The sequence below is a fragment of the Callospermophilus lateralis genome, chromosome 13, assembly GCF_048772815.1.
Source record: "Callospermophilus lateralis isolate mCalLat2 chromosome 13, mCalLat2.hap1, whole genome shotgun sequence".
Classification (NCBI taxonomy): Eukaryota; Metazoa; Chordata; class Mammalia; order Rodentia; family Sciuridae; genus Callospermophilus; species Callospermophilus lateralis.
Window position 1 is genome coordinate 91,793,133 of NC_135317.1, and position 144,179 is coordinate 91,937,311.

Genomic DNA, 144,179 nt, shown 5'->3' on the forward strand with positions numbered 1-144,179 from the left:
TGCATTAATAGCCCCAATGTTTCCTCCCTCTATAAGCTATATTCTTACAATGGATAGTGCTGTCAAAGCAAACAAAGAAGTAGGGTCTGCTTATCCATTCTTTCAATCTGAATTTCATAATACAATTTCTTCGATCAGTTGAATGTAGCAGAAGTACCAGTGTAAGATTTCAAGAGACATTTTGCATTTCTGCATTTTTCCTCAGAATGCTGCCCTCAAGAGAAGGTGCTGCCCTGCATGTCCAAGGCTTCCAGAAGAGGATGACAACTTCTGTTGATGAAACATGTGGAACCCACTGGGTCCTGCCAAAACCAGTTATGCCATAACTTTGAAAACTACATGCTAAATTGCATACCACCAAGCATTGTTGTGGCAATAGATAAACGATACCTGGGTCTTTTTGTCTCAGAAGTTGCATGTGCTTATGTAAACTAAACATTCATGTGTACTCAGGGAGAAGGCCTTGTTTTTCATCTGTTAACTAAATATGATATTAACTCCTAACCCCAGACCAAAATGAAACAGATGTTTATAGGTTGCTTGTAGCTTTATTTCTATAGGAATTATTTTTCAAAACCCAGAGTCTCTGGAATATTGCAAGCATACTATGCCTTTGGCAAATTTTCTCTTGCAGCCCAGTTTTGTTAATCTTCTGTGTGCCAATGCTTTCAGCATGTTTTGAACACTGACATTTGTTTAGGCTGTATAGTGGTTCTTCATTTAGGAAGTCTTGTTTGGAAGGGAAAAAACAACCTTCAATTTTTTCCTACCCACAATAAGCAATCAGATACGCAGGTATCTGTTCAGGATAATTGACATAGTCTATTTTAAGCAAAGCCTTTGGTTCTGGTTCTTAGTTTTCTATTTACCTTTACCAAAGTAAATTTCATTTAGCTTGCTAAACATTTTTAAAATAGCATACATAGCATTTGTTTCAAAGATCAACTTTAATTTTTAACTCCCAATGATTACTTCTAAATTGTAATTTTCCACAAGCTTTCCTAGAACTAGGAAAATGTAGATTTGTAGCTACTGGAAAACTCAAATGTATTTCTTGATTTTAAAGTGTCCTACAAAAACAAAAAACAAAAAAAGCACATGTAAAGAGAAATTCATGGTGTTTAAAATGTAAGGTACAGACTACTTAGATTTTAAAAAGGGAGATATTATGGGATAATAAAAAAAAAAAAACTTCATGAAAGTCTAGTTTAAAGTAAGCTATTAGGTCCTTTCAAACAAAACCACATCAGATGTTGGGTGCTCCTTGTAGTTTAGGAGACTGGCATTCCCACTAGAATATCCTACAGATTTGTTCATTTTGTGGTTCCACTAAGAACCACTCTGGATAGTCATCTTAAATTTAGGATGGATCACAGCTTCCTTTCAGAGTAGTTTTTGGTAACCCCAAAAGATCTGGCCACCCTTTGAATTTTATCAGAACTCCCTGGAGAGATTTTCAGAATTTCTAAAATCTCTCAGAGAATAACAAACAACAGGAGCAGTTAATCCACATAATAGTACTTGAAATTACTAAGAATCATCTAAGCATCATATGAAATTGAAAATAAACCGTAGTCTTATAAATTGCTGGGACTACCACTTTATGTTTTATTCATTCATTGAACAGCTATTTATGGAACTTTTTTTCGAATTTTATTCTAGGTGTTGGGATATAATGTTGAAGAAATAGTTCCAAACATCATGGAGACTCTATTTTTTTGCGGGGGGAGAGGGGGGTACTAGGGATTGAACTCAGGGGCACTCAACCACTGGGCCATATCCCCAGCCCTATTTTCTATTTTATTTAGAGACAGGATCTCACAGAGTTGCTTAACACCTTGCTTTTGCTGAGGCTGGCTTTGAACTCAAGATCCTCCTGCCTCAGTCTCCTGAGCTGCTGGGATTATAGCCGTGTGCCACCAAACCCAGAGAGACTCTATATTAACAGAAGTATTCATGCTGAATTAATACCTATTTGTCTTTATACATACTATATGCATTATATATAATATGTACTGTAGGTTATATAAATGACATTGGAGAAAACTATTGAAATACCAACTATATACTTTGATTCAGTTGATATAATGCTGAAAACATTATATACAGTGTCCAGAATCATTTTAAAAAAATCAGAAGCCTTAAGACCATTTGAATGCCTTGACCAATAATTCAATTTCTAATGTTTATCTTGAATGAGTGAGAGAAATAATAAAAAAATGTATACATAAGAATGCTCACTTGCAATTTTTATAATAGGATTAAGAATATAATGCTAAGTGAAGTTAGCCAATCCCAACAAAACCAAATGCTGAATGTCTTCTCTAATATAAAGAGGCTGATTCATAGTAGGGTTGAAGGGGGAGCATGGGAGGATTAATAGAACTCTAGATAGGGAAAAGGGATGAGAGGGGAGGAGAGGGGGCATGGTGGTAAAAAAAGATGGTGGAATGAGATGGACATCATTACTCTAAGTACATGTGTGAAGACACAATGGTGTGAATATACTTTGTATACAACCAGAGATATGAAAAATTGTGTTCTATACATGTAATATGAGTTGTAATGTGTTAGAGTCTGTAAACAAGTCAGGATGGCACCAGGTATTTTGCCAGAGAAATGTTAGAGTCTGTAAACAAGTCTGGATGGTGCCTGGCAAAATGCCAGAGGGAGTGGTTTGTAAAGTAAAGCCAGGGAGCCATTAAGTGTGGAGATTTCTTATTGGTTGACTGCTGTATCTAGTTTATGTTAATTAAGATAAGCTGTGTGGCATGTATAAATACCGCTCCTGTCCTACAATAAACGGCTCCCTCTCCTGCAGTGTCAACGTACACAAGTTTTTCATCACCCCCCAGTTATTTTGCTGTAGCCGGACTGCGGCAGTAATGCATTCTACTGTCATATATAACAAATTAGAAGAAAAAAAGAAGCAACAGGTTAAGAATAAAGTACTAGTATATTGATTTGCAGCAATTAATATTGTACTTTACAAAATTTAAATATGTTTAAGTGCTCATAGTATATTGAGTGAGAAAAGTAGAACATATATGAAACTGTATGTATGCATGCAAAATAGGCTTCTCATTTCAAAATTTGCTATTTCTTTTATGAATCATATTGTCTGTACAGCATTTTCCAAAGAATATTTTAAAATACAAAAGTTTCTTTCATTTCTCTAATGAGGATTTGAATTAGTCTTTAATTTTTTCCTACCTGGGAAAATTTATTTAACAAGCCCTTTGATTACTTACACAGAAGGCATACATATACTCTCTATTTCAAAGGAAAAATTGAGAAGAAACTATTAAGGTGAAGGCAAATATTTGTAGTCAGAGGAACCAAATGTTCCCTGTGTAATGCATTTTATTATGGTATATGTTTTAGCGAGAGCTTTGTCTCTGCAGAAATTGTGTCTTTTAGAATTTACGATTCTTCTTCTAAGTAAGGAGTCTGATGACTTTGAGCTACGCACTTCTACTTATTTTTATGGAACTGTGCTCTCTTTTCAGTAATCACTTACAGGAGTGCAGAGCTGAAACAGAAACTCCTGAATAAGAGTATAAGGACCTGACCTTCACCTGACACTGCAGAGGATGAGATGGGGGGACAAAAAAAAAGAAGCCAGGTAAAGGTGATTCTGGACTAGCTTGTTATTGATGATTATATCTATAACCTATTGCTGGGTTTCAAATCACCCCAAAACTCAGTGGCTTGAAACAACAGTGATTTATTGTGGCTCTCAAATCTGCAGATGAGCTGGGTTTATCTGATCTGCTGAATGTCTTCTCTAATATAAGGAGGCTGATCTGCTGGAAAACTCTGCTTCAAGAAGCAGAAGTTGGAAAGCATTGCTTCTCACCCCGGGGCTGGGGTATTTTTCATCATGTGTTTCACATTCTTCTTGGACAAATTGGCGAGCTGGGGCAGCCTTTCTGTGGCAATTGCAGAGGTGAAAGAGGCATAAGGGTAGACCATCAAGTACTCAGCTTTAGGTATTGAAATGGCATAGTCATCTCTTCCTGTATGTCATTGGCCAAACAAGTCCAATGGCTGAAAATCAAGTGCAAGGACATCCACAGCATCTATGGAGAAGCTAACAATGCTACCGTCACAATAACGTTATCTAAGCATAAAATGCCTTACTTTCAGAAATTCTGGGATACTATTTTCTAATGTGATTCAATAAAGTCAGTGTGGAAATACACCCTTGAGTATTTGTTATTCTCTAAGTGACAAGGATATTAGACTCCATTAATTTCCCTAAGAACTACTTAATTCTGTGGTTCGTTACTATGAAAGCTATGGTGTTCTCCATAGTTCTCATTCACATTGAGACTTTGTGGTCCATTAAACTATGGTTTTAGAGATACCTTCTCAAAATGTTCCAAAATACACATCACTGTAGGTTTTTATGCATAACATCACTGTAGGTTTTTATGCATAACATCCGTTCCATGGCCTAAATTTTATGTATTCATTTGTATCTCTTTAAAAAAATGTGGGCTTTTCTTATAGTGTATAACTATACACTACATTCCAAGAATGTCCTTGGAATTTCCTCATCAAGTGTAGTTAACTCAGACTCAATCCTGATCTTTGAAGAAATAAATAGGCAAAAGTTTATTCTAATCTTCATAATTGACTATTTAGATAAATTACATTAAGTTTTTGTAACACTAAGTCTCTATAATAAAAGTCAATTTATTTGAGGATATACTGGTAAATAAAACAGTGATGATTCTTCACCAAGTATGTCCTAATTCTTTATTCAAGAAGAATTTTTGGTACACAGAACATCATGAGTACACATAATTCAGTTGGCATCATTTCATAGGTTGATTTCCCCTTACTTTATACATCCATCCTATGTAAAATTTTTTAAATACTTCTGTTATTTTTATGTAAGAGATGATGTTTCCATACACTGTCCTGAAATGGTATATTATAGTATCACTGTGATTATAGTGGCTGATTAATGTTCCACTAACATTTCTTGGCACATACTAGTATGTAAATTATCATGCAGTTCCAAAAAGTAGGAAGAGAAACGGATCTGAAGAGTTATTTTATTCTAAAATATGCTACTAGGAAAGACAGAAGAGAATTTCTAAAGAAGGTAGAAACAGAGAATCTGAGCTTCAACTTTGCCATGGAGATGATCTGAAAGCATTACAGGTTAGTTGAAGATGTTAATGCTACCTAATTGGTATTTATAGAAATTCATTGCCTATAATTTGAATTGGCATTCAAACTGCCACTAATGACTTTTAAAATGATAACAAGGAGCACTGTTTTTCTTAAAACTATAAATGGAGCAGTCATCCTTGAATTTCTGTGATAAAAGGCAGAATCCTTAAAGCAGTCCCTTCCTCTTTCTGTGTCATTCTCTGATTCAGGAATATAAAGTAGTTCTTGGATCAAGGCAGTGGGTGGTAGGTCTGAAGGCTGATGATCCATAGTTAATTGCCTTGATAACTCAGGCTTTATTATCACCCAGTATGCCACTAAATGGACATAGAAATTCTCAACTACCCATACCAACTACTACTTGTCAAAACAGAGATTATCATTCAAGAAATAATATATGTAATGGACCTTAAAGGATTTTTTTCCTTTCCATTTGTCTTAGCCCATTTGGTCTGCTATAAGAAAATATCATAGATAAGCTGTAAAGAACAGAAATATATTTCTTAGGGTTTTGGAGACTGGAAAGTCCATGGTTTCAGTGTCTTTTGAGGGCCTGTATCCTAATTCAAAGATGGTCCTTTTTTGCTGTGTATTTACATAGCAGGTTGGAGGGACAAACATACTCCGTTGAGCCTATTGGCCCCTAATTCAAAAAAGCACTAATTCCCTAGTGCTATGAAGGCAGAGCCCTTGCGATCTAATCACACTACAAAGTTTCCACTTCTTAATTCTCTCACCCTAGGAGTTAGGATTTCAACATATGCATCTGGCAGGGAAGACACAAATATTCAGACCATAGGACCATTTTTCTGTTTGTGTACTATGGTGAGTACAGGAATGAATTGCAAATTAACCTAGAAAATTGAGTCATTGTCATGTTATTAAGTACAACATTGAAGAGATAGAGGTTAAAATGAGATTACATATTACTAAATGGACGAGAATACCCTGCATTTCCGTTCTTGTTCACAGTGACCCATCCACTGGGTCTTGCCTTTACAAACAATGCTCTTTTTAACATTTCCAGCTTCAGCAGAAGCTCACATTATAATTTGTGAATGACCTTTTGCTATTTATCACAATACTGCAAATGACTTTGAGGGGAAAAAAAAGCAGATTTCAAATGCAGAAGGAAATTTCTATACATAAGATGCAGAATGTTAAAGAAAATTATATAATATGATCTGGCTGTTATTCATTTGCACTGAATTATTAGCATCAAGGAATGAAATGTTTCTGAAAGATGATTTAATTTTCCCAAGAGTTATTGGTCCATATCTAAAAAGAATAGTGGATTCTTCCTTGATGATTAATTGGAATGTGATGAATAGTGTCAGATAAAGTAGTAATACTTGGCATATATTAATAATATTAGAATTTAGGTATGTGTTCCATATTGCAAACACCAGTGGCATCGTAACAAAAAAGAAACTATTGTAAATGCACACCATAAATCCTGTTTATGATACAAGCATTTAAATATGATGTTTTGCTCTGTTATAGCTATTCTATATTATTAAATTATTTGAAGTATACTTATTTGTCATTATTTTGTGCAATGTTTTGCATATTTAGTTTTTCTCTGTCACTACCCATGTACTTTTTTGCCTTAAGTCATAAATAGAAATCCCAGTTCATGCACAAGAATTTTCAATAACTAAATTGCAATAACCCTCAAAGATTAAATGTTGAGAAAATACACTTTTAAATAATTATAAAAACACTAAAATATAAAAAATATTCAAAAATATAATTTGAATTTATTATAAAAATGTATGATTACAAAAATACAATATTCAAAAATTATTTGAAACGTCTCATTAGAAGTTGGCTAGATATTGGTCACAGTTTACTTGATAGAAATGTACTTGCATTCCAAAAGTTCTTTGGAAATTCACCTATTAATTAATTCAACCAATATTTATTGGTTGTACATGATGTCTCAAGCACTGTGCTAAGAACTGGGGTTAAATCATTAAACCAGACAGTGTTGACAACTCACAATACCTTTAATATGTCGGGATGAGGTATAATAATTAAAAGTGAAAATTCATAAAGGAATGTGCGTAGCAACTTAGAAGTGAGTATAGGAGAAACAACACAAGTTTATAAAGTAAAACAAAAATTAAAAAGAGACCATGAACACAAGCAAAACCAAGATGCTTCAGCTAGGATCTGAGAAGTGAACCTCTCATAAAAAAGAATTGGAGGGAGGATGGGAGTGAATTGGGAGTGAGGACAGAGCTGGGGACGTCCAAGACCACTCTAGAGACTGGAAAAAGCATCCCACTGGAAAATTCAGCCTACATCCTAAGTACTCTAGGGAGGAACAAGCTGGGAGTGAACTGGAAGTAAAATGTACCATGGTGTAAGGCTCACCTGGGCAAGACTTGGAGACCGTAGTATGAAATTCTGTCCTTAAGAATGATAGGTAGGGGCTGTGGTTGCAGTTCACTTGCCTAGCACTTGTGAAGCACCGGGTTCAATCCTCAGCACCACATAAAATAAATAAATAAAATAAAGGTATTTGTTCATCTACAGCCAAATCTCTATATATATGAGTGATGGGTGCTACCAAAATGATTTAGATAAGGAAGTGACAAGATAGATCTGAATGATCACTTGGGCTATGGAGAAAGTAGATTGGGCAAGACAGCAGCTGGGTTGGATGTTTTAAAAGACCATTGCAGTCATTAAGGTAAGATATGATGGCTTCAGCTCAGGTAGCAGTGGTTGAAATATAAAGAATAAAAAGGGTTTCAAAAATTGAAGAGGTGCAAGTTCTGTTATTTAGGGAATGATTGCATGTAGGGGTTAAAAGAGAATGAGTCAAGAATGACCTAGGATTTCTGATTTAAAGAACCAAATAGATAGTGGTTGCAGTAATAACCCTTAAGAAAGAAAAAAAAATGGGTGAAATGTGTTCAGTGAGGTATTTGTAAATTATCAATGTTATTCTAGATACTATTTTGTCATTTGGTATCTAGAAGTGAATCTGATGGCTAACATAATCTAATTTGGGGGGTATTATTTGGGGATAAAAGTTATAGGCAGTCAAAAAATGCATTCACATGGATTTAACTTGAATTTGATGCTAATTATGAAAAATTGTGATTAGTTACTATGATGAGATTTGTTTGTTAAAAACAAACATACTGCTTATCAGTATCATTTCAAAATTTTGGCAGCTATAACTTTGGTCTGTTCCTACAGTAAACATAATAGTATAGCTCTGATAATTGTATTATCATACAGACCAACTGTAAATAAGTTTAATGGAAAATTGGAGTTATAGCAAATTTTATACACAATGATTCTACTTTGATAGAAAGGATGGAGAAATGGGTAGCAAAATGTTTAGATTAAAAACATCGTGTCTGCTGCTCTTTTTTAATTTAAACAACAGAATATTAATCTTAACTATTTCATTGGTTGAATGAGCAATATAGATAATACAGGTTAAATAAATTTAAGACCGATGACAATATTAAAAATTTAGTACATGATGCTTTCAGTACATTTCAAATGTATGTGATTAGTGACAAAGACAGAGATACCATGAAAAAGTTGGTTGTATGAAATGCGTCAGAATATTTTTCAAATTTTTCTTGGTGCGTAGTTTAAGCCATTATGATTTGCAGTTTAGCATTTTAAGTTCCATTAATTGTAGAATAAAGTCATGCTTCATTTTTGACAATTAAATACAATTTTACTGGAAGGGAGAAAGAACCCTGAATTGGACTCAAAGGAGAAATCTTCTTTAAAGGTCACCCTTATTAAATGGCATGAAAATTTGATTATGCCATTCGTGCTCAATACCCCAGACTATTCCTAACACGGTGGCTGAACTGATGCTTTTTTAAAATGAAAGTCAGATCATGTTATGCCTCTACTCGACATCCAAACTAAGCCTGCACAATTCCCCTGAATGAAGGCCAAAGGTATTGGGATCGGAACTCACCAGATCTGTCTGTTCCCTCTTGCTTCTCTGACACCATGATCGTTACTCTTCGCCTTGCCCACTCCACTATATCCACACTGGTCTTTGTGTTCATCTAAAAATGTCAAGGGCCTTTTGTACTGATGATTTCACCTCCTGGAAATGATGGTTCTTCATCCCAGATGTCCATATGATGAATTCACTTATGTTCAATTCTGATCAAATTTTCTCTTTTCAATGAAGCTTTTTCATAAACATTTTATTAAAACCAAAGTCAACAACTCCTTTGTAATAGCACTACTTACCCCTTTACTCTTCTTTATCTCTTTATCATACTCTCTAAAAAGTTTTAAGTGGTATAAAACTTTTGTACATTATTTTTAGAATTTATTTCTTTATGTCTTCCCACCATAATAAGAATATAAGCTCCAAGATATTTCTCTGTTGTATTTTTCTGCCTATGAAATAATACCTTTCACACAGAAAGCAATCAATGAAAAGTTATTAAATAAATAAATGTTATTAACTACATAACCTTTTTTTTAATCCATCAAATCTCAAACAAATCTCAAATCTAAGGAAAGACCGGCCCCTGGAAAAAGAGACAGCAAGCAGGAACTTTCTCACCTGAGACTAATTCTGCTGGACACACCCAAAAGAATATTAATTCATCAAAAATTGTTAAAAATTGGCAACATCTGAGTGTGAACTACCAAAGGAATGTAGAATCTAAAGAGGCAATTAAGAAGTGGGATAAAGCAACCTTGTGAAACTCGGTCTCAAAAATAAATAAAAAAGGCTAGGGATGTGACTCAGTAGTTCAGAGTCTTTTAGTTCAATCCCTGGTACAAAAAAAAAAAAAAAAAACAATCAGACACATTCACTTTTTCTTGCTTAAAATTGCTTGAATATTCAGGGGTCTTTTGTGATTCCATATGAATTTTAGGATTGATTTTTTTTAATTTCTGTGAAAAAATGCCATTGGGATTTTGATGGCGAATGCATTCATTGACTGTAGATCACTTTGGGTAGTATGGACATTTTGGTAATATTAATATTTCAGTCCATAAACATGGACTATCTTTATATTTATTTGTTCCATTTTTTTCATTACTGTTTTATACTTTTCACTATAAAAGTTTTCTTCTCTTTGATTTTTATTTATTCTTAAGTAATATTGTATTTATTTATTTAGGTACTAGAATGCAACCCAGGAGTGCTTTACCAATGAGCCACATGCCCAGGCCTTTTCTTTTTTTTTTTTTTTTTTTGGAGACAGGGTCTTGCTAAGTTGTTTAGGACCTCACTAAGTTGCTAAAGCTGGCTTAGAACTTGGGATCCTCCTGCCTCAGCCTCCCAAGTAGCTGGGATTACAGGTGTATGATAGTGCACCTGGCTCATTCTTTTTGTTATTATTGTAAATGGGAGTTTTCTTCAGTTCCTTTGGATAGTTGTTGATGTCTAGTAATGCAAATGATTTTTTTAATGATGATGTTACAATTTTACTGAATTTTTAATTCTAATAGTTTTTCTTATGGAATCTTTTCTTCATCTGAAAACAAAGATAATTTAAATTTTTCCTTCAGATGTGAATGCCTTTTCTTCCATTTTCTTGAATAACTGGCTTGGGCATGACTTCCAATATCATGTTGAACAAAAGTAGCAACAGTGAACATCTTTGCCCTTTTCCACATCTTAATGTGAAAGCTTTAGCTTCTCCATCATCGAGTATGATGTCAGCTCTGGTATTTTTAAAATATGATCTTTGTTTTAGATAAGTTATTTTTTGCACCTATCTTTTTGAGGGTTGTTTATCAAGAACAAATCATAAATTTTGTCTGTATATATGGAGAAGATCATGTGATTTTTAGTTTTCATATAGTTAATGTGTTACATCACCTTGATTGATTCATGTAGGTGTTGAATCATGCTTGCATCATAGAGATAAATCCCACTTGGTCATGTTGTAAGATCCCTTTATAATTGTACTATTAAATTCACTTTGAGAATATCATGTTGTTATTTTTACACCCCTGTTAATAAGGGTTATTTAACTGTATTTTTCTTTTCCTGTAGTGTTTTCATCTGGCTTTGGTATCAGGGTGAATGTTGACCTCATAAAAATAGTTTGGAAATCTCTCCTAATCTTCTGTTTTCTGAAAGTATTTTAGAAAGGTTGGCATTAATTATTTAAATGTGTTGTAGAATTCAACTGTGTAGCCATCTGGTCCTGGGATTTTATTTTTGGAAGGTTTGTGTTTACTGATTTCATGTTATATTTTATTGATCCACCCAGGTTACTCTTTATCTTTATCTCACCATTAGTACATTGAATGTTCCTAGGAATTTATTCATTTCAGTTTGGATGCTTATCCTATACCACACAAAAAAAATGAACTCAAAATGGATTACAGACTTCAATGTAAGATCTGAAGCCATTAAACACTCAGAAAAAAAATAGAGGAAAAGATCCTTGGCATTGGTTTGGACAATGATTTCTTGGATATGGCTCCAAAAACACAGACAATTAAAGCAAATATAGACAGGAGGGACTTTATCAAACTAAAAAACTTTTAGACAGCACAGGAAACAATCAATAAAATGAAAAGGCAACCTATGAAACAAAAAAATATATTTGCAAACCATGTGTGATAATTATTTTCTAAATTATATAAGAACTTAAAAACCTCAATAGCAAAGTATAATCTAAATATAATCCAAATGAATGGACATTTTTTCCAAAGAAAAAATACAAATGGCCAAGAAGAGTATGAAAAATGCTCAGTCTCATGAATCTCCTGGTAAATACAAATCAAAATCACAATGAGCTGTCACCCCATACATATTAGGATGATTATTCAAAATTCTGGTCATATAAGTGTTGAAGAAGATGATGAGAAAAGGGAACACTGTTCACTGTTGGGAGCAGTGTGAAGTGGTGCAGATGCTAATAGTAGGAGGTACCTAAAATATTAAAATTAGAATTGTCAAATGATCTAGCAATCCCATTTCCAGGCTTTTATTAAAAAAAAAAAGAAGTCAGAATCTCAGAGTGATATCTGGACTCCCATGTTTATTGCAGTATTATTTACAATAGCCGAGACATGGAAACAACCCAGATGTCCATCAACATATTAATGGACAGAAAAATTTGATATAAGCATACAATAGAGTGTCATGCACCCCACAAAGAAAGAAATTCTGCAATTTATGACTTTATTTATATATGAACCTGGAAGACACTATGTTAAGTGAAATAAGCCAGACACTGACAAAGTAATACTATACAATACTATTTATATGTAGAATCTATATGTAGTTTTACAAGTGACCTCATAAAACTAGAAAATAGTAGTTAGCAGTGGCTGAAGGGAAATGGAAACAAGAAAGAATTAGCCAAGGTGTACAGTTTCAGTAATGCAAAATGAATATGTCAGTGATATACAAATTTATAACCTATGGTTAACAATATTGTAGTGTATGTATACTTAAAAATGTCCTAAGAGGGTGGGTCTTTATTTGTGTTTTTATTACACAAATAGTAATAAAGAGGGTGGAAAGAGACTTGGGAGGATATGTTCTTGGCATGAATTTTGCTGATGGGTTTATAGTTGTACACTTACACACAAACTGATCAAGTTTTATATATTAGACATGTTCTGCTATTTCATATCAATGATACCTCAATAAAGTAGTTTTGAAAAAATCAATGCTGCCAAATTGAAGGAAAAGAACTTAAAAACCAAAAAAATAAATATAAGCAGAATCAATGAATTAAAAACTTAAAATCAATAAAGAAAAATCAATGAAGTATAAAGCTGGTTGTTTGAAGAAAGCAACATAACAAATCAGCTTCTATTCAGACTGAGCAAACAATCTGAGAGAAATTGGAAGAAGTATAGTATCCATGAATTACCAATACCAGGAAGATAATAGAGCATCACTATGGTCACAGAGTTGTTTTAAAATTAATAAAGAGTTATTATAAACCACCTATATTTATAAATTCAACAATGTGCATGAAATGGGTAAATTCCTGAAAAGATAAGAACTACAAAATCACTTTAAAAGACAGACAGGCATGCAGTATAACCCAAAGTCTATTAAATAATTTGAATTCCTAGTAAAAATACTTTCCATTAGAGAAGTCCAAGCTCAGGTGGCTTGACAGTGCCTAGCAGGAGAGATAGTCAAGCTCTAAGATATCAAGGTCATCAGAATGTCCCCTCTTGAATGAGGAAGTGCTGAACAAAGGGTATAAAGTTTCAGAAATATAGGGGCAAGACAGCAAGACAGCTTTGAGATCTGTTGCAGTATAGTGGATAAGAATACATTGTAGAGTTCTAGATAACTAAGAAAAAACATTCAAATACATCACCACACTCACAAAAAAATGTTAAAGTAGGCTTACTGGTTGTGACAATTAGAGTGATTTAATCATTCTACACTGTATACGTGTATCCAACATCACACTGTAATCCATAAATGTAATATAATTATGACTTGTCAATTTAAAAGATATTAGTAATCTGTTAGTTTTGCTTCCATTCGTTTATTACTTTTTAATTGGTGCATTAAAGTTATATGTAAAAGTGGAATTCATCATATATTCATACTTGCACATAACATAATTTGGTCAACTTTATTCTCCAGTTCTCTTCTCTTCCCTCCCCTCCTTCCTTGCCCTTGGTCCCCTGCCTCTACTGATCTCTTCTAATCCTTGATTTCACTCTTTTTAATTCCCTTTCTCTGTCTAGCTGCCATATATGAGAGAAGATATTCAACCCTTGACTTTCACTTAGCATGACGTTCTCCAGTTCCATCCATTTACCAGCAAATGGCATAGTTTTATTCTTCTTCATGGTTGAGTAGAACTCAATTTTGTGTACATACAATCTCACTGTAGACTTGCCAGACTTTTTATAGCATCCTAATTTACTTCATTTGTTGAAAAGTCAAGTTCTCAAAATTGGAGGAAATACTAAGGAAGTAAGGTGACTAATAGCATTTAAAAACTAAAAACTTTTCATTGATATGGGTAGGGACAACAGGGTTAAGGATGGGGGATGAGAAATTTGACTGTACAATTTTAGCATGCAATTAAAATTCTTTAGGGTTTAGGCAGGGTCTGGAGCAATTTAACAGAAAATCCAGAAATTTCTTTGATGTATATATATATATATATATATATATATATATATATATATATATACATCAAAGAAATATATATATATATATATGAATGTGTAATTTTAAAAAAATATGTTTAGTTGTCGATGAAACTTTTTAAATTTATTTATAGTCGTGCTGAAAATTGAACCCAGTGCCTCACACATGTTAGGCAAGTGCTGCATGCTACAACCCCAGCCCCAAGAATGTGTAATTTGAATGGGAATTGTATAATGTGCTTAAGTTATCAGAATGCATATGTTAAGGGTTTTACTACATCCAAGCAAGAAAGGTGGAGATGATCTCTTTACGTGGAATAAAGTTGGAAAGACATTTGCAACATCTCCTAAACCCAATTACCTGAAACACATTTTTGAAAATTAGAACCAGCTCTTGTGAACCACTATGGAAATAACACATTTATCCCTGAAGAAGTATAAACTTCCCCAGGGGCTCAGAAATATATACATATGTTAATGTTGAATAAATGAGATATTTGAAGATAGCTCTGAAATGAGACCTCTACATTCTAATGGTCCTGAGACTTTTTCATTCATTCATTCCCTGGAGCATCTATGTTGGGGGGAAAATACTCTTTGGCCATTCTTTCTCAAGCCTATGAAAAACTCTAAGGATATGTATTTGGTTAGATATTTCAGTCTAAGTATAAGGAATCAATGGGACTCTGGGGAGAGGATGAAGAAGATTTATATGAATTTGTATTACATTCCAATGAAGACACTACCGTATTCTTATTATAGTGGTGCATTTTGCTACACTTATTTATATAGCACCATTTCAGCTGATTTTACTTTGAATTTGATGATAGTTTGATGAAATAGCATGCCATCTTTCCCATTGTACCCGAGATGTGAATCATCCCTTTGTCCAATGTTCTCACATGGTATATGTTACCTGTTGCCAGTTACTCAGTAGCTATCTTTTTTACCAGATCAACTACTGTGGTGTCACAGTGCATGTATTCAAGTGACGCTTATTTTCCTTAATAAAGGCCCCAAAGAGTAGTGATGCAGGCAATTTTACTTCAGTATAATGTTATAACTGTTCTATTTTATAATTTGTTATTGTTACTATCTCCTAATGTGTTTAATTTATTAATTATACTTTTTATAGATATGTCTGTATAGGCAAAAAACATTAAGTATATATAGGGTTTGTTATTATCTGATTTCAAAAATCCCCCAGAGGTCTTGTACTATATCTGCGATGGATAAGGAGGGTCTTCTGTACATCATAATATCCTATATGATATTTCACATTATAATATTTTGATAGTCTGAATTAGAAGTCTGTTTAATTTGATTAAATTTAATTTGTGGTTCTATTGTCAGAGGTTAAAATTTTATACACAAGAGATATTTCAAAATTTCACTAGTTATGCTTTGTAAAAAATGCAACAATAGGGCTGAGGTTGTGGCTCAGTGGTAGAGTGCTTGCCTAACGTGTAAGGCACTGGGTTAGATTCTCAGCACCACTTATAAATTAATAAATAAATAAGGGTCCAACAACAACTAAAAGAAAATTTTTAAATATGCAACAATACAATCTTTGACTTGTAGCTATGTTCATATGACTATTTTGAGCACTGTTAGAAATTTAAGTTAAGCAAAATCAAGGTCTTTATAAATAATACCATATTGATATGAAGCAGTAGTAAGTGTCACAAAACAAAAGCATCTGACAAATTAAGGTACTTAATTTGAAAGTCATCATTATCAAGCCTTCAGTAATAAACAGATATCTAACTATAACTTCAACACAACTTCTGGTCATTTTGCTATATAATCTCTGGGATGCTTTTCACCAACCACTCTCTTCTTCAATTTGGTGTTTGTTACCCTGAGCTGTCTGCACATCACTACCAAAGTGACTTGGCCCTTTCTAATTTGTCACTGCATTTCTCAACATCTGATATTCTTTGACAATTCTGCTTGTGTCAAATGATTTTTTTTCTTTCAAAAGACAAATGCCACTATGGTGTTGTATTTAATAAAAGAAAGGGGAGCAAGTTTTCAAAGCTAACCAAGAATTCTAGGAGAGTATCAACTATTATGTAGGTAAGAAATTGGTGTTTGCATTATTCTGTATTTCATTCACAAGTATATATTTAAGGATTTGTCTGATAGCAGGTGATTTGCAAACTACATTTCTGAATTTTGTGTTTGATGGCATATGTGAAATAGATGGGATTTTTTATATTTAGCATTTGATTATTGTAGCATTAGGAAAATAAATTTTCTTTCTTGAGCATATTTCATTTGGATCTAGGAATAATCATCAGCTCAATCTGGTATTGCCTTCTTTACCTTCTGAAACTAAGCTACATTGATTTTGAGAGATGTTAATATATAAAAATAAATTTAAGTGGGAAAACTAATTGCTGATTACTATTATGTGAAAATTACATCATTCTTACATGAAGAGTAAATAAAGCAAAAGTATAAAATGCTGTTAACATTTGTTATATCAAAACCTCTGTGTATACACACATACATAATCATGTAAAAATTTTGTGTGTATACATACCCATATATAGTTTGTATGGAAAATGTTTTACTTACAATATACATATAGTTATAAAAATATGTAAATCACAATATCAAATGAAATGCAATATATTAGCAGTTCAAAAACAACTAAGAAACCTAATAAAATTCTTATTCTATTTTAGCTTAATTATAATTAAAGTCCATTTACTTCCAATAGTTTGGTACAGGCATACCTACATAGTTCGACAAGCTAATTTGCTCCTTTGGCAGAACCATGGGCTTACCAGTGTTGAGGACTCATGTAATCCAAGCATTTTCTCAGCATCCTGGTGGTTCCCTGCAATGGTTTGTGTCAGAGTTCATGCTGATGTTTCTTTCTTCAGGTATTTCCAGCCACGTTGAAAGTTCTACAGTGACCTGTTTTTGCCTACTCATGTGTCCCCTGGGCCTAGAATAGTGTGTCAGTCAGCTTTTCATTGCTGTGACCAAGATACCTGCATAACAACTTAAAAGAAGGGAAGATTTATTGTGGCTTATGGTTTCAAGGTTTCAATTCATGGAAGGTTGGCTCCATTGCTGAAGACCTAAGATGAGGCAGAATATGATTGCAGAAGAGTATGACAGAGGAGAGCTTCTCAGCTAGTGGCAGCTAGGAAACAGATAAAAGAAGGGACCAGGCACAAGATACCGTCCCTAAGAGCATACCCACAAGGACCTACTTCCTCCAATAAAGCCTCACCTTCTGTTTCCACCACCTCCCAATAATGTCACAAAATTATTAGTCATTTATGGGCAGAGCCCTCAAGATCTAATTACCTCCAAAAAGCACCATTTCCAAATACCACTGCATTGGGGATCAAAACTTCAACTCATGACTCTGAAAGACACTTTATAACCAAACCACAAAAAAATATGTTTAACAGAAATATAGCAGGGGCTCTGTAAAATTTCAGTAATGAAATAAAAAAATTCTGTAACTTTTATTTCTAGTTTATTATGTCATGAGACTAGTGATAAAAATACAACTTTCAATTTTTTTTCTTATTTATTACCATTAAAATATTTCCATGTGGGATCTCGATTTTTTTTATTATTTCTACTCACTTATACATGACAGTAGAAAGCTCTTGATTCATTATATACAAATGGAGCAGAATTTTTCACTTTTCTGATTGTACATGAAGTAGAGTCAGACCATTCGTGCACTCATGTATCTAAGGTAATCATGTCCACCTCATTCCACCATCTTTCCTATCCCCTTGCCCCCACCCTGCTCCCCTTTGCCCCATCCAAAGTTCCTCTACTCATCTCATGCACCCCCTCCCCATTATAGATTAACATTCACTTATCAGGGAAAACATCTGGCCCCTGTTTTTTTGGAATTAGCCTATTTCACTTAGCATGATATTCTCCAACTCCATACATTTATCTGCAAATGCCATAAATTTATTCTCTTTTAATGCTGAGTAATATTCCATTGGGTTTATGTGCCACAGTTTTTTTATCCATTCATCTATTGAAGGGCAGCTAGGTTGGTTCCACAGTTTAACTATTGTGAATTGTGCTGCTATCAACATTGAAATGGCTGTGTCACTATAACATGCTATTTTTAAGTCCTTAGACCAAGGAGTGGGATAGCTGAGTCAATAGTGGATCCATTCCAAGTTTTCTAAGGAATCTCCATATTGCTTTCTAGATTGGTTGCACCAATTTGCAGTCGCACCAGCAATGTATGAATGTACCTTTTCCCCCACATTCTCACCAACACTTATTGTTAATTGTATTCTTGTTAGTTACCATTTTGACTGGAGTGAGATGAAATCTTAGAGTAGTTTTGATTTGATTTTCTCTAATTGCTAGAGATGTTGAACATTTTCCCCAATGTTATTATTTTTAGATCAACTACTTTTCCTCAGTTTAAAATTCTCTACTCTTCTAAAGTTGTTTTTTCCTAAATATTCTTATGTGATTGTCCAAAAGTTTTTCTTAATAGTTCTTATATGCAGTAAGAAGGTCTTTAATACTCTAATCTATTTTGAAACAGTCACTTTATTACAAAAATCTCATATATTAGTTGTGAGGTAGATACTAACAGAGATACAATTATAATTTTTAATATTATGAATAAAAATTTTCTAATGAACTATTGTTTTTATAATTTAAGTGTATTTCAACCAATAATATAATTAAATATTATGATGAATTAGAAATAAAGTATCTAAAATTAAAGTTTAATGGAAAAATTTTGTAATTTTATACCAAAGTGGATTTATTATCAGCAGTTTCTCCTTTCAACTGCTAATCCTTCCTATCTGGGAAACCCTTCACCTAAATCTCATACTTTAGAAAAATATAATTTCTGAAATAATTTAAGAATAGTATTTTAGAAGTTGTAAAAGAATATAGTGAGAAAAGTAGCTTATGGAATTCTAAAGATACAATAAAGAAATCGATAAGAATATTTTTTGACATTAAATGAAATTTGAATATTTAACATTGATTAAGCTATAAAAATCTGAATTATACAAGGTAGATGGTAATCTTGACTCTAGGAAAAAACAACTCAAAATAACTTTACACAATCATAAAAATGAACTACATATCACTCAATAACTTTTACCAAGATGTGAGACAACTAGTATGCATTACCATCTACTAAAAAGCACATGTCCCCATAATTCCTGAGAAAAACTCCCAGACCTCAGCTGGTGCTAAAAAGAAATGACAGCATTGTTTGTCATCCCAAAACATTGTTGTATTCTCTTCATTACACCTTACTCTCTATATTGAACAGAACTGGATGATCTTTATTTCATTTACTTTAATCAGAAGACTTCTAAAATGCTTCTGGTTAATATTTGGTTTGAATGAAGCACTTTATTAAAAATGCTAGATGTTTCCACTTAACATAGTCTGAATAGCTGAAAGGGAAATAATGGTGCAGGCATAAAATGGCATAATAAATCAAAGGACACCCTTTTCCTTTTAAGCATTTCCAAGGTTAGTTTTCATCTTAATAGAATTGCTGATCTGTCAACTGATCAACTGTAGATATGCTTGTGACCTGTCTCCCTGAAAAGAGGGATGCCAAAAATAATGAGAAATAACCCTTTGAGTCTTGTCTAAAAGCATTTTTGTTTTGCTGCACATGCTTTGTATGCATTGAAAAATCTCTTCCCTTCCTCAGAGTAAAATTTCAATTGATTAAAAAGAAAAGGACTAAGCAAGATGATATTTCTAAGTGGCATGGAACAACAGATCATTGTGGTAAATATTATTTTCAGGATTGACTTCAAAATGCAATGGGGATAACAACATTGAAGTAGAAATATCTAGCTCTATTGGGAACAATAAGGTATTACCATTATTTGAAAGGTTAGAAAACTATGTCCTGTGAAGTGACAACAATATGCATGTTGTATCAACAATAATTAGACACTTCAGATAAACTTTGTCTCCTTGACAAAATGAGCAAGAGAGAGAGAAATCTTCAATCCAATGCACATACTCCAGACTATCAGTTACACTTTCACAGATAACACGAATTTTGAAATCCCTTCAGATGCTTACAGTGACAGTGACATGACAACTCTCAATCTCTCAAAAAGATAAAGAGTCTCTAAAGAAGATAAGAAGCCCAGGTTACATCATATCATATCGCCCAGAATAAAGCCTTTAATCAGGAAGTAGGCACAAAAGAAAGGTATTTCAATCAGTCTGGAATTAAGTCTACACAAAGTTAGAGGAGCATATTTTGATACTGCCTATCCTTTAGGCTGACAGTCCCTTACTGTCCTCAAGTATAGTTCTGGGTTGTGTAAAGTGACTGGTCTCTCAAAGTTCACTGAGCATACATATACATTCTATACTAGAACATCTCTGCTGAAATTACCTGCCCGAACTTCTCTAGGTCGAAACCAAGTTTATTTGTGGTAGAACCCGGCGTCTAGGGCATGGAAGCATTGCATAAATCCCTGCTGAAACCTGGGGAGGTATGTGTTCATGTTATGGGGCAAAAATTATAAATTACTTTCAGGAACAGTCTAAGCCAAACTTTTTCTCTCTCAATGAAGCACTATGCATGAAAGAACTAAAATTCCTGATGCTTCAAAGGGCAATTATTATAACTTCAACTCATCCATAAATTCTTACATATTTTTTGCTGGATTATAGTCCTTTTAATAAAGAGAAATTATTTATAAGTCTAATGTAGTAATTCATTCAGATACATATCCTACTAGTAATTTGTTATTGTTTGAACCTTCAATGATTCCTGAAAAGCTCATGCTTTGAAAATATGGTTCCCCCAAACAGGAAGGTTCAGAGCTGGAATTTTCAGGAAATGATTAGAACAAAGGGCTGTGGCCTCATCCTGGATGAATCATTCAGATGGAGCACAGGATGGTAACTGTAGACAGCTGGGGCATGGCTTTCAGCAATACCTTCCCCCTGGTTTCCCATGCGCTCCCTTTGCCTGCTTCCCCGCTGCCTGAAACTGAGCAACTCCCCTCCACCCTGCCCTTCTACCTTGATGCTCTGCCTCATCTTGGATCCAGAGCAAAAGAGTTATCCAACTATGGACTGAATATCTGAAATGGTGGGCCCAAAATAAATTTTTCCTCCTCGAATTTGTTCTTCAGAGAAATTTTGGTTAAAGTGTCAAAAAGCGCACTACCGTTGTACACATACAATAAAGAATATTCTGAGTTTCAATTTAGCTAAAACACAAGTTACTTTAAGTCAATAGTTAGAATATTTTAATCTTAGCTAAAATAGTAACATATAGGAGAAAATTAGAGGGGAAAAAAAAAGACATTCAGTAAACAATCAAAACTAAGGAAATGCCCACACATATACACAACCTGAAGGATCTTGCTTAGGACAGCCAGAAAGCAGAAAGATAGGAAGGATGAGGAGCCAGGACAGATTATAAACCTCAAGGGTATGCTCCGGTGACTCACCTCTTTCAGCAATGCCCCATTTGCTTACAGTTACCACCTAGTAGTCCATTCAAATGATTACTCCATAAAAGGAATTAATACACTGATGAGGTTACAACTATCATAATCTAATCATTTCATCTCTGAGCATTCCTGCATTAACATATGAGCTTTTTCATATCTAAACAATAACACCATTAGTTTAAGAAAAATAGCTGTAACAAGCTTTAGTGACCCAGGGAGAATATAATAGAGTGAATGAAATGAGACAGTACAGATAGGTCTCACTTTTTGTTTACTTTTATGTCTAAGGTTATTCCTAGTCATTTTGGAGATTTCAAATCTAATCATTTGATGGCACAATTTGGACTTGTATTGCTAAATTCAGCTATGCAGATTTCATCCTTGCAGTTTATAAAGTGCAAATACAAAAAAAAAAAAAAAAACATTTCCTCCATATGGTATTGAATAAGTGTGAGAATAGAAATTAAAAGCCAGAGAGAGAAATTTATCTTATACAAATGCAGAAGCAAAATCAATCCCTATATTCTAGAAAAGAAGGTGGAAGTTAAATATTAAAATAGTAAAAAAAAAGTTTACTAATACAAGAGCAAAGAATCAAAACTGCTATGAATATGATCATAATAATACATGTGTCTCCTTATTTAAATCAGTGAATGTGCTATAACTATGATAATATAATGATTTTGTTCCTTTTTATACTTATCTATCCTCTTTTAGTGCACAAAAATGACTTGAAATATTTGCTTAAGCATAATTAACCTTTTGCAATACAATTGGTTCATATTATTGACTAAATAATATCTTTATTATAAAAATAATATTTACTGACAAAACAAGAAACATAACGGTGTAAAAAGTCACAATATGCAATCCATCAACTCAAAAGCAATGCCACATCATAATTTTGTGAATTAATTTGTTTAGTATACTCTATCAATTCTACCAAACTAGTATTTCTTCATTGCCACCAAATTTTCTAGATAAAATTATAGCATACTTGTAAATTTTGTGTGTGTACACATATATATAATATGCAAAATATAGGATAAAATGTATTGTAAATATAACATTATCAAAATATTAATTTTATTTATTTATTTATTTATTTATTTATTTATATACACAGAGGTTTCAGTGCATGGTTGCTGGTTCCTATTGCTTTGGGCCTGTATTAACACTATATGTCATGGTGAAAAAGCACGACAGAATAGACATTTTCATCCCGAGGGGGCAGAGAAGAAAAGAGATAGGAAGGAGTCAGTATCCCAATGACCCCTTCAAGGCACACCTCTAGTTATTTAATTTACTCCCACTAGGCCCCACCTCTCAAAAGTTTTACTCTTACCAGGAACACAAAAGGCTAGTGACCAAGCCTTAATACATGTTTCTTTGGAGGATCCATAGCACTAAGTTTGAATCCAGGCCATGCCATTTATTAAGGGTATAATTCCACTTGTTTGAGCCTCACTCTTCTCAATATTACATGGAGACAAAAATTTCCCTTTCTCATGAGGTTGCTGTGAGGATTCGATGCATATTAATATGCATATTCTTTTATATTACCATACAGATGCACCATAATTCCTTGAACCATCATCCCCTCATTGGTGGAAGCTCATTCTATTTTTTACTACTTGCAAACCTGTCAACCAGGTATCCTTGGAACATCCTGTGGTAGCTCATAGTGCTATCACACCTTATAGATACCAAAAGAATGGTTTAAATCTATGTGATATAGAGGGACATTCATGACATATTGAGAATTTTAAAAGAAATTAAGGAAAGGGAGTTGTGTAATTATGTCCAGGTGTGTATGGAATGGGGTCCTGCCTGTATACACATAGAGACACAGAGAAAGTATGGGGGTTCCAATCACACCAAATAGGTACACTTGCATACTCTATTGCATTTGAGGTGATGAATATGCCAATTATCCTGAGAGTATGTACTTATCTTCTATATGCATATGTATATGAAGTTTAAAGCAATATGTATTATTTATATTTTATGTAGTACAGTTTTAAGATGTTACTATTTTTCTTATTGATGTATATGAGTTTATTAAATGTTAATAGTACATAATCTTTGCCATGTTTCTTGAAAGTGTTTCCATGAAACCTTATTTTTTACTTTTTACCCCTTGTGGGTGTTTGCATTTTTTGTTATGTGGTTACACTTCTGATATTCAGAAATTATTTAGCATACATTTCAAAGAATAGATTGTGTAATCTATGCAGTTGTCATTCTGAAGATGGTATCAGCATCATTGTTCTTTCAAATTATTCAAGAAGGTTGCCATTTAGTTTTAGACAAGAAAAGTGTCCTGTGAATGTCAATATTGCCAAAAACAAGGACTGAAAATATGTAACTATGTAGCAAACAGTGAAATTATCCTTAAAATGAGGCTGACAGCAGTTGGCTTGGCTTAAAGTATAGTTATCTATATAATGTGGCTTGGCATGAAAATGAGGGTCACAGGGGCTGCCTCTCCTCTTCCATCTTGCCTTGGCAGAATTTGAGTTGATTTCATTAGTTTCACATTGATTCATTGTAGCTATTTTACCTTATAGATATGGAGGGTTTTTCTGTCCCTGAGAAACCACACACTCAGAGCTATTCAAAAAATAGCTTAAAGATTTCATCTCATAGGAAAGTAGAATAGTGGTTAACAGAGACTGGGAAGGGTAGGGGAAGGATGGAGATGAGGTGGTTAGTGGGTACAGAGGTACAATTCAATAGAAGGAATAACTTCTAATATTCTATGTAACAGTAAGATTACTATGGCGGACAACAGTTAATCGTATACTTCAAAACAGCAGGTAGACAAGGATTTGAATATTCCTGATATAAAAGAATGACACAAATTTGAGGTGATACATATGCCAATTACCCTGATCTGACCATAATATAGTAAATACGTGGATGGAAATACCATACTTTACCCTGAAGGTATGTACATTTAGAATGTAATTAACACATAATGTGTTTGTGTGTGTGTGTGTGTGTGCGCACGCGTGCGCATGGAATATACTAAGTCATTTTAAAAAGGTATCAGAGGGGTGAGTAAATCTTGAACAAATCAAGCATCAGACTGAACAGTTTGGGCAGTTTGCCTCACCAGCCTCACCAGATGACAGGAGAAAGGCCACTGAACACCACAGTTTGGTCTCCAGATGGCTCTGACAAGGGACCCATGGGAATTGCAGTTTCTCCATCACATTCTGCTGTCACTATGATACTTTCCTTCTCTTTTCACTAGTCCTTGGTGTCTCTAGTTAGTTTTAGAAATTAAAAATTAAATCTATACAACAATTGATATTTTAGGATATGATCATGTCATAATTTAATAGGAGATGTTACAAATAAAATTGAAGAATCTAAATTCTTTGAAGAAACTGGCCCCAGTTTCACACCTTGATAAAGTAGAACTGAAAAGATTCTCTGTATTGCACCCATTGTTATGTACATGGAGGGCACCAAGGATATTGGAATTTCCACAAGGATCTTAACTCCTCTATGTCCTTTTGCTGATATTTGTCACAGGTTAATTTCCTTTGAATAAATCTGAATCTTTTAATTTGGAAACATAGATATTAACAAGGACTGTTGGGAAACTATAATAGTCTATATTCAAATATTATCTGGCTTTTTACAGATGTAGAAGCTTTTTCTCAGAAAAGCAATATTCCACAACACAAAGCATCCAGGAGACACCTGCACTCAGTAAATGTTTATTTGTAAACGTTTTCTTCTTTAAGTTTACAAATATAAAATAAACATACAAAATATACAAATATACAAAATCTTGATAAAATATACAAAATCTTGATGTCAAAAATACAATGAACTTTCATTGGATGGATGTTTTTAAATTTTTTCTTAAATTTACAAATTGGAGTACTTAATTTTCCCTGAAACTATAGAAAAAGGGAAAAATCATGAAGCCACATTGGATATTGATATTGAGTGGATGACTGGCCTCACTCACTTCCTTTATACCCTCCTCAATGAATTAGTTATTTAAAAACATAACTCAGCAAACTTATAGTGTATGTGCCCTGTACTCTGTATTTAAAAGACTCAAAATTTTAAATCTGTTAATGTTAACATATAGTGTTCTATAAGTTGAAAGAGGAGACAAAATAAAAACAATGCAAAAGATAGACATGAATTTTATTTTAAACACATTTTTCATTTAATGTGATTTTGAAGTTTATGAAATTTATCTTTAAAGTTAAGATGCAATAGCAGATATCTCAATTGATTAATGCATCCATAATTAAACACTATTGTACAGTTTATAGATTTCATAGCATAAACAAAATTCAAGAAGTAAAATTATTGAAAAATCAAAAAAGAGTGAAAATTATGTGTACCTTAAGAAGAGGTCCCCCCTGAAGAATCTTTTTCGAAATTACATGTCTTCAAACTCAGAAGTATAAAAGAAATGAGAAAATTAAAATTCTACTTCTAGAAATACAGTGCAACTTGCTGAAAATAATGATTCAGTGACAGAAATAGATGCATCTAAAAGTATGAGTATAATTATGTACCACAGGTAGTAAATGTCATGTTATGTTTCAATGATTTTATGGATATCAAACTCATCTGTATGCTATTTCTAATAGCAATTTTATGACTAAACTAATAAATATAGGAAACTGTTCTGATTTTAATAATACATGGTTTCTTATGGTGGTAGTTTATTTTGGCTAATGTTAAGACGATAAATCTGAAGGCTAAGGTTAAAGCAGGCCTTGAAAAATAACTTAAAACATTAAATGCAATCCTTGTCCTAGATCTTCCTAAAGTCATTATTGCATTTTTTGAAAGTATACTTTAGGGGCTTCTTTTCCACTTCAAAGTTAAAGCCATTAAACTTACTGTTCCATGTAATAAATTAATAAACAAGAATAGATTAACCAAATGATATGGAGCATTACCTTCTTCCAGTTCCTCTCATTCTCATCTAGTTCATTGTTGTTTCTCTCTTGGGAAGTGGTGAAAAGTTCTATTTAAATTTAGATTGAATAAAGTGCTCAGTAAGATATTTCAGAATCCCAGAAGTGTGGTATGTGGTGTGGAGAGAGGCAAATGGACTCTTTTTTTTTTTTTCCTTCTTCTTCTTCTTCTTTTTTTTTTTTTTCCTGGAGCTTTTAAATGCATTGGCATGTGAGCAGCTTTGTTGGGTACGGCTGCCAAAATAACACTGGCAGTGGGTAAGCTCCCATCAGAGCTGAGAAAGCAACCCAGAAATGATTTCCCTAAGTATCAGCTATCTTGTATGGCTTGGCAAACTCTACGATTGACCTTCCTTGAACCTCGGCTTTTAACTATATTTTTCTATATTCTGAGAAGAATGAAATCAACAGCAGCAACCACTAAGTGTTCTTTCTATGTACTCAGAACTCTTCCTGGGGGTTTGCTCTGTGGCTTCTACCAATGGGAGCCTCACTATACCTAGAAAGGCCACCCACAATGCCCATAGCTGGGGTGAGAAGCAACATCAAACAGAAACATTGTGGAGGACAAAAATGGGTCCAGCTAACCATTTCACCAATACAGTAGATGTAAATCGGGACTCTCCCAGGCATACCAAGACAGTCACCCATCTATGGTTACCTGTTACAAAAATTTCGGTCCTTATTCCCAATGCCTATCCAATATTGAAGACAAGAGTTTGAGATAAAAGGGAGAAAAAAGTTTTAGTACTTTTCAAGCAAAGGAGAAACACAGGGAACTCCTGTTCCAAAGGTTGTGATTCTGCCCATCAGGGGAACAGGTGGTTTTTAAAGAGATGACTCAAAGGCTAAATTCCAGGTATGCCCTATAGCAGTGAGGAGGGACAATTCACTTATTATCATTATTTTTTTTGTGTGTGCCAACGATTGAACCCAGGGGTGCTTAACCACTAAGCCACATCCCCAGACTTTTTTTTACTCTTTATTATGAAACAGGGTCTCTCTAAGATGCCTAGGTCCTTGAAAAGTAGCTCATGCAATCCTCCTGCCTCAACCTCCCCAATGCCTGGAATAACAGGGGTGTACTACCATGCCTGGTTAATTTATTAATGTGTGAGATTTCTTAGATATTCTGGCTCAATCCCTGAAATCTGAATTACTTCATTCCTTTGGTTGGCTGTGCCAACTCAAGGACAGATAAGTTGGCCTAGGATGAGAAAGAAGTCTAATTCTGTTTCTCCCAAGATTGGGGAGGGAAGACCAGGGAGGTGGAGATATCAGGGAAGGGGAGAAAGAAAGGGAGAAAACTAAAAACATGTACTCTTTAAAAATAGGGCTACATTCAAAGAGTAAAGTGGACACTGATATACACTCATCTCTGACACACAGAAACTTGGCAGTTCTTCAACTGTTTTTTTTTTAATCAATAGAACACATCCCTCAGTTTAAAATAAAATAATAATCTGTGCCACTTTGTTCTATATAAGCAAATGTGACTGCAAGCTAGTAAATTTTGGACAACTTTTTGAGGCTAGAAGCACTTGGTTTAAGTTAATATAATGCTTCAAATTCTTTAGTACAAAATAAACTCTCTAGAAAAACATTAGGCTGATTATAATTTTTTTACATACAGTTTACTCTGCATATATTCAACTAGATTATTTTTTTCCTACCTCTATGTACACTTCCATGAACACAAATGACCCTCCAAACACGTTTCCTCTTCTTTTTGTGAGTCGATGGGCTTAGGTCACAGCTAAGGACTAGATTCACTGTAATGCATAGAGACAAACAGAGTTCAAAGATTGATTAACACCGATGATGTCGTTGTCATGAATGAAATGCATTCTTTTTGGGAAATGAAAATGTTCAATCGGCTTCCATTTTATAAATGCATTCTAACACAAACCACTTAACCATGAAATAAGGTCTCACTTGTGTCATTAGATGCAAAGGCAGCATCTTGACATTTTTTAATTTGTCTTCAAAAGCTGCTCTGTTTTGACAAGACATCTGCCCATAAAAGATAGCCCAATGATGGTTGTTTTTACTTACTCAGTTTTGCTACTTGTTAGAAAAATGTTCTCAGGGCCAATCAATCAACAAATTTTGAGCACTTAGGAGAGGGAGCCATCATTTTAAACATGGGGAAGGGGAAAATACTGAAGAACTTATGTAGTTCTTCAGCTTTCAGAGAGTTTCCCTTTTAGAATAAGGAGACAGAAAAGAAATTAATAAACCCATACAAAAACCAGTAGCTATAAATCATAAGACTAGTAGGATAATGCTAGTAGGGAGAGTCTTGCTAGAGTTATCATTTCACAAGTCAAGCTCTCCTTGGCTAGAAACCAACTTAATGTTGTCCCCAAAATAATTCTGCCCTATTCCTGTCTCCATCATTTTTCTTTCTCTTATTCTTAATATCTTCATAGCATCTAGTTTTCCATCTGCTGACTAGGCATACAAAGCTCTCACATTCTTTGACTTTTGTCAAAATTCACAATGTTCTGACTTGTATATAAGCACTTTTAGGATGCCAGGCCATAAAATAAGACAATCTGTTAATCCTCCATCTGAAGGTGAACAAAATAAAATCAGAAATATATTTCTTCAATAGGTTTTGGATTAAAAAAAAAAAAACACCTAAAAGCAATCCAAATAAAGTCAATATGAGAGAGTATCAACAAGTGACCACATTTATGTGTTTGCCTGAATTGTATCTATGGTTACACTAAAAGAGAGAGGGAAACACAGTCTTCTCACTAAAGAATGCTGGGTCAGATGACTATTCATAAGAGGGGAGAAAGTACCTTGATTCCTATCTTGAACTCTCCAAAAAATAATGTCAAACAGATAATTTATAAGTGCAAATGGTGAAACAATAAAGCTTTCTGAAAGAAAAGATGGTAAATACCTTCATGATATTATATAAAACAAAGATTTCTTTTATTAAGATACAAAAAATGTAAACTACAAATGAAATTATTGATAAAAAGACTTTTGACTTCAAGAATTCTTGTTCATCCAAAGAGAACATTAATAAGCAAGCCAGTGGGAGAAAATAATTGCAATCTATAGATTCTACTAAACCCAGTATATAAAAATTACTCCAACAAATTTAAAAAAGGCATAAAAGTCAATAAAAATATTGTCAAAAACCTTGTATAATATCTTTATAAAAAAACAAATAGAAATGACTATTTGGGATAAGAAAAGGCATTCACCTTCATATGTCATTATGAAAAATGAGTATTAAAACTGCATTCAACACAATTGCACACAAAACAGATTGGTAAGAATTTAAAATGTAATGACACATAATCCCAATTGTTAACAAGGATGTGGAATTATTGAAATTATCAGGTACTTATGCATCTTAGTATAATCAGTTTGGGAAACATTGGGTAACATCTAGTGAAGCAGAGCATACATATTAACTTATGACTAGTACAGTATGATTGTGTATTTTAAATATTCCAAAGTAACTGATCTATATGCTCACTAAAGACATGCATGCATAAGAGTGCTCATATTTGAACTCTTCTTGAGAGGCAAAAATTGAAAGCAAATGTCCATCCACAGTAGAATAGATAAAGTCTGATATAGTCAAAGGGTTGAATATTATACAGGAAGGGTCAGGAAGTTATCACGTGTGAACCAACAACGATGTGAAATCTGTTTTTGTACGACTTACAAACTGGAAAAAAAGAGCATTTTTTTTTCAGTAAGTGCCACAGATATAAATATATCAAACTCAAAATATTTCTTGTCTTTTATGAAAATATGTATTGACCTTTGATATAGAGAAATGAGTATAATTAGCTACAACTCTGGACAATAACATGGATGAATAACATAGTGTTGAGAGAAATGTATCAGATGAAGAAAGAATGTAAAGTGTAACTCCTTTAAAAAGGTTCAAAAAGGGGCAAAACTTGTTGAGTACTTCAGAAGTCAGGATAGCAGTTCCTGTGGAAGGTGGGTAGTCATAACAGGGCAGGCATGGCAGGGCTCCTGGGATGATGATAGCACCGTCTGCTTTAATTCACACACCACTTGCACAGTGGAATTCAACTTGGAAAACTCTCTGTAACTGTATACTTAAAATAGTGTATACTTTTCTCTGTGCATGTTGCATATATACTTAATAAAATTTATTAAGTATATAAAGCAGTTATCCTACATACCAATTAACAAAGAAACACATCATGGCTTAATTTGGAATAGGTGAAAACAATAATATATCTAATTGTCCAATAACAACAATCTTAGTAAAATAAATTATAGTTTACCCATACAATGGAATCATATATAACCACAAAACAATGAGTTCATAAAAATATTTAGCTAGAAAGATGCTAAAGATACAATCTGAAATGAAGGAGATTTTAAAAAGTGTTTGCCAAATTAGTATTCTTTAAGGAAATAAACATACTAAGATCTCAGCATAGAAGAATATGCATAGGAATGGATGGTGGTTTCCTCTCAGTGTGAGATTAGAAAAGTACCCAGGTTAGAGGTGCTTTTACTTCATTATTGCCTTTTGGTTGTCTGCTCATTTATTTATTAATATTTACTGATGGTTTTTAAATAAAATATGTTTCCAAAGGAAATAAATCTATTTTAAAATTTGTACCATTTTAAGTACTTTTAGGAAAATTTTAAATGGGCACTGTAATCTGAAAATTTAGAGGATTTGCTTTGGCCAGTGCCAGTCTGAAAGGGCTTGAAGATATGTAGAAAAATCTATTAGTACCTGCAGCTGTAGGAGAGCTCTATAAATACGCTGCTTCTAGTTAAGTCTCTCAGTATAAGATCCCAACCTCAAAGAGATCTAAGGGTTTACAGTATCAAAGGTGTCACACTGACATTGCCACCACTGTTCATTTATAAGCATCATAAACCCCTGGGGGTGATAGATGACTTCCCTGTCTTGCTGATAAAGAGAAGTTGACATTGCTTTATTATCTCCTGAAGGTTAAAAATCAATGGTTTACCTGTGAAAACATCTGTTTGTAAGCTTGTCTTTGCTTCTCTCAGGGGCCATATTTACATGCTGGGTTTTAAGCATGCCAAAATGAGAAGCTTAAGTTTCATTTGGCCCATTTTCTTTTTAAAGATGCCAGGCTGGCTCTCTATGACAGAAAGGGGGAAAGGGAAATAAAATGAACAGCAAAGTCAGCCTACACTCATCCATTTGTAATGAGATCAAGTTAGATTTCAGCTGTTAAAAATTAATGAATAACATCTCTGAGCAGTGACTAGAGACATGGGTATTGATTTTAGATCAAATGATAGATGTAGAATGAATGCTAGTCAAGGGGATTTATATAAGGATAACTTTGTTGTGGTGGGGGTGGTTGTTTGGGGAGAAGCCTATGGAGAATGGATTACATTGTCTCATAGTGGGACTTGAGGGATTTCATTGAGTTGACTCATTTTCTCTGAAAAAAACAATCTCATAAAAATATTTCACTGTGCATCGTAAGGATTTCCCATTCAAGTCTTTGTCACAAGAGAAAAGAATTTGAATTTTTGTGAAACACTGTCATCAGAGTCTTATAGTCTACAAGAGACAGTTCATGGGTGTTTTCAAGTATATTTCAGATTATATCAGTATGCCATAGAAAGCATTTCAAATTCAACATAACAACAACAACAAACAAAAAAAAAAAACTGAGCACCTCTCTGTCATCCCTCAGAATCCACTCTTTCCTAGAGTCTTCCTCTCCATTCACAGAAGCTCCTAGTTAGCTCAGGCCCTGAACCTTTATGTCATCTCCCACAAGGCATATCCAACGTCAGCAAGTCCTGTTAGATCTAACTACAAAATATGTCTAAGGTTCCACTTACTCTCACCACCTCTCTGCTGCTACTCTCATCCAGGATACTTACCTCTCATGCAGATTACTATATGGTCTCCCAACTCACCTGCCTCTATCCTTCCCCCTGTATTCTACTACCAAGCTCCAACCAGAGTCATTCTAATAAAACTCAAGTGAAGTCATACCATATTTTACTTGCATTCATCCAGTGGCTTCCCATCTTGTTCAGAGAAAAATTCTAAGTTCTTACTCTGACTCTAAGGATCACATCAAAATATTGCCTTTTATTCCTTTGTGACATTCCTTAACCCAGAAAAAAAAATCACAGATTCTAACTTCAATTTAATCTGTTCTTTGTGATTTTGCATATCATTTAAAGTGTTAACCTTGATTTTACTTTGACAAGTCTTCTCTTCATTTTAGGGCCTGTGTAACAACCAATAGACTATACTAATTGAATTAGCCATGTTTAAAGATCATTTTCTCTTAAATCATGTTGTACCACATAGGAGAATTAAATACCCACAAATGTTTAATAGAGAAAATATAGGGGGAAATGTCTGTTTGCTTTTAAAATCTGTGATCTTTAAGCTAAAAGATCACTAAATAACAGTAGTTAAGGCATTTCAATTTTGTTTAAGAAGAGGGCAATATCTGTTGTGTATGAAAATTTTAGAAGATAATTAATATTCGATGTACAGATTGAGCAAATCAAAGGCTTGAGTGGAATATTTTTAAGGGAAGATCTTGGTCTCAAGAAAGAGACTAGAACAGCAAGAGCCTAGGAATTCTAACACCAACTTCAGCTTCCTAGCACCTTATACCTTTGCAAACAGACAAGGAAGGAGCTGGTTCATGGTTACCATGGTTTACTCCCACCCAGATTGCCTATGAAAACAATGGTGTGTTCTCAGACTCACTTATATTTGATGATAGATTTAAAGAGTATTTGTAGAAAACTCCAAAGCATGTGTGGATCACCTTCAGCCCCTGTATAGAAACAGAACTCCACTTATCATTTAAAGCATGGTGTTTAGGAAGGTGGCCTCTGGGGCTGCCATCTTGGTTATGAGACCACCTCCAACATTTACAAATTCTAACTGTATGTAAGAGATCTAATTCTCATTCCCTGTTCTTTTACTTGAAACTGCTGTTGATGGTAGAAGTTTCAATCTAATAAGGATGCTGTGAGGAGTTAACACATCTGAAGCTTGTACCTTGTAAGAGTGCAATTAACATTCTTTGTCATGTTTTTATTAATAGTTGCTACTCCCACTCTAATCTATAAATTTAAATAAATTAGACAGTGATCTTATTTCTATTATATTTTCTTATAAAAGATATGCGAATTTTAATATATGTGAATACTCTTAAGATTCAGTAAATATAAACTCAGTAGCACTAAACCATGCCATGCTTTTATTCCCACTTATCAGTGCCTTTCTCATATTAATGTACAGATTCTTTGGAGGTGAACTCCCATAGATTCCAAGAGCAGAGAAGAAAAGTGAGAAAGAGAGGTTGCTATGGAAGCCAAAACAAACAATCAATACCACTGGCAAAATCTGGGAGCCAGAATAGAACAGAGCTTCTGTTATCCCACTTTAAAGGTGAGCAGGAGTATATATCCACCAATACCCAACAGTCATTGATTAAGCGCTGCTCCTGGATAGCAGAAATGCCTCGGCGAATCCAGGGTAACTCAGGAAAGAGCAAGTTCACAGGGCCAGAGAGCATCCTCAAAGAGAATCACAGATTCTGGCAGTTAGAAATCCCACTTCCAAGCACTGGTGATAAGAGCCCAGAGGCCATGGGCAGGGTACTGGCAGCCTCTGGCAGCATCTGCTACAGAGTACCAAGAGGAAGAAGAAAGGTCAGAACAATAGCACTTTTGAATTTTCTTACAGTGAAAAATCTATGTAGAATGTGTAGGCTTCCTATTTAGAAATAGGAAATTAATCTTAAATTTAATCTTGGACTAGTGTGAGAAAGGGGAATTTGAGGGTAGTTTACGTTTTAAAACTCCCCTAAGAAATAACTAAAGAATTCATTAGAATCATAGAATGGAATAGAAAGGAAACAGGAAGAGCAAAAGAATAATATGAGTTTCCAAAGACATTTAGTGCTATTCCAATTCCTCACATAATGATGAATTTTATTGCACCGTAATTCTTATTTATTAAAATTTTTTGTGTTTCAACAGCTCCAATGAGATGCAACTTTTTGTTTTTATGTTGGTCCAGGGAGCATTAGAGGACACCATACTCATATAACATATTAAGCACGCCATCACTTGCACATCAAACTCTAATAAATTTCTGCATCTTGTGATTTAAAATGAATGCAAGGTCCTGAAAGGTTAGAATGCATTGCAGTCTTAAATTTTCGAGTGTGAAACTCTGTGTCTGAGAACTTGTAAAGAGTTTGAACATTAAGTTTTAACTAGGTTTGCCTGATAAAGTATTATTCCTGTTAACTTCTTGTTGATACTAGTCTTAATGACCCCTGAAAGAAAAGAAGAAAATGTTAATTTATTAGGACCAATAAAGTCTAGTAATTATGGTAGGTGGGGAGCAATGTGAAAAAATATAAGATATTCATAATTCCTTGTAATACAGGGGCAAACTCTTATGAGTCCCAGCTTTGGAGGTAAGTACGAAAGTTTAGGTTCTCCTATGAAGAGCTGGGTTATGTGAAATACATGAATGTACTCAATAAATACCCATGCTGCATGAACTTTAAAGCACAAAGAGCAAAAAAGGTAGTGAGACACTGTCTGGTCAAATAGAGACAAATCTTAATCCAGAACAGTGAATGGCCATCATAGTGACCAAATTGCTCTTGAAGTATAGTTGTATAGAAAGAAAACTAAATATTTAATCAAAAATCTAAGTATGAGCATTTTCCCACACCCATGACACCATCACCATAATCAAAGTAACAAATAAATCCATCACATCTAGAAGTTCTTGTGTGCTTTTGTGCTTTTTGTTTTGTTTTTAAATTGAGAGCATTAAACATGAGATCTGACCCCCTTAAATTTTTAATTGCATGCACTGTGATGTACCACAGATCTCCAGAATGTGCTGTTTTGCGTAACTGAGATTTTATACAGATTGTGGAACAACCCTTTATTAACCCTCTACACAACCCCTGGAAACCACCATTCTATTCTGTGCTTCTATGAGCCTGAGTATTTTAGATATCTTCTATGACAGAAATTGTGTGGTGTTTGTCCACGTGACAAGATTATTTTACATTTTTACTTAGAATGATGTCTTCTGGTTTTATCAATGCTGTCACACAAAAAAAAAAAAAAAAGGAAAAGGAAAAAAGTTTCCTTACTTTTTAAGGCTGAATAATATTCCTTTGTTTATAAATACTGCATTTTTTCTTTATCCATTCATTCACTGTTTGATATTTAGGATATTTTCAGTATTATCTATTGTGAATAATGGCTGCTGCTGGCCCCATTCACAGATCTGGAAGCAAACTGTGTTTTTCAGTCAAGTCAGAAGAAAAATCAGGGTGTTTAGGGGATCTTACTCTCATATACCCAAGACTCAAATCTTTTCAGTCTTAAGAGTATTTTAAATATCAATAATGCTCTAATCAGTTCAAAACATTTATAAAAAAATATTTATCCAAGAAGCTAATGCCCAGTATCACAAAAGACAAAAGGTGATGTAGAGAACAGGAATGTCAAAATGAAAGAATTTCAAGTGAAACTAGTTAATTAAAAGCATTATGAAAAAAATAGCTGATGGACCACCAGTAGCACTAGATATGACAAGATATTAAAACAGTGGGCAAGTACAGATATTTTGTAACATTAAAAAGTCAGCTTGACACATTTAGTCTCCTTATAATGATTTCTCCTAGATTGAAATTGCTATGTACTTACCTCCCTGCCCTGTCTACAATGTCTTGACCCTGGGCCTGGCACATTGTGAATTCTCAAAAAGATAAAAATAAATAAAATGCTGAAAACCAAATATATTAAAGAATTAGTGGCTAAAAGAGACAACAGAGTGAAAACTATTTACATAATATGTTAATTGAAAAAGCAACATAGAAATTATATGCAGTGCAATTATAATAATGGTTTTAACCTTTACACAAAAAAATCAGAAAATTTAAAATTTAATAAAATGTTATTAATGTGACCAATGATTGTACATCTATTCTAAAATTGGAAAAAATTTCCCATTTTTAATTCTCATTTAATTTTAAAATATTCTCAAGTGAGTATACATTGCTTTGTATTAGAAAAATGAGAACATATACAAGCCTCACAGACAATTTTAAATATTAACTAAATACTAGTTCAGACAAACTGCAAGATGAGATGCCCTCTTTCAAATCGTTTTTGGAGGGTGAAACATCCCTATAATTTTTGTGTCTTTTTGTAGTTCCTTCTGTGGCAGCAGGCAATAAAATGTATACCCAGTAAATACTGATGACTTGTTTGATCAGAGACTTAAGGGAAATTTAAGATTTGCGTTCTGGGAGATAAAAAATTAGGTATTTCTCTAGAGAGGGAAAATGTTTCTTCATCAACACAGAAGTGGAGATGACACAGAGCACAGGAAAACTAATGGGTATTAAAGAAAATATTGAAGACTTAAGAAAGGCATTATTTCTTTCTAAATATTCTTTACAGACAACACCCATTTATTTCACAACTCCAATGGGACAGGGGGCTACCTTCAAAACTTATTTTTTTAAACTTTTAAATGTTACCTGAATTACCCACAAAGAAGACAAAGAACAAGGAGTATCTGTGCTCCTACTTATAAACTTAATAATTTCACTTTATTAGATCCTATTTTTAGAAATAGAACATTATATTCTATTTTTAACATTTAATACAAATTTATTCATCAGACCCTGACTATAGGTGACATGGAGTTCTGATGGTTTTCTTATACTGAGATGAAGATTTTTTTCTTTTTGCCTCAAGTATTCTGTGTAATTATGCCACCCCCACAGGATGAAAAAAAAATGCCCTTGGATATAAATGGCAGGTTATTTATACGATGAAAAAAACAAAAGAGTCCAAAAATACTCTCAAATTTACAAAACCTGTTTTTACCATTTGATTTGCATTTCCAAATTGCCATCATTTATGCCTTTCATACAAGTTATTTTTAAATTCATTTGTCATCCACTAGGTATCCTCATATGTAAAGTTTACTAAGAAAAAAAATCTCATAATTAGCTAGTTCAAACCCCCTAGTGGGATAATTGGAGTTACCTTCATCATTTGTGTTTGCTGTTGATCTCATTGTCTCCCTGTGTCAGTGACAGCTCCCAGAGACCAACCCCGCTGTCATTCCAAGGACAAAAGGAAGGGAGGCAACAAAAGATTGCCATCTCCTATGACAGCAAACAAGGTAGGCACATATTCTACACAAATCTTCAGAATCTTGATACACAGGTAATGTCTAAATTCCTTTAGTATTTTATGGTTTGTTTTATCAAAATCTGAATTCATACTCAATAACTTCAGCATTTCTGCTGATTTTGTCTTCTTAAATTGTAAGTTCACCCTTGGGACTTAGTGCATTCAATGCCAAAGATACATTTTAAATTAGATATGAGGGTGATATAATGTATGCACAAGAATGGTAAGAAGTATAACAGTGATGCAAGCTATGTTTGCACAAATAAGTAGGTGGAAGGTGGAAGTGCTCTTCATTATCATTTCTGCTTTGATGTCAAGCAGTAAAGTTTTTACTTTTCTTTCTCACCTAATTTTTTGGGATTTTCAGGGAAAATGCTAGCATTTGACTACAGGTTTAAAAGAAAATATGAATAAAAAGAGTTTAACACATTAGACTATAAAGTACTTTCCCATACATCAGCTGATGATTCACAAAATTCTATGAGTTTGATAATGCAGCTATCAGGATACCTGTGTTACTTCGTTTGTTCTATGAACATATGAGACTCATACAAGCTAAATAATTTGCCCTAGAATCTGAAGACTAGAATTAGTAGGTTAATTTGAACACAGGTATACTGAGTGTAAAAACTACATCTGCATTACTGACCACTATATCCTCTTGCCTACCAAAGTGCTTCAGCACACAGTGGGTATTCAACTCAAATACTAGAGACATCGTTTAAGTTATATGTCAGTTAAAGAATGACAGGGCATAAGTAAAAAAAAAAAAACTGTACCACAAGACTATCATTGAGGCTTCAAAAAGGGCCATGGAATTAACTTAAAGGAATTAATCTCTCCTAAAATGAAAAGAATTTTTTGAAGTAATTTAATTAACCAGTTATAATTCCTACATAATCCTAGACACCTTCTAACAACTTGATATTGGTAGATGTAAATTCTGTTTCTTAAAAGTTAATAGCTGATACCAAAACTTCACTGGACCATTTCTTTTCCATTCTAAAGTTGAATAATGGAAATTGAATTAGAGGAAAATGTAGCTGAGAGAGAATTAGACAAGAGGCTCTTATTACTGGAGATTGGAAACCCTAACCATTTCTGATGCTAGTTTAGAAGTCAGTGGCTTTAAGGTCAAAATAGTGTGTAAGTCAGTGATAGAGAAGCAAAATGCTGGGAAGTATCTTCCTGTGAGAGAATTCAAGGACCCACTACCTGGGCCAAAAGAATGATTTCAACATAAGTACACATAGGTAAGTACTAGGGCAGGATTTGCCTTGCTTGTGTTGGGTACTTGATGATACTTTTAGATCTTGATCTCTAGACTTTCTGCTGAGATATAATAAGGATAATAAATATGTCTGTGCAAGGATCAGTCCTACTCAAGAGTGAGAATACACCCTCAAATCATCCAGGACTCTCATAATTTCTGACTGTGCTTGTCAATTAACTGGGTAAATTATGCATATCGAAAATCTGCAGTGGTGCATAGAAGTGGTGGGTAGAGGACAGCAAATATTTTTGTTGCAAATAAAAACATAAAGAATTTTAAATTCTTCAAGGACAGGGACTTTTCTTTTTCATCTCTTTTCTTTTCAGTTCCAAAATTAATGTCAAACACCTTGTTTGTGCACAAATGTACAATCTTTATTTTCAAAAGTTATTACAGATCCATGCAAAACCTCGGTCAATTGAAATCAGGTCAAAATTGGTAATGAATGGTGAACTGGTTGGGATGAGAGCACTGAGGGATTGTTATTAAGAGAAAATTCTGTACAGTAGGTCAAGGACATGAATGTCAATTTCAATCCCCTTCCAGTGGTCAGATGTTTATATGTACGTATATATGAACTAAGATAATTAATAGATGACGAAAATATGAAAAGGAAAAAAATACTTCAAGTTGTAATGGGTAATTTAAGATTCAAATTGATATACAGCAAATATTTAACTCAATGTAAAAGCTAAAGTGATGAAACAATTTTTGAATATCATTTTTGGAATTGGATCAGTGATTGTATTAAGCTGTAGTAAAATAAAACCTTAAAACATAATGAATTGATATCAACTGATAAGAATTATTAGAGGTACAAGAGAAATACAAATATATTGTCTTTTAAGAAGGTAAAGGAAATTATGAATAAGGTATAACTTAGGCAAAATATATGGTATGGGCTATCAGTATTAAGAAATGGAATGGAGAATTTATCTGAGCTAGAAACATTGATTAGGAAGAAATTTAAGTAAAACCTAGAACTTTATTTAATTCCAATATATGGAATATAATTAAACACTATGTATTCATTGTGTTTTAATAGATGTTAATATTCTACCTTATTTTTTTCAGAACCTCTCTTTCCCAAAATAAATAAAGCTGGTGTATATCATTGCCATGCAGTTTTGTGCTTACATCTATAACTATATAATATCAGTAATACTGAGAAAAACTGTAACATTTTAAAGAGGATAAACCAATTATGTCTATTTAATTTTGATATCAGTTTCCTAATATGTTGAAGCATGCTATCAAAAAATATATAGACACAAATATCTAGATATATTGCATTTCCTACTGAGCAGAATTTTCCTCCTGGATGTTGATAGCTCTGAGGGTAAGAATCTTTCTAAAATGTTTTCTTGAGACACAGAAATTAAACGACAAATAAAGATGCTTCAATTATATAAATTATTATACTTTCAGTAGTACTAAAGGAATATTAAGGGAGAATCATGAGACATTTTAATAAATTGTCATTTGTTATTAAAAATGGTTTAAGCCATTAAACTCAATAGAACAAACTGCAGAGTTAATTCCTTCCTCAGAAGAGACCCTTAACAGGATTACAAAAAGTCCCTCATGACTCTTGGAGATTCATTTATGTCTGAGATAATAAGAAGTCATTAGTTTTGCATCAAGGTTGAAAGATAGACACACTTAAGAGTGAACTCTGACTAAAAGCCAACTCCCAGGTGAAGCATTTAACATGACAAGAAAGTTAACAGCCAATTTTTAAAAATAAAAAAGAATTTGTCATGCCTCAGTTCAATGAAATGTTTATGGCACAGTATTGGATCTACTCAAATACTGCAAGAAAAGAAATATGATTAAGGTTTCAAAAAGAAATTGACATTGAGTCCCCATTATCAATCTTTTAAAAAAAATTGCCAAGAACATCAAATCAACAAACCAAACTATTTTATTATGAATAAAATAGTCAATTAATTTTGTACAAGAAATTTGACATTGTATTTAGATAAAAATAAATAGCAATTGTGTACCAAAATAATGGACTTTTTTACATACTTCTCAGTACAAGACACTCAAAATTGATCATCTCATTCAAAAGAATCTATCAAAAGTGATCATAATAAAAACTCATGTATGGTCTTTTGTTTCTTATGATAAAATGCATTTTTTATTAACTATTTATGAAATATTTTATTCCATTTATTTGTTTTGAATTTTATTTTGATTTTTTAAAATGTATATAAAATTCAAGAAAAAGATTTACCTGATAATTCAAATAATTCAGAACCCTGGCTCGAATTCTTATCCCCACTATCAATTAACTTCTTAACCTTGGTCATGCCACCTTTCATTTTGAGAGTTGTTTCCTAATAATTTAATTTTGATATCAGTTTTCTAATATTTAAGTATCATGAGGTTATATTATAACATAATAAGAGGACTTTTTAATACTACCAATTTATGATTGAATATTTTGCATTAGAAATAGAGCACTGTAAAAAATTCCCAGATTCTATATTCTGCATTTCCAAAGACATTTTGTTTCTTGTCTCCTGCCAAATCAAACAAGTGCTTTTGGAAACTTTTTATATAGGGTGCTTGACTTGAATGACCCCAGCAAAACTCAAGATGAAACTTAATCCCCATTGTGAGATGAGAGATGGGAACAGGTAGGACTTTCAAGAGGTGATTAAAGTGCTCTAACTACATGGCGAGTTAGAGCTATTCTTCTCTCATGAGTAATGTCTATGAAAGGGATTATATGAAGGTATTTTATATTCATTTTAGTATTAAAATATCTTATGACTTCCTTCCCTGATTCATGCAGAATACAAGAATTTGCATCCTTCATCATGCCAGAGTTCATCATATGAGATTTAGGTAAATGTTAAGCCCATGTCATTCTGATACATTCTGGAAAATAATTTAAATGCTATTCTTGATGTTAAAATATCAAAAGTATCCAGGTCCATCTGGGAAGCTTTTATGGAGCCAACTAATGGGTAATTGAAATTGCAAGAGCTTGCAAGATGGAAATAAGAAGCATGAAACAAAGCAAAAGCTGTTCCCTCCTCTTTCTCTCTTGAGGAAAGTTTCCTTATTATGGAAATACAGGAGCTGAATTAGGAAGAAATCAGGAACAGTATTATAATATAGACAAAGACCTAGACCACACAGACTTCTGGAAGCTCCAACATTATTAAAGTGAGATGGAGGTGTTTGGTTCTAATCCCCTGGTGACAGTTGACATTTCATGGAAAGAGAACCTCTTAGGAATCCACATGTTAAATTGAGCTTTGTCTTCCTCAAATCAAACCCCCAGGGTGTTCTGATCCATAGGAATACGAGAAATGCAGAGGCAACAGAAAATGGTAAAGATGTAGATGTGACTCAAAATAAAGGGTGTGGAAATATAATATATCAAGAACTATGTAATGTTTTGAACAACCTACAATAAAAATTAATTAAAAAAAAAAAAATAAAGGGTGTGGGGCATGGGTGGGTGGCGCAGGAGAGAAAGGTTTCCAAGAGAAAGGTTTCAGAGAAGCCTGATCACTCTGCTGGTTATCAGTTATCCCAGAGAGAGCTGCTTAGTCTAGCTACCCTTCTTCTTTCATTATAAATCATGACAAAATTGACTAATTCACAGATATGATAGATATAATTAGTAGGAAGACAGATGCTGAGATATAGGGGGAAAATCAATAGATGTAGTGCCCGAATGTAGGTCAGGACAGAATGTAAAGATGGCTGGCCATTTGAACCTGGGATGGAAAGCGAATGGCAGCGCAATTAATATAGCTTTTGAGCTCCTTTAAGGAGATTAAGGGTACTCCTTGAAAGCCTTATATTGTGTTGCCCTGTAAGCTGCTGTGGTTTCCTACCATGTCACATGACGTGAGGTTGTTTTTCAGTGAATCATAGTTTTAAATCATTTTTTGCCTTCATTGCATTTGATAACCTCACTTTATCCCATTTACAACTGCTGCTTAGAAACCTGCCGATATTTTGTTCAGGCTGAAATCAGTATGCTCAATTTTTGCTGCACCACTCTTCAGTGCCAGTAAACTGGTTACGTTCTAAGACTTTGTTGGTGTTGCTTTTCATCCTTGATATCTTGATTCTAAGGACAAGCTCATAGGTGGCCTTAGATATCAAAAACTGAGACGAGATCTCTGTAAGCAGGTCCACTGCCAGAGCTTTGGGAACTTCAATGATTCACAGGACTTTTAATTTGGTTTAAAGCTACATATCACAGTGACACATTGCTCTCTCAGTCTGCCAAAGGACACATCGGACATACTTTTATTTATTTATTACTCCTTTCCCAACTATGGTTAATAAGGAACAACTCTAATTGAGCATAGCTCTTTGATCTCTTATAGTATATTGCTTTGAAGGAGTTTATTACAGCTGTTAAAAAGAAGCTATAAAGACACCGATCCTAATAAAACACCTTATTTGGTTAAACATCAGGGCAGGAGTTGTTCAATAGCTATTAATATTTGTTTTCCTCATAAAGTTATTCCTGGATCTCAGATTTCACAACATGTAGCCAATTTAATAAACTAGAAATTGTTTCTAAAATTTGACACTTGATCCTATCATTGTGACTGGGATGGGCAATAAATAAATGAGATGCCTCAGCTGCAAATGCTAATAATCAATTTTTATACAGTTTCCAAAAACATGACCAATTCCCATTTTACTCAAATTGTTGAAAATGGGTATAACTTGGTAAATCTGCAGAACATTGTAATGGGCAAATAGAACAGATGTTCAAGGTGTTCAAAATGGCTGCAGGTAGCCAGCAGATGTTTGGGAGTGTGTGTGCTGGTGGTCTGGTAACTTCCAGTGAATTGGCTTTTAAGAAAAGGGCCAGATCCCTCAGGAAAGGGATGTACAACAATTCATGTGGGTAAGGGACTGCAGTACTAGATGGCTTGAACAGAAAATCAAGAATAGAGATTTAGAAAAATCAGAAGTATACATGGATGAGCAAATAATCAAGTCAGGAAGTTGGGAAAGGGGCCAATGTGAAGGAAATAGGGCATATGGGAATTATTATATCACCTCCCTGGGAGGTATCTGTTACTCTAATGACTAAGGCTGTCATCTCTATCACAGGTGGAAAATAAAATGACATTTTCTCTCACTTTCTCAACATGGTAGACATCGTAAATAGATCATGAGCTCTTTGCTATTGATCCTAGACCCAACCACATAATTCTTCTCCTTACATTACTCCAGATAACCAGCAAAAAATTTTGTTATATTTCAGATATATTAACAAATAGAAGCACAAGGGTAAGTAGACAGATAAGAAGACAGGTGCACATACATATGTATATATTGTTTTTCCATAAACTATAACTAGCTCAGACTTGGATTTTTGAAAAGAGCATAGGCTATTTTTTATTCCCTTTACAATTAAGTATTATTCTCCATGAACAAAATGATGAAATAACTACAGAAACACCCTTAACTCATTTTTCTCCTTGTCTACAATTCAATCACTAACCAAGCTCTGCTGTTTTCAGAATGCTCTTAGCCCTGCACTTGGATGATTACAAAACCTTGTACTCTTCCCATAAGTTTCTGCCCCTTTCTCAGCCCCTTACTTCTCTCAGAGCCAATGTTATTTAAATGTTAATTTTAAGAAAGCTCTTCCTATCTTTAAAGAATTTGCTAAGTCTTAGTTATCAAATGGATAACTAAACTCAGTATCAAAAAAAAACCTCCAACCTACCATTTTGCATAGCTAAAATACCTCTCCTATCTCTTTCTAAATATATATATATATATATATATATATATATATATATATATATAATATAAATATATGTATGTGTGTATAATACACAAATATATACTTTTTAAAAGAGCGAGTGTGTGTGTGTGAGAGAGAGAGAATTTTTTAATATTATTTTTTAGCATTTGGTGGACACAACATCTTTGTTTGTATGTGGTGCTGAGGATCGAACCCGGGCCGCACACATGCCAGGCGAGTGCGCTACCACTTGAGCCACATCCCCAGCCCAAATATATACATTCTTAAATGTAATTGATGGTTGTTTACTAATCAGATATGGAGAACCCAGTATGTCTAAATGAGAATATACAACTGATGCGTGACATGTCAATCAGTTGTAGGCTGAGAATGCCTTAAGTTATTGTTAGTGATCTTTGTATCACAAGGGCCTAACACAGTACCTGGAATGTAATGCATATTCAGTAAAAATGAATATATAAATATAAATACATGGATATGTGTGAGGATCCTATTATCAGGTAAGTAACTTTGTGAATATCAAAATAAAAGTGACTGGACACTACATGTGTTAGTAAGCTTTCCTTCACTGTGACAAAATCCCAAAGAAAAACAACTTAAAAGAAGAAAAGATTTATTTTGTCCCCCAGTTTTAATGGTGTTGATCCATGATCTCTGGCTTGGTTGCTTTGGGCTTATGGTGGCCCAGTACCTGACTGAGGCAAGAGCATGTGGCAAAGGAAGCTCATGGAATCCAGAAAAAGAAAAGAGAATGGAAGGAGCTAGGTCCCCATATTCCCTTCAAAGGAGCATCCCAAGAGACGGAACTCATTTCCACTAGTCCCCACCTCCTATATCCTATCCTGTTCCAGCAGCTCCACCCTCTGGGGCCCATGCTTTCAACACATGAGCCTTTGAGGGACATTTAATATCAAGACTATCACCCTGTATTTCTAAATACAGAGAAGAAACTGGTTACAGCCTCCGCTCTTCATATTGGTGAAGAGCCGAGAATCTTGAAGCAGAGGAATCCTTCAGGTAGAGACTGCCCATGGGGAAGAGGCCAACAGAAGTTCCACCCCTCACTATTTTAGAATGTCCAGGAAGTGGGCATATTTCTTTCCATCTGCTACATCCTACCCAGAGTTCCCATGCATTAATGGACCAAAGGTCCAATTATGGTCATTTCTATACCTCTTTTTTTCAATCAAATTATTGAAGTCAAGATCAATATTTAGTCTGTTTATCTGGTGATTCTTTTGTTTCACAAGTATTTATTAAGGCTCAGGCTGATGGGTGCAGAGTGGAATGCCAGTCAACGCCACATAAACTCTGTGGTGGCTATAACGAATGTTCCATCGCTGTGGAGGCTCTCAAATGATGAAACTCTGGGCCAGGGATACTGGAGGCACAAAGCTTTATCTAGTGTTTGCTAGTTCTGGGTCATGAGGAGACTTTTTAATTTCCTCTAGTTGCTTTTCTTAATGTCTAAATAAACCCTGTCTTTGGATTCCAAGAGCACTTTCATTATTCCGAAACCTATATTAATTTGGATTTGGACAAAAATACAATGTGCATTTCAAAGAGCCAATATTTTTCCCTTGTATCATTTATAAATCTTTCACAGAACAGAGTATTAAGTTCTCTATAATAATGGAGTATCAACAAGACATACACACACACACACACACACACACACACACACACACATAAACACACATATATATATATAATAAAAATTTTAATTGATATATGCTTAATTATTTAACAAATACAATTCTAGAGTTTACCATATTTTCAAGTCATATAAGTCAATAGGATTTTTATGTAAATCCCAAGAAATGATTCTCACATGTCCATTCCCTCTGTATACTTCAAAAGTGCAGAAGAATTCAGCATACCTCATTCACAAAGATTATTACCATATTGGAAGCATCCCAATTAAATCCATGTAAAGGGAAGGTTGTTAGCACAGAAGCTTAGTGGGCTTAGTTCTTCCTTTCAACACAGAAATGCAGCAAAGGAAAGTTACCTGCCACCTGACCTACATTTCTTTTTTCTAATGTTCATGAGCATATACATTTATATATTACAAAAAATAACTAAAGAAAGGAATTATCCTTACTAGATCCTCCTTACCTTCCCTGTTTCCTGTCTCTGAAAACATTATTGACACCGCATTTTTACTGGGAGATGGCAGCTTGTCTAATAAAGTCCTTTCTAGATTTTTCCTTTTCTGTTGTCCTTTTTATCACTCTCTCTGCAAATATTAATGAGGTTACTATGTTCAATATACTCAACCCTTCTGTGAGCAAAGTATATGGCAGAAGAAGGAACAGTTCATAAAAATTATCTTTGAGCCTACTATATCATTTTAATTTATTTTTTAAAAGCATCTTACTGAAAATGTAACTCCACTGACCCTTCAGTCAATATTTACCAAGGGCGTTTCACCCATCGAGTGGTCCTCTGACCATGGTTCTAACCATAGGCCTACCTGTCTCCTGCCTTAACAAACAATACATCTTCTCCAACTTTAAGTCACTATTTACACAGATAAGTTATAATGGCTGTGTGACAGTCAGTTTTATGCCCTAGACAGACTTTCCCAGATGTACTGCATGAAATTGACATTTTCAGGTTTCTTCAGCTGGATATAAAGATTTTATATAAATGGAAATTTTCCATTTCATAAGTGACATTCTAAATGTTATAACGGGCTTATACAGGTAACAGAGGAGAACTTTTTCATTCTAACATGAAATAAGGAATTATGCTGAAATGAAATCTCCAATTTTACTGGGTTTTTCCTACTCATTAATTCTCCACTGATTAAATAAGTAAGTACCTAAGTTTTTAAATGTTCTTCAATCTCTTTTTTATTGTTCTTTATCCACAGCCATCAGAACACTGTAACAAACAAACTAAATTAATTGGCTGAGGTCTTTTCTTTTATACATATAAGAAAAACAGCACAGTAGAAAATTCTGGTAATGGTTTGCTGGAAATGCATATGCTTTCACGTACAGTAATTATCATTTGTTGCTAATGTATGCAAATCTTACTGAAAGGAAATCTAGCTCAGAGAGTTAGAAATGTTAGCCTCCATGTTGTTATATGGCTCAGCCAACACATCTTTGTATATTTGATTCTCAGCGATTCCCCACTCTCAGAGAAGCGTCTGTGTTGGTGGTCCTTACCCCTCCAGCCACAGCTGACTGATGCAAGAGTAGATGCCTGCCCCAACTTAGGACAATTATATATACATATTTTTTTCCCTTGGGCATATATCTAGACACAATTGGCATCGATGACTCCTTTCATATGGGCATAAAATATAAAGGAAATTGAATGAACTCACTAAGTTACTGAGGGATTTTCAATGCCAGAGAATGCACAACCTGGCCTGAAATGCCTGTGATTTTTTGGCTCCTAAAACAACTCGTACACTCCCAAGATGTACAAGTCGTGCAACCCTGAGGGGAGTGCATTTTCTAATGCATACTTAGAATGTTGTCATTAAAGAATGGAAAAAGAACTAGAGATGAAAATGGATAGCTCCTATAGAGAGCAGAACAAGAACTAACTGAGGGCAAGCTATACAGCCAATGCTTGCTCAGCAGGGTCCGATTATTGCTGTGGGCAAGGTGCTGCTCTGTGTTTCCCCTTCTTCGATTTTCTGGATAAGATTTTTAATTTAAGCTACCCTATTCTTTCTCAATTATTGTTTAATGCAAGTGGGGAGAGAGCAAATGATTTCTCTCTTAGTTTATAGGTCACCAAACAACAGGAAATACACAGAGACTTAATGGACAGAACCAATCACCTGAGATCTGGCACATTAAACAGAAAGTTACAACTAGATGTGGCTTTGATTGCCATTCAAAGAAGTGATTTTGTGGATTCTGTGTATGGAAGGGCTACAGGTATATGTTAGGGTAGCAACAGGTATACACTAAAGTATGAACAACTGATATCTATACCTTAATGTCGACATATTTATCCCTTGTTTAATGATAGAACTCTCAAGTTTTAGCTGGTTACATGACCAGATGGCTAAAGTTTCCACTTCTAGGTTTTTTTGTAGGCTTGTGTAGACATGTGACAAGGTTTTAACCAACAAGTAATGAACAGTGTTGATGATGTCACTTCCTGGTTATACCACTAAAAATGAATTGTTGATAACCTTCTGACCCCTGTTCTCAGTCTCCTGATGACTGAGAGATTGATGCATACGGTAGCAACCACATGAGAGTGTGAGACTGATGTCTTATGTTAACAGGTGCCCAATCAGCCCCAAAGCTGTACTTGTGAACTGTGACATGAGACAGAAACAAAATTTAAGTCACTCTCTCTTGTTTGAAACATATATAAACCTATAATCCCATATACTGGTCTTCATTTCTTTAATCACTCATTTCCCAAATCAATACACAAAATGAGTACAATAGTACCTCAGAGGAGTATTCCTTATTAGAAGACACAGGAGGAGAAAAGATTATAATACAACCATGTGTCCCCATGTTAAACAACATGTGACTGTACTCACAGATTTTTCCTGTTCTTGTCACACACACAATTCCTATTGTGCTTTCATATAGTTGGGTGCTCTTTAAAAATTTTTTTTTCATTACAGGATTCCAAATTATTGAAGCATCTTCTTTCTGCATGTCCCTTACTACAGAAGAGTGGCAGTTATTAAGTGGAAGTGAGCTTCTGTGGGATCATCATCCAGACCATGAGAAAGTGACTATACAGATCACTGACTTTTGATCAGAGTGATAGACAATAGAAGAGGAAGAAAGCGAACTAGCTTCTTATAGGCAGTTAAATTTGCCATTTCCTGAGGTAAATAGTAGAAATTAAAAAATCATTTTCTCTTTTTCTAACAAACTATAAGTTATTAAAATTTCTTCTGAAAGTGCTTTTCCTGCAGTGTTCATGTTTTATATTCTGACTTTGTCTTTTACTTTTTCTCTGACTTCATGCATTTTAATGAGGGACTTGGGAGTTTGTTTATTGTCTGTCTCCCTTGATGTAATAGAAGATTCACTAAGAAAGACATCACTATCTTGTATTAGCAATGTCTCCAGATCCTAGGACAGAACATGGTGGAGAAGAAGTCCTCAATAAATAATTACGGGGGCTGGGGATGTGGCTCAAGCGGTAGCGCGCTTGCCTGGCATGCGTGAGGCCCGGGTTCGATCCTCAGCACCATGTACAAACAAAGATGTTGTGTCCACTGATAACTAAAGAATAAATATTAAAAAATTCTCTCTCTCTCTTTCTCTCTCTCTCTAAAAAAAATAATAATAATTACGTGCTGAAAAAGATGAATCAATCAATAATCAAATGATTTGAGAACCATTTAGCTAGATGCTATTTTAAACTCTATACATCTCTCTGTGTTTTTCTTTTGCATTGTCATCACTCTAAACAAAGCTCAATGTGTAGTATGCATTATTTAGAAAACTAGAGAGTAGAAAGACAGCAATTTAACATTGCAAAATAAGGCAGAGTTTTGACATCAAAAGTACTGTCCATGGTGACCAAATTTAGTGTGCAGTTGCTCATCCTCATGTTTTCTTCTTCTGATTCTCCACTAAATATTTTTTTTGGTGAATATTGGATAAAAATACTCTGAACCTTGCAGAACAATGTAATTTCATAATTAAAATATGAAGTTCTGTATATTAGTTTAGGGGTTTTTTTCCTTCCCTTTAGTAATGGTAAACATTCTTGAACATAACTTCAAAACTACCTTAAACAGGTTCAAATTAAATGCAGTCAGTAAGATCCAATATCAAGCACTTTTAAACCAAACTTGGCATCTCTCTGTCCTATCAGTCATGTCCACAGACAAAACTAGGTGAACAAATAGCCCTTCCAGGAATGCTCTCTGGGTTAATAGATGTTGTCTTATCAGACGGATAAAGGGAAGCACGTTTAAAGCTAATGGATCTTCAAAGACATATCTCCTATTTCACTGTTTCTTAGATAACAACATTTAAAACACTAGGGGCTGTGACTGCCTGAAACTCAGAATGGAGGTCAGCATTTGTTACCAGAGAAAGAAGCAACTAAAGATGTTCCTTCACGACAATTTAATCTTCACACATGTCCAGATTGACTCCCTACTCATAAGACATCGTGATGAGGCATCTGCTAATCCACACGACATTCTAAACCAGCTCAGCCTGTCTGCATTATTTAGTCTTTGGTTTACAACTTCCCAAAACTTTTTGGAATTTCTACCTAAATATTAAAGACTTTCTCTACCCAAATACTAAAATACCTACTTAATTAAATGAATTAAAAGACAAACTAATACACATTTTCTATTAAAGATCCAAAGAATTTAGCCTTAGATTGCATTGAAGAGTTTAGCATTTGAGACTTATGTTTGTGTAGACTTATGGTTTGGAATGTCTCATGAGGTTTAGTGATAGCCAATCACTTCTGGTTTTATCTAGACCACAGTGACCTTTTATGCATCCGGTTGATTTAAGTAGAAAAATATTCTCTTTAGTTACAGTATTCTTTGTATAAGCTTTTGTTTCTTTCTGTGGACGGCTTTCAGTGGTATCTGCGGGTTTCCCACTCAGCGTTGACCTCAGGGCAAATATGGTATTAGAAGAGTTTGTCTGGAGCACCCCAGTATCCTCTTTGCCCTGTTCTTATTTTTCCCTTTAGCCTTAGGCCTTCAGGACATACAGCTTGTTTATCAAAACCCTCTCTCAAGAAATGATCAGAAGCAAAAATCATACTAAAGATATGAGCTATTTCTAGTAACTCTGAATTTAAATGCATTGAAGTAAAAAAAAAAAAAAAATAACAAGATCATACTGAAGTTCCTACAGTGGAATTTTAGTTTTCAGCAAGTTCATCCTCATCCTCTCAGGCCTGTTGTCCATGTTTTCTGTTCCTCATTGGTGGGAGTCAAGTTTTCTTTGCATAAGCATAGGCCCATTCATTAGCAGTATGTGGCAAGTGAGAATGGGGTGTGCAGGTATGGTGTGTGTGTACAAAAGTGCTATAATGTTATTGTCAACATGAAGAGGGGTCTTCATGGGCATTTGCAATCATACCATGTAGAATTACCTTTTTATTATAAAGTCTGTTCTGTTGTCATTTATGCCCTGAAAATTAGTAAAGAAAACATTGGAACCACATTTCATATTAGGGAAGATACTAAAGGGGAATGAACAAATGCTTACGATTTTGAAAGTTTTAATACTCAAATGTTTCTTCAACTTCTTTCCTACCTCTTATGATTTTTGACTCCTTTATTTTATGCCATCAGATCTAAATCTACTATATACTGCTACAGAGCTGGGGCCTTCAGAGAAACTGAGGCAGCCCAAAGACCCCCCTCTTCAAACCCTGTTTTTTTGCACCCAAGTCAGAAATATTTCAGACATGTAGCTCAGAGTAACAGGGATGAGTTTATTGAAGGAATAGGAAAAGGGAAAGGAGATACTTTCAAGGGAGAAGGTGGGTCCTCTTAGAGAGGAGAGGGCCAATGTGCCTCTCCTGCTCTCCAATTTTATTGCGGATCCCAGAGAAGTTTCCAGAGAGTCTCGCCCAGGTCTACCTCTTGACTTTTGACTGACAGTAGGGTAACATCAGACTTTCCAGTACCCACTGCCATGGCAACGCTGGGTCACTTTGGCTAGTGCTGACCAGTTCTATTCCGATTCTTAACCGTACTTTCTTACAGATTTGTGGTTAGGAGCAACAATCCTTGTCTCCTAGAGTTTCTCCCCCATAAGGGAAACACAGTTTCCTCTTTTCAACATTATTTTGGGTCTGCATTTCTCCTACAGTTAACAGTTTGCTAAGGAATGTGACGTATCCTGTCCACTTAGGCCAGGCAGGTCTACAGGTAAATTGCTTCTTAGAAAAGAAAATATATGGGGGTCACCACAGAGAGCCATTTTATAGAATTATTCTCTTGACCTCCTGTTCTTACCATCCTCATCTCTTTGTCTCCTAACATATACATACATATATGTTAGTAATAAATCTTTTGAGTACTTGTTTGTGCCACACATTTTAGGGGAAAATGTTATCCCATCTCTAAAGCCACATTTGAATTACCCGGTCATTCAAATTGAGTAGTGGAGCAATTTGCAGGACCCTTTCCTGACAGTCTGAACCGTCCATGCAAAGGAATCCCCTAGTGAACATGTCACCGAGTGATTTCAATTTGGTATGTGTGTTATCAGCACGAGCAGTACCAGGAATGCTGATACAACTGTCAGAGAGGAGTGGAATGTCACTGAAATCTAAGAAGTTAAGTGAGGGCCTGGCAGCCTTGTCGGCTCAGCACTCACCCTGAAAATAAGAAGACGTTCCATCTGCAGGCATGTTTATGATTTTCTTATTAGATGTCACAAGCAACTCAATCCCTTCCAAACACAGGAACAATATTGAGAGGTAGATATTAAAATTTTAACCTGCAACAACTGAGAGAGAAACCTTAGCAGATGGCAGAGTAGAAAACAGACAGTAGTAAGAGCTTTGAAATAAAATTTTCCTGGATTTAAATCTATGATCTTCCAATTACAGGGTGGAGCAAATTATTAGCAGCTATTAGGGTAGTCTTATCTGGAAACTGGGTATAAAATGTTTACTTTATTTTTTTAGAGAGAATTTTTAATATTTATTTTTTAGTTTACGGCAGACACAATATCTTTGTTTGTATGTGGTGCTGAGGATCGAACCCGGGCTGCACGCATGCCAGGCGTGCACGCTACTGCTTGAGCCACATTCCCGGCCCAAAAATGTTTACTTTATACAGCTATTGTGAAACATACATGGGATAGAATTTGTAAAGAACAAACTCAGACATGTGTTCTTACAATATTTTTGATAAATGGTTGGGAATTATTGAATCACTACCACAAGTCTACTTTGAATTCTGTACCTCATTGTCTTACAAAGTACTTGTTAAATTCACCTCTGTTTTCAGCACAGTCTCTAGCTGTTATTGCTTATAGTTTTCCTGTTCTTTAAACTTAGAAATTATTCATGTTCATATACCTAAGCTCTGTTATAATATCCTGAATATGGTAATAACAATAGCAGACAAATTTTAGCAGATATTTCCTATTAGCCAGGCACTCTACTAAGATATGTTAAATTAATTTTTAAAATTCTCACAAGAGTCCCATAGCATTAGTATTGTGATCTTCACTTTGCTTAAGTGGTGCTATCAAGTTTTTCCATTGTCAGAGAGTTAGTGCATTTTAGAGCCTGGATTCCAAACATGGGCGTCTGGGTCCAGATCCCAGCTTCTGATCACCATGCAATTATATCTAAGAGCAGGAAGAAGCAATCTAAATAAGGTGGCAGAGTGCCACCCAGTGATAACTCTTGGAATAGCAGTGAATTAACCAGAAGTCTGGGGAGATTCAAGCAAATCATACCAAGAAATCCTCTCCTCCAGAGAGGGAGTCGTGCCAAAGGTAGAATTAACATTTAGTGTCATTGAGAAATCAAGCCATTACCAGGGGTGGTAAAAATGTGAGAAATATTTGGTTGACTTCATTTTTATTTGGAATTTATACCTAAAGCACTGATGGAAATGAATTAAAGAAATTGTAAAAGCTAAGCATTTTAAATGCTAAACATTTACAACATTAACAAAAATGCATTTAGAAGAACTAACAAATCCATATTCCAAGTATCTGCCTTGAATGAACTGCTGCACTACAATGCTTCATTTATCTGTGTTCTGAAGCTCTAGGAAACATGTTGAGTAATAGATTTCATTTTCTGATCAAAAGATTCATTAACACTATTTGGCATTAAACTCTAGGATGAATTAAATATATATTGATTAATAATTAATGGACAGAAGAATGAGTGGATCAATAAGATCCAGGCCTATATAACAGGGGTGTAAAGTGATTAAACACTAAACTCCTGTGTTATTGGGGAAATATTTAAGAGTTTTTATGTATTTGTCTCCTTCCCAGTGAGGGATTGTTTTCTCCTAAGGCACAATCAGAAAGTTGTTCTTTCAGCCCCAAAGCCAGAATGTCATAAAACTCTTTTAAGCATCAGTCTTGGTGGGACACCTCTCGGTGTGCTTAGAAAGCATGAGCAAGAGAGAAAATTGATGTTAGAATAAACAACAGCAAAAACACACACAACAGAAGTATCTGAATAATGGTGGATATTTTAGAAAATTAAGAACTCTTGATGAAAAAACAGAATTCTGGAGGAAATGAGGTTTATTTGTTATTAGGTGTAGGGACTTTTTTACATATAAACATCCATTTTGGTACAATTGGCATGGTACTGGAGCATCCCAGGATTCCTAAAGAGGAAATGCAACTTCAAACATCAACTATTCCACCGTAGACAGTTAATTTCACACCACCACGAACCATTCTCTGCCTAAGCAAGTTTTCCTTAGCTATTATAGTGTTCATGCTGAATGTAGTAGTCCAAATCTCCCATTCCAAAGTCTAAGTCTAGTCATTACCTGTCCACCTTTCTGCTATTCTGTCTCTAATAAGAATCATATTCAGAAAGAATCTAAATCCATTTAGGTAGCCCCCAGTTGATGACCACAAGCAGTTGGTATACCCAAAGAGGTAAGCAATGCCTCTTAGAAAAAACTGCCAAGTCAGTTAGTCCTTTCATGTATATCTGTGTTCTCAGCAATACGATGAGCACTGACAATGAATCTGACACGTTATTATCCCCAAAATATTCTCATTTTACATTGACAAAAATATGCTAGGTAATTATCACAGATAAAGGAAGTGAATGAAGCTCAGTGAAGGTAAATAGCTTAACTAAGATTACTCATCTGGTAAGTGCCACTCAATAATTGAAAGTCCCAAAGACACTGAATAGGCATGTATTAGATACTGTGTAAATAAATGCAGAACACAAAACACAAAGCATAATTTAGAAATGATAAAGGGAAAACAAGGCAGGAAAGCAAGGTTGAGATCATATATCATAGACTGATTGCTGAAAATCTGAGCACAGAAATAGAATTAAGAGAACATAGGGAAATGGATATCCAACATATCTCCAAAACTACTTCACTGAAATTTATACAACCTCAGACAAGACATTAGAAGGAAAGGGATTTCCATCAAGTAAGGAATTCTCCAAGTGTAGTTTGAATTATCTATAAAAAAAAAAAAAAGAAGAAGAAGAAAAAGAATTGTGGGCCAGGCAATACTAGAACAAATTTAATCCTTTAACTAACTAAATAAAGAAGAAGGATGAGAAGCAAAGGCCATCAACATTTCTAGATCATAAATTTAGAGATATACCTGTATTTAATCTTACCTAACATGTTTACTTCTGGTTATTTATACAAAGATACACTATCTAAAATTTTTTCTGCACTGAAGTATTTAGCACAATGTTGTTTATAAAATTTAATAAAAATTACAGTAAACAAACAAGAAAAATATAGGTAATTAGCATTGCCAGAAAAAATGTACAGAATGTCCAGCTACATTTTAAATCCATATAAATGAAAAAAAAATTAGCAAAAGTACATCCTGTACAATATTTAAGGCATACATAAGCATAAAAGCAACGGTGTCCATCTGGAACAATGTGTAATGTACTTTTATTAACTAAGTCTGGTAGATTTATTTATTAAATAATAGTAAACTTTTTAAAAAGCCAGGTTCAAACTTTTACATGCAGATTTTACATTGAAATTTAGCTAGGTGAAAAGATGGAGCATTTCATCTCCTTTTGCTGTTTACCATTGCAATCTTTTTATATGCTTCCATTTCTCTAAAGAATATGTTTTATGATTGAAACTTTAAAAAGGGGGCATTTCTTTTTAAGACAATGCTTTTGAAGTGTTAGATAAAATTACAGAAGAGCTAATACCTCTTCAAAGAAGTCTAGTTCATTAAGATCTTTAATAATTTTCAGTTATATCTTTTATCTATACAGATAAATAGGAAAAGAGAGAGGGAGAGAGTGCAGCTAGATACATTAGGATGCTCATGCTATGGTAATTCTAAACATCGTCATCTTTTGTTGGTCCTAACTTTATCCCTAGATGTGGGCATGGAAAGTATAAAGCACGTCTGAGATGCCAATCATTGAAAGGAGAGAAAATTCCTAGTATATAGTTTTAGACCAAGCTCTGTGCATACAACAGGAGGATTATAAAAACCTAACAAACAAAAAAATAACAGCAACAGAAACAGCCTTTCAGCCTGTCTCTGGGAAGCAAGCATGCTAATTTGTAGTCTCCCCACACACACACACACGCCTGTCTCATTATAAATCCACTCTCTACAATGCAGCAGCCAAAATGTAAACCTGTGCTTAAGATCCTTCCAAACAATTCCACCGCTTTCTGTTAAAGGCCTATCCTTAACATAGCCTGTAATTAGGGTGACTGGGTGCTCCAGGGGCCACCTGTTGTTCTGCTATGATCATTTGTGGTACTTCCCTTTCACTCTCAAAAGTGATTGAGTTCACACAATAAATTACAGTTAATTTCCAAATTCTGTTTTTTCCTCCCATCCCATCCTTCACTCCACACCCGCCAGACGTTCTGGATTTCTTTTGGACACTGGAATATATACCACCCTGCTTTCTAACTCAGGACCTCTTCACAGGATGGTCTAAAGCCCTTCCTCTGTTGCCCCTTCCCCTCTTAAAGGCTTATACCTTCTGAAATTCTGTCCATCAATTACATCTTAGTCCAAATATTGCTTTTTTTCCCAGATAATCCTACTCGTTTTCCACCAGAATAAGAGTAATCATCTTATTATTTAATTCTTTTGGGTTTTCTGTTTGTTTGTTTGTTTGTTTGTTTGTTTGTTTTTTGGTAGTGCTGGGATTGAACCAGAGCTCTTTTGCATGCTAGGCAAGTGCTCTGCCACTGAGCTATATCCCCAACCTCTTATAATTTATTCTCCTGGCTCCTTATATTTTTCCATTCATCACAGAAGTGATATGACTTTTGTTGACAAGGTTATTTGATTAATGATCACATTTCCTATTTGACTATACATTCCTGGTTGTTTTCTTATTGTTTGTTTTGTTTTGTGAGTCATTGTAGCCAGTACCCATAATTGTGCCTGGCAGATCATTGGTTCTTGATAATTACTTATTGATCTAATAATTGAAGGAGCTACATAAACTTTTGATGAAAGAATACATACAACCATAGGTACTTCAGTAGGGCTCCTTCACAGGAAAACTTGTGTGTGCTCTTTTGTAAACAGTAGTTTGATGTCGGTTTGACTCCTGTATACACTGATTCATAATTGTTTGTCAATTAAGAAAGATTCTCCTACTAGTGTCTCTTTTTTTTACTAACTACAGTATATTTATAAGTCAAGAAGCAAGCTCATTCTACTCTTTAAAGGCATCCACTATTTCTCCAGTTAAAGCTGATTTATGAAAGAAGATATTTTTCACGTACTCCACTATCTTTACTAAAATACTCTTCTACCTTATTTTTATAGGTAAACGTGTATTTAATTGTCACTTCAGATGATTTGTTGATGTCTTTTTAGATGTTTTTGCCAAATACTTTTGTTACAAAATGATGTCTGTAGGGCTTTGGTTTTTCTGTCTTTGTGCTTAATTTTCATGTGGGAGAGGGGTTTCTGGAAGATCTCAAACTTTCTGTACTTATCATCTTCTCAGAATCCCTTATATTTGTTTGGATTTTCCTGGGAATTTTCAACATCCCACTCCCACATTTACTATTTCACATATCCTGTCTTGTTACACACTGGCCAATGACAATGTAAAATAATGGTGAGCACTATACCATTATAATAACAACAGCAAGAAGGCACTGGTCTTTTACCATGTGGCAGAGAGTTTTAAGTGTTTTTCATGTATTAACTCAGGTATCTATCAAGAGGGCCATAAGCAATGCAAAATGTAACAGAGCATTCTAAAGCAATTAGCTTGGAACAAAGAAAAGTCATTATGAAAACACAGATACTGTGCCTTGGGGGAAGAATGCCAAGTCCTTGGTTCAGGGAAAGAAATAAGCAAAAGTGAATGATTTTAAGTACATTCTGCACTTCAATTTCATGCTTGGTTTCAGGATGGTTAATGTTTGGCCTCTAACATTAATATTCTTTAACAGATCCTCTGGACAGTGGTATTGGCTGATGACAATAAAAAGATGCTTTGCTGCTACAGCTGTCTTTAGAACAAAGCTCCCAAGGCTAAAGTCTCTGCCCAGAAGATTAAAAAGCATCACACAATGTACATCCCACCTTCCATTGACTGTAGCCCCAAGGTTGGGTCAAACATTTCCCCCACTAAGACATGAGAATCTACTTAAGGAACTTAAAGTACTCATGTCAAATGCAGATCCTGCTTCTTTTTAGGAGGAAGGTGTCATTTGTAAGCTCCTGAGAAACGAACCCCAACCATGATTTGAACAGGAAAACTGGATTGGAAGTCCGTCTTCATGAAGATATTTGATGAAATCATGAATAATCATACTTGGGACAAATTTTCAAAGAAAGGAGTATTTATATAACTCAGGTCGCCTGTCCTCCAATAGAGTCTTCTTAGTTAATTGTTCGTGAACATCCAAGTTTTACCAACTCAAGTGCCTTCTATTCACTGAGGTTCTGGTCAAATAAGTTTTACTCAGAAATGCAACTTTTTATTGCTTTAGTGCTGTTAGAGAGATGTAAAAAGTGAAACCAGCATTAAGTATTGATCTCACAGTTAATTAACTTCTATCCTGAAGTTAGTATCTCCCTAATTAATGGAACACATGAAAATAAAGAAAAATGTTATTTGTAATAGATGTGTATTTGATTCTTCTATATATTACTCAAAGGAAAGAATCTAATGAATGTTAAATCCTTTTTTTCTTGCTTTCAAGAATCACCTCTAGTCTTATTCCTAATAATGAATAACTTTCGTTTCCATGTATTCAGTGGGTTATATATATCATAACATGCAGAGATTCACAGTCCTCCTTTCTTTAGGCTACAAATCCCTTTTTCTCCTAAGAGGAACCTGGATTTCTACCCTGTTTCTCTGAAACTTAACTCATGAAATACTTAACAATTGACGGTATAATCTGAAAAGCTTAAATTATGAATGCTTCAAACATGTTACCTACAGATTGAGTTATTTAAAATGCAACTAAATTGTGTATATGTAAATTTAGTTACAAATGTAGTATATATGCATGTATTTATAAAATTTCTAGAAAAAAATATTTAGAGAGATACATCATAAGGTATTTTGGCTTATGTAAGTATGAAGGCTACAAATGATTCCCATGAACTGCAATTGGGAAACAGAAGACCCTGGAAGGCTGCTGGTGGTGGTCAAATGCCTGAAGCCAGGGAGCCAGTGTTGCACATTCCAGTCCCTATATGGAGGCCTGAAAACTGGGAATAGCAAGGCCAGGAGAAGATCAGTGTGCCAGCTCCAGCAGGCAGAGACTAAATTCAGCCTTGTTCTACCTTTGTGCTCCACGTAGCCCTCCAACACATTGTGTGCTGCCTACCCACACTGAAAGGGTCATACAATTCTCTCAGTCCAACAATTCAAATGTCAGTCTCTTTCAGGAACACCAGAAATATCACTTAACACATATCTGGACATTCTGTCACTCAGCCATGTTGACATGTAAAATGAACCATCACAATATCTCTGAAAATATCCAAAGCCATTCGTGTTCTTAAGAGGCATGCAGCAAGCCATTTAAGTAGAACGTGCCACTAATTTTAACTAGTGACTCGTGATGGATGATACAAATGTTGTTCATTTGTTTCTGATAATCAAACCAGATATCGAGGTTTTAAGAAAAAATATACTACTCTTTCTGCAACCAAGTTGCTTGAGTTCAGCAGGCCATGAAACACTTACTTGGCTTAGAATATGGGATCATAGAATCTCGGCATGCCTTGCTTTTATTTTTAATAATGAAAATCACTGGTTGTTGTGAATAACGGGTATATTTGCAGTTAAGGTTGAAAAGCAATGCAGAAAACAAGTACAGTAAATTGTCTCCATCTACATGATGTCAAATACAGCTCTAAGGAACTCATGCAACTTCAAGTTTCAAAATTAACTTGTTTTATTTCTGTAATAATTTGGTACAAATGTAAGTTAAAAACATCTGAAAGGAACATAACAAAAATTAGAGAGTGCACTACCATTAACTTACATAGCATTAAAAAACTATAGATACCATATAGAAGTTATGATCTAAAGTTCTATAGTATAATTTCATGGTTTGATAGAAATCCTTGGCCATGTATGGCTATAAAAAAAAATCTTCATTTTAGCCCAGAGCAAATTTCTCTTCTGCCATTACTCAGGTTTGACTAGTTTCCCTGTATGTGTTTCAGAATGGTTCTGTGCCCTCCTTGGTAATTCAGGAGTTCCCTTTTATAAGGTACATGAATAATTTCTAAGTAGTAAAAGCTTCTCTTTTTTCTAGTCTCAAAGTTAAACTTTTAAATAGAAACATTATCAACCCCAATGCTGCTACAAATGCCCACGCTAGTAATCTCTATCTTTACCTTCTTCCTCCATTTGTATTTTCCTGTCTGCCTGTTTTGAAAGGTGGATGAATCTGTCTAGGTTCTCCAATGAAAACCTCAACACTAAATACTCAGTTAAGAATTTTAACTTTCTCCTTCTTCTTCTCCTTCTTTATTCTTCTTTTTTTCCCCCTAGTACCAGGGATTGAACTCGGGGCACTCAATCACTGAGACACATCCCCAGCTCTTTTTTGTATTTTTATTTTAGAGACAGGGTCTCACTGAGTTGCTTAGTGCCTCACTGAGTTGCTGAGGCTGGCTTTGACCTAACAATTTTCCTGCCTCAGCCCCCTGAGCTGCTGGGATTATAAGTGTGAGCCACCGCACCTGGCAATTTTTTTTCTTTTTAAAATACAACAACAATCCTATATGATAGGTGTGATTATTTACTGTTACAGATGGGGAACTCAGGCTCCATATAATCATTTAACTTGGCCAAGTTTTCCTAATATGGAGACCAAACTGCAGCAAAACAAAACTAAAGGTATCACTGATGCCAAGAAACTCATACTCCCCAGGAGCATTGCATTAGTGTTCTCAAGAGATTTATTATGAAGAATTGACTCATTTGATAGATTTTGAGAAGTCCTACAGAATGTCCTCTGTAAGCTGGAGACTTGCTGAAGTCTAAGATCCAGGGAGCTGATGGTGTAAAGCCAGACCATTGACACAGTTCAACATGGCAGGCAGGAAGCTCAAGGGGTGACACTTCTTTCTTCCACTTTTTTGTTCTATTCAAGCCTCTGCAGATTGGATGATGACCATTCACAATGGGGAGAAATTTCTACTTTATTGAGTTCACTGATCCAAATGCTGATCACCTGGAAACATCCTTAAAGAAACACCCAGAAATAATGTTTAGTCTTGGTCCTGCTTGGCCACCCATCAAGGTGACACATAAATTGACTATCACAATCATCAACAAAGTATTCGGTGCATAGGAGGCTCTGGAGTCAGGTTGTTTGCTTTCAAGTTCTAATTCTACATTTTTTGCTAGTTGGGTGAGCTCTGGCCATCATTTAACCTCTCTAAGCCTCGATATCTTCATCATCATAATAAGCATAATAATCATTCATAGCTCATGAGATCATTGTGAGGATTTGAGAGGCAAGGCATACAAACAGCCTGACATGGGATCTGTTATAACATAAAATTCTCAACAAATGTTAATTATTAGTCATTAACACATTTTGGTCTCTCAGTACATCAATGGAAAGGATTATTCTTCCTTGCACATAGAAAGAAAGGAAGGAAGGAAGGAAGGAAGGAAGGAAGGAAGGAAGGAAGGAAGGAACAAATTCCATCCAAGCTCAAAAGCCTCCTCCATTTTCCTGAATGTGGGCAGCATAATTGGAAGTTCTTCTGACCATATTAGTGCATCATTTTTTTTTTTTACTTGTCTGCAGAAAGATGCTGTCATTAGATAGTACACAAAGCAAGGAAGGGTAAACACAAAAATCTGATCCTAACTGAATTAAAATTTTGCCTCCCAATATTGTCTGTGTAAAACTTGCTTTCTTTAAACTACTGTTTACCATATGTTTATCACATGATAAACATTTTGCTGAGCTTTTTTTACTCAGTGTGTATTTCTCAAAATGCTACTATAAAAATAGGCATTTTTATCAACATACAATAAACAAGAAGATGCAGGCCCAGACAGTTACTTAACCTTTCATAAATAATGTGACTACTATCTCATCAAGCCTCGGTATGGAACAGTCTTCTAATTTCAGGTCACTTTCTTTGCACTACCTCATGTATCATTCACAATAAATGTTTACACTTGGCATTCAACATTAATTCAAATCATGAATAAGCTTTGGAGTGAAACAATAAAAACAAACCCAAAATCTCTATATTCAGTTAATTTAATAAATATATGATCAATTTTTAGTTAATACAGCTAAAACCAGGATTAAAGTGATAATAAACAGGACAATTCTACTCTGAATTTCTTGATCTTTTGAAACAGAAGTCTTCCATTCTTCTTATTAAGAATACCAAAACCCTATTTCCCAAGAAGTTCTTAAATTAATTTTCCCTCCTTGGAAACAATATAAGTATGAATGTCTTTTTTTAATATTTACTTTTTAGTTTTCAGTGGACACAACATCTTTATTTTATTTTTATGTGGTGCTGAGGATCAAACCCAGTGCCCCATGCATGCTGGGCGAACGTGCTACTGCTTAAGCCACATCCCCAGCCCCAGTATGAATGTCTTTTGAAGTCATATTAGTTTTATGTTGTTTAAGTATACATTTTTACTCTGAATTGACACCCTTCCTCTCTAATCACTGACTTTATTTTACCAAGTTATCCTTTCTGCTCATGACATTGTAAGACAGAATTTTGAAGTTTCTCTAGAACCACAAAGTCATAAATTAGAGGAGAAAGTGACTTTGGAGAGCATAGGATTTAGAATTGTTGTTTCAAAGATGCAAATGTTAATATCTAAAAGTCATAATTGCCCTGGTCAAGACTATGGAAATGAGGCATTAGGAAATCTAGATCTTATGTGACAATATGATGTTATCTCCTGGTACATTCAATATTCCTTCAAGAATTAATTACAAGCCTAGACCCATAAGAGGTGTTTCCTCCATAGAGGAACTTCCATTTTGAAAGGAAAGAAAAGACATATGCAGATATACAGATTTCCTCAGGTAAGGCAGAATTTCCATTAGAGAATGTCACCAGTATGATGTGAGACATATGTGTGTTTGTGTGTGTGTGTGTGTGTGTGTTTGTGATTGAGTGTGCATTGTATATGTGTGTGTGCATAGTATATATGTGTGGTACCTATATGTATTTATATACACACACATATGCTATATGTGTATATATACACAGATTTATATATATATGTTAAAAACATTGCTAGAAGTAAAAATAATACACAGAAATGAGTGTAGTATGAAGTTATAAATTCTGTGTCTATGAGCACCTTGAAATACAAAAATAAAATAATTGGGTAAAAGTTTAAGCTGAAGAGAATAAATAGAAAATCACATTGAGTGAGCAGTGATTCAATGTGGTTAGTAAATCTTGTCAAGAAAACCTTCTCACACTCTGGCTAATGCAGAGGGGCACCAGCCCCCTCCCCCCCGAAAAAAAAAAAAAAAAGCTAATGGGAAAGGGCAGAGGCTATGTTCCTCACAGTAACTCCAAGAAATAAGACCCTTGCAGTTGCAATCTGCTGGGTCTTCACCTTCCTTTAAAGGCTGATTCAGGACTTAACGAAGAAAAAAACCAGGGTTATGATCCTGGCAATGTAATAAATAATTTGTCATTACTCAGTTATTGGAACAAATTGACAAAAAACACTAAATGTCTCTATTATCAGTAAAAGTGAGAAAATATGAGAAAAAAAAAATGTCACCCTGGAGCAGATCAATCAATTAAGTCTTCCAGTATGTGGTCTCTCGAAATGTTGCACCGAAGACCTCTCACTTCCTTTGACAAGCTGACATGCTTCAGCCATCTATTAATTTATCTGAACTATTCTTGAATCTATATCTTCCAACAACATCGGCTTTCTGGGAAAAGACTTTTATTTGTTTATAATCACTTTCAAGTTGAAAAGTAACCTTTATTCTTGTAATTAGGGATCAAATAGAGATCAGAAGTTACTGTGTACACATCCTCCAAAATATTTTAGACTTCAATCATCTCCTCTTTTCAGCTTTTATCTTCTGAGGTCAGAGCCCTCTTTTCTGTGTATGCATCATTAAATGGAAACTGGTCAATCCCATTTCATCTGCAACTCTGTTGAAATGTCCAATATCTTTTCAAAATGTGGTCATTTACTGGAACACTACTGAAATCTTTTCTAAAATTCCTTTTGAGGCAAAGACACTTAGGGAAAAAAAAAAAAGAGAGAGAGAGAGTGAGAGACAGAAAATAACATGTCCAGAAAGACCTAAGGTGTTTATTTTTCATGCTCCTGATTCTGTTTTTGTTTTTAAAATACTAGATAGGCAGAAAATGAAACATAAGTCATGCTAGTATGTCACACTACCTAGCCATGTATTCATATGAATAGCCTTCTCCTCCCCCTAAAATTAATTCTGTTCACACGTGATGCTGACCACTCGGATACTCCAGCTTTATAGTCAATTTCTTCTAGTATTTTAAGGATAACTAAATGAAAATGTTTTAGAGAAAATAAGAAGCAACATTTATATGAATATGATAATGATATGATTAGTATGCAATGCAACATTAATTTCTGTTCAATGTAAACTTGCTATCACGTACAGTGATTTTGTGTTTCTTTTCCCCAATTAAAAGATAGCATTTAAAACTCTTGTATTTTTCAGGTAATAGTAATGGAATTAGCAAGCAGAGCTGAGGGTTTCCTACATTTTAACATTGTAGGTGTTCCTTGAATATGTTTGACTAAACAAGCAGTTTTAGACAAGCAAGCCACCCATTCATCCCATAAATAATGAATAACATTTTATTTGAATAATTTAAAAAAAAGAGTTTAAACACTAATCCAAGGTATTAAATTGGACAAGAAAGGACCCTATTCTCAAATTTTGAAATTAGTATTATTGATTCTACTGCTACTAACTCACCCAAAAAACAAAGAAAAATCAATTATTTTTATAGCTTCATAGAGAAAAGATACTGTATATCCTTTAACTTTTAGTTTGCTATATTATTACAGCTTTTCTAGGGACTATCTAGAAACTCTTAAAAATATATAAATTTGTTTTCCTTCAATCTTGCTCTTTTAATAAAATAATATAAAATCGTTTAAATAAACTATATTAAGAAAATTCTGAGTAGTCTTAAAGTTTATGTTAACTATCAATTGTTTATAATAAATTATTAATTTGAAAAAAATATAAACACTCTATAAGAAAACTGATTATATTTTGCATTATTTCTGCAGTCATAATATATAGAGATAGCAAAATAAAACAGATATATAACAAAAAGTATATATTAAAGAAAATGTTTAAAATTAAGGAAATGTTAAATTTCATTTTCTATTAGAAATGTAATTAATGAAGTATTTTATCATTTTCAATGTGTTTTCCATATTTTCAAGAAATACTTATATAGCATACAGTGTATGTTCAATACTAAGGCAGGGTAGGATGACCCAGAGGCAAACAGGACTAGAGTTTTGAAAATAGTTAAACTGTAAACCCAGTTGTTTTATTAGGATTTAGTAAGAAACACAAAAGCAGAAGGGGCACAGAGGAGGGGAATAACACATCTTAGGCAAAAGTTTTTCTTAACACATACAGTATTTGAAATTCTACCATATCCAGAAAACATTATAATGAAGTCTTTGTATTTTAAGTCACTAAGAAAGAATTAGTATTTATATGAAAAATCAGAGAAATAGATCTAAGTATCAACTAAACCACCCATATTCAATAAATGCCTTGTAACAAGTATGTTAAACCTGTTGGAAAACTAACATACACTTTAAAATGAAAGAGAGCTTTTTTTATTGATTACCCCAAAGACATGAATTTTATTCTCAGTTCTGCACAGAAATTTCACTGTGTCATGTGAGATAAATCATTGAATCTTTCCAAACTGCCATGTATCAAAATATCTTGGTAGTAATTATATATTAAGTCCAGAGGACATTTATGAGGATGAAGTTAATTCCTTTCTTTGCCAAAATGAACAAGAAAAACTAGGAAAATGTCTATCATTATTATTTATGTGAAAAGTTAACAAAGGAATAGAAAATTTTTTCCTAAGAGCACTGTTTCAAATGCAGAATTTAATATTTTCAGTTTATGCAAGATACATACCTGAATCTTTTCCTGATTGGTTATTATGAAATATATGACATATCTTTCTGATAAATTCTAATATCAAATCAAGGTAATACTTCAATTTTTTCTAATATTAACGAAGCAATTCTAAACTACGGTGCCTTTTAAAAGTAAAGGAAGTAATTTATTGTAGGGACTTGTGTCTCTAAGCAAAAAGGATAAAATAATATTTAAAATCCAGGTCAAGAAGCCAGGTACATTTGCACATACCTATAATCCGAGTGACTCCAAAGGTTGAGGCAGGAGGATTGCAAGTTTGAGACCAGCTTCAGAAACTTAGCGAGCCCGTAAGAAACTTGGTAAGACTGTGTCTCAAAATAAAAACATTAAAAGTGTTGGGGATACAGTTCAGTGTTAAAGGCCCCTGGGTTAAATCCCCAGTACCAAAATAATAATAATAATAATAATAATAATAATAATAATAGTAAAAACAAAGAAATATAGAAATTTTATTATAGTTATTAACACATATTAATTGTATAGATTAGTGGGACTCACTTTGATGTTCCCATACATTCATAAATCATACACTGATCATGTCTAGTTAATATATAGTTAAACATAAGGAAAAGCTTATAATTTAAATATAATTATAATGGTATATTAATTATAATAAGAGGTTGCATTATATGTATTTTGAAATAAAATATTAAACTTAAAATTTTAAATATTTTTCCTTTAAGGAGATTTAGAAATATAATCCATCACAGGACTCTTGCTTCTTAAATATTTTGGACAGGATACTATCTATTTTGGGGGATATTTTTAAATAATATTTCATTCTTTTAATTTTACTAGTATGCTGTTTTTTTAAATTTATTTATCTTAATTAGGTAAATAGGAAAGCAGAATGCATTTTGATTCATGGTACACAATTGCAGAACAACTTTTCATTTCTCTGGTTGTATATGATGAAGTATCACACTATATGTGTAGTCATACATGTACCTAGGGTAATGATATTCATCTCATTCCACCATCTTTCCTGTCCTGATGGCCCTCCATTCCTCCCTTCCCTTTGCCAAACCAAAGTTCCTCATTTATCTCATGCCCCCCCCCATTATGATTCAGCATCCACTTATCAGAGAGAACATTTGGCCTTTGGTTTGGGGAGATTATCTTACTTTGCTTAGCATGATATTCTCTAACTCCATCTATTTACCTGCAAATGCCAAAATTTTATTCTCTTTTAATGCTGAGTAATATTCCATCATGCATATATATCACAGTTTATCCATTCATCTATTGAAGGGCAACTATGTTGGTTCCACAATTTAGCTATTGTGAATTGAGCTTCTATAAACATGGATGTGGCTGTGTTAGCACAGTATGCTGATTTTAAATCTTTTGGGTATAGACCGAGGAGTGGGATACTATCTAATATAAACTTATAGATGATTCCTTTTATTAAGGAAGAAACTCTAGAAATCTTTAGAATTACACAGCCTTCCTCAAGACTGCACTGCCGTTACTTTCCTGATGTATACCTGGAAGGAATCTCTTAGCATAGATGTCACAAATGACAGGTTCTTTAGGCCAGTGATTCTTGAGAAACCAATTTGTGTACTCGAGTCATTCACTTCATATTCTCTCTGGTACTTTATTCAGTAGTACTTTGAGAGGAAGAAAAATGGATTAAGGTAATTTTTATGCTCCCTAAATATGATATACATGCATTTATAGACGTGGATTTTCAAGCAGGGTCTATATATATAGATAAAGTTCTAATTAAGCTGGAAAAAAGAAGCACCAAGCCACAACTCACTGTTTAAATTCGTGACTTCCATGACTTTATTCCTGAGGGTCATCATTTCTGATTGTAAATAAAAGGAGAATTTTGCAGATGGGGAAAATTCTAGAATAGAGAAAGAAAACAATTTATGTAGGCGAGTCTTTATGCTACTGCTAAAAATTCACAAAGAATTTCTAACCTGATGATTGCATTATTTTATGTTGAAATATGTTTTTATTTTTTTAAATTAAGGAATTTTCTTGATTCATTCTCCATTGATGGACACTTAGTCTGTTCCCTATCTTGGCTATCATGAATAATGTTTCAAAGAATATGTATAGAGGTACACATATATATCTTCAAGATACTGATTTCATTTCCTATTGTTGCATCCCCAGAAGAGAGTTTGCTGGGGTATATGGTACTTCTAATGTTTTGAGGAACCACCATGTTGTTTTCTATAATGGTTATACTAATTTATATTCCCACTAACAGTGTATAAGGGTTTCCTTTTTCCTACACCTTTGCCAAAAATTGTCATCTCTTGTCATTTTTATAATAGCCATCCTAGAAGGTGATATCTCATTATGGTTTTGATTTGCATTTCCCAGATGATTAGTGATACTGAGAAGATTTTCATATAATCATTGGCCATCAGTATATCTTCTTTTGAGAAATGTCTATTTTAAAATGTTCTTTTTATTTTTGCTATTGAGATTCTTAAATATTTTTGAATACTATCCCTTTGTCAGATATATTAATTGCAAAATATTTTCTTCCATTCTGTAAGTTGCATTCCCATTTTGTTGACTGTTTCCTTTGTTTCACAGAAACTTTAGTTTGATGTTGTTCTACTTGTTCCTTATGATTTTATGTCCTGAGCTTTTGGTGTCATATCTACAGAAACATTGTGGAGATCAATTTGAATTTTTCTAAAAATTTCCTAGGAATTTTATGGTTTCAGATTTTACATTGAAGTCTTAAATCCATTCAGCTTAATATAAATTAATTTATATACATTGTATAAAATAAGGGTCCAATTTTATTCTTTTGCAAGTGGATATCCAGTTTTTTCCAAACCACTTGTTGAAGAGATTACCTTTTCCCCAGTGTATATTCTGGATATCTATACCAAAGATTAGTTGACACTTACACATAGATGTACCTCTAGGTTTTCTATTCCTTTGGTCTATGTTTTTATGTCAATAAAACCTTCTTGATAAATACAGTTTGGACATATATTTTGAAATCAGAAAGTGTAATTCTTGTGGCATACTTCTTTTTCCTCAATATTGTTTTGTTCCTTAGGGTATTATGTGATTCCAGACAAATTTTAGAATTCTTTTTCTATTTATTTGAAATAAAAAATAAAATTGAAACATTGACTAGGATTGCATTGGATCAGTAAACTACTTTGAGTAGTTTAGGCACTTTAGCAATTTTAATTATTTCAATTCATAAACATGGTATATCTTTCTATTTATCAGTGTTTTATTATGTTGTGTCTCTTTTATAAATAAAGTTTATGGGATGTACAAAATCAGCTGTAAGAGAGACTATTAATAAATATCTATATCAAGAGAAAGAAAAACTTCAGATAAACAACCTACTTCACACCTGAAGAAACTAGAGAAACCAAATTTTAAAACGAACAGACTAAGCCCAAAGTCAGCAGAAGGAAGTAAATAGTGATAATCAGAAATGAGTATGAGATAGGTACTGGAAATACATTAGACAGAAACAATGAAATTAAGAATAGGGTGATTGAAAGGAGTAATCAAGAAACTTCCAAAAAAGAAAAGCCCAGACCAGAAACCTTCACTGGTTAATTGTATCAAACACTAAAAGAAGAACTAGTATCAATACTTCTTAAACTCTTGCCAAAAATGATAAAGAGGAAACAGTTTCAAACTCATTTTGTGAAGCTAGCATTACTCTTACATCAGAGTCACCTGAGGATACTACCAAAACAAACAGAAAAACAAAAAAAAAAGGAAGAAAAAAAAGAAATTAATTTTCAGGTCATATTTCTGATGAACACAATGAACATAGAGGCAAACATCCCCAACAAACACTATCAAGCCAAATACACATTAAAAACTCATACACCATGATAAGTGGAATTTATCCCTTGGATAGAGGGACAATTCATCCTATGCAAATCAATAAATAATCCCTGGGCTACAGGGACAGTTCCTCCTATGCAAATCAATTAATATGAAATACCACATTAATAAAAATGAAGCACTGAAATCATATAATCATCTCAATAGATACGGAAAAGGCACTCAAAAATTTCCATATTTTTCATAATAAAAACTTTCAACAAATTAAGTATAGCAAGAATATACTTCAACACAATGAAAATCTCATCCAACAAGTCCATACCCAACAATGGCTAAGAAATGAAAAGTTTTCCTCTAAACCCAGAAACAAGACTCACATTGCATTTCTATTCTACATAGAACTGGAAGTTTTAGCCAGAGAAATTAGACAAGAAAAAGAAAGAAAAAATATCTAACTTGTAAAATGAGAAATGTTTTTCTTTGCAGATGACCTTATCATATATATATAGAAAATCCTAACAGTGCCACAAAAAAAACACACCACTTTGAAAAAAATGACAAATTCAGTAAAATTCCAGGCTACAAAATTCAACATACAAACAGACACTTGTATCTCTAATACACTAACAGAGTATCTCACAAAGAAATTAAGGAAACATGTTATGGTTTGAAGGAGAATGTTCCTAAATTTCTTCTTCCTTATAAAGTTAAAGTTCCAAATTTCTTTTATGTATAAGATATTGAAAAGGTACCAGGTAGAAGGCAAACGGACTGCTCACAAGGCATAATATATTAATTCTTGCACATCTACTCTCACTAGACAAACTTGAATTAAAGAAATGGGACTCAAAAAAATTGTTAAGTATAGCGGATTGTTTACCCAAGTTTGTTAATGTTGATCAGTTCTCATCTCCTCAGGCAACCCCTTTCTGTTATTACTAAATCTGTGATTTTTAGGAGTTAACTCATTGAGACTCCAACTACTCATTAAAAAAAAAAAAAGTGTCTGTAGAGATTTCAAAACAAAAATTTTGAAATTATAAATGAAAATTAAGAAATACTATCCTAGGGGAACAAAAATGGTTTAGGAAAAAAGTTAAAAGAATCATCACCCTAAAGCTCAATGTAGCAAAATAGAAGTTTCCAATTTTCCTTTGTCCTTTCTTTTGCCCTTTCCTATCTGTTAGCCCTGCTGCAGCCCAAGTGATCCCAGAAACATTGCGGGCCGCGGTCACTGAGTCATCTGCGTCTCCAGTACCGTTGGAGGCTTCTCATTCATGTGAGCATTTTAGGCTTGCTATGAAATAATGCCACAAGTGTCAGCTTCCAATTTCTGGGCTTCCTGCCAACTGCTCACTTGTTGTTTTCTTCCTACGATAGCAACAAGGATACATCTGCTACCTCTGACCTTATTTTACTTTCCTTCATTTTCTTCTTCTTTTTTTGGAATACGTACACACACCACACACACACACACACACACACACACAAACAGATTTTTCTAATCAACAGCTATCTTGTTTTTTGTGCAACTAAAAGTTACATTCTAAGTTCTTTGGTCTGTAACATCCCTTTACCCTAGTTATGATGTTCTTAGTGTCTGTGGTGAAATTTCAAAGTATTCATATGTATATGTACATATATGTGTATGTAGATCTAAGTTTAACATTCCATGGGAAAATGTTATAAAATGTGGCCTCAGTAAATAAAGTATTGTCTTCCTCTGCTCTTGACATGTCCTTACAACATGATTTCTTTAGAGGATTCACAGCTCTTATACTGGAAAAACAACAGAAAATGTTAATAATAAAAGCATTTCAAAGTTGACTGCTGGCAAAGTTTAGGACGGCAACAGAGTCAAATCCAGAAGAATGAAACCTGATTAATGAACTGGTATCCTAGCTCCTCCACCTACCTTCTAGCAAAAGGTGTTAGCTTCTGAAATTAACAACACTGTTTAATTTCTCTGTCCTTGTTTCCAGTATATAAAATGGAGATAAAAATCAATGACTGCTCTACAGTTGCTGAAATTATTTTGTAGCAAAAATGCACATTAAATAGTTCACAGGGTGTTATATAGGCAAGGCTACAACACATATAAGCAGTCAGGATTCAGTGATTATTATCAATGTCTCCATCAGTTCAGGGTGATGTCTTGGGTGTGAGAAACTTGGCAAATTCTCTGGGTATCAAAACTGGCATTTTTCTACAAAGAGAATTACTAACATCCATTTGTTCACAAAAAGCTTCTAAACAGTTTTCATAGGGAATGTTGATGGAGGCAACAGAATTTTAGCTAAAGATTTGCAACTATTGAAGTTTCAAGAAAAGTTAAACTGTGGTTCTGAAAGCCCTGATTATTTTCATTTGCATCTGTATCTGAGTTTTCCAGCTATAAAATTAGAGTAACTTAATTCTACAACTTTTTAAACACCTTCAAGGTAATAGTAGAACAAAAATGTGAACCAGAGACCTCCCTGTGCTTAAGGAGGTTATATGCAATATAAAAGACTGATTTTCAGCACTATCAAGGAATCACCATCACCTAATAATAAGGAGCATGGGTTCTTGAGCCTATTTGAACTGCCTGAGTTTGAATCTCAGCTTTATCAGTTACTCTTTCTGGGACCTGGAGAATATTTTAAACTTGCTGTACCTCCATCTTCTTACCTTTGAAATGGGGATGATAAAAATGTCAATAGATATGTTATAAGAGTTAAATAAGTTAATATTTACAAAAGTCTTAGAATAATGAGTGCAGATAATAAATATTAAAGTAATAAATAATTATACCATTGGTATAAGTCAACATTTGAAATGTGCATATATGATGCAGAAATAATAGGAAAAGAGGGTAAGAATGCATATTATGAAAAAATATAAATTTCATAAAAACAAGATAAATTCTTTGAGCTCTTCAAATTCAAAGTAATTATTTATAGTACATATATTATTAATGTTTGAATACTATAATGGGAAGTATAATTAAAACAATACTAGAACATTATATGCTATTAATTTTAAAATAAATGACTTGTGTTTTAGTGCTAAACTACTTGTACTTTCTATTTGTATGACCCTAATCAAATTACTAAAACTTTCTATTTTTCTGTTTCTTTAGGGGAAAAAAAAAACACAACTGTCTCAAGGGACTGTCATATGGACTAGGTACATTAATTCTTGTAAAGTGTTTCGAAGAGGACAAAGTGCATGGTATGTATTCAGCAAATGTTATTAAAGGGTGTATTTTTATGCACTGTCACAGAATTGGATATAAATCACTGTAACCTCAGCTTTCACTTCAATTAATTAGCATCTGCCAACCCACAACAAGATCTAATTATTATAAACTCACGGTCATGCCATTATCTATTTTCTTGCCAGAGAAAACCTGACTGATCCCAAAAGTTAAACTAAATTTACAAGGTGAGGTAATCTGGAAAAGTTTTATTGCAAAGCAAAAATGTATATGTAAAATGTATATTAGAACTCCTTGATCTGCCCTTCAGAGAGAGAGAGTGAGACAGAGAGAGAGAAAGAAAGAAAGCACCTCTGTATTTTCTTATTAAATTAGCTGTAGCTGGAATTGAAAAACTTGTGTGACCATGTAAAAATATTGATGGTATAAGATACAATCTGCATTCTGACAGAATTTAGATGTGCACTTACTCCAAAGCCACTTTTCAGCATTAAGATCTCTATCAAGCTCAGATATATCATGTATCTTCCCAACTTGGAAAAAAAAATTATTAAAAAAATCATCCTAAATTTCATTTATCTGCTTTTCCCCTTTAGTTTTTATAATTGGTATTTCAGTGGTTCAAAAGAAATATAAATATACATTTTCCCAGGTACACTATATTATTAAAATCTCAAAGTTCTGTTAATTTTCAATTTGCCTTCTTGATGTCCTACTTGTGTCTAGCACTTAGCAAATGGTCACCAAATGTGAGAAGGTGTAGCTAGAAATAAAATTCCCACTGGCTATAATATCTGAGCTGTGTCTTTAACAAATAATAGATAATTCTGTGACAATGTGTGAGGAAATAACTTAGCTGTTTGAGGAACAAATGATTCAATATTGTTAAACTGTAGGAAAAAAGAACAATGGCTGATATAATTTAGGAGAATAGCATGACCCAGGTCACAGGTACATCCTCTGCCTGCTTAGGAATTTGCTCTTTGCTTTATCATTGAAACAACTGGAACTGGATAAAATCAGATTAATGCATTAATAGATCACTTTGTTGCAAGAGAGGAGGAAAGATCAGAAAAAGGACAAAACAAAAATGTGAATAGGTGTAGTAACAGGCCCACTTTGTGCTTTGAATATAAACCTTGCTGCTTGACCCTTGGTGGCTTATTCTAAAACTGATACTTTTTCCTTTCCTCTTCTCCCTCTTCCCCTTCACAATCAGGGGAAGCAGGATTAATATTTTTCCTGTCTAAAGCCATGTTGTCTGTCCTTTAGTTTACTCTCTCCAAGTGTAAAGGAACTACAGACCCAGAAACTGAAGCAACGCTTTCAAAGATGCAAGTTGAAGGTTAATTAGATACACTGTTAGTGAAACTTGGAAAAAAAAATCCTTTGTATCCACCTTTTTAACTTCCTGGATGTTAAAATGGCAGTCTCTGTGACATGAGTCTATTGCCTTTCTCCTTTGCTGACAAAGCAATAAAACATTTTCCTTTTTCTCAAAACATTGTCCTTATTATGGGATCAGCAACAGAGACAAGGGCTGAGCTTTTGGTAGGATTTTCTAGTAGTAATAGATCAGGCAAAAGATAAATATCTCAACTTAGTCAATGTCATTAGGAACAGAAAGAAGATGGTTGGTTGTTACCACGGTCTTTAGAGGCAAGACGCGGTAATTATTTAAACGTGCAGATTAAGGAAGAAGTGGGTGTAAAAAAGGTCTTGGACTTAAAAGACCAGGTGAATTTTGGTGGTATCTTCACAGGTAAAATATTAAAGGGGGAAAAAAAAAAACACCTAGGGAAGAAGGGGGTATTTGATGATGGGCATGTGTAGCTTTGGAATCTAATTTAAAGTTAAATGAGGATGTCCCCTAAGATGTTAGATACTGGATTTTGGGAAGTCAGAAGAGGTGCCTGGGCTATCTGTTTTGTTGGATGTTAGTAAGACTTTTCTTTCTTTTCTTTTTTTCCTCAGAGAATGAATGTCAGAGAAGGGGAAGAGAAAGATTAGGAAGATTAACACAAAGACCAGAAAGTATAATCTAAGAAAGGAGGTCAAGAAATAATATCTGAGGGGAAGAAAGAGAGCCAGGTATGTGTGTTGTCACAGAAGCCAAAAGAAGACAGAATTTCAAGAAAAAGAAGTAGCCAACAATGGCAAAGCTGCATAGAGTTCAGGTGAGGACCATATAGTGATTAGACCTGACAGTTTTTAGTTTGTGGTTATTAATAGCTAGAAAAGTTACAGTGGAATGCAGAGATGCAGTAATTTGAGATATAAGTGGTAGTTAAGAAAATTAAATTGAACAATGAATATGTGTCATCTTGACACTGCTGGTTATCAGTGACTAGTTCTGCTCGCCCACAGGTTGAAGTTTGAACATTAGAGAAGCAGGTGAGGCAAGCATATAAAGCAGGGTTTATTTTAAAAGGGTTAACATAGACTTCTTCCAGAAGGGAGAAGGGACCATAGCTGGTATCTTGATATGCCCAGAAGCAAGAGTGTTCTGCCTTTTTATAGGTCTGAGGATTCCTCTTGCTCTCTTGTCCCTTATCTCTCTCCTTCCAATGTGACTAGGCCCAGGAATGCTTGGTGGGATGCCCAAAAAGTGGGAAACAGGTGGGCTGAAGGGGGAAGGGCAGGATGGATCAGTCCAGGACACATTAATTAACAACCTTATAGCTCCCTGAAGGGAGGGGGAATTCTTGGGACAGGTTACCTTTGCAACAAGTTGGAACAGGGGCAGTTTCTTCATAAGGGTGGAGGAAGGGCTCTGAAGGCATTTCAATCCCTCAGGGGGCAGTCTCCAACTTCCCAGATTCACTCAAATTGACTTTCTTAATCTGACCCGAATTACCTATTTATACTGACTGCCTGTCTAATTCTGGCTTCAGTCTTTCAATTAACTTGGTTCAGAGGAAAAAAGTACCTTGGTAATTACAGGACTGGAGAGATGTTGTAGGAGCATTGAATAGCTAGACATGATGATGGTAGAAGAAATGACCCCATAGACCACAAGGGATATCAATTCTTGGGGAAAAAATGAGATTATCTTATCCAAGCAAAAATTGCAGTGCACCAAGTTAAAAAGGAAAGAAAAGTTTTATTCAAGGCAACTGTTATGGAAAGAGAGTCTAGAACTCAATCTGAGTTCAGTTCCAGGAAAATAAAGGGATAGAGGATTTTAAAGATGTGAGTTGAGTCAATTCTATGCCCTCTGAATGGATCCTTTACTCAAAGAAAGAGTAAACTACTATCTTTCAGATGTAAGGTGTTTTACAACTTGAAGCACAGCACTCCAAGTTAGGCTCCCAAAGAAAATAGGAAATAGGGTCTCTGATTTTCATAAAGATTACATTTCAAAGCAATGGGTTCCAGGTTCCTAAGGAACCTAAAAGAAGCTTTTCAAAAAATTTACATCTCAAAAAGACAAAATATTTACAATTACAAGTTTTCTAAAGTACAAATCTAAGAAAGGGGAGGTCAGGAATCTAGAATCTGACCTAAGAGGAAAAAGCTTTCTAAAGTTTATTGAAGCTGAGGAGCACCCTAAGGCCTTCTTGATCTTTCTACTGACTCAGAGTCCTCACTGTATATGTAAAAGAGTGCAGTTTAAGGGTAAAGGAGAAGATGGTGGGATAAAAAGCAGGAAGCCCATCCCACCAGCAGATACTAGACTGTTGGAGGGAAGGCTGGGATGGAAATTAGTAGTAAATTGATTATGGTGGGGCAGGCAGTTGATTGAATTCAAGCCTGGAGCTCTCAATTTTCTCAACAAAGTAGGTCAGAGAAATAATGATCTTCTGACAGTGTAGTCCTGGGTGAGTGGGAAATGGAAGAAGCCAAGGTCAAAACTTACAGGAGAGATAGAAGTGGGGCAAAATGGAACTATGACCCCTTGAAATATAAAAATGATTTAAGGAGAAAGAAACACAATGTTTCAAAAGAAGGCACTGTCTGTGTCCCCAGCAGCATTTAGAAAGCATTGTATTTCTGACTTGTTATATTTTTCTTCTTTCACTTAAAAGGAAGAGTCTATAACATAATCATGTATTTTTACCTCTTCTTGCTAATGATGTTTTCTGGTTCATCTGATTTTTAAAGTTCCATGTTGAACCTACAATAAAGATTTCTTGGCAGATTGTCTCCTCTGTGTATAGAATATGAAAAAGAGGCATTGAATTTTCTTACCAACTTTTCTGAACTTTGGTTATTACAGCAATGCTGGGGATGTTCATTTCTCTGCTCCTTTTCACAGTGCATTAACTTTAAAATAACATCTAAGTCCCTATCTAGCTGTTTTCACATTTTATTTTCTTCTATTGCCAGCCAATGAATTGTTCAACCTCCCAGTCTCTCTTTTGGGACTCTACTTTCATTGACAATAAGAGTTATTAAGATCTGTATAGTTGATTTTTATCCTTACTTAGATCTGTTTATGTCTCTTGGGTAGTCTTTCTGTGCACATCTCCAATTACTTTATTTCTGTACTGTCCTTTCTTTGTACCAAAATTTGATTTTGTTCATTCGTGTCCTCTTATAATGGATTCCTGAACTCATTGTTATTTTCTTGTCATGGTTATTCACTGATTTTTTTCCCAAGGTTTTATGACCTGATATTAAAATCTATTTGCAAGTTTTGAATACATATTCCATTTCTAGAGTTCTGTCTTTCTTTACCATGCCATCTTGGACATTTCCATAACAGCCATCCTTAGAATCATGCTTTAATTTGTGTATAAAGCTGTATTCAATAAATGCATTTAGAATTTCCTAGCTTTCTTTTTTTTTTATAAAAATACTATTAGAAGTTTTAAAATCCCTTATTTTAATTATGATTCTATTATATGAGAAAGAGATTAGACTAGGCAATTCTTAAGGTCCTTGGATACCTTAGGAAATTCTGTATGTTGTAAAAATGTTTTTAAACTTCATCTAAGGGTAAGAAACATTTAAATTTAAATTGGTATTTAAATTCAAGCCTGAAAAGAAGAGTAAGCAATTTCTAACCACCTATGATTTGAAGGCTCCTCCAGGCTTAAATATGCCCTCCCCATTGACCGGCTTTGATATCCTCTCTCCCCATTACTAACATGAAATTCTAATTATGACTGTGATTTTTTGACTAATAACATTTAACTCTCTCTCTCTGAGGCTCCAGAAGCTATATAAGTAGGGTTTCTAGGCCAGCAGTGAAGTCTTCCAGATGATCCAGCCTTCTAAGGGGCAATCAAGGCAGATGGGAAGGGCAGGTAGGAGATACTAAAGGGAAAGAGCAAATAAGAAGGCAGCTAGGGAAATTTTAAAAGTAAGGCTAACTAGGGTTAGCCCTGCTCTTAAGTTACCCTCCAGAACCTTTTTTATGATGTTAAGTTCAATATTCTCCTAGTAATTAACTTATCAGCCCAATACTATAAGGCTTGAAAACAGATTGTCTCTGTTTGGAGGCTAAATTATTTTTCACTGAGGGAAAAAAAAAAAAAAGACAAGTATATTTAGCACTTCTACTTAAATAACACTGGAACAGATGAATGGAGGTGCTTTTAAATGTACTAAGATTTTGTTAGAACTGTTATCCTGATTTTAATAACAGAGGTGCTATTTCACTCTAAGAAGAAACGGGAATTATTTCCCTTAGAAAATAAGTAACAAATAGTTTTTTTTTTTTTTAAAGCTACTTTTGTGGTCAGTGGCAGTAAAATTAATGTCAAAAGAAATGTTTCTAAAAAATGAACGCTATTAATGATTCTATTGTACAGATAAACATTTCTACCTAAACACACACACAAGAATTCTGAACCAAAAAATAAAAATAAAAAGAAGGCGGCAGTCCCTGAAAGCAGGAAGTGAACAGCTTTTGAACTGCACAAACAGCTATCATTGAATAAAGTTTTATTTTGTCTTGTTTGTTTGCTTTAAGTTCTTTCAGGATGGAGGGTTTTTGTTGTTGTTGTTGTTGTTTTTAAGAGAGAGAGAGAGAGAGAAAGAGGAGAGAGAGAGAGAGAATTTTTTTAATATTTATTTTTCAGTTTTCGGTGGCCACAACATCTTTATTTTATTTTATGTGGTGCTGAGGACTGACCAGCACCCCACGCATGCCAGGCGAGCGTGTTACCACTTGAGCCACATCCCCAGCCCAGGATGGTAGGTTTTTGCAATAGGAAAAACAATGCTTTTATCCTGACAGTATTAATGAATGAATAATTAGGATAATTAAAATCAGTCAAGCCAGGCACTATGGTACAGGATTAGAATCTCAGCAGCTCAGGAGGCTGAGGCAGAAGGATCACAAGTTCCAAGCCAGCCTCAGCAATTTACTGAGGTCCTAAGCAATTTAACGAGACCATATCTCCAAATTTAAAAAAAAAAAAAATTAAAAAGGATTGGGGACATGGCTCAGTGGTTAAGGGCTTCTGGGTCAATCCCTGGTACAAAAAAAAAAAAAAATCAATATCAATCTTGAGATGTTTAGATATTAGATAAAAAATATATGTTATCCAAGTCTGAGACTTAGAAAAGGGAAATAATATACCTCAAGGTTAAGATGTGTAATATAAAAAAGGATGCTAATTTCAAATAGGGGTAGATTAAATGTCTGTCAAATCCCAATACTTTCTCAGTCATTCATATGCTATATTGGAAGCATAGTTGTTTGATATAGAGGCTAACCAATGAAATCATGTCTATGGAGTGGTGAGGATGGGAGAATAGAAATAAACTTCATGAGACACTACGATAGACAAGAGTCAGGGCAACAAAGGGGAAAATATATTCCAAGGGAAACAACAACAGCAACAAAGAACTCTGAGAACCAATAAAGAAATGACAGGAAACCCAAAGCCATGGAGAATTAGAAAGGCAACCCAAAGAAAAGTACAAAGCAATTCTTAACTTCAACCCTGGCTCCCAGGCCAGGTGCAAGCATAGGATAATCTGGAAAGTACAAATGACCCATCTGGCAGTCCTCACTACAAGAGAAATCCATGGTTCGTACAAGGGCTTTAGATCCAATTGCAGGACTTGGTCAAAAAGTGACTTCTCTTACACAATAAACTAGCTTTGCAAAAGAGATGCACGATACCTCTCATCAAACTCTCCGAGTACTGCTCTAACCAGGAACCATCTTGAGAAGAGTCCTATTGTTAGGACCTGCTCTGGTGATGAGAGAACTAAGAATAATCACAATTCAGTGTCCCCATGGAAACCCCACAATATTAATTAGGTAGAAAAAGGTCACAGAAGACAGCCAATGCTTCACACAGTGCTGTAGCCTGTCACCCCAAGCATCCTCCATCCATTGATCTCAACCTCCTGCTTCCCCACGAGCAGAGGGAAAACAGAAGTAGCGCAAACCTGAATGGGATTACACAGCTAACCAATGCATTAGCACATTGCCAAACCCTGATTAGCATAAATTTGGACCAAAAGCATATTGACCCAAGTGACGAGCACACTCAGGAGGCAACCTCTACCAGGGTCCCCTCTTGTACCTTTCTGTTCCTATTCTTCACACTTGAATAAATCCTACTCTTTTCACTCTTGTTTTTCCATTATTCCTTGAATTTCAACCTTTGGATTTGTGAGACAAGAACCTGGAAATAAGTTGGCAGTGAGTTGCTGGGGTCTATTGCAACACTGGAGGGCATGACGTGAATTAAGAGGAACCACACTGACAGCTGCCTCTTGCCACTCAATGGTAGTGGAAAAGAATCAGGCTTTGCTGGCTGGGACCCTCAGAGCTGACAAACATACGCTTTGGGATTAGCTGCTAATGCTAAAATGAGCTTTCTTAACTACAGAGGCTTGCAGTTTACAGACTCCACCTACCAACAGAAGTGGAGAATCGAGTTTCATCTGAAACTCCAGTTTCATCTTTTGGTACTCGACGTGAAGCACTCTTTGGACAGGTGAATGAAATGGACCAATTTTATTGTTTTTTGTCTGAAGTTCTATACTCCTTAAAAAAAAAAAAGTCTATTTCTGTCTCTATCAAAAAATACTGGGCACCTGTTGGCTAGTTAAAAGTGATTAGCATGTTCACCAGTCTAAAGACACGGGAGACAGGCTTACTGAGGAGGTGAGATCAATTCCCTTTGTCTCTGACAGGAGAATTAGTCAAGTTCTCCTTCAGCTTCTCGAGGTAAAACAAGAACCAGGTTGCCTGACAGGTTCAAATTCTTCTTTTACCTTCAGACGGACTTGACCCAATGGTAAAGGGTACCCTGACCCATTGTATCTTGGATCATACAAGATCATACAAGATGAAATCTCAATCTGAACCCAGGTGTTTGGGAAAGCTGCCTGAATATGCTATTCTAGGCACTAATCCCCAGAGCATGAGCCAGGTGGTCTGTGTTTCTCATGTACACTGCAGAACCCCAGTACACCCATTGCTTATGCTCCTATGAACCCAAATTGTTTCATTAGGATTCATAGATAAGGCTATTGGGAATGTTTGAGTCCTTAAGCACATTTTAAGATCTAAACTCTATCCTTAACCCTCGTGTGCTCCCACACACAAGAAGGGTCCCATCACCTCTATTTCCAACCCTGCCAGTTTCTTTAGGGTTAAAAAAAAAAAAAAAAAAAAAAAAAAAAAAAAAAAAAAAAAAACCTCTATAGATCTCATCATTTTAATTGAAGCTCTAAGACACTAAGTCCATTGTTCTGTATCTATCATTAAATTAAGATAGTAGAATCCATCCTCTACTCCTCCTCTTCTCTGGAACTCCAATTTTGGGCTGATTATAGTGGGGACATCACTCCTGACCCTATAAAATAGATTCCTTTTTATAAAATATAGATATAGAATTCTCACAGGGGTAAGAGGGGACCACAATGGGGTTGCTGCCTAAATGTGCTACTTTAGGGGCCATGAACAATGCTCACTACCTGCATTCCAGTTGACCCTGTCTGCCACTCCACAGCTCTGGGACAAGGACTTGGTTTCAGTACCATCAGTCACAGGTGGTTTATTTGGTGGGAGGAGGGGTCTGAAAGTGCCAGGACCAAAGTTAGAAAATCACCCAATTCCTATACTTCTACTTAGTGGTTTGGTTCCCCCTACCCTACCCTCTGAGGCATTCAGGAGACATACCACAGCTTAGACATTTGCCATACTCTCACAAAGACTGGAAACATCCAATCTGAATATATGCCCAACCAGAGTTGGGCATATGCAACAGAAACTTGGTTGTGAAAAGGGTTTTAAAAGTTGAAAATTCACCAAAGCTTAGATGATAAGAACTCACTATGGCTCTGACATATGCCATGCCCCTGAGTGCACATACTAAGAATAATCAGAGAGAATACAGGCCTGGAAAGATCAACATTCCTTTGTCTTACATGGCCAAGAAATGAGAGCAAAACCAGCTTGTTTGATTTGAGCTGAGAGGTATCATAACAGGCTGCAGCTATAACTCACTATCACTCCCATACCTGGTGGACATCAACTTTAGAAAACTTAGAAGACAAATAGCAAAAATTTTTTACTCTTCCCCCACCACCATGTATCTATCTTTCACTATTACTCTCTTTTATTTCTCATTATTTTTTATTCATTTTATCATACATCTTGTTTGCTTTTTTGTTGTTTTGTATGTTGTTTGTTTTATTCTGTGTAGTATCAGAATGAACCCAGCACCTGGAACGTGATGGCATAAGTTGAATTTTACTCTGGTATAACCTAGCCCCACTCAAATCTTGATGGGTACCTCAACTTTAAGAATAGGAGAATAAGCCAAGATGTATTATTTAATCCCAGCCACTCAGATCCCTAAAGTAGGATAATTGCAAGTATTATGGTTTGAATGTGAAGTATCCCATAAAAGTTCATATTTTGGAAAAATTATATCTAATATGGTGATGTTCTGAGGTAAAATGATTCAATTATGAGAGCTATAAATTTGTCAGTGGATTAATCCTTTAATGGTTTAATAATTTGAATGGACTTCAGGATGGTAACTATATGCTGGTGGGTTGTGGCTGGAGAAAATAGTTAGTGGGGGCTATGCCCTTAAGTATTATATCTTGTCCCTGGTCTGTTTCTCTCTCTCTCTCTCTCTCTCTCTCTCTCTCTCTCTCTCTCTATCTATCTCTCTCTCTCCCACTTCCTCCCTCTTTTCCCCAGCTGCTATGAGTTGAGAAGAACTCCTCCACCATGCCTTTCTGTCATGAAGAAAGAGATACAGAGATTTTGATAAAGAACCAAACAATGAAATTGGCCAACCATGGACTGAACCTCAGAAACTATGAGCCCAAAATAAAATTTTCCTCCTTAAGTTTTTCTTGTGAGGTATTTTGTTCACAGTGATAGAAGGCTGATTAAAATAGGAAGTTTTAAACCAGTTTCTACTCTGTCTCAAATTTAAAAAAAAAAAATTGGAAAAGCCTTGGGAGATTTCTCAGTGACAGAGTGGTTGCCTAACACATGTGCTATCCTAGATTTGAATCCTCAGTACTGTATAATAAAAATAAAACAGGGGAGATAAAAAAACCTAGGTTATCACTTGTTTCCAAACATTTATGCCTACAGGTTGCCTGAACTCTCACCATTCACCCCTGCCCCCTCTAAATAGCAACAGCAGAGAGAAATAACACAAATTTTATGGACACCAAGCCTATTAGGGACATCACCATAAGTTATTTCCCTACCCTTTCATCCTACACGTTGATGAGGAGGCTGAAAGAGCAGGAGCAGATGATGTATCCCATATATTCCACAGCCTACAATACATCTGTCTGAACTACCAGAAGGTCCTAACTCTTGTGAGACCTACAAAGAAAGCATGTCCTCCATGTCTGGCACGGCATGCATTGTATCAAAACCCACTAATCACAGCAAAATAGCTTCAGGGAAGCTACACTATGGAGTCCATTTCAACATTACACAACAAATCAATATCCCAGGGTACATCATTAAGAGAAGGCTGTTTAATAGGAAGGCCCTCATGGAAAAGTGGAAGAGACACTCATCTCAACAGATGACAAATCTCAACATAGAAACACAATAAATGTGAAAAAAAGAAGCAACATGATACTTAAGTAAGGTTCATAGCTCTAGTAACTAAATTTTAAGATATCAAAGTAGATGAAATGACAAAGAACTGAAAAAGAATATTTTTTAAAAAACTCAAATTCCATAAAAAATAAGTAGGTGAATGAATTAAGGAAGACAACATAGGATATAAATGAGTGGTTCATTAAAGATACAGAGATTTTGATAAAGAACCAAACAGAAATCTTGAAAACCAAAATATGAATAAGTCAGATGAAAAAAAAACTCAATTGAAATCATCACCAATATTTTTACACAAAAGAACTAACATTAGGTCTTGAAAACAAGACTGACAAATTATTACCTTCAGACAATAATAAAGAAAAATCTTAGAAAGAATGAACAAAACATACAAGATATCTGAAATACCATTAAAAGATCAAAAAAATGCACAATCAGAATAGTGAAGGAGAATGTATATACGTGACTGAATGACCAATGTGATTCTGCAACCTGTACACTCAGAAAAATGAGAAATTATACCCCATCTGATTCAAATGTATGAGATTTCAAGATCATTGTATTGTCATGTGTAACTAATTAAAACAAAACTAAAAAAAAAGAACCAAAATTCTTATCAAGTGAAAAAAAAAAAAAAGAATAGTGAAGGAGAAGAGATAGAGTCTGAAGGTATACAGAATATATTCAGGGAAATAAGAGCAGAAAGTTTCCCAACATTTGGGAAGAATTGGACATTCAGGTACAGGATCATTTAGAACCCCAAATACACAGGACAAGAAAAGAACTTCTCCATAACATATGATTAAACTGCCTAAATACAGAACAAAGGAAAATGAAAAGCTGGAAGAGAGAAGAACCAAGCCATAATTAAAGGCAAGTCCTTTAGAATAACAGAAGATTTCTCAGCAGAAGCCCAAAATTCCAAGAGGGTATGTAATGACGTATTTCAATCCTGAAAGAAAACAACTGTCAACTCCAATTACTATACCTAGGAAAGTTAATCTTCAGAGTCAAAGAAGGAAAGCAGACCCTCCAAGATAAGCAAAAACTAAGGGATTTCATAACCACTAAACCAACATTATAGAAGATACATGAGGGACTCCTATACCCAGAAGAGGAAGAAAGATAAATACTATTACATGAGCATGAAAAGAACAAATCTCACTAGAACAGTAGATAAGCAACCTTTAATGGAATAATTATCTTCATTTCTTTCTCAGAAGATTCATTATTTGTGTATAGAGAGAATATTGATTTCTGTAGGTTGATTTTATATCCTGAAACATCACTGAGTTTGCTTATCAGCCCTAGAAATTTTCTGGTGGAACTTTTAGGGTCCTGGAGATAGAGGATAACATTATCTGCATTCCGCAGTCATATATAAATAAATAATAATAATAATAAAACATTATCTGCAGATATAGTTTGACTTCTTCCTTTCCAGTTTGTATGGTGGAAGATCTCTACAATGAAAATTTTAGGACACTGAATAAAGAAATGTAGAAGATACTAGAAGATGTAAAGACCTCTTATGTTCATGAATAGGCAGGATTAATATTGTTAAAATGATCATATTACCAAAGGTTATCTATAGAACCAATGCAGTCCCCACCAGAATATCAATAGTATTACTTAGAGAACTGAGAAAAAAAATCATGTAGAAGAACAAAAGACTCAGAAGAGCTAAATTACTCTTGAGCAAAAAGAGCAATGCTTAAAGGTATCACAATTCCTGATTTCAAATAAAAGTAGAGTGCATAGAAACAAAAACAGCAAGATACTAGTATAGAAACAGAAACAGACCAATGGAATAGAGTGTCTTCTGACACAGACAAACTCACACAGATACACTCATCTGATTCTTGACAAATGTGCTAAAAATGTATTGGGAAAAAGGAGCCTCTTCAACAAATTGCTCTCAAAAAAGTTGATACTCAAATGTATAAGAATGAAACTAGAGCTCTATATCTCACCCTGCACAAAGCTCAACACAAAAGGTGTCAAAGATCTAAGTATAAGAACAGAAATTGCAACTTGTAGAAGAAAAAAAAAAGAAATTCAATTTATGGCACAGGCAATGAACTCCTAAACAGAATTTCTGTACCTCAGGAAATAAGAGCTAAAATCAATAAATGTATGTCATGAATTTAAAAGCTTCTACATGGCAAATAATAAACAGAGTGAAGAGAGAGACTACAGAATGAGGAAAAAAACCCTTGCCATTCACTCTTCTAAGAGAGGATTAATGCCCAGAATATATAAAGAATTAACAAATCTCAACACCAAAAATAGAAAAAAAATCAATAAATGGGAAAGTGAACTAAACAGAGTCTTCAAAAACTAAAAAAGAACTGCCATTTGATCTAGCTATAAAACTACTTGCTATACGCAAAAGAACTAAAGTCACCATAGAGACACATACATACCATACCCATGTTTATTGCAGCATAATTCGCAATAGTCAGTCTAGGTGTTTGTAAATAAAAGGATAAAGAAAATGTGATATATACATACATATACATGTGTGTAAATATATATATATATATATATACACACACACACACACACACACACACGTATACACATATATAATAGAATTATATTCATCTATAAAGAAAGATGGAATTATGCAATTTTCCGGAAAATAAGTGGAAGAGGAGACCATAATGTTAAGTGAAATAACTCAGACTCAGAGAGACAAGCATACTGTTTTCTCTTATATGTGGAAGCTAGACAAGAAAGAAAGAAAGGAAGGAAGGAAGGAAGGAAGGAAGGAAGGAAGGAAGGAAGGAAAGAAGGAGGGAGGGAGGGAGGGAAGGAGGGAGAAAGAGGGAGAGAGAGAGAAAGGAAGGAAGGAAGGAAGGAAGAAGAGGGAGAGAGAGAGAAAGAAAGAGAGAAAGATAGAAAGAAAGGAAGGAAGGAAGGAAGGAAGGAAGGAAGAAGGAAAGAGAGGAGAGAGAGAAAGAAAGGAAGGAAGGAAGGAAGGAAGGAAGGAAGGAAGGAAGGAAGGAAGGAAGGAAGGAAGAGGGAAAGAGAGGAGAGAGAGAAAGGAAGGAAGGAAGGAAGGAAGGAAGGAAGGAAGGAAGAGGGAGAGAGAGAGAAAGAAGGAAGGAAGGAAGGAAGGAAGGAAGAGGGAGAAAGAAAGAAGGAAAGAAAGAAAGAAAGAAAGAAAGAAAGAAAGGAAGAAGGAAGGAAAGGAAGGAAGGAAGAGGGAGAAAGAAAGAAAGAAAAAAAGAAAGAAAGAAGGAGGGATGGAGGGAAGGAGGGAAGGAGGGAGAAAGAATTTCATAAAAATAGAAAAAAAATCACTAAGGTATAGGTAGGGGATCAATGGGGAGGGTAGAGGATATGTTTGGTAGTTAGATGGATCCAATTTCTTTTAGGCATGTACAGATATGTCACAATGAAATGCATCATCTGTTTAATTAATATGCGCAATTAAAATCAGTAAAAAGTGAGAGCAAATAATCAAATGAGAACTAGAAAAGAATCAAACATTATCAATACAGTAAGTCATTAAAACCCTAAGATTAAAATAGAAGAATGAACATAGAATATTCAAAAAGATAAGAAGAAAAACAACAAAGTACAAATTTTCAATAATAACCCTAAATTTAGATGGTCTTAATTCTCAGATTAAGAGATATAGTCTCACTGATTAGACTGAAAATACAAAACTCAACAATATACTGCTGCAAGAAATTTACTTAATAAATGAATATATACACAGACTAAAAGTAAAAAGAAGGAAAATAATATTTTAAAAACAAAGTAGAAGTGGTTATTCTTCTATCCACCTAAACAGACTTCAAGTCAAAATCTATTAGAAAAGTCATTACACTTTAAAAATGGGAATAATTCCTCAAGAAATTTTGATTGTAAATATATATGTGCTGAATGTTGGAGGATGCAATTTTATACTGAACATAAAAGGAAAGATAGTGGGAAACCAACAGATAGATTATCCAGACAAAAATCATCAAATAAACATCAGAGTTAAATTACACTATGAATTAAATGGATGTAACAGGCATTTACATAATATTCTATACAATAGCTGCAGAATACACATTCTTTTAATCAACATAAAGAACTTTTTCCAAATCGATCCTATATTAGACCATAAAGCAAGTCTTAAATAAAAAATAATTAAGATAATTTATTGCATCTTATAAGATAATAATGGAGTGAAACTGACATCAATAGCAAGAGAAACTACAGAAATTATGAAAACACATTGAAATTGAATCATACTTTTTAAATGAATATAGAGTTATTGAAGATATTGGGGGGATGTAAAAATCTCTAAAGTCAAATGACATTGGAAACACAACATATCACCACCTGTTTATACAGCAAGAGCAGTGGTGAGAGAGTATATTATGTCTATGAATACCAATATGTAAAAAATAAAAAAGAGACCTTAAAAAATAAATTAATGATATATCTCTAGATCTTAGAAAAAAAAAAGAACAAACTAAATCCCAAATCAGTAGTAGTAAAGAAATGATAAAGATCAGAATAGAAATAAGTAAAATAAAGACTAAAATAATACAAAAGATGAATGAAGTGAAGAGCTGGTTCTTCAAGAAAAGAAATTGACAAATGCTTAACTAAATTAATCAAATTTACCTAGATAGAAAACCCAAATTGATAATATTAGAGATAAAACAGGGATATTATAATGGATTACATTGAAATATAGAGGATCATTAAAGAATATTTTTGTCACTCTATATGCAAATACAGCAGAAACTCTAGCGGAAATGAACAAATTTGTGGGCATATGTGACATACCAAAATATAACTAAGAGGATTTAAAAACCCTGAATAGATTAACAACAAGCAGTGAGATTGAAGCAGTAATGAAAATTCTCCCAACAAAGAAGTCCAGTGCTAGACTGTTACACTGTGAATTTTATCAGATTTTAAAGAAAAACTAAGAATGATGTTTCTCCAAGTATTTCACAAGATAGAAATGGAAAGAGCTCTCCAAAACTTATTCTATGAATCCAGTATCATCCTAATACCAAAACATATTAAGGTTGTGACAAAAAGAAAACTGTAGACCAATAGCCTTGATGAATGAATGTGCAAATATCTCAATAAAATACTTGCAAATGGATTTAGTGGGACATTAAAAAGATTATACACCATGATTAAGTTTATTTCATTCTAAGAATGCCAGAATAGTTTGACCTATGCAAATCAATAAACATGGTACAGCACATAAATAGAATCAAGGATAAAATTACAAAATTATATCAGAAAAATCCTCTAGCAAAATTTAACATCTATCATGGTAAAAGCCATGACTAAACTAGAAGGATACCTCGCCATAATAAGGGCTATATAAGACAAATACATAGATGATATCATATAGAATTGGGGAAAAGAGCATTTTCTTTAAATTCAGAAACAAGATAAGGGTGCTCACTCTCAACACTCTTATTCAATATTGTACTTGAAATGTTAGCCAGAGTAACTAGGCAAGAGAAAAAAATAAAGGGACACAAATAGGAAAAGAGGAAATCAAATTATTTCTACTTGCAATGACATGATTCCATACTTAGAAAAATCTATACACTTCACCAAAAGACCTTTAGAACTGATAAAGCAATTCAGCAAAGTAGAAGGACACAAAGTTCACATACAAAAATAAGTAGGTTTTTTTTTAATGTACTTATAATGAACTAATTGAGAAAGAATCAGGAAAACAATCCCATTCATAATAGTCTTTAAAAAAAATCCCCTAGGAATAAATCTAAGCAAGGTGTGAAAGACATCTACAGTGGAAATGATAAAGTGATGAAGAAAGTAATGAAGAAGATATTAAAGATGGAAAGATCTCTCATGTTCATGGATGAAAGAATTAATATCATCAAAATGTAAATATTAATGATAATGATCTACAGATTCAATGCAATCCCCATGATAACAACAATGTCATTCTTCAAAGAACTAGGAAAAAAATCCTAAAATTTATATTGAAGAACAAAAGACCTGAATAGTCAAAACACTCCTGAGCAAAAAGAGCAATGCTGCAAGTATCACGATATCTGATTTCAATTTACACTACAGAGCCATAGTAACAAAAACAGCATGGTACTATGCGTCTATTCCAATAGCCCAGGAAACAGAAGCCAGAATTGACAAATGGGTGTACATCAAATTAAAAACTTCTTTGCAGAAAAGGAAAAGGAAATCATCATCAAAATGGGAAAAAAATTTGCCTGCTATTCATTCAACAGAGGATTAATGTCCAGAATATATAAAGAATTCAAATCCCTTGATGACAAAAGAAGAAGTAATTCAAATAATCCAATTAATAAATGATAAATGATCCAAAATGACACATCTCAAAGAAGCACCAATAGCCATTATATATATGAAAAAATGTTCATTATCTTTAGCCATCAGGGAAATGCAAATCAGACCTATGCTGAAATTCCATCACATCCCAGTCAGAAAAGCCATTATCAAAATAATAATGATAATAATAATAACAACAATAATAATAACAAATACTGATGAGGATGTGGAAAGAAAGAAACCATTATACACTGCTAGTGGAAGTGTAATTTAATCCAGTCATCACAAATAACAGAATGGATGTTCCTCAAAAACTAAAACTAGGACTACAAATGATCCACTATACCACTCCTGGGCATGTAACTGAAGCAAGTAAAGTCTGCATACAAAAAGGATACCTGCATACCCATGTTTGTTGCATCACAATTCACAGTAGCTAAGTCATGCAATCAGCCTACCTGCCCGTTGATGGATGGATGAGTAAAGAAAATATGGTATATATATACAGTGGAAAGATTTGTCAGGAGCAAACCCTATTCGGCCATAAAGAAGATGAAATCATGTCAAGTGCAGGAAAATGGATGAAACTAGAGGGCATCAACTGAAATAAGCCAGAAAGAGAGAGACACATATCACGTCTTTTCTCTCTTATGTAGAAATAAACAAACATCCCTGAAAGTAGAAGAGAAACTGTCAGGTAGGGAAAGAAACCAGTGGAATTAAGGAGAAAGAGGAGAGCAAGAGAGGGAAATGGGAGGGTGGCTATGAGTAGTGCATAATAAATGCATATAAGGAAATGTCATGTTGAAACCATTAGCTGATATCATTAACAGATGTTGACAGTTATAATTCAAAAAGCAGACTGGGGTACAATGATCAACTTATGATCCAAGTAATAAGAATGGATTTTTTTCTGATATTAGGAAAATACACATCCTAATGTTTTATTGCTCCACCTCGATGGACCACCATGTACCCATCCCTAGATCCAACCACTTTCCAAAATGTGGGATAATTAAAGTTATAATTTAAAACAACTATTATTACATTAAGTAATAATACTTGGTGATGAGATTGCTATATATACACAATAATAATGTAAATGTCTCTATTTCCCATGATACCATGTCCCTTTCAGATGAGAGAGTCACTCTGTGAATACTTGTTTGCACATTGCTCATATGAGGAATGACACTGTTTTCTCCAAGAGTCCCCACAAATTGTGACATGCTTTAAACATCTTTCCCTTTTCCTGTGAAGTACATGTGGGTCTCATTTTACTTAGGGGAAATATTCTGAAGTCAGAGAACACGAAGAAAACCAATATCTGGACAAAATTTCCCTCGAAAATCGCTTATACAAGTGGTTAGATTAGGGAGTAGTACCCCATGTCAGTTGCCTGTTTTCTCTTCCTGGGATGAGGTGCTTTAAATTTACAGGTATGTTTTGGGGAGAGATATGGTTAAAAAAATAAAGTAAAAGGATGTGTGTCATTGGACATGAAGAACAATATAAGAGCGGGGAGATGGTGATAATCTTCCCCTGACAGATCTAAGGGAATGACAACATTGTAACTCCAGGTCACATTCAGTCAGAAGCGGGGTACACAGAATGCTCCTTAAATAACCCATACTGTCCAAAAGTAGTTTCCCTCTCTTTTTTTTTTTTTTTTTCTTTTCTTCTCTCCATCTCCAAATAGGAATCGTGTATTTGTGTCCTTTAAATTTCAATGTGATATTCACTATGCTGGATCTCCCTGTGTCCTTTTCACGGCTTTGAGTGCTAAGATACTACATTTTAAAAATTAGTTTCAGTGGTGGAGCTTCCTCCTTTACATGACACACTGTCTCGGCCCGGAAGACTTGTCTGTCTTGCCTGTGAAGCCTCTTGATGCTTGCCTGGCCACCGTAGTGTACAGCGTCCCGTGTGTGTGCTGAGCCTTTGGAGACTGTGCTGCAGTGTGATTTCATTCCATCTCCTTGTGCTTCTCTGGCTTCAACTTGTCAAGCAGCTGCTACTGACACATCCTGTTGTCATCCTGGAGGATGCATTGCTGGCAGTGACTAAATAGGTTGCCAACAGTGGGCTAAACACTCTACCCTCCCTGTCTTAGCATTCACAGGGAGAATAAATATCTGCTTTGTCTCTCTTCTCTTTTCAAAGGGTTCTCACTCAATTCTCTGTAGGTCATGCCAATATACACTTAAAATAATGCATTTCTCAACTATCCCCCGCCCACCTCTGGGCACACAAGGAAAGAATGAATCTGAATGATACTGTGCCCTAAAAGATTGAAATAGGAAGCTTTTAAATTGCCAGTGTAAATAAAGCATAGCATGAAGACAAACTCATTTTATACTCCAATTTTACTTTTCCATTTCTCTAAATGGCACTACTCCCCAGATATCCCAGAATTAAGACAGATACTATTATAGTCAGCAGCGACTGGACTTGACCCTTTCAGATTGCTATTTCTAGACAAGACAATCTCATTCTCAACCTGGACACGAAGCAATTGGTGATGGCAGAGAATGAAACTTTCTATGGCACGAGGGCTGCTTGACAGTACTCTTTGTGGAATTCTAGGCTGACATCTGTGCCCTAGCTCATAAAGAATATTTTCATGAACATTCTTTCTTTCTCTGGCTGTAGAAGACAGCTCACAACTGAAGGAACAAACACTAAAGTTTGTATAGAGAAAGTATCTGAAGCTATGGATCACATCCCAAATGCAATCTAAACTCATGATAAGTAAAACTGCAAAAATTATTATTCACATCTCTGGTTACACCCCTACTTCTCATCTCTAACATAATATTGCTCTCAATGAAAAAAATGGTCTGTAGAGAATAAACTGACATATCACTGAGCAATTTAAGAATTGTAAAAATATAGAGGCTAGGAAACACATCTAAGTGGGAAATTGCTTGTACAGCATGCATAAACTGGGTTCAATACCCAGAACAACAACAAAAAAAAAAAAAAAAAAAAAAACTTGAAGTTGAAAGAGTGATACATATAACCATTTTTTTGTTTTAATTTGATGTCAAGTTTAAAATTGTTATACATATGTTAGTCTCCTCCACGCTTAAGAAATAAACTATAACTTTTATTCTGCTTTAGATAAATTAAAATTACCTGTCTTATGATTCAATACTCTATGTCATACACAGTTATGTACACAATATACAAATATGATACCGGAATATGTGTATGAACAAAATGTAGCAGTAATTGGGGAATTTCACCTAAATGTCTGATCCAAGATACCTCATCATCAATATTCTTACCATTCACATAATTTTGTTCTTCAGAAAATGGATTTTATAAAAACAACTAAGCTTGTGAGGCAACTTTTGCTGCAAGAAAAAGAAATAACTAGTCCAGATAACAATGATTTGTAGTAAAATAAGCATGGAGCGGAAAGGAACCAGCTTCCTTTGAAATGTCAAGGCCAAGACTCCTGATGCAGCCATTCTCAGGAAGACAGACTCAGGAGAGAGTATGGATTCAGGCTGACGCAATAATCTTAGTGGAGAAGGAAATTATGAATGTCATCCTGGTGCTATCTTATTAAGCTGAATACATGACACACTGTCTTCTTTCTTTCCTACTGAAAGCATTTCTGTACCCTTAACTCCTGTTTCTTAGCAACCCCAACCTATATATAAAATGGTATAGATTATTTTTAGGCTCAACCAACTCTGCTGACCTTTCAGTTGCAGCTCCTAACACTAACCATTTCATCCTACATATTTGTAGCCATACTCCTAAGACCAAAAAAAAAATTGATTATAATAGCTCATCAGGTTAATTAGGTTCTTGGTTGTTGTACAACCCACATGTTAATTATCCTAGGAACAAGCAACCCTGGTTGGTCTAATTAGCTATGGCTGTGATATTTGTGGCCACAGGCTAGATAGTGAGGTCTTTAAGAAAATCTTCCCCTTAGATTTCAAGACCTATGTCATGCTAATTATCTTCCACTGCCACTTGCTGCATATGTAGCTAAGAGAAGGAAGATGAATTGATCATCCAATAGGTGATTAAGGTACAATAGAAACATGAAACTTACTAACCGGAAAGCATGCAAAAGCCTAATATCTGGTATAATTTTGCCTGCTTTTAACATGTTACTCAAAGAAACTTGAAAGTAAATACCAAATAGAACATAGGATTCCCCCCAGAGGGTAAATGTCTTTAATTTCATCAGTAAAGACTCCTTTTATGATTTTCTCCAAGGTATTTTAAACATGCACATTTTTAAACAGAGAACAAATGATTTTTACATTTTATAAACTATTCCAGAAAGTAACTTGTCCATGCAGAGTTGCCAACTTTTCAAAACATTGTATAAATTTTCATATTCTTGATACTAAACCTAAGAGCACATACAATAATAAATTCGGACAGGGCAAACTTATAGACCCATGATGTAAATTTAAATAAAACAGGAACAAAAACAATGCTGACTATGAATTAGAAAATTAATATAGCCCTATCAAGAAGGATTTGCTGTAGAAATGAAAAAGTGAATCTGCTCTAAATGAGTACAGAGTTGGAAAAGAGAACCTGTGAATCTCAGTAAGTGAGCAAAGGGTGTTAGGTCAAGTGAAGCACCCATTTCTCTTTGCATCGAAGTAAACAACTGAAATGGATAAACACAAAGTAGCTTTTTAAATGAATAGTAGCAAAATGACATGTATTTATTTAGCAAATAGAGAATATCTGTATCTAATGAACAATAAGCATCAATTTAATGCTCAAACATTAGTAATAAAGCTGAAGATATTAAAAGGACCACAATGAAGCTCCTTATAATCCCAAGTGTCTACATTTTGGGGGATATTTAGCAAAATATGACAAAATATAGTAATAAGAGACATAAACGTTGAAAAAAAAAGAAGCAAGCATGTTTCTGTCTTTGAAAAATAATATAAGAATCCTAGACAAGTTCAATGGCTCATATAGATAGAAACTATTAAAATTAGTAAAAGAGATAATAATGACAAGAAAGAAATAGTATACAAAAATGATATATGACAGTTAGAAACAAAAAATAGTAAGAAAATATAATAAAATAAAACTATTCTGCTTACAACATCAATAAAATCTATTTTAAGACATCCAGAACCACGCTTTCCAAAGTGGCAGCCCATGAGTCCCATGAGCATCTGAAAGTAACTTGTCCAGAGCAAAATGCTCAGTCAGTGCAAACTACTCATGGCAGCTTGAGGACTTCAACAATAACAACAACAACAAATGCAAAATATCTTATTAGTAAGTCTTATATTGATTACATGTTGAATAAAATTACTTTGGATATGTATTATCAAAGAGGAAGTATTTGGCACAATGGTTACCATATTCATCACACATGAAAAATGTTGTTGGTTCAAATATGTATTATCAATGTTAACTTTACCTGTCTGGAAAATTTGAATTTTAAGATGTGGATCATATTTTGTGAATAGCCTCATGTTTCTATTGGACAGCACTTTTGGATAGATAAGCAAAAAGAAAAATGTAAGGTTTTAGGGAATAATATAAAACATCACTGAGGGATGTAACATTAAAAAGATAGAGATAAATCCCACTCTTGAACGTAATTTTAAATGTAAAAATAATAATAATTTATACACTAAATGCAGTTTCAGCTGGATGCCAAAATGTTAACTGGACTTCACAACATAATCAGTTCTAATGTTTACTAGTCAATTTAGTAGTTTATATATCTAAAAATTGACAGGAAAATATTTAAGTGAAAACCAATGGGAAATTTTGCCTAAGTAGATAATAAAGAACAAATAAATTTATAATGCTTGGAAAACTGGTAATAGTATGAAAACAAATAGTTTATTAGAATAGAATCAAAACATAAAAATAGACTCAGTTCAGAGATGTGTATAATTAATATACTAATGCATTATCATAGTGACATTGAATAAATGGATGAAAGCCCAAATTATTTTATTAGGGCTGGAAAAATGGATTTAAATATTATATAGGGGTAACAAACAAGGCTGAACAGAAAAACATGGCAGCAGGAAGGGAGTGAACCACCCCATACCTGCGCAGCCAGACCCCGGATCTCACCTAATCAGACTACTATGCCTCTGAGAGTGTGAGAGGACCCCTGTCCAGCTGCTGTCCACAGAAATCACCAGAGCTGTCACCCCTTGCGGGGCTTGGGGCCTCAGCGTTCAAGTAGGATGCACTGCATTGGAGCGGGACCCAAAGCCTGAAGTCCTAGTCCACACAAGACTCAGCGAGCACCTTAACAAAATCACCTATCAACACATCTGTATGGATAGCCAGGACTTCGCTCCCTCCACCTCACCAGACACCTGGGTGCTGAAAGCAGCTCACCGCCATCTTGAATCAACATTCTCACCATTTCCCTGGGTGAATGTTGGGCTCTCCAGCGGCCAGGTACCAGGTTTCCAAACTTACCTCCTCCCCAGCAGCCGTAACCCAACACAGTAACTACTCAACATGGGTGCAATGTGACCAGGGAGCCGCCCACCAGGCCCCCAGGGTGAGAGTTTCCTCAACTGGGAACTGCTAGGAGAGGGAGAGACCAGGAACTGGGAAACCTCCAGGCAAGGGAGAGAGAGGACAGGGCACTCATACAAGTGAGTGAGTGGTCTCAAAAAGAGACCCATGAGGTGCAGTCTTTCTGCAGGGACTGGTGGGTGCCACACCCCGCATTCAGGTGCCCTGCGCCAGGACCAGTCTTCCCACCCTGGCTACCTCCACCATCCAGAGGGGGACACTGCTTACAACAGACAACGCCACCTACTGGATGAGAAGAGAAGCAGGAAAGATACAGATCTCTAAAGCTAGCTACAACCCTGGCTTCTTCCTTCTTGAGTTTTTTGTTTGTTTGTTTGTTTGTTTTTTCTCTTCTACCCCTCCATCCTCTGGCCCTCACATCCCCAACATATGTGAAACCAAGAACTTTGCATGAAATAGGACTTTGAGGACTGAGTCATCTGAATAATATAATATAGAGGTGTTGTATAGGCCCTTTTTTTCTTTTCCTTTTTATTCTTTCATTTTTCTTTCCCACTCCAAATTCTGTTTTAACATCTGTATGTTTCTAAATACATATGTGTGTTTGTTTTATGAACTCTGCTGTCATCCCACATACTTGCCTACCCTAAATTGCTTCCTGTCTATTCTCTAGCTACTAACCCCTCTTCACTAAATTTCTCCTTCATACTTCCTAAGATATATTAACTCTAATATATCCTCCCATATATCTAATATATAGATATATGTTATTGTATATATAGATATATGTTATTATATATATAATACTCTAATAAATGTTTATTGAGGAACAATTCACAATAGCTAAACTGTGGAGCCAACCTAGATGCCCTTCAGTGGATGAATGGATAAAAAAAAAATGTGGCATATATACACAATGGAATTTTATTCAGCAATAAAAGAGCATAAAATCATGGCATTTGCAGGTAAATGGATGGCATTAGAAAAGATAATGCTATATGAAGTTAGCCAATCCAAAAAAACAAATGCCGAATGTTTTTTCTGATATAAGGAGGCTGACTCATAGTGGAGTAGGGACAGGGAACATGGGAGGAATAGATGAATTCTAGATAGGGAAGAGAGGTGGGAGGGAAAGAAAGAGGGTAGGGGTTAGCAAGGATGGTGGAATGTGATAAATGTCATTATCCAAAGTACAGGTATGAAGACATGAATTGGTGTGAACATACTTTATATACAAATAGAGGTATATAAAAAATTGTTCTATATGTGTAATAAGAATTGTGATGCATTTCGCTGTCATGTATTTAAAAAATAAAACCAATCAATCAATCAATATAAAATCAAATCTAAGAGAAAAAAAACAAATGAGGCTGAGACCTGATTATATGCCATAACAGATGTCAAAATCAATCCCAATTAATTAAATAGTAAACTGCAAAAAAGTAACAAAATCCTTAAAAGCAGGTGTTTAGGTGACATAGTTAAAAATAAAATGTACTTTAAGAAAATGGTATAGGTCCTGTGCATATTGCAGACATTATTACCTCATTATTATCTCATCCCATCCCATTATCAGATGGAAACTATTCTTATATAGGGGAAAATGAAACTCCAAGAGGTTGATCAGCTTGTCCAGGTCACACAGAATTCAGCTGGTAGAGCTGGGACAATACTGTCATGTATGTGTCTACCTGGCTTATGTTCCCAATAACTACATTATCATAGAAGAAAGGAATAATAAATGTTTCCATAAAGTAAAACCATAATCAATATCAAAAGATGTAATTCTTCTAGTTTGAAATAATATTGGCAAAACTGATAGATCAATAAAAAACAGATTGGGGCTGGGGATGTGGCTCAAGCGGTACCGCGCTCGCCTGGCATGCGTGCGGCCTGGGTTCGATCCTCAACACCACATACAGACAAAGATGTTGTGTCCGCCAAATACTAAAAAATAAATATTAAAATTCTCTCTCTCTCTCCCTCTTTCTCACTCTCTCTCACTCTCTAAAAAAAAAAAAAAATCACCTACCTTTCCTTCCCCTTTAAAAAAAATAAAATAAAAAACAGATTTTCAAAAAGACAAGTAAACAAGAAAAATGCAAAAAGTTGTTACAAATATTAAGAAGAAATGTTAAGAAGGCATTTGTTTTAGTCAGCTTTTTTTTTTTTTTTTTTTTTTTTTTTTTTGCTGCTGTGACCAAAGATCTGAAAAGAACAATTAGAGGAAAAAAAAATTTATTTGGGGCTCATGGTTATGATTTCAGAGGTCAGTCCATAGCAGCTGGCTCCATTCCTTGGAGCTGAAGTAAGGCAGAACATCATGGCAGATGAGTGTGGTAGAGGGAAGTGGCTCAGAACAGGATCAGGAAACAGAGAGAGAGAGAGAGAGAGAGAGAGAGAGAGAGAGAGACTCCCACTCACCAGATACAAAATAGATACCCTGAAGGCACATTCCCAGTGACCTACCTCCTCCAGCCACACCCCACCTTTACTTACCACTCAATCCCTGTCAGGGAATTAATACATTGATTGGGTTAAGGCTCTCATAATCATCTTACCTCTAAGCCTTCTTGCATTGTCTCATATATAAGTTTTGGGGGGACTCCTAATGTCTAAAACATAACAGGTGTTTAATATCATGATGAATCTAAGAAATGCAAATTAAAGTGAGGGTTAGTTTTTTAATTAGCATCTGGCTAAATAGGGACAACTGGATGGCCTTTTACATTGAAGTTACAGCAAAATCTGTTTCAGGTTTAAAAACAGAGCCCCAAGCCAGGAAGGGTGCTCTCCACTAAAGGGAGCTTTGAAGGGATTCATTGTACACAGGTCACATTCTTTATTAAGAGCTGGACGAAAGTCTGGATAATAATATTTGACTATTCATCTTCATCTGATCGTTAAATGCGATTATTTGTAAAAAGAAAAACAGCAAATACTCATTTGCAAGTATGATGCCAAAATATCTGGTGAGTAGGTTTGCAGAGGATTTGCCAGGCAACTTTTTTCCAATATCAACAGGCAAAGGGGGAAAGGTTGCGGCATCTGGCCATCACTCAGCACCATTAGCCATTTTATGACTAATTATTCATATTCTGTCACTTCCATATTTTTCTTCAGTCAATTGAGACTTTAAAAACATGTTAGTTATCTTCTTAAGCCAATTTATAATAAACAAAAAATAATAGTGGGAGCTTGCCTAAATAAATGGACATACTTGACTTTCTAAGATCAATGTATTAATCATAGTTTTTGAACACCGAGTCAAACTCATTATTGTCTTCACATTAAAAATAAGATTGCATGCCCAAAGATAATGGAAAATGAAATAGCTATACATCTGAGTAATAAAGGTTCAGCTATGAGATTAATAATAGAGTCAGATGTCAGCTTATTGAACAGATATTTTTTCTAAAGTGGAACCGTCTCAAACAATAATATAAAGTGTTTTACTCAGCTTTTTCCTTGCTCTGACCAAAATACCCAACAAGCACAACTTAAAGGAGGTAAGTTTAATTGGGACTCAGGGTTTCAGAGGTCCCAGTCCACAGACAGCCAACTCCATTGTTCTGGGCTGGGGGTGAGGCAGCACATCATGGGAAGGACCTAGCTAAGGAAAGCGGCTCAGCTCCAGTAGGGGTCTGGAAGTAGAGAAAGAGGGAAAGGGAAAAGGGTTACCTGGAAAATGCACCCTGCCAGCACACACCCTAGTCACCCACCTCATTTACCACCCAGTCAGTCCATTCAAACCAGGATGGGCTGATTAGATTACAGCTTCCAAAATACAATCATTTTACCTCTGAATGTTCCTGCATTAACAGGAGTTTTTGAGGGACACCTCATCTTCCAAGCATAACAGAAAGCAAAGCTAAATAATTTTCCTTTATTATTTACTGAATACTTGTTTCCCTAGTGGATCAGAGACTTGAGTCAGACAGGAAATAGGATTGTTGCAGTGAAAATTAAATTTTAGAGATAGAGAAAACTTTGAGCGAGTACTTTGTTTTGCATATGAAACATACATATATATCATATGTAGTGAAATTAACTACATTATTAGGACACTTTATTCTCTGGAAAACCTTTTATAGTTGTTTCCCTGAGATTGCTGGTCAGAGATCTTCAATCAGTCCTGTGAAAACAAACAAATTGACCTTTTAAGAAATAGATCGTAGATCATATTTATCACCTAACCATGATGAACCTTCAAATAATCCTTTAAAAATTCTAAAAGTCCCTTAGTGTGGCCCCCACTGGGTGCCTGAGGACAGGAATGCGTTCTTGTCTGCTAAGGGCACTTCAGTTTGTGAAGCAAGGAGTTGTTATGGTCTAATATAGAACTGGAACTTGGAAAGACTTGTCAGAGTAGCTGAAAACATAAATAATCTTTTGTTCAATACAAGTACATAAATGAAAGACAAAGACAATAGCTAATTATTTTATTTGGAACACACATATTCCAAACATAATTTTATCAGTCACTTCTTGTAAAACTTAAAAAGAACTCAACACTTTTACTTGAATGAAGCAATCTTATTGCCAACAGAGAAAAATAATTTTTCTCTTGACGATTTTTGTAAAATAAACAATCTGCTTCACAATAACATATGTGCTCTTTTCATAGAGTCCTATCTAGTTCTTGCTAGATAATATATGGTAGGTATATATTTGAGCAAGAACAAAAAGAGTCCATTAATATTTGGAAAGTGAATGATGCAAATCATAAATCCAAGAGGAAAAAATGAGTAACCAGTGTCTGTCTCTGCTCTTCACCTTTGCATATTCCTGATTCGAGGGATTTTTGCATGTGAACATTTATCACTCAAGTACATCACTCTTCTACTTATGTGCAATTTTCTCTTCCGCAGAGGCTAATGTGAATTAGTAGACCAACTGCCGGGGTAAACTGGCTAAAGTCAGCCAGCAAAATCTGCTAAATTGGAGAGCCGGTGTGGAACTTGCTGACGCTGCCATAAGTGAAGTTAGTATATTCTAACAGTGTGCACTGGAAAAGAACAGGCAGCTCTTCAGGAAAGGAAAGTTGGGTCTGCTTTTGATTTCTTTCTTAAATCCATAGTGTAAAATGTCCAGACCTTTTCCCTCACTCCCCACCGCTCTCAAACATTTGACCAGATCACTCAGTACCTGCGTGATCCAGGGAATATTTTTGATGGAGAGCCTATCACCTCTGAGTGTGCCAGGAGTCTTTCCCCCGACTGATGTAAATGATATGCACTTTTACTTTTGTTGTTATTTTGCTATGATATTATCATAACAGCACACTGATTGCCTGCACATACAAATGAACAGACAAGATAGGACGAGAGACCTGTAACCCAAAACCTGCGTAGCAACCAGTCCAGAAAGGTGAGCCACAACCTTTGCATCCCTTGGCCCAGAATGGTAAGGACTTGGTTAAGGACGATCAGCTTCTAATTTTTGCCTCCACTTTAAACTGATGATCAACCAGAGAAAGTCAATTATGTTCCCCAAATCGGTCACACAGGACACCTTGAATGTAGTTAGCTGCCCTCAGCTTCCCCAGGCCAACCATCTCCAATAAGAACACATCTGTAGCTTTTGACTTTTCTCAGCATAGTCTCCCCACACCATGGCCTATACTTTGAGTCATGGGTAAAAGCTAGTGATGGCGGCCACATCTGAGTGAAAAGCCTCTTTTGTTGTTGGGGAAATTTCAATCTGTATTTATAAAAGAAACCTCCATTTGTTAGGGTGACTCCTTTCTTTACCAGGGAAAGAAGGATGATTCTAAATCACTAGAAACTCTTATAAATAGAGAAGGAACCAACTTAAACCTGCTTAACCAACCTTACGCTTGTTTACCAGGCTTTTCCTGGCATTACACTACCCTGGCCTCCCTCCCTACCCATAACTGGCCTTCTCCACGCCTTTCTTTGTTTTAGTGGATGATGGTATTTAAACTTGAAATCAAAGCCACCCATTGAAATGTATTCATTTCTCTGAGTCTCTCCCAAGTATACATGAGGCATACATGTTCACAAATTTGGTTTTCTTTTATTAATGCAAAATAGTTCCAGCATTGCCCAAAAGTCTAAGTTAAAAGTCTCATCTGAGACTCAATCAAACGCTTGACTGTGAGCCGCTGTAAAGATCAAAAGCAAGTTATATATACCCAGTGTTCAGTGGCACAGAATATTCCCATCACAAAAAGGAGGATTAAAAAAAAAATAGAAAAAAAAAAAGAAAAACCTCTTTTGTTCTCATGTTGGTGATCTTTATTTCTACAGCATGCCCCATGGACTATCAGTGCTTCCTGCCACCTGATATAGAGTTGTTAGTGTCTTAAACCTAATCACTCTAGGGAGCCAATTCCAGAAACCTTGAAACTAATTCAGTAAAATAATCCTTAAAATTTTGCTTCTCCAGATCTACTCTCAGTGCCCAAATCTGATCTCTACTCATTAGGAGTCCCCAGAAAAACAGAACCAATGGGATGTGTATATACAGAGAGGGACAGACAGAGACAGTGACAGGGATAGACAGACAGACAACAGCTAGACCAAAAGATAAGAGAGACACACAGATGACAAGGTGCCTCACATAATTGTGGATATTTAACAAGTCCCAAGATTGGCAGGTGACAAGATGCAGATCCAGGAGAGTCAATGATGAAACTCCAGTTCAAAGGCTATGAGGCCTGAGGCCCAGGAAGAGACAATGTTATTAGAGTCTGAAGGCAGAAGAAAACCAATACCCTACTCAAATACAGTTAGGACAGTGGAGTTCCCTCTGAGCCTCTTGTTCTATTCAAGACTTTTAGTGATGAGGCCCACCAATATCAGAGAGGGTAATCTGCTTTACTCAGTCGACTAATACACGTGTTTATCACATCTGGCAACACTTTGAAAGAGATATCCAAAGAACATTTGACTAAATATCTGAGAAATATTGTGGCTCAATCAATTGTACAATAAAAATTAAGCATCCTAGTGTTATTCCTAGAAAAATACACCAAATAACTATGGACTGATTTTTTTTTTACCATAAAAGTTGATGTGTTTGTATGTGTATGTATCTTTGTGTGGTATACTATAAAAATGTTAATGAAATCTAATCTGTTATTATACCATCAGGATATAATCTTTATAGGAGAAATTTTGGTGATAAACAAAATATTTCATGAACACAGTTTTGACACAAGGAAATAAAATAAAATTGGTTGGTTTAATAAAGAATTCTCCATGTATAGATAAAATAACTTAGCACCAATATGAATTTTTATGTCTATAATTATTTATTATTTTGTGGAAATTTTCTAACTTGTGTTCAGCAAAATGGTTCCACAAGATTTTCAATGGTCTTACTGGAAAGTAGGGAAAGTGGTTTCACAAATTTGGGAAATCCTGGGTTAAATATAATTTTAAAAGTTCTCTTTAGGAAAGACAATAAGTTTTTAGTGTCTGTATGAGATTTGAGAATTTCCAAGAGAAAGAAACATACATCTTTCCTAACTGTACTAGTCCACAACACACTTTCTCCTGGAGTATTTCAGATTAGTGTTCTGTAAAACAGATTTGGGGAAATGCTTCTCTTGAGTATTTTAAGTTTGATATGTTTCTAATGTTCTTTTTCATTTTGAAGGAGTAAAAATATCTCTTTGTATTATGAAATTGTTATAATAACATCTTATATAAGCACAGCACTAATTAGTTTCAAAGTACTTCCTACACTGTTATTGCATTTTAGCTTTATAATATTTTTTAAAAGGCAGGTATAATGATCCTCATCATATGAACAAAAATTTAGGACTGAGATAATTTAAGAGACTTGCCTAAGGTCACACAACTAGTTCAGTAACAAAAGTTGAGTTAGTGGTCTTTTTAAAAGTGCCCAGATAAAAACAGTTTTCCCTTAATTATACCATTTCTACAGCAATGATTCATTAATGTCTATTCATATAATATTTTTAAATGAAAATATTATATGAATAGACTTCAGAATTTTAATTCAATTCTGAAGTCTCATCACCTAGATGATGATTAGCTTTTTATTTATTTATTTATTTATTTATTTATGGTGGTGCTGGGGATTGAATCCAGAGCCTTGGGCATACAAGGCAAACCCTCTACCAACTGGGCTATATCCTCAACCCACAATTAGCTTTCTAAGACTGGGTATCAGTACTAGCTTTCCTGACCCTCTGTAGCCTTAGTTCCTGAGTTACGTTTACTTAGCACTTTGATACTGAAGTCCTTATTTGTAAAATGAGAACTAAAAACAGTTGCACAATCTCTTTTCTAAAACCCTTGGGGCAAGATATATTTCTCAGCTTAAGCTGTATTATAGTAAATAAATCATTTCATATTCCATATATTACATCACAGTTGCAGTAATACCACATTTTTTTTCAGCTAAACATAACAAATATTATGCTGAGTGGGTTTGGTTATAAACTATGATTAACCTCAAATAAATTCAACTCAGATTTTTGCTACCAAGCAAATTTAGTCATCAAATGAACAGCTTTCAGTTTTCATAGCTTCCTGGATGTCAGAACTGTGATAAAATAGAGGAGTACTACCTCATGGAATGGTTATAAAGACACAGAGAGATATTAGAACACACACAGTGGTGCCTGGCACACAATATCAATACAGGAAATGTCAGCTGTTGACACCATTGTTTTGATTATGAAGCCCAATTGCATTTGTTACAATCACACTCATTTAAAAATCACACTCATAAAAAATCCAACATCATGAAATGCACCCATCCAATCTACATCATAATATTTTGGTATCACAAAAAATACAGAATATATATTTTCTGAACTGTTCTGAAAATACTACACACACACACATACACACACACACATCTAATAGACTCAAGTAGAGCCAAAGAGCATCTTCCTGAGATTTTTGGGTGTAGAGATAGAATAAGATGAGCTTCTTGCCAATGATTAAAGATACTAAGAGAACAGAAGCTTCATCATCTGTATTTCAAGTACTCAAGAGAAACAAAGGAAGGAAAGGAAAGATGGAAGTAAGATGCAAACTTATGCAGTAAAAAAACAAAAAAACAAAACAAAACAAAACAAAAAAAAAACCCTAGACAGATCAAGTTCCTTTTGCTAATTTGTTCCTTTGGAGTCATGGGCTCCACCATTCTGGAGTCGGCCTGTCCCTGCATTCTGGACAATGGTATGGATTCTAGAATCCAGTGAATCACACATGTCCTCGCAACAGATGTTTTACTTTGTTTTGTTTTCATTTAAGCTAGTTTGAGTTTGGTTTTGGTTTTTGAAAACAGGAGGAAGTCTTATTTAGAGATGAGACCAACAGCCATATCTATAAAGCTATTGTATTAGGACTATTTATAAAAGAAAATGAGGTGTCCTAGGAAAGCACTGTAATAAGTCATGGAAAAACTCTAAAGGTGAAATAAGGTGCAGCCATTAAAACTGTGTGCAAAGGAATTAAATGATCAGTGATTATGTGAGAACTATTAAATGTAAAAGCAGCATGCAATTGTTTAATCTATATTAGCTCTACAAGTATTTCTAAATACATGAATAAATGTTTAGAAGAAAAAATATGCAAATGTCAGGGTGGTGGTAGGTTCTTGAATCACAGGTGAAATTATGTTCAGGTGTCCCACACTTAAAAAATGAGTGTACATTTTTGTGTTTACAGAAATTATAAAATATTATTATAAAAATCATATTTGTTCACATATATGGATAATCTTCACTGTAGCAAATTATGAAATTTTTCAATTTGGTAGAGCCAAATTACCAGGGTATTTATTTCATAGAAAGTAAGAGAATTAACAGGAGAGTTATTTTTAGTAGATTTATTCTCTAAGCACATTCACACAAATATACAACAGAAGTATCTCTCTCAATAAATTAGATTCTTAAATGACTTGTTCTTTAAACAAATAATAAGAAACATGATAATTGCTTGAAGTGTGTTAAGTTTTTCCTTTAATTAAGAAATAAAGCCCACGATGGGTAAGATAATTCTTATGTTGAAAAGGCATGCAATTTCAATTATGTGTGCAAGAATTGAATTGGATCTGTTAGCTTTTGAAATAGTCTTTTGGAAAAAAAAATACATTACCTGGCTTGCCACATACTTAGTTCAAATACTTTTGCTGATTTTTACCAAAAGAGATCAGCTTCATAGAAAACTAACAGCAAAGGTTAATGATCAAGTTCTGAAAGTAGAGGAATGAAAAAATAAATAAATTGGGGATGGGGTTGGCTCAGTGGTAGAGTGCTTACCTAGCATGTGTGAGGCTCTGGGTTTGATTCCCAGCACCACATAAAAAACAAACAAACAAACAAATAAATAAATAAAATAAAAGTATATGTCCAGCTACAACTATATATATATATATATATATATATATATATATATATATATATATATATATATATTTAAATGAATAAACTAATAGATAAACTAAACAAACAATAAGCTATAAAGATCGTGCCTGCTAAAATAAGGACATTTTTCCCACAGAATTTTTCATACAGGCCATAGTGATGCCGTAACACCTATAAATTAAAAGCAATAAATAAATAAACCTATATAACTGTATAGATTCCCTTAAACAAACTAACTCAATCAAATTTTATGAAACAGCACTAGGTATGATGCCAGGAAGTCCATTTGAATATCACTAAATTCAAAAAAATGTATCATTCAGCTCTTGAAAATATTAACTATCGTCAAATTGGTCATAAATACTTCACTTACCAAGAACCCGTATACCTTCAGTTTTCACAAAAGTTCAGGTGATGTTTATCAGACTCAGGTGACATTTTTATTTTAAAAATAATTCTAAGTCTTTTCAACAACTGGCTCCTCATTCTCTTCCTACATGCTGACAACCGTTGAAGAATCTATAGCAAACCATTGTCACCTAAAGACTCCTTCACCTTTTATTTATTCCCTTTATTGCCTATTCCACTTTGCTTCATTCCTTCTTTTATCTTCAATAAATTGGTTCCTACATTGCTTTTTCTAATTTTAATCCGTTAGTTTAGCTGCTATCTCCTCAGGGAAGCAGCATATTTTAAAAGAAAAAAAAATTATGTTTAACAGAACGTAGACCGTAATGTGAACCACCTTAATGTTTAGTGTGAACAAGACATTTGGGCCAAATTTTGCTGCTAATGTTTTCAGGGTTGCATGTTCCCTACTTCACACTTGACCTTTGCAGCTCACACAGAAGCAGTTCGTTGTCCCTCAACAGTTCTGAGGAATTTTCTCAGTTCTTTGGTGGAGGAGCTCTTTCTTGATTACCCAACATCTGCCAGATGTTCTTTATCTCATCTTTTTTGTTCTTAGTTCCTTAAAACATGTTCCATGGCATGTAAGTATGTTGTTTATGTATTTAATTGTTTATTTTCTTCTCTAGTCCTATCCTTAAGTAGCTCTGCCAATTTTTCTGAGGAGGATCTTTTCTAGTGGGTATTAAGTAAGTATTTGGAATTAATTAATTAACGTATAAGTGAATGGGATTTGAGAGAAGGAGTGAGTGGTGTGTTTTGTGAGGCACTAGATGAGGTGGGAGGTTCTGGCATCAGAAGTTTACCAGAGAAGAGATCAGCAGGAATTAGCTCAAGGCAGATCCAAGAAAGTTATTCCAACTTTAACACGAAAGGCCAAAAAGTGAGAGAGATTAGAAACTTTCAGGAATAGGAGAATCCAGAATTTAACTTGGTAACAGCATTAGTTACATATTGTGTAGGGATGAATCATAAGTTTTCTAAGATAACTAAAGCAAGATAATGAAAGCCCATGAGTCACACTAATTAATTGTAATTCCATTTTATTTGCAATATGTGTTTACTAAAGGACTTTGTACAAGGAAGTTAATTTTAGATAGATCACTCTGATGACAATATTGAAAATGGTTTCCTAGGTTTTCAGCTTAAGCAATTAGGCAATCAACACCATTCATTGAGACAAAATAATGTGTTCAAATGCATGTGAAAAAAGTGCAGTCCTGTTTTAGATATTTCTCAAATTCACATAGAAGTGTAATTATAGATCTAAAGGCAAAGAAATATACAGCATCTGAGTTGTAGGTAGCTATTCACAAATATTACTCTTTTCTTCATAGAGGATTATATTCCCTGCACCATGTTGTAAGGCAAGGCCAAGGCAGTAAAATGTGAGAAACATTGGTTCATGTCACCTCTACAAAGATGCTTTGGGAGACAACATGCAACTCACCGCTTCTCTGAGTGTCCATGAAAGCAGCTGACTGCCCAGCTCATCTGTGAGAAATATATCTTTATTGACTTAAGCCTCTGCGTTACTGGGTGCTTTCTCATTTCTGATGAAAATCTTAGACTCTCTATACTAATAAAGAAATTATTAGTTTATTAGTTATCTGCTTTGACCAGCATGGCCATTAATTCAGAAATCAGAGAGAGGTGATGGGGATGAAGAAAAGACAAACAGACACGCTTAGAGAAAAGGGTGGGGCCAGGTGGCAGCCAAACCCAGATGATGCTTGACTGACCCAGAGATAGCTCAGAATGTTTATTATATAGGTTTTATCATCAGAAGGTTATTTGTGAGAAAATTTTATCAAAGCAGGCAGTCTGAAGGACTCAGCAAAATTTGTGAGACATTGAGGTCATCTAGTTCTGCCCAGAATTCTCTACCCCCTGGGAGTTGGTGCCTAAATCCAAGTTTCCAACTGATAAAGCTGCATGCCTTTGCAAATGGCATCACCATAGCAAGTGGGCCATCTTTTAAAAATTTTGTACTAATTAATTATAAATGAGAGTAGAATGCACTTTGACACATCATACATAAATGGAGTAAAATTTCTCATTCTTCTGGTTGTACATGATGTAGAATCACACAGGTCATATATTTATATAGGGTAACAATGCCAGATTCATTCTACTATCCTTCCTACCCCCATATACCCTCCCCTCACTTCCCTCTACCTAAAGTAACTCTATTCTTCCCTAGCCAGCCCCCCGTATTGTGAATTAGCATCCACATGTTAGAGAAAACATTTGGCCTTTGGGTTTTGGAGATTGGCTTGTTTCCCTTAGCATGATATTCTCTAGCTCCATCTATTTACCAGTAAATGCCATCATTTCATTCTTCTTTAAGGCTGAGTAATATTTTTTTTGTGTATCCATAGCAGAATTTCTTTATCCATTCATCTGCTAAAGAACAGGGTCGTTGGTTCAATAATTTAGCTATTGTGAGTTGGGCTGCTATAAACATTGATGTGGCTATGTTGCTGTAGTGTGCTGATTTTAAGTTCTTTGGGTATGAACTGAGGAGTGGGATAGCTGGGTGAAATGGTGGTTCCATTCCAAGTTCTCTGAAGAGTCTCCATACCACTTTCCATAATGGCCACACCAATTTACACTAGCAATGTATGAGTGTACCTTTTCCCCCACATCCTTGCCAACATTTATTGTTACTTGTATTCTTGGTATTAGACATTCAGACTAGAGGTCTTCCTGTTTGGGAATGCTAGCAACTGGGCCATCTTGATCTGCATCTTTGCACAGGAAGTCCCCAGGCAAACGCAGCCATGAGGGAATCAGAAGCCATGGCTCAAGTCACCACTATCTACAGTTGTCTGCTTTTACATGATAAGTAAAGCCACAAAAACAGTTGAGATTTTCTCATGAGTGTGTAACAGGAAAATTTACTGAGTCCTGGAGCACCATCACTTGAAGGAACTTTCAAGACACAAATGAATATAAAATAGACTTCAACAGAAACTATTCAAATAAAAAACTGGAGATTGAAACTTGAGTGTAGGTACTGGAATCAATGGTGACCTCAGTGAGAAATCTTTTATTGGGACTGTTTGAAGGCATAGTGTAGTAAATTTAGGATCAGCCAGGAGGCAAAAGCTAATTTTCAGAAAATTGGCTGTAAAGGGTTAGATCTTATATTTTCCATAAAAGGAAGAATAAAAATAAAAGCAGTTTCAATTGAGCATTAGAATTTATATTATTCCACCCTTTAGTTATATCAATAGCCATAAAGATTATATGTAACAATATCAATACAGTAATTTCAGGGCCTTAAACATTAGGAGAAAAATCTATGCAATGAATACATTAAGATGAAGATCAATGAAGATCAACCTGAAAACAAACAAATTGTTACATAACTATTTGTATAGGGTCCATCAAAATATAGCAAACCTATTAGGTACTTACACAAACATGCATATTATAACTGTTTGAATTAAAAAAAAAACAATTTGACTGGATTGTGATTCAAGAAAAAGTAAGTGGACAATAGTAGGTGATGTGCTCGGGACTAAATATGCTCAATTTATATTAATAATGATTTGCATGTATTTGAATCAATACAAATTGTGAGATTTTTCGAGATGTTTAAATAGCTGAGGTAGATAGTTCAAGAAATTTGGAGAAAGATCACAGTCCTAAGAATCCAATTTTCCCAGCTATCTCTTATTCATACAATTACCTCCAAATGTGGTGGTTTTAAAAGAATTTGTCATCATCCCCTTTGATTTTGTGGATTTTCTAGCATCCATTGGGTACTTCTCACTTGGTTTCTCTTTCTCAGATGGCTAATCAGATTTTTGATAGAGTCCTAATCATCTCTAAGCTTGACCAGAATTGATGCTGGTTGTCAACTGGAAGCTCAGCCAGGACTGTCCACCACATGGCCTCTCCCTCTGATTTGGAATTCTCACCACACAGTGGTTGTGTTCTTGAAAGTGTCCTGTAAATATTCAAAGACTCCAATGAAGAGGTTATAAGTTTCTTACAACACTGCCTCAAATATCTCAGTATATCATATCTATTTTCAAGGAAATAAGTTAAGTCAACCCAGAAGAAGGGATGGGAATTAGACTGTACCTCCTGGGAAGGCAGATACTATTACAGGAAAGTATATGGAATGCAAGATACTGTTTTGGACATGCTTGGAAGATATATCCTGTGAAAGTGCATCCTCTGGCAATAATAATACATATCTCCTCCTATGTCCAATATCCATGGATATATCCCTTCCGTAAGACCTGAAACTCTCATTCCCATTATGAGATTAAGTCAAGCACACATTTCATATGATTTGAGAAATGAACAGTTATTACTTGAAACTGGGTGAGGAAGGGAAAGAAGGAGTGAGCAAACACAAGTCTCTGGTTACAATGTTCCAGACAAATAGAACATGGACCTAAAACTCATCTGCCTCTCTTGCTCCTTAGCATTAGGAGCATAAGGAGAAACTGTTTATAAATTCCTTTAACCTCTTTTATATAAATGTGTCCTTCTTCTGATGCTTTTAACAGAGTAACTGGAAAAGTGTTTATGTATTTACATTTAATTATATTCGCTATTATATGTAAAAAAAACAATTTGGTAATTTGGTGGAATATATTTCTCTACATTTTCAGAATGCTTCAATCTATTAATTAAAAAAAAACTTGTGTTCAAAGTCTTTTCAGTATCTCTTTTAACAATATTTCAGCCTATAATTTGAATTTATCTACAGATAGGTTCATGTGCATATTTTTTTTTGAAATAAGGTGAATTATTACTTAGTTAAATACAATATTACAGTCTCCTTCAGATAGATAAAGTCTGCTTTTTTTTTAAACAGTGAATATCTTCAAGATACTTATAGGCTAAATTATTTGCCTTAAGTTGACTATTTTTTAGAGCACAGACTCCTAGAAACATTAAATAGCTCAGACTCAATAATTGTTGCAGATTATAAATTTATAAAAAATAAATAGGTGGGTAATACTTTGAGTCTCAAGAAATATTTTGTTGTCTTGATGTGCATTAGATACCATCCTGAACATCACAGGCATTTAAAAATTGTTTCAGTAAATGTTAAGCTTAAAATGTAAATTTATGCAACAATTAGAAAATCGTTTGTGTAGAAATGCAGCAAATTTGAGATAATATAAAATTGCTACAAGCTTTTAGACAGGGTGAAAACCTTACTGGTTCATGATAAACTGTCAGATGAAGTTGTGTGTTGTTATGGACACTCTCAATTAATGCTGACGGGATGAGAAACTATCTATTATCCTTGCTAAGTAGATCAAGACTCATCTTTTCTTAATCAGATTCCCTTCTGGTTGTAATTAAAATTTGGTCTTTGTCAACTCTAAGTCATGATGTTCTATCATACAAATTAGAAGTTCATAAATTTAAGCTATAAAAGAAGGTACGTAATTGTTTTGCATCACTTCACTTAGTTACCTAAATACCATTCCACTCCTAAAATATGCCAGATCCACAGTGTTTGGCTATTCTAACAAACCGATCACAAGTGCATATCTTAGTGTGAATTCTAAATAATCACATGCTGTAAGATGTTGTTGAAGGTTTTCTCTAGCATTAATTCTCTTGCTGCCACACACGAGTAAATCAGTCAGGATTACTGCAGGTGAATTTGGGTGGGCATGAAATAATTACACACAGATGGAAAATACCTTTTTCATTGGGTTCAGTGATGGCTCTTGACCTTAGGATTTCATTGGAAAAAGAGAGAGCACATCTCTAGCCCTGGTTTTATTGGGGGAGGCTGTTCCAAAGACCATTTCATCCGTATGAGGCAGTGGGGTAATGTTACAATGGGTCCCACTCCCATTGGGTATCACCCACTCCCAAAGCTTTGCTCCTCTGATAAGTGGAGATAGGGATCCACCTGCTTGCAGGTTACAGGGAAAGCCAGTCTCCATAATTCCATTGCTCAAAGCTAGGGGGCACTCAGCTCCTATGTGGCAGCTCCCAATACTCTAGTTATAAAAGTAAAACTCCAACATAAGAAAATCCTGGCCAAAAATGTCTTCTCTAAAACAGTGCTATGTGAAGTGTGATCTGCTGATATACTCCCAGGCAAGATCAGCACATTATCAAAGAGTCAGCATTTAGAAAACATTATTGCAATATGGCATTGCTGAGACATCCAAGGGTGGTATCTTATTTTTTTCCTGTTGATTCATTTTTGTTTTGTAAGGTTTTAGTCTCTCAATAAATTGGACATAAAAATACAGATAACCTGAGAAGCACAGTGTGTTGCTTACCTTTATGTATTTAGGCAAATGTTACATAAAGTATTTAATGATAAAACATACTTAAGATATTCAGTGTTTTATATGGTAGTAAATGACAAATAATTTGACCACAATTTGAATAGTATATGTACTCAAGCACACAAAATTAATGTTTTATTAGTCCTTGATTGCTCCTGCTTCTTCGTGTCCCAAGACAGAAAGTGAAGATCATCCTCACAGTCCTGATTCTGTGAGACAATGAATATTTCTGTAGGTTCAGGTCCCTGAATGGACCCAGCTTCATTCTTCAAAGACAAGCTCTTGTGCTCAGCCATTTTTCCCCAAAGTACAAATTAACACACATTTTTTAATTTCCAAAGCTGCATTCCTTCCTTCTTTCCTTCCTTCTTGCCTTCCTGGCTCCCTCTCTCTCCTCTTCCTCCATATTCTTCTCCTTTTACTTCTTTTTTCCCCACTTTAGGGTTTGTGGTGTCCCTGAAAGCTCAGGCATGAGATCATGCAAGAATGTTCAGAGGTAAATGATTAGATTATGTAATTTAACCAGTGGTTTGATCCACTTGAATGGATCAACTGTGTGGTAACTGTAAGCAGATAGGGTGTGGCTGCAGGTGAGCCTTTGGGGTTGTGTCCTTAGGGAGCAGAGCTCTCTCTCTGCTTCCTGTCCTGAGCTAGTTTTCTGTGTCACACCCTTCCACCATGATGTGCTGCCTGATATTGGGCCCAGGACAATGGAGTCCTCCACCCATGGACTGAACCTCTGAAACTGTGAGCAGAATTAAATTTTTCCTCCTTTAAGTGGTTTTTGTGGAATGTTTTAATCACAGCAATGAAGAACTGATTAAAACATCTCTCCTTCTTTTTACTTTTCAGTCCTAATAGTTCTCTCTTGTGGAAAACGTCCTAGCCTCATGGACTCTGAGGTTTTGAGCTCTAGTTTCCAGTCCAAACAACTCTTTTCCTTCAGGTAATTTTCTATCAGTAAAATCTTTGCTCACATCTGTCAAAGAACCCTCAGTCCTCCCAAACTAATCCATTCTGACAGCTCCATATAAATGCAGATCTTAGGTAGCAGGGCTTGGGGCAAGATATCCTCCTCAGTGACCAACTTTGCAAAGAAAAGTTCTCATAAATATGAGTCAAACAGAGAGGAAAATAGAAGGTAGTCTACAAGGGGAAAGGTATGTCAGGTTAGAAAAGGCTAGATATTTTATTTGGAAGATAATGAGAACATTGGTTTGCCTAGAATATTGATGCAGGGTATATTTAGAGAAAAGTTCAAAGATTAAGATGGAGATCGTAATATTGTAACTTGAACCATAATATTAAAACTTTGAAGTACAGTTATAATATAACTTTGCTTCCATAGCCCATGTTAAATGGACAGTCCTAGGAATTAGAGGCAACTAACCCCTAAGATTTAATCACTGTGTGTATCCACATGGAGTACCTAATGGGAAACAAATGAAAATTAATTGACAATGAGTGTGTATGTACATGTACACATACAAAACATTTACATATTATGCATATTTGTACGTAGATAAATTAAAGTCATATATACATGAAGGATTAGTGAGAAAAAAATCATTCTTGTGTTTTGTTTTTACTTTTTCATAAAGTTTATGAAAACACAAAAACTTATCCATAATCCCTGGAAAAATCTTCCATTCCTACCCACACTCCCTCCATTCATCCTTCCCTACAACTCTATGTCATCAGAGCCAGCAGCAACTCAAATAAGATATGTTTTCTCACTATGGAATCAGGAACAACTAAAAATTGAGAAAATCTTTAACATTCAAAAGGAGTCTCATATTTTAGCATTTGTAAGGTTCAAGAATGAGTTGGGAAGAGAATGAGGCCTCTCATTTGTAGTTAGGCAAAGGATTTTCATTTCCTTAGCTACCCAATGAATATATATAGCTTTGGGACAATTTTAGGACATTTCAACAAAATGTTGAATAAAATTTCCTCAGGGTCGGAAGGGCATTAGGAATTAGATCATATGGACATGTCTATTCCTAAAATAATTATTGGCAAAGAAAATGGGATTGTCATCACGCCTATCTTTGAGAATCAGGGGATCTTCACATGAGGTGCACAGCTATGTGGCTGAGGAGACATAGCCGAATAATGTCAAGTTTTCAAGAGCAATTGGGGAAGATCGATAAGCCGGAAACCACCAGAGTCTTCCACGGGGTCAATATGCTTACTCCTATGTAAATGAGAAAGTTACAGTTAGTCAATCTCTGATAGTATATTATGTGCCAGGTGACAATTCAAACTAGATTGTCAGACTGAAGAGTCTCAACACGTTATTGCTTCTGGAAAAGGATTTTTTCAAAAAGAACATCAGAATATCTAGCTAAAAATACTGTATTCCTATCTTCCACAATGTGTACGAGGATTAAGATTTTTATACTTGAAATTTATAATGTAAATTATTTCTTCACTGAGAAAAGGTATTAGTGAAATTGATAGAGTTGGGGTCTCAGAACTAAGGGTGATATTAAAAAAAAAAAAAAAACTGAAGAGGTATTATAGCTTTAAAAGGGTGCCCAGATTCCAGGCATTTTGAGAAAAATCTCTGGGAAGTGGGTTGAGATTACTCCAGTACTTATCCAGTACAGACCATCCACACTGCCTTTTCCTGGTGAAGACTCCTTTTTATATATTACAAAAAATCAGTGATAATAATAATGGCCTTGATTCTTGGCCTACAGAAGCATCTTGGAATGGGTATAATGAAAGATAAAGATCCCTAAAATATTGCTATGTAAAAGATGATTATTTTTTCTTTAGATCAGTGCTCACTGGCTTTTCCCAGAGCTCACAAGCTGAGATTCATTCTTTATTCATACAAAAGAATTTTGTATTTGTGTAAGTTTTACTTGCTTGTTTTGTTAAAAGAAATGCCTTCTGCCATTAAAAAAACAGGTGATTGTAATTTCATTTTCTATATTCCCCTGAAAAAGAGCTTGAATTAACATGGCCTTGACTAGTTGCAGTAGCAAAGTCCTTGCAGGATTATAAGTGGTAGGGAGATCACTCTAGAGGCTATAAATGGAAATTGCAAGACAATGTGCTAGTTATAGGAATATAGAAATGAATAGGCCTTCTCTTTTCATTTCTATAGTGCCATAAAAAGCTTCACATGCATAAATCAACTGAACAACCATAATGAGTTTGAAATGAATGCTATAAGAGAACATAGGAGGGATACATAAGTAAAGATCAAGAGCTTATAAAAAGCTTTCTGATAAGAAATGTTTAGATGGAGTAAAGAACTCATACAGGTGGACAAGGAAATGAGCATTCCAATTAGCGCATGAATGTGAGTAATAAGGGATTATCCAGGACAAGTGGAACACAGCCTGGCATTTATTATTGAAGCACAGATTGAGTCTGGAGGATTTGAGTTTGAAAAATTGGTTGGGTCCAGACTCCAAGGAATCCTTGATCAAGTTACGAAATTTGATATCTTTGGGTGTCAACTAGGACATATGATCAGATTTGCATCCTAAAATACAATTTTAATGTCAGTGTGAGGAGGATTTAGAGAGAGATTATGACCTGAGTTAGAGGAAATAGATATAAGATGACTGCAGTCTTTTTAAGGGAAAAACCATGAGAGTCTGAATTAATCTTTAAGGTGAAAGGAAGAGGAAATTTATTGATAAACTGGATACTGGGCATAAGAAAGGAATCAAAGATATATTCAGTTCTGTAGTTTAAGAAACTGACTAGATGTTTATGTCAGTAATCAATAACAAAAACATGAGCATGATTGGAATGGAATGGGGAGAAGGAAAAAAGATAAGCTGAGTTTGGAACTTGTTGAATGTGAAGAATAGATGCTCATTCACCTGGAGATGTTCAGTAGACAGTTGAAATGCCTGGTATTCTAAAAAGAGGTATCTGTTTGGTGCAAGTTGACCCTTTATAAGATAATTTGATCACTTGGCTAATATTTGGGTTTTAAAAAAATAAGGTTTAAAAGGAACCATGCAAGGTTGGGGCTGTAGTTCAGTGGCAAAGCGCTTGCCTAGCATGTGTGAGGCACTGGGTTCAATCCTTAGCACCAGATAAAATAAACAAATAAAATAAAAGCATTCTGTGTATCTAAAACTAAAAATAAATAAATAAAAGAAAACATATAGAACAAATCCTAAGAATTTAGGTGATGGAGTCTTGAGAGCAAAATAATATTGGTTGCAACAACTAGAAAGAAATCAATTGGGAGAGATCAATCTAAAGATATTGTCAAAGACAACACAAACCATTAAGAACTTTGATTCTATTCAGTCTATAGCAATAGGTAGAACATTCAAGATCTGAAGATCAGTGTGGGTTTAACTTGGATTTTTCAAAGGAGGAGTCACAGTGACTTATAATTGGAAGGATCGGGCATGGTCTTGAATTCTGGAGTGGTAAAATCCAAAAATGCAGTACCACTGAGATCCAGGAGGAAAAAAAGTGTTTGAATATAGATTGTTATCAATGAGATCAGTTTAAATGAGAAATTGAGACAAATACTTTCATCAGAAATAGAATCCATTGTGAGACTTCAAATGAGCAGTTTGAAAATGGTGAACATACAAGTGAGATTCCATGTGATGTACAATATTAGTGCTATGTGAACAAAGACATGCCTTCTCATAAATCCATGCAAGGGATTGTTGGGAGAGGGTAGGATGATTCAGAAGTATGCTAACATCAAAGGAGGATGTCTCCATGTTTTGTAAGCAAAAAGAACCGCAGTGGATGGAAAAGAAGATGTTAGAGATGTTATTGTTACAAACTTAAACTTAGTAATTGTGTTACAAAAATTTTGATAAGGATTAGAAAAATATGTGAAATATTAGAAAAACACGTGAAATATAGATAAAATAAGATCCCAAAGAAATGGTGTTAAGACAATGGAAAGACTTGCAAACATAAAAATAAGGTTAATGAAATACCCTAAAACAATATAACTTATTGAGGAAAATAATTGATATATATTCCTTATGGATCAAAACCTAGGTTAGGATTTTGGTAAATGGAACCAAGATGGGAAGAGAATTTAGATGGTCACCATGAAAATGCTGACCTCTCGGAGAGGGTGAGAATATTTAAAAGCTTAGTTAGAGAAGAGTTGCAGCAGATATGTTTATTTCTTAGTTGCAAATCTCTTCCTCCCATCTCAATCTTATTATTTAGTAGGTCTCCTTATCACAGCATGCAGAACACAAAGTGCTCAGAACAGGAAAAGGCCACAGGGGGCAGGACCATGTAAACTGATGAGAAACATCCCCAGAGTTGGAAGTGATTCACAGCAGATATTTGGCAAACATAATGAAATTACAAAAGTTCAGGAAGACTCAATTCTCAAAGTGAACTTTGAGAAATTGCACATCTAGGGATACACATCTGTGAGCATGAAGAGCTTCTAAATTAGAACAAAGTGTTCTCTTAGCCCAGACAGAAATCTTGACATTAGCACCATATTATGCATTTTGACCAGAAATTTAGACACATCACTGATATTAGCTAGGAAAGTTCTGGGTAATTTTTGATCACCTTCATGCTTATGGATTGCTAAATTCTTAGCTAAAAATCATCAAACATATAATCCCAGGTATGCTCTCCTTTGGAATTTTTTGGTCTGTTACTGTTCAAATTCTATAATCCATTATGTTCTGTATATTCTATTTTACTTTAGATGCTTATCCGTTTTGCTTTGTTTTGCCTAATGCTTGATCTGTGCTTCAAGGTTTGTATTCAAATAAAAAAAAAAACATTGAAGTGAAATGTTAGGCAGACATTCTTTTTTTCATCTGGTGAGTAATAAGCCCATGCCTACTGCTATTAGAACTGCCAACTGTTAAAAGGGTCTTAGAATAATTTGGTGCAAAAGCCATAAAGTAAGACAGTCACTTCTCTGACAATGGATTCTGAATCTGTGTATTTATCCTACAGAAATAATTTACAATTATGCAAGAAAACCAACTTTGTGTTCAAAGGTGTTTACTGAAGAGCTACAAATTGCAAATAATCCCAATATGTAACTATAGAGACATGAAGTCAGTGCACTTGATTGAATATTACACAGACATTAACAGACTATGCATAGTTCCATATCAGAGTTAACTGTTAGTAAAACACTATACTATATACATAAAATCACAATAACATAAAAACAAAAAAAATAACAGGAAAAATGAACTTCTTTGAGAGAGCATGAATATTTTACCATTTCTTCTACATTAACATATTTTCCACATTTTCTATGCTATACATGTATTAGTCAAACAAAGCAATATTATATATTTTTAAAATAATGTTAATAAAAGAGTGTTCCTCACTCAACCCAAATAAGCATGAATTGGTCATGCCACGTGAGACACCAATCATTAGAATTACTGTCTTAAACTTCTGAGCTCAAAAAGTGATTGAAAAAAAATACAAGTGTATTGTTTCATTAGTTTATACATTAGGTTTATAAAGCCATTACCTCCTAAGACACTGTTAGTCTGCTATCAATGTCTAATTTGACTAATTGTACCTACTGGCCCAGAAGAAATCAGGTCTAGGAAAAAGTACTCCTTACTAGGGAAGGAAATTAATTTATGAAGCATTTGGGCTAAGTTAGGAAAGCCAGGTTGCAGACATATTTATAGCTAAGTTCCAGATACTCTCAGTTGTAAAATGCACCATTAGCTTATGTACTACTATACATTTAAATGTTATCAGTTAAATTACAATGGAATGCTGAATCCATACCTTAAAATTTGCATTCTTTTACTCACTGTAAAAGCTACAGTGGATTTCCTAACATAGATTTTTATCATATGTCTCACATATATATAAGAAGAAAAATAGAAGAAATGTACTTGTTAGAATGTTTTTAACATTTCCAAACTTTGAGTTCAACTCCATTGAATAATTTCTCAACATAGACCCATTTATGTCTGTTTTTCACACAATATTATTAAATAAATTTCTGCCAAGCTTTCCAAGTTTTGATCGTGTCACTTGCTTGATCAGACCAGAAGGTGACACATAATCTTATGTGATAATGTGATATATATAATCTTGTCTCAGCCAGTTCTAAAATGGCTTGTAGACAGAAAGAGATAACAATGCCATTGGCTAATTAGAGATAACAACCAAGTTCACTCACGGGTGTTAATAAACCACAGCACCAACTGGCTGGCAGTGAAAACAGATTACTAGACATGGTAAAGCACATTCCAATGTCACAGAAGGTAACTTGGTGTAAAAAAGCATCTCGGAGCCTATGAAAGAAGGTCCCAATGTACAAAATAATAGGAAAGCAAAGAACATGTGAACTGCTAGAGGTGGGGATATGGAGAGAGGACAGTTTGGGGATGGAAGCACCTTCAAGAAGGAAGACCAAGATGCCACTAAGGACAAACTTACCTGCTTAACATCATTAATAATTAATTTTGTATACAGCGAATAATGGACAGAACCAGAATATAAGTATTCCAGATTTTCTCTGTTCTGCTGTCATCATACATATCCACTAAAAGGGATACAAAGTTAATTATGTATGTGTGTATATGTGTATGCACACAGCTATACAAAATTAAAAGGTTGTCTTATAAAATATATACACACACACACACACGCGCGCGCACACACAATATATACGCACACACACACACACACACACACACACGCGCGCACACACACACACACACACACACATATACACCAACAATGAAAGGGATGGTATCTAACAAATCAAAACCAAACAAAGATGTATATAGTCAACTAAACTTATAGTAATGCTTAATCATATTTTAAAAATAAATACAACAAATGTTATCCATACCTCTTTCAGTTGTCCTAGAATCAGTTATTCAAAATGCAGAGCTAACACATACATTGTACATCATCAACACCTGAAAGATGTATGTGTTTTATCTAACCACTGTATAGCTACTTTCCTTTTATGTTCATTACTATTCTTTTTAATTTGATTTCTCTAGGTATCTTTCTTTCTAGTTTTATTTCTTGCCCTCCTTTGCTCCTGGTTTGGTAGAGGTCTCTATAGTCATGCCGTTCTCCTAAATAAGCTTAAAGCTGAAAATTTTCCTGATTCAGGAATTATGTGTCAATTTAACATTTGAATTCTCTCTAGGTGTATGACTCATGACTTTCTGTTTGCATTTTAAGCATTTAATTGAATTTGTATTTTAAACATCCTACGTTTACCTCTATCTATGTAATCATTACATTGTTGTCTCTTTCATTTTTAGCAGTATTCTTCTCTTCCAGTTCTCTTGATGTACACTTGATAGTTAAAAAAATTGTACATATTGAATGGATAAATATGATATTTTGATATATGGGCATAATGAAATGAAGACCACAATCCAGATAATTAACAAGTCCACCTCACATGATTTCTTTTGGAGGTTGTTTTGTGACTGTGATGAGGATAACTTGCAGTCAGCTCTCAGCAAATTTCAAATAAATAATAGAGTACTATTGAGTATGGTCTTTGTGCTGTATATTAGGCCTCCCAAACAGATTTGTCCCATAAAACTCAACCTTTGTACCTGTTGACGAACAACTTTTTGTATCATTTATTAGACCTTGAAATTTTAATATAAAATTAATAAAAACACCTTAAAATAAAATTAAATATCTGATAATTCATCTTTAAAGATATAAATTTTTATATTCATGATTTCACCTCAAGAAAGGCAGTATAATAGGGAAGTAAAAAATAGCATGAAGTTGCTTTATAGTCAAAAAGATTAAAATAATACTGATGGACTATACCTTTAAAAACAGAATGATGGTGTTCTTTTCCTTGTGAACTCCATTGTTGATCTACCCATTATATAGCCTTCTTTTAAAAAGTTGGGAGAAAAAAGGGCACTTGTGTAGCTATTTGTAAGATTAATAAAGCATAGCTTGTTATTTGTAATCAAAGTTCTTTTTGACTCTCAGACCTATTTCAATAGCTTGAACAATTCAGCAACATGAGTGATGCTTCTGGAATATTTAATAAAGAAGGTCATATTCAGGATGCACTGTATTTTCCTTCTTTGTGACAACATAAATCAGATCATCCTGAGCAATTAAATATTAACACAAAAGGAAGACAAGGATTCCTTTGACAAGAAAGTTAAAGATTATGATAGTTAAAAACTGCACAGTGACATGTATTATTTTTCTCTTGCTCAGGTGGTTTTATGAAGCAAGGGCATCTAAAATACATTGTAAGTGGAAGCTTTAGCAAGTTGTACAAACAATAGGGTTGTAAAACTCCATGACAACAAGAATGTGAAATAAGTGTCAATGGTATATAGGGAAAAGTAAATGAATATAATGAAAATATTCAAATGAAAGACATGTTTTATTTCTTCATATTTAGATTGTATGTTTTTAATACTTTTTTCTAATAACACTTTAAACAAATGCAATCACTAAAGAAAAGAGTTAAGAATCTTGGATTAGAGACAAATATAACTTCTCATGAAATATTATTCTGAACATACCACTCTGAAGATTTGAACATTTTTATTCTCAAAATTTTTCAAAATCTAAAGATATTAATGACAGAAGATCATTATAAAACTCTACTGAGATGATGACTTCACAGCACCAAATCAAAAGCAAAGCATGACTTGCTAAGAAATGCCATAGTCAGAGTAATTCAATTTCTTAACTCCAGCATACATTTCATCTTGAATTCTTTTCTTTGAATTAGCATTGGAGCTTCAGCTGAATATAAATTATCCTGCCAGTTCTCTTTACAGTGTATCAATTCGTTTTCATCACATGCAACTCTATCTGCATCCAAACTTGCAAGAACTAGTGATTTCAAAGATGTTTTTCAGAAAATCTTTGTTAAAATCTAACATGTCCTCTTTAGAACATTTTAAATTTCCTTGTAATAAAAAGTAACAATACCAAAAAGAATTGGAGTGTTTCTTGGGTTTACTTCTCTGATCAATGACTAGGGTAGATATCATTTGTGGATATGGCTTAAGCAATCTTCCTTTTTCTAAGCATCTTAATTGCTTCATCTCATCAATCTTGCCTAAGCTTCTATCTTTCTTAAAATAACTAGTGAAGGCATCAGAAGAGACAAGCACAAATAAGTTATCATTAAATGCTAAAAGAATGAAAAGCACAGCTCTCATTTTGACCCAGAATCTTCTTTAGGTATACCCAAGTATTTGTCAACTTGATAATTATTTAATTGACTTAAAATTAGCTACTAACAATGTAGGTTATATTAGTGTAGGGCTAGAAATTTTGGAAACATGCAGTGGTGCATTAATTTAATAAAAGTCCTTTCCTGCCATGAACCACACTTGCTTATTTAAGGGCTCCATAGAGCTGAAAAGGTCATTGACACTCATCTGCCATGTCACACACTAACCTCACTTGTTACTCCCAGAGCACAGACTTTGGCTCTTTCACTTAATATAAGGATGGGCTGCTAGGAGTTGGATAGCCTAGCCCAGTGAACTTACTGGCACAAGTTTGACTTTGACATTAGCAAGCTGTGTGATGTTAGGCAAGTTGTGTGGCCACTTTAAGTTTTAATATCATTGTCCATCAAAGGATGGTAATACTATTAGCATTTCACATGTTATTTTTCTGTAGATAAAATAAGATAATGCACCTTGCATACAATGTAATAAATGCCAGTGTTTGATGTTGATTGGTGTGGTTTTCCCACAAGTATAGAGTACGGAAACCATATTCCCTTTTACTTTATTGCATACCCTTGTATACATGCTGCATTTGATGCAACATATACTAATATAGTTAACTTCCTTAGTCTTAATCAAATAATATGTAAATTTTCTAGAAATACTATGTGCTGAAAAACCATAGTGCTAGACTACTCCAAGGACAATCAATTAATGAGAGATTTCAAAAGTGAGGGAGAAACACAGAGGGTAAGAGTTAAGCATGATCCAGCTGCCCTTCTGGAAGGAAGGTATTCTGTCCATTGCCACAGTTAAGTGGTTGGGATCTGATATGTATAAAAATTTACAAGACATTAGGAGTAACTATTTAAAGCTTATGTGATACCCACAGGCAGTCCTCTGTTCAAACTAATGGTCACAAGGATACCTGAGCTCTGGGGCCCTAAGGAACTCCTGTCATCTGGAAAGATTTCAGATCCTCAGCTCTGCCAAGGCCCTAAGGGACAAGTGACCTTTAGCTTCCTCATGAGGGAGCTTCCTTATCAGAGGCATTGATGCACAAATAATACCTAAAGCAAGAGACCAACTGTGGTAAAAATTCTCAAAGATCTTTTGAACATTTTTATCATATCTATTCTATATATTACATGATTTTAATAACACATTGAATGAAAAATCATATAACAGAAAAAAATAGGATCCAAGATATAACTCCATATTTTGATGACATTGATCTTAGCAATAGAACTGTATTATTTAATTTTTAAAACAATCTGTCTCTTAGCTACTTGCTGGAAGAGAGCATGAGAATTAATAAGAACATTTTTAATATAATATTTTAAAAGAACATTTAAATCAGTGATCTCAATTACTGAATATTTAAATCAATGACGTTAGACAAGAAATTTTTTGTGTTTCTGTTCTTTCTTAAAATAATATAAAAATTGAAAAACAGAAAGAAAATTTCCTCCTCAATTAATCAAAAAAAAGAAGCAATCAAGCAAAAATTTCAGTAAATATGCTGAAATTCATGTTTGGAGAGATGATCATAATTTCTAAGTGCCAGAACATGATAAACATGTGCTTAAAATCATGGCAGTTTTTAAAATTTAATCCATCAATCCTTTGATAAAAGTATAAAAACCCTAAAAATATAGGGAAGCTCAACGGGAGAGATGGGAAAATTTCCCTAAAAAAATCCATGCAATACAATAGAAAAATAACAAAAGCAAAATTGAAGGAAAAAAAAAAACTTGCTCACATGAAATTTCTCGGTAAGACAAAGAATCAGAACAAATAAGGCTAATGAATTAAGCAAGACAATTGCAGTCAAAAAATATAAAGTTTGTGGAATTTTGTTATTAGCTTGGAGACTCCATGAATATCAAAATTAAGATTAAACCTATCCCCCCCCCAAAAATCCTATATATTTATTTGAATCTTCTCTCTGTTTTTCTTAATCAGCTAGCTAAAGTTTGTCAATTTTGTTTATCTTTCCAGAAAATCAGCTCTTTGTTTCATTGGTCTTTTGGAGGGTAAGATTAAGAGGAGAGTTATTGTTTAATGGGTACAGAATTTAAGGTTTTCAAGATGAAGTGTTTTGGAGATGGATGTTTCTGTTGGTGGCACAGAAATGGGAATGCACTTAATGCTAATAATTTGTACACTTAAAAATGTTCAAGATGGTAAATTTTATATTATATGCATTTTGGCATAATTAAATACAAGAGAAGTGAATTATAAGCTAACAAAACATTAATTTTCAATGCATATTACTAAGTAAAAGAAGACAGTTCTATAATCTATGATTTCAACAGTATGAGGTTCTAGAAAAGATGGTGAAAAGATTGATGGTTGGTAGGAGATCGGGTAGAGGGGAGTATGGATGAGTAATTGAAGTACAAGAGATAGTTAGGGCAGTGCGACTATTTTGAATGATACTGAATACACCCAAAGCAGCTCTGCCCACTAGGATTTTCAATTACTACTGATTTTAGGTTTTCTAAGATGATGGGAAAAAAAGCAGCTATTCCTTTCCAGCTAGTGCCAACATATGATGAAGATTCACCCATAAATCAGGTCCAAGTTTCTCTTCCTCTTTAATTAGTCACAGGTAATTCTCCCATATAATCAAAGGTATGGGTTGAAGAAGAACCAAGGAAGCAGTGAACAAACATGATGGGAGTCTGAGTCAAGTCACCAACCAATGATGTTTACTCGTTCATTCTGGTCATGCTTACCCCCAGTCTTTTACATACCTTTTCCATTTTATAGCAGATGCTGCAGTGCACATTCAATTTTATGGTTGGGTGGACCAGATAATACTCAGTTCATAATGGGCAATTGGGGGTGCGTAGCCACTTTGTGGTCCACTAGCAAACCAAGAGCTGATTTTCCATGGACAAAATTTATTATCAGAAGAATCTATGGCCCTCCTGAAAATTCCCTAGGAGTCCAAGTTATTATTCTAATACTGAACTTAAAACACTGAGGTCGAAAGCATCTACCTCAGACATTTGGAATTGCTGGATTATAAGGCCCACGTGTCATAGTGGCTTATATTGCAGGCTGGATCTCATGCCATCTCTTTTTTTTTTTTTTTTTTTGCTGTAAGATGTATGAAATCCAACAGTTTTATGGAATACCCAAAATATAGGCTAGCAATATCTGACGAATGTGATACATATTGTGTTTTAAATCCCGAGGCATACAGAATATCACGCTACATTTTTTTGTCATAGGTGGCTCAAACATCAAATTAACTACTGTCCTCCTGGACTACTGCTATAGCTACAAACACTGCCATCTCCACCATAGATACCTTACTAAGAATACTGAAAAGCTAGCATTATCTTGAATGCACTGTATTCTTTTGAATCCAGATCCACATGTGCTCTACACATGGGCAGTACTGTTCCTTGCAGGATCAGGTCCCATATTTGCAACTTTAACGTCTGTTATGGTTTGGCTCTGGAATGTCCTCCCATACGCTCATGTGTTTAAGACTTTGTCCCCAGTGCAGTAATGTCCAGAGGTGAACATTGATTGGATCATGGGGGCTCTCACCTCATCAGTGGATTAATATATTTGATGAATAAATTACTTGGACTACTGGAAAGAGATGGAAACTATAGGCGGACTGGTCATGGTTGAAGGAAGTAGGTTCCTGGTGGTAGGTCCTTGGTAACTATATCTTATCCCTGGTCCCTTTCTCTTCACTTGCCTCTCTTTCTGCTTCTTGACTACCACGTGCTAAACAGATTTCCTCTGCCATCTGCTTCCACCATGAACCTGCCTCACCTCAGGCTCAATGCAATGGAGCCAGCTGATTATGAACTGAAACCACGAGTTAAAATAAATCTTTCATCCTCTAAGTTATTCTTGTCAGGTATTTAGTCATAGTAATGAAAAGCCGACACAATATATAAGTTTAAATGTGCAAAAAATAAGAATTCTGTAAATTTTTGAATCCTTAATGACAGTGTTTTCTGGAGTGCCATTTCTTCCATTTTCCTGTTGGCTAATTCCTATTTATCCTCTACAATTCAGTTTAGATGGCATGTCCTTGGGCTCTTCCTTACCCTCCTGCCAGCTATATATACATTATCTGTTCCCACATTTCCTGTCCTTACCTCTGTTAAACCACTTATTGTTTTCCTGCACAACTCCTAATGTCCTTAAGGTATAACAATGGTCATGACAATATGACCATCTTCATCTGTCTCAATTCACCATAGAGAAAAACTTATTTCCTTGAAATGCTGTGCAATTTGTTTAGAAATAATTCAATGGGTGGATGGAAGAGTGCAGATGAGAAAAATGAAACAAGCTTAGTCATGAATTGATAATTATTGAAGATGAATGATGGCTACTCTAGCAGATTGGACTGCTATTTCATGCTATAACAAACTGGGAGCTTAAAATTTATTTTTCACAGTTCTAGAAGCAGGGAAGTGTAAGATCAAGGCACTTGCAGATATGGGGTCTGGTGAGGGCACTCTTTGGATTTGCCTGCAGCATTTTATACAATTGTGTGTGTGTGTGTGTGTGTGTGTGCGTGTGTGTGTGTGTGTGTGTGTGTGTGTGTGTTTGTATTCAATAACAGAGGGGGAAAAAAGGCTCTGGTCTCTTTGTATCCCAATGAAATCACATACTCTATCATGGGTGCTCCATTCTCCTGACCTAATTTCATTCTAATTACTTCCCAAAGGCACCACCTCCAAACACAATTACATTGAGGATTAAGATTTCAACCCAAGAATTTTGGAGGGACACCAACATTTAGTTCATGGAAAACAAATATGAGTTCATTTTTCTGTTTGTGTTTATTGAAATAATCCATGATTTAATTTTTAAACCCACCACAAATAATCCAAGAGTTCTAAGGGTATTCCATAGTCTAACCCCTTAGCTACTATAAGTCTACTATTTTTTTCTGAATCACCACCTATTCAGCTCAAGCTCTAGGCATTAGCTGTGTTGTTCATGCTTGCCTAAGGCATAGATGTTGAAGATTCATACAGATGTGCAGGCTAAGTCTGCTGATTGTTGGTGCCCTGGTGTTGGAGGTGATTATCACTGGGCCAAAGACCAAAGACCATCGTTAAAGATCCTTGTACAACCTCTCACTCTGACTATTGGCAATGATAATTGATTCCTGATACTATAAATGTCCAGTTAATATTTTGGCTAATAACTCATTTTATAATTACTTCCCAAAGGATATCCTCTGTCTCTCATAGGATGCTGTGTGATGATGATAACTAACATGTTGGATAATCAGAGAAAAAATGCTCAATAATATTTATAATAATATTATCCTTCCCTCTCTAGAATTTACCCACTTTTTTTAAAAAAAGCACTTTTCTGACTTTTGTTCCTCCTTTAAAATTAGGCCTTTTATTATAAAATACATTTCATTTCCATTTATTCATTGACTAAAACTGCTGGGAGCCATCAGCCAAGTAGGTATGACAATTTCCTTGCCAGCGTACCCCCATGTTTCTTTAGTGGAAGGACTCATGGAAATAGGACATTTTGCAGCTACATTGCATGTAAGGTGACCTTGCTCAAGGACCAGGGCGGATCCGTGTTTAGGGTGTTCCCGGTTTAGCATAATAGGAGATTAGGGTGTTCCCCATTTAGAATAGGGTGTATCCTGCTGCCTGAGTTCCTCTTGAGTTCTTAGGGTCAGACAGTATATTTTGGGAGACAGAAGCCCAGTGGAGTGTGGATTTGGGCAGAGAACGTGGATTTCCCCAGAACGTGTTTGTAGAAGGCCGGTGTGAGATCGGGAATAAAGAATTGCTGTTTGAATCTACAAAGCTGTGAGTGGCTCGCGATTTGTGCCCAGACAGAGACTGCGGCATCTGGTGGCCCGTATGGGGAACGCCTGAAGCTTGGGGATAAGTGAAATTGTTCGCCCCTGAGGAAGAGTGAAAGAATGGGTGAGCATTTCAAAAAACAATGTGTTCTGGTTTTGATTTATTTTGTTTTTATTTCAAGTTGCCTGTTCCTAGAACTTTCTCAGGCAAACTGGGGAAAATGGTTGTCTCAAAGTTTGAAGTTGTTCACCTCCGAGGAAGAGAAATTGTTAGAGGAAGGAGGAACCCCAGTAAGACCAAGAACAGTTAGGGCATATGTTGATACAATACATTTAACAATATCTCAGATACTATTTATGCTATTTAAAACTCTATAATATTTAAAAGAAAGAAACATGTTTACAATTATAATGCATTATAATGTAAAAGACTTATTACAGACAGTATGTGTTTAAACCGTGTTTAGTTGTCCTTTATTACAAATCATCTGGAAAAGCCTACAGGGAAGGACTGAGATAATTACTATAAATTGCATTTTGTGAGCTAGGTTTTGCTAGTTTTAAACTAACCAATTATTGATAGTTTATATCTTAGGAAGGATCACTAACTTATTTAAGCCCCAAAGGTACTATTTACTGTTTTTATTATCCTCTGGTCCTTAAATAGATTAAATAAATAAATAAATAAGGCTTTCTTTTCTACTTCTCTTGTGTAAGCAATTTTACTTTTGAGTCCTTACTGTCACCTCAGACAAATACAGAAGCTAAACATTATAAATACTTAGATTTTGAAATCTTCAGACTTTTGAAAAAAAATTATTTAATTTTGACTTGTTAAAAATTGTCCAATATAATGCAACATTGTGCCAGCTTAGAAACTTTTAGAAAGGGATTTTTTAATGAATGAAAAATATGTATGCTTCACTGTGATATAATTGATTTACACAAATATTGCACATATTTAATTTGTACATTTTGATGTGTTTGGACATGTACATACACCATGATACCATCACCATAATTAAGGTACTAAATATATCCCTCACCTCCAAAAACTTGCTTATATTCCTTTGAATTTGTGTGTGTGTGTGTGTGTGTGTGTGTGCATGTGTGTGTTTGTCTGTTAATATTTAATTTGAAACCTAGCTGCTTAACACATTTTAACTTGAACAATATTGTATTGTTAACTGTAGGCACCATGTTTAAGCAGATCTCTAGGACTTTCTCTTCTTGCATAACTCAAGTTTATCCACATGGATAAACAAGTACATTTAAGCAATAAAAATAAATTTGTTTTCTCCTTTGTGGCTTCAGATTTCTGAAAATTCAATTCCAGAGAGAATCCCTTCAGCACAACTCCAAGTTTTATTCTAACAATGCTAATTTTGCCTACTTTTTCAAATCCTTTTTTTCTTAGCATTTTTTTTTAGTTTTTATGAGATTTATATGGACCCATAATAGACCCTATATGACACTAGAACTTCATTTTTCAAAGGTTTCTGTAAATAGGGCTACATAATTATATTAGAAATGTGTCTGTTATGTTAGTGTGTGGCGAAGTCCTGCTCAAAGGTAACTTCTGAAATGATGGAAGTGTTCTATAACAGCACTGTTTAATAGAGTAGTCATCAATTAAACTGTGGTTATCCAGTTCTTGTAGCATAAATAGTATCACCATGGAACTAAAAATTTAATTTCATTCAAATTCAAATTGCTGCATGTGGCCTGGGGCTGTCATATTGGATGGCATAAGTATAGAACATAAAAGAACTAAACTTCAAAAGTCAATAATAGCAGCCCAAAAAGCTCATCTCCGTCACAAACTTGTTCTTTGACCCTGGGAAAGAGATTTCCTGACCAAAGAAGAACAGGGCTGGATTCAGACAGGGTTTCCGGAGAAATGTTGTTGGTCTCCATCTCAGGCAGCAAGTCAGCCTACGTCATTGCCAGCTCCTGGGTCTCTTTTTGGTCTTGGCGTCCCCATCACAAAACACATATGGCTTTCAAGGACACAAATACACTGAGAGGACTACACTTGCTTCCATGCTTGTTTATATCCCTGCCTGGGACACCTGAATAGTCCTGGCTTTCTAACAACAAGTAACAGAAAGGTGATAGATAAAATTTAGATCTTTAAAAAAATGACTCCTTCTTCTTTACCAAGAATTTAAAAAAAAAAAAGTTATTTGACTTCATTATTTTCTTGACATATTTCTATACACTTGTCCACTGAATGATCAGTGAAGTAGGATTTTACTATTTGGCTGGATTCTGTGTGTACGAGTGTGTTTTTCTTATTAATAGGACAATAAATTCTGACCATTAATAAATCTTTGGGGGTTTTCAAACTGGAGATAACAACCTTTTATGAAGGCTGTCCTCACCATAATTATCATGAAGTGCTACTGTTATCACCTCCTGTTCAAGCCAGCTGTTATTGAAACAATAGTGAGTTTTCAGGTGCATCAAATATGTAAAGCACTACTAAGATCCAAGGACAAATGATATTAGAAAGGCAAATGTGCTGTACTATATCAAGGTTATATATTTATTTTATAGCTATTGGCATGTTTTTTAGACTTTTAAATTTGATAGCTACTTACACACTGGAACAGTTTAGAGATATTAAGCATTTTTATATTTAAAAGTCCCCAAATGTTTACAACATAAACATGGTGCAATACTATGGTTATAACCGTAAAATTAATTTGACAATTAAACAGTCAAGTTTAGCATAGTAATGTCAAGCACAAATCATAAATGTTCTCATTAGCCTTCTAAATTGGTGCTTCATTAAGTGGCATGGGAAATCTAGGCAAACATTCCAACATAAAGCCAATAGCAATTTTTGACCTTTCCCTCCTAGTTCCAACGTGGCTAGTTCTATCAACGTGCCCCTTTTAAATACACAAGTGTATGAAGGGAAGAGGATGCAAAGAAAACTTGAAAGAAATAATTAGAGAACTACCCAAGTAGAACAATCAGGTTTGCAGCTGCTGAGCATTTACAACCAGATTTATTTTTCTCCGTAATTGTGTTTCTCAAATTAAAAAAAAAAATCTTTGTGAGAACACATTTTAATTTATACAGCCAATGTTCAGCACCTGCTTTTTAAAGTGTGAGTTTATCTTCCCTTTCATTGTTAAACATCATGAATGTGCCAGACAGACATGCCTGCTGTCTCTTTCTCCCACCCTCTCATCCCCACTAGAAACTTCCTGCTCCATTTCTCAGCCATTCAGGTCTCCTCAAAGGTTACCTCTTAAAGCTGTAAAAGAATTATATCAATCCACCCTCGTCTTGGCATATGTTTAAAACTTAATCACAATCCCTATCTCAAATACCTGTCCCCTTCTGGTGCATCTGATGCTACACCATTCTCAGTAAATTTTACTCTCTAACATAATAAGATAAAAAATTGCATATATATAACTGTTGCATTACATTTCCCTAAAAGTCCTCCTTTCTGAGAAAAGACAAGCCTTTAATTAAAAAAAAAAAAAGGTTATTGGCTATTGGTTTCATAGCTAATTTTCTGGATATCTTTAGCAAGACAGTAGTTGCAAAAATCTGACGTTGTCAAAAGACCAAAAGGGATTTCTTGCTATATTCATTCTTAATTAAGACATCAAGTACTAAGCTTGGATGACAAGACCTAATGTGAAGTAGGTAAGTCCCAGCAAAAAGAGGAAGAAGGTGTATTATAGAAAGAATTAAGATCAAGCACAGTTAAAACTGGAGGCAGCACAGCATAGGCCTTTGAACGGGGATCTAATCCCAGCCCCATTACTTATTAGACTCAGAGCCTCTGCCAAATTATTCTGAGGCTATTTTCCTCTTTAATATCCCCATTATTATCCAATGATATTAACAATAACAACACCTAATTTTTCTATCATAAAATGGTTATCAAAAGTAAATGGTAAAGCAATTCAAAGTATAGCACTTAAAATCATGACAGACACATGGTAAATTCTGGTAGTGTTTGTAAAATTCATTTATATCTATCTTTCCATTTCCTGCTGACATGCCTGCTGTCCCTCTTGCTTGAAATCCCTGGAAAAGGGAGGGATGTTCAATATGTTGCTTCCCACTTACCCCTGGGGAATCATTTCAGAGGCTATTCTCACACCACCTTGAATCTGCAGGCTGATGCTTCAGAGTAGTATTAACAGAACGACCTCGTTGTCAGAGGAAGGGACTGTGTTCAGCTTCATCTGTGGAGATACTCTTGGTCCCAGGCATGGACAGCACCTGCTAGGATGTTCATACGCACTGAAAGGAGGAGGCACGGAAATGAAGGGAGGTACTGGCTGAGCAGCTGGCTCCAGGAGAGTCACAACTGTGAGAAAGAAGGAGCTCCTGGCCAAGACCACAGCCAAACCTCAGGTTTACAGAACCAGTAAGAGCCAAGGAGAGGCAGCAATAAATGCAACTAGCAAGAGCTTGGCCCTTCCAAGAGAGAGAACAGGATACAAGTTAAAGGGGTCTAAGGTTGATATAGAAGGCACAAAGAATGCTCTAGGCAAGGGGCTCTTAGGCATGCAGACATCAGTACTGGAGAGAAATATACGAGATACATAGGTGACCATATGTGTATTGAATATTTAATGCTGAAAGATTGAGTTTTATTCAACAATAAATAAATAAACCTAATGGGACCATTAGATTGTCAGAATTGGGGATGGAAAATCATCTGGGCAGGAATTAAAAACTCTGTCTTGGGAAATATAGCCAAAGATTAAATACCTAAATATATAAATATAAATACAAACATATATAAATATTGATTGTTCTGCCCCACTCCACAAGCCTAATCAGAATACTGTATAGGAAGGTTATATTAGAAACATCCCACAACATATATATCCATGACTTCCCATCAGGTCTCTTCACTCAAACATGAGAAGACAACAAAATATGATCAAACATCTTAAGAAAGCATATATTATGTAAATTTTACAGGAGCCTAAAATAAAACAAGTAAGCAAAAAGACATAATTGATCTTAGAGGAAAAAGATATTTTCTTCTAGAGAAGGAGCATTACTGTTAATATTACCAATGAGATAAGAGATGGCCCTTTATCCATGGTACAGGATGGGGTGATATAAAGAAACATTATAGTAAAAAATAGTAGGAGAAAAGCTTTTGTATTTTAAGATTATTATAGAATTTAAAATTCTGATAGGTAAGAAGATAAGGTTCAGGAAATCTCTCCTAAAGAAAAGCAAAAAAAAAAAAAAAAAAAAAAAGACAAAGAGGTGAAAATAAAGAGAATTAAAATAGTCCAGGGAATTGGAGAAAGACAGAAGAAGAAAAATCAGGGGAGAAGTTCATCAGAGGAAATAATTTGAGTCTCCAGATGAATGAAAATAGATCTATATATTGTAAGTTTTCTGAAACGTTGTAGGGAGAGTCTACAAGTTGATGAAGAAAAAAGAAAAAAAATAATACCACACAGAACTTCTATAAAATGTCAAGAATCAGAATGACTCCTCTTGCAGCATCAAAATCAAAAGGATAACAAAGCTTAGAATTAAGAACAAAATTTCACACCCCAAAAATAGGTAGTAGTCAGATGATACTTTCAGGTGTGCACAGTGTTAAAAATTTTATCTCCAGTGCACTTTTTCTTTAAAATCCACTGAGGACTTATTCCACCAGAACTAGAACACAGGCCAAGCAAGAAGAGATGGAGTAAAGAGAGTCCAAAGGAGGATACCCCAGTGGAATTTCTAGGGGAGGGAGAAGGGAGAGCCCTGCACTGGCAGACAGACACTGTGGTACAGAGACAGATTCTGTGACTCGACCAGAGATGATTTGATGAGTCTCTGTTGCCATCATATGTACTTTATGTTAAGCTTGAAACAACTGTCTTGGCACTCTGGGCTCAAACCCATATCTTCACCTGGTTTACCTTGACAAAATTACTCCTTTTTTCTTTATATCCTGTTGGTGGATCAGCTGATGACTCTCATTTCTGCCTCACATAAATCTGATTTGAATAGACTTAAGACCAGACTGCTGGAGCTTAGATAGACACCATAGTTCTTATGGAATTCTGGCATCTAGTCTATATTCTAGGCTGTCTGAAGTCCCAATTATTCTACTCTTTGCGTTTCTCAGGTTCTTTTTATGTACCTCCTGACTTCCCAAAAGGAATTCTCTCTTTTTTTTGTTTTTAGAAGATAATCTTTTTGTTTATTCTTTTTTAATTTAATTGGTTCTCTTTAGTTATACGTGCTAGTAGAATTCATTTTGATATAATTTTACAAGCATGGAATATATCTTATTAAAATTAGGAACCTACGCTTACGGATGTACACAATGGTGAGATTCACTATGGTGTATTCTAAAAGAGATGAAGTCAGATTATGATCCAAAGGTCTATTCAGCTTATCTACTCCTGGACCCTTCTTTTAAGAATCACAACATAGTTACTTCCCATTGCAACTAGATTTATTATTGTTATGTACTTTTCAAAATTCTATTATTTTTATGCATTTTTCAACATTATGTTGTACATAGTTAAAAACAGCACAAATTTTAAAAGGAAAGAAATATGAATATGAGGTCCAGACTGTGATCCAGGTCATCCTGCATAGGTTGGATGTTAGGCGAACAATAGCTTCTGTTACCACTGCTAAATTACACTGCCTATAAACAGTGTGATACCTTTAAAAAATAGACATCATCAATGACATCAGTAAAGAAGGAAAGAGGGAAGAGGAGGAAAGAAGGAAACAGGAGCAAGAAGATTGTTGTACATTTCCCTTTAGTGAACATATATCCATTCACAATGGATTACTTACACATAGGCTCTTGATGACTCTCTAGTTTCTTTTCTTCGATAAATCCCAATATTCTATTAATGGAACATTTTTTCATACTCCTGGAAATTTTACCCTGTTATGTTTTAGCTCTGTTATTGAAATGTATATTAATGTGGCTGATTCAGGGTAAAAGCATCTTTAACACTTCAATGGAGAACATGCTATATAGTTCTGCTTTACATGTAGGTTTATGTTTTCAAAGATATGAATAGATGAAGAGAATTTACTTAACTAGAGTTTCCACAGGCAAAAATTTAAAATACTACACACCTAATTTTAAAATATATTCGATGGATTCTTTGACACTCATTTCTGAGGGAGAAAGAAAGAGAACCCTAGTTAGAATCAGACTTACCACTATATCTACCAGAAATCTAAAGTTCATGTGTTTTATATAATTTATCTATAGTAAAAGTATTTGAAGTCTATACAATGTGACTTAAGTTTTTTCCAGAACATTAAAACCTTTCTACTAATATTCCTAGAATTATATCAATGACTTCATTGGATTAAAATTTTCATTTTTAAGTCCAAACGCCTATTGAAATTAATCTTGAACAGTTCTGTGTAGATTTGAACAAATTGTTTATGTCACTTCTAACATAAGATCAGTAAAATGATGAGCTAATTTTTAATTATTGTTATCTAGTGCTCATTGACACTGATATATGCTAGATGTTATGCCAAGCTTTTGATCTGTGTTCCAATTAACTACAAAATAAAATTGAAAAGGTAGACATTTTTATTTTATCTTTCAGAGAAAAAAGTCCAGAGACACTATCGTACCTGTTCAAATCATAAGAATAAACAGAATGTGGGTTTCTCTTTTTTCTGTTTTATTGGTACATTATAATTATACATAGTAGTGGGATTCATTGTGCTATATTTGCACATGTGCATGACATAATTTGATCAAACTCATTCCCCAATAACTTTCCTTTACCTTCCCACCTCCTTCTCCTGATCTGCTTGCTCTAATCTTCTGATCTTCCTTCCATTGTTATTATATTTTAATTTGTACATTATATATAAAAATATTATATGTAATATAACTATTATATATATGGGATTATATATATTATATATATATATATATATATATGATTCACAGTGGTATAATTTTATAAGGACATAACATAATTGGTAAATTTGTCCCCTAGTACTTCCCCACGCTGCCCGCATGGATATTCTTCCTCCCCTTCTGTTCTCATGAAACCCCCCTCTTCTAAATTCCTTTTTTATCTCTCTATCTAGTTTCTACATATTAAAGAAAACATTTGACCCTTGACTTTATAAATCTAGCTTAATTTACCTATCATGATGTTCTCCAATTCCATCCATTTACCAGCAAATGAAATAATTTCATTCTTCTTTATGTCTGAATAAAAAAACAGTGTGTATATATGCCACATTTTCTTTATCCATTCACCTGCTGATGGGCACCCAGGCCAGTTCCATAACCAGGCTATTGTGAATTACACTGCTGTAAACATTACATGTATCATTATAGTATGCTGACTTTAAGAACACGGGTTTCTAGTTAGATGTGGTTGATTTTAAAGCCTAAGCTCTTTCCAGAGGAAGTAAAAGAAGTAAGAAGAAATAATTTTTGGCATGGTATGGTCAGGACAAAAAGTCATGTCACAGTCCTGTGCCTAGTAAAAATTGGTTTAAAAAGTCCTTAAGAAGAAAAGAAGGTAGAAAAATTATACAACCAGACTTCCAGTTTCTGATTCCATATGTAAAGAGCTTGCATATTGCCACTCCCTCTTAACAATAAGCAAGAAGGCTGAACAGAGTGATAAACCAGCAAGTCCTCTTAGTTCCATAATAGAGATTGGGACACGGGAAAAGCCCCTGCCCTCAAGATTGGAGAGAGGACAGGTAAGTGCAGGGAGTTGTGCCTTCCAGAACTAAGCCTGACAAGCACATGCCACCCCAGGAACCAGTGCTGGGACAGGTAAGATTCTATTGTAATAGACCAACTTCTGGAGGCTCACTACAGACAAGTATGAGGGTTGGAAACTCCGGGGGTGGGGGGAGGAGCCTGTTATGTGGGGGTGTATTTTTGAGGTTTACTTCAGTTGGATTCTCAGCCTAAATATCTTAGAAAAATCCGCTTGTGAGAACATGCTTTCCTTCTTAAAAAGGCCTACCCTCAGAAGAAACTATAAATCCAGAATCTAAGCATGTAATAGAATATAATAGTAGATTAAATTCAAAGTAAGTAGAATAGAAGAAATAATAAAAATTAGAATAGATACTAGTGAAAAATTGAAAATCATAAATTATAATAAGTGGCCCTTTCTGATGGGGGGTGTTAAAAATGGAGAGTGGGGTGAACGTGGGAAATCTCTACTTTCCTCACAAGTTTGCTATGAATCAACCTCTCATTCTCTCACCACCCTCTCTCCTCCTCCCTCCAGTCTCTGGTAACCACCATTCTATTCTCAACTTCTACCAATCAATTTTTTTAGATTGCACGTGCGAGTGAGATAATGGGTGCCACTTTGCAGATAGATGGAAAGAATAGGTCCAGTGTTCTCACCATAAAGAAATAATAAATGCTTGAGGTAAAGGATATGTCAATTACCCTTAATCTGATCATTACCCAATGTATACAAACATCGAAAATGAAACATCACATTGTTCCTTGTAAAAATGTACAAAAGTTATGTGTCAATTAAAATGCAAACTTAATTTAAAAATAAAGTCTTTCATTAAAAAAAAACCTTTATAATCATCCATGAGGATTGCAAGGTGTTTTAATACCATTTTTCCAAATGCTAATCCATTCCAAACTATTACCCTTTTAATATCGATTGTACCTTGTTTTGATAACAAGTTTCATAACATTTTCTCACTTTATACCCACAGATATGCTTTCAACTGTTGTAGTTACACAATCTCATTAAAACTCCCATAAAATGGAAAATATCTACTCATATAAATAAGACAAATATGTATAGAACTAGTCTCAACTGGTTGCCCTGTACTCGTGTCTATTCAGGGTAATGTATCCTATTAAATGCACTATTTTGATCAAATTCTAGCCTCTCTATTTTTCTCTTCACAGGCAATTGAGTGAAATATTTTTATGTCAATTTCAACTCTGTTTGCTTCATGTTACCATTTGCCTTTCATCTGCGCTGTTTTCCACTGCTCGTACTTTGTATTTCCAACTGCAGTTGGTTCAAATCTCTATAGGGATTTGAGTTGAGTCATTTGGGGCTTATTCTTCCACACCTTTCTCAGCAAGTGCAGTGCTACTGGATCTCTTGAAAGCCTTTCTAAGCCTTGTTTTTAGCTCACTAAGGTGTCTGCCAATTGACTAGTCCCTATGTCAGTGACAGATGTATGAAGCACATTAACTCTGGGCCAATCTCTGTATGATAAAAATACCTCTTTTTTTAGACAGTGCCACACAATGTCTAGAAAGAAAAGGTAAGCCTGATAGCAAAAGGTGATGAGTACTTTCATGTCTAACTATCCTTAAGTTCCCTAAAGCAGTTCTCTATAACATCACAAAATTCCCACTGTACAGGGTGAAGTTGACTACATAGAGGGTCATGCAGTCACTTCCTACAAAAGGCTTTGTTTTTGAAAAACAGAGATCTATATCAGCTTAATCTCTTCTTCGTGGATATCCAGGAAAATCGAGTCACCATATTACGTATCTGTAATTCTGTGATCAAAGCTTATGAGTCCACTGAGTAGCAAAATAAAAAAGTCCCCTACATTTAAATTGTTGGAGCGATTTTTGTAGTGGCTCCCTGAGATCCTTCATAAATAAAAGAATCCTAACAGACCAGCATTCAGAATGTTGTTGTAGCAATTAATTGAGATTGCTTTACATAAAGCAGTTATCACACTGCCTAGATTTTTATGTTTTCTGTAATTTGTAGCAATTTCTTAATTTTCAACATGAGACTTAGGTGGGCAAAAACTTATTTCAATTAGTTTAAATAATCAAAAAATAATTTTTGCATTTTTGAAAAATATTGGGGATAAGGATTCTTATAGAAAATTTTTGTGATAGTTGTGGGGCAATCCTCCAAAGAATTACAAAATTTAACAATATAATGCAATAGTTCTTTTGGAGGCTTCAGAAAAAAAGCATTTGTTTAAAATAGGTAAACGTTATATCTGACATTCTAGCCACTGATGACAGGTTTTAAATTCCATGGCACTGGGATTATTTTAGTTCAGCTTTTTCACTACTTTAATAATAATAAAAAACAACCTGAGAAGAACAACTAGAGGAAGAAAAGTTTATTCATGAACCATAATTTCAGTCTCAGTTCATAGATGGCTGAGTGCATTACCCCTGGGTTCAAGGGGAGGCAGAACATCATGGTAGAAGAGTGTGCAGAGGAAAGTGGCTCAGGAAATGATGATCAGGAAGGGGAGAGAGAGAGAGAGAGAGAGAGAGAGAGAGAGAGAGAGAGAGAGAGAGAGAGAGAGAGAGAGAGCGCTCCATTCAAGAAAGATGAAATAGAAACCCCAAAGGCATGCTCCCAGGGATCCACTTCCTCCAGCTCCAGCCTACCCACAGTTACCATCAAGTTAAGGGGATTAATGCACTGATTAGGTTAGGGCTGTCAAAACCCAATCATCTCACTTCTAAGCCTTCTTGCTTTGACCCACACATGAGCTTTTGGGGAGTACCCAATATCTAAACCATAACAGTGATTAAGAAGTAGAATACATGGAGTTCAACTGCCTGGGTTCAATCCCAGTTTTACTATACAATGGCTGAGGGATTTTAGACAACTTTTCTTAGCCTTTCTTTGCCAGGGGTATGTTCATTTCTCCTGGGGTAAGCAGTGATATCTCTCTTTCTCTCTCTCTCTCTCTCTTTCTCTCTCTCTCTCTCTCTCACACACACACACACACACACACACACACACGCGCGCGCATGCAAAATTTCATATATCTACACAATGAAAATCATATGCCACCAATTCTATTCCAACACCATAGGATTCATTCTTTCTCTCACTCTTTCCTATTTGTAATTCCTTAATCCAATAGTGAGAAGACCACCCCCCTTTCTGCATCTTTCACGCATTACATGCTTGCTCATTACTCTTGACATGACAATCTACTCCTGCTATGGGTAGCTAACTTGCTCCACAGCTTCCCTCTGTGGACCCCACCTCGGCCTGTCTATCATGTCTTCTGTACCAATGTCTTCCCTGAACCAACGCATGAACTTTATAACATTGTGAACTACTTTGGGACAATGATGAAATCTATATATTATTTCACCAGAAAATACATATAAACAAATCAGCATTAAAATTCATACAATGTTAAGAGATTCATGCTAATATCTTTCTGACATTGAGCAACTTTACTTAATTTCTGTGAAACGCAGTGATTTTAAAACATGTGCCATTGGTGATGATGATAACAGTTCCTTCAAAGGCCCACGAAGCTTTAAATAAGAAATCTTACCTACAATAATAAGGATATAGGAACAAGCATAAATGTTCGTTGTCAGAATCATCTTCCCTTGTTAGCTCCTCCTTCATATAATCTGATGATCTCTATCAGTTGCTAATGTATTTTCATGTTCTAATAATTACTTACTTCCCTCTTAACGTTTCCTTACAATACTTCTGAGTTTGTTTTCTCTTCTTTAAACTATGACCCCCATCATTTGGGAAAATTGTAAAAAATTACAGATCATTTATACAAATAACTGATTGCCTTTGTTCAGAGAAGGCAATAATTGTTGGCACTTTTAGAACAGACTGGCATTTTCTTAAGCTTTTCAAATCTATTATTTCTTTACCTTTTTGTTTTTTTCTGTAGCTACTCATCCTTTCACAATTAGATTCATGCCACCTTATCCCCAATGCTTCTTTGGTCATTTCACATGAACTGTGTTCTTTATATTTCCCTGATGTTCCATTTTCCTACAACTGACCCTCTAGCAGGTGTTTCCCGAGTCAATAGTTTAATGTAACTGCATTTATAGGGGTTAAATACCAGAATCATCCATTTCAATTGACACAGTAGTCTTTATAAAAGCCTAGCCGAAGGCATTGTCCACCTTGATATCCCTCACAGCTTTTACAAAGATTTATGAG